The sequence below is a fragment of the Podarcis liolepis genome (genome assembly GCF_965112155.1).
Source record: "Podarcis liolepis genome assembly, chromosome: 7".
Classification (NCBI taxonomy): domain Eukaryota; kingdom Metazoa; phylum Chordata; class Lepidosauria; order Squamata; family Lacertidae; genus Podarcis; species Podarcis liolepis.
Window position 1 is genome coordinate 5,977,879 of NC_139561.1, and position 122,275 is coordinate 6,100,153.

The 122,275-nt window shown below is 46.4% G+C and overlaps 1 protein-coding gene across 9 annotated transcripts; it reads left to right on the forward strand.

Annotated features, from left to right (window-relative positions):
* The first annotated feature begins 9,290 nt into the window (after window positions 1-9,290).
* On the forward strand, window positions 9,291-116,804 carry AAK1 (AP2 associated kinase 1). 9 transcript variants are annotated; one of them, XM_083514131.1, is made up of 22 exons: window positions 9,291-9,529; window positions 9,956-10,386; window positions 39,412-39,530; window positions 39,993-40,101; window positions 42,332-42,474; window positions 49,766-49,887; window positions 50,828-50,909; window positions 54,382-54,514; window positions 56,166-56,269; window positions 57,806-57,885; window positions 62,122-62,258; window positions 63,643-63,953; window positions 67,886-68,128; window positions 73,952-74,175; window positions 75,207-75,364; window positions 76,743-76,859; window positions 79,360-79,449; window positions 86,153-86,254; window positions 89,444-89,545; window positions 90,225-90,335; window positions 94,737-94,841; window positions 109,780-116,804. In XM_083514131.1, exons 2-22 carry the CDS (start codon window positions 10,224-10,226, stop codon window positions 110,913-110,915), a joined length of 3,891 nt encoding a protein of 1,296 aa, XP_083370257.1. In that variant the 5' UTR covers window positions 9,291-9,529; window positions 9,956-10,223; the 3' UTR covers window positions 110,916-116,804. The 9 variants fall into 9 exon arrangements, with proteins under 9 accessions (XP_083370257.1, XP_083370259.1, XP_083370258.1 ...); XM_083514139.1 differs by lacking the exon at window positions 109,780-116,804 and adding an exon at window positions 96,976-99,337 and having other exon boundaries at window positions 9,297-9,529; XM_083514133.1 differs by lacking the exon at window positions 89,444-89,545.
* Window positions 116,805-122,275: the final 5,471 nt, after the last annotated feature.

Consider the following 122,275-nt stretch of genomic DNA (forward strand, 5'->3'; position numbering starts at 1 on the left):
AGCAAAACAAATGTATAACTCACCCCCCCATCCCAAAAGCAGGCAACCCCCCCCCCGGTAGCAAAGCAGATAAGGCGCCATATAGTGTGCCATCCGCACCATGCATTTAAAGCACTATGGTGCCACTTTTAACAGGCACAGCTTCCCTCAAAGTCGCCCGGGAACTGTAGTTTCTCAAGGGCGACAGGAGCTGTTAGGAGACCCCCTAGTCCTCCCACAGAGCTACGATTCCCCCAGAGGGTTTTAGCCACCAGTCCCTCTTCTCGAGGAACTTTGTTGTGGGTCAATCTTTGTTGAATTTGAAATGGGATGCTGTCTAGGGTCAGAGTCTCTGGCCCCCTTCACAGCATACATTGAAGAATTCTAGTTACAGATAGGTAGCCGTGTTGGTCTGCCATAGTCAAAATAAAAAAAATTCCTTCCAGTAGCACCTTAAAGACCAACTAAGTTAGTTCTTGGTATGAGCTTTCGTGTGCATGCACACTTCTTCAGATACACTGAAACAGAAGTTGCCAGATCCTTATAGTGAACCATAAAAACCATGGAGAGACCTGGTCTGAACAGAGACATTGGATTCTTATCTCATTATACATGACTAAGCCATTTCTCACCACCTCACCCCTTGCCTTTTCCTGTAAGACCTATTGCAGTCGTTAAGAGTCGTCAACAGGCTCATCTCTTTCAGGTGGAGACTCTTTCAGGTGGTCCGCAATTTAACGGAACCACCTTTACCATCGGGGCCTTGTAAAGACCCCAAGATCTCCTGCAACGATTTTGCAAAGTTTTTTGCAGATAAAATCACTCATATTCGGAAGGAGCTAGACACCACCGTGGGAGCAGGGCTGGGGCGGGAGAGTGCTAGAGCCCTGTCTGGTCAAGTTGCATGGAATCAATTTCAATCCGTTACCCCCGAGGATGTGGACAGGCTGCTTGGACGAGTGAAACCAACCACCTGTCTCCTTGATCCTTGCCCATCCTGGCTTATAAAAGCTAGCCGGGAAGGGCTGGGCGATGGGCTCTGCGGGGTGGTGAATACTTCCCTCTGTGAGGGAACATTCCCAGATCCGCTGAAAGAGGCGGTCATTAAACCGCTTCTTAAAAAACCATCTTTAGACCCGGCCAGTATGGCCAACTATCGCCCAGTCTCAAATCTTCCATTCTTGGGCAAGGTGATTGAGCGTGTGGTTGCTGAACAACTCCAGGCACGCCTGGAGGATGCGGACCATTTGGATCCCTTCCAATCAGGGTTCAGGCCTCATCATGGGACTGAAACTGCCTTGGTCGCACTGGTTGATGATCTCCGGCGAGCTAGGGACAAAGGTGAGAGTTGTTTCCTAGTTCTGCTGGATCTCTCAGCGGCCTTTGATACAATCGACCATAACATCCTTCTGGACCGTCTAGAGGGGTTGGGAGCTGGGGGCACTGTTATACAGTGGTTTCGCTCCTTTCTCCTGGGCCGTGTTCAGAAAGTGGTGGTGGGGGATGAGTGTTCAGACCCCTGGGCCCTCACTTGTGGGGTGCCTCAGGGTTCCGTCCTCTCCCCCATGCTTTTTAACATCTATATGAAGCCGCTGGGAGAGATCATCAGGGGGTTTGGACTGGGTGTCCATCAATATGCAGATGATACCCAGCTCTACCTTTCTTTCAAATCAGAACCAGTGAAGGCGGTGAAGGTCCTGTGTGAGTGCCTGGAGGCGGTTGGAGGATGGATGGCGGCTAATGGATTGAAGTTGAATCCTGACAAGACAGAAGTACTGTTTTTGGGGGACAGGGGGCGGGCTGGTGTGGAGGACTCCCTGGTCCTGAATGGGGTAACTGTGCCCCTGAAGGACCAGGTGCGTAGCCTGGGAGTCATTTTGGACTCACAGCTGTCCATGGAGGCACAGGTCAATTCTGTATCCAGGGCAGCTGTTTACCAACTCCACCTGGTACGCAGGCTGAGACCCTACCTGCCCGCTGACTGTTTGGCCAGAGTGGTGCATGCTCTAGTTATCTCCCGCTTGGACTACTGCAATGCGCTCTACGTGGGGCTACCTTTGAAGGTGACTCGGAAACTACAGCTAATCCAGAATGCGGCAGCTAGACTGGTGACTGGGGGCGGCCGCCGAGACCACATAACACCGGTCTTGAAAGACCTACATTGGCTCCCAGTACGTTTCCGAGCACAATTCAAAGTGTTGGTGTTGACCTTTAAAGCCCTAAACGGCTTCGGCCCAGTATACCTGAAGGAGCGTCTCCACCCGCATCGTTCTGCCCGGACACTGAGGTCCAGCGCCGAGGGCCTTCTGGCGGTTCCCTCATTGCGAGAAGCGAAGCTACAGGGAACCAGGCAGAGGGCCTTTTCGGTGGTGGCGCCCGCCCTGTGGAATGCCCTCCCATCGGATGTCAAGGTGATGGACAACTACCTGACATTCAGAAAACATCTTAAGGCGGCCCTATTCAGGGAAGCTTTTAATGTATGATATTTTAGTGTTTTTTGGTTTCTGTGGAAGCCGCCCAGAGTGGCTGGGGAAACCCAGCCAGATGGGCGGGGTACAAATAATAAATTATTATTATTATATTATTATCTCAGCTATCTGCCAATCTCCCATTCCCACCACCCTTCTGAGTAATACCCCTCCCCACCTTCTCACTATATAGAAGGATCTGGCAACTTCTGTTTCAGTGTATCTGAAGAAGTGTGCATGCACACGAAAGCTCATACCAAGAACTAACTTAGTTGGTCTTTAAGGTGCTACTGGAAGGAATTTTTTTATGAAGAATTCTAGTAGCTGCAGTTTCTTAAGGGTGCTGCAAGTTGTTATCCCCCCCCCCCCCGCTGTTCCTAGACTTCCTTGGGAAAGAGGGGGTGGGTTGGTAAATCACTCTGCAAATTGGGGGCTCTGTGGAGGGAATTGTAGTTCAACAAACTACAATTCCCAGGATGCTTTTGGGAAAGCATTGCAGGGGGTTGACCTAGATGACCCTTAGGGTCCCTTCCAGCTCTATAATTCTGTGATTCTAAGCCATGATCATTTAAAGTGGTACGATACTGCTTTCAACAATATAGAGGGCAGATTGCGCCTTGGGCCCAGCAAAACCAAGGTAATGGAAGCACCATAGGAATTTAAAGCCTGACTCCTGCCTGAGCCAACCTCGGTATAGAGCAGTATATAAATTCAATCAATCAATCAATCAGTCAACCTGCTCCTCTGGCAACCCATGTGACCAATCCATCCACTCTGCACTATCCATCCCACTGCTACAGCCAATGTTGCTTGGCAGAAGGGGTACAGTGAAAAGGGTGGAATATTGGAAAACCCCCAGAAGAAAGGGGTTCAGGTCAGTAGCTGCCTTTAAAAAAGAAAAGAAAAAGAAAGGCATTCTCTTTTGTAATTTTCATCTGACCTTCCAAATTACGATAAATTGTACATTTAATCTTATAAGTAAAGCAAAGTGTAGGAGACAACGATGGACTGATGATGGTGGAATGAAGCAGAATATGAGTTGCTCTGCTATTTTTTCTTTACTAGGGTGTGACTCACAACCATTCCTTCCACCTTAAGAAGCCAAAGCAGGTTAAGAATTGGGGGTGGGGGAAAGAGCAGTACTGTATTGCAAGGATACAGATTTAAGGAGGAAATGCAGGAGACTGGTTTTCATCCTGCTGCTCACAAGAGGTCACTATTGCTCCACAGGTGGGGCTGACCAGCAGTTCTGGATAATCTTGGCATTTATGAGATTTCTCCAAGTCTGGCAGATTTCCAGTTACAAAACGCTGAACTGTCTGGAAAGTTTGGTCAATAAGGGAGTAAAAGCGGGTATGGTATGAAGCTGCTGGCGCCCTGATTCTCAAAATGGGGGCCTCCCAAACAAAATGCGGGCTGCCTCTAGGATAGGCTCAGAAGCCTCATTCCTTAGGCTTGCCTAAGGCTCATGGAGTTTTATGAGCTAGGAGGTGAGCTAGATGTTTTTCTCCACCCAAATTTATCTGAAGATAAAACAAGTTTGCTTCCCCAAAATTGTATTTCCAATTTGCATGTCAAGCATCCTCTGAGTACTCAAGTATTTACTTTCACTTGGCATCCATGAAAGACAATTTCAATATTTGATAGTGTTTAAATAGTTCACCACCCAATCATAGCACACCACCATCAGTGTATAAGTCAGTTAGAAACCTCCACTCTGCCAACAGGGGGTGCTGCAGCACCGCCACCCAGGTAGGCAAGGGATGTGGGGAACAGGTGCTATCTAGTCCAGCATCCTGTTCTCACAGTGGCCAGCCAGATGCCTTTGGGAACCCACAAGCAGAATCCGAGCACAAGAACTCCCTCCCCTCCTATGGTCTGCAGCAATTGGTATTCAGAAACTGCTGCCTCCAGCTGTGGAGGCAGAGAATACAGATACTCTTAAAGGTAAAGGGACCCCTGACCATTAGGTCCAGTTGTGGCCGACTCTGGGGTTGCGGCGCTCATCTCGCTTTATTGGCCGAGGGAGCCGGCGTACAACTTCCAGGTCATGTGGCCAGCATGACTAAGCCGCTTCTGGCGAACCAGAGCAGCGCACGGAAACACTGTTTACCTTCCCGCCAGAGCAGTACCTATTTATCTACTTGCACTTTGACGTGCTTTCAAACTGCTAGGTGGGCAGGAGCAGAGACTGAGCAACGGGAGCTCACTCTGTTGCGGGGATTCGAACCGCTGACCTTCTGATCAGCAAGTCCTAGGCTCTGTGGTTTAACCCACAGCGCCACCCGCATCCCACAGATCTTACCGCCCATCAATTTGTATAATCCTGTTTTAAAGTCTTATAAGGAATGAACGTGGTTTTCCCACACTCTTGCCCTGTGTGTGCTATATATTTCTTACTAGGCAGGGACCTCACTGCTCTGTCTCCATCTGCCTTCAGGGTGAGATTCTGACAGGTGGGTGGGGAGCTTGATGAGTTTGGAAACATGATGGGCCCTCATCTGTTGCAGGTTACCTGGACTGTGGGGAGGCAGACCTCTCCAGGTGCTCAGGTAGGATGCATGCCAATGCCAAAGTGTATGAGACACTCAGGTGGGGGGATGACAACCAGGAGAAGCAATAAGCCAGGCCTCTTGGTCCAATGTGCCTCATAAGACACCAAGTGGCCTATTGGACAATATATGTAGTTTGCCAGAGCATGTGTGCATATTAAAAAAACCCTACCCATTGATTTATTTTGTATTTATAACATTTAAATACCACCTTTTTTCCAAGGAACTCAATGTGGTGTAAATGGTTCTCTCATCCCAATTTTGTCCTCACAACAACCCTGTGAGGTAGATTAGACAGACAGGCAGTGACTGGCTCAAAGTCACTCAGTGAGCTTCATGTAGCTGAGTGGGGATTTGAACCCCGGTCTTCCAAGTCATAGTCCAATGCTCTAACCATTACACCGCACTGGCTCTCCTGCCTCAATTCATTTTTTAATCAACTAATAATTCATCATAAGAACCATTCCCCAATCCTTTTTCTAAAGACATCTGGGGGTAGAAAAGGCTTCCTTATAGAGAGCCAGACCAATGCCCCCCCTCCCTCTGACGAGAAACAGTTGTCCATGACCACCTCTTACCTGGAGATGCCCTGTAGGAGCCAGGCCGCTGGTCAATACAGCACTCATTCCAATTGGTTCAGCTATGGCTGGATGGGCTTTGCCTCTCCTAGCATGGGATTTGACCCTCTGAAGCTTGCATGTTAAATGCAAAGTATCTTGCCCCCCAAGCTTCCTCTTGCATACCCTGTGCTGCTTGCTGCTGCTGTCTTGTGACAGGGCAGGTAAGAAAAATGCCTTGTGATGTGGTTGACTCCTGACTGCTGCTGTGGCTGAAGAGCTGAGGAACCACTCTTCAACATTTGATAAATTGGAAATATTAATGTATGTTATTGTAATTTTTCTTGTTTACCTTATGATAGGATTGTTTAATTGCTTATTAGTCCTGTTTATATGATTCTGTAATTTTTGTGTATTATTTTTCTCTGTTTTTATTACTTTCTCTGCTCTGGAATTTAAAACATTCAGTGAAGAGGGGACTATATGTACTGTAAATAAATAAATGTTTGCAGTTTGGATATGAGTCAAAGGACACGGCACTCAATGTTTAATGTTAATTACAGGTGATTCTTAATTATTTGAGTTTTTTTCTTTTTAATTGCCATACGAAATGATGCCTCTAGAGTCCTTCCACCCATCTCATTCTGTTCAATATGAAACCAGGAACAAGTTGTTTGTAAACCTACAGCCGATACTAATAAGGTGTTAGCTAATCAGCTATATAATCAGAGTTCTTGATGTGGAACAGTTGGTTCTCTCTCAAGTATCATACTTTATTTTATATGCAAGCGTTGGAAACAACATTTGTGCAATGTTTTTGTTTCAATATGGAAAAAGTTTTGTTTGACCAGAAAAATCCATCTTCCCACTGCAGAAAATCTCCATATTATAGTAGCCTGTATTTCTGGAATGAATATCAATTGGCTGGTGTTTTTCTTTTAAAAACAGGAAAATGAAGGGTTGTAGTAAATGCTAGTGCTACTCAGAGTAGACCCATTGAAGTTAATGGAACGCCTAATTTAAAACTTTTAATTTCAATGGGTCTGCTCTGAGTTTGGACTTAGCTGGATACAAGCCCAATGTCTCCATTTAAGGCACAATCCTGTGCCACAGTTACACCAGCAGAGTAGCATTTGGAAGCATTTGGAAGTGGCACCAGTGTAATCTGGCTGGTGGAAACAAGGTACAGTGGTACAATGTTGCATAACCTCCAGGTTACGGAATCTTCAGGTTATGGCTGTGGCACACCCGGCAAACCCAGAAGTGCTCACGCATGTGCAGAAGCGCTCTCTATTGCGCCGCGTGTGTGTGCAGAAGAACTCTATTGCGCTGTGTGCAGAAGCGGCGCCTCTAGTTAGATTTTTGGGGGGCACCCCAAAACGAATTAAATCCATAACCAGAGGTACCACTGTATTCCAGAGTAATGACAATTGCACACTAGTGAATTCTCTCCTCCTTGCCTGTCAGGTTCCAAAAATGGAGTGTAGCTTTTCCTGTCCTCTATTGTTCTCTGTAGAACAATAGACTGTAGAGTTGGAAGGGACCCAAGGGGTTATCTAGTCCAACCCCTGGCAATGCATTCTCCCATTTCATCTCTCTCTCTTTCTCTCTCTCTTATTCCTTCAACCTTCCAGACTCTCACACCTTCTTATATATCTAGAGTGCTTTTGTGTGGATGTCTCTTGCTTGCCTCCTGCCACAGCAATGGCAGCTTGCTGGATCAGCTAGAGAGTGGGTGGTGCATCCTGCTGCTGTCAAAGAAGGGGGGGGTTCTGTGTTGCTCCTTTACATCTTCTTTTAAAGGATAAGATAATGTGAACAGCTGTTCACCATGCTATTGTTATGGGCACCCCAGTTCTCCAAGCAGTGAGGTTTCAAGGCGTGTGGCACATAGCCTGGGATGTGGAATGAGGTCAAAGGTGGATTTAGGGGAGCGCAACCGGTTCTCCCGCACTGAGTTGAGAGGGTGCTGCAACACTGACTTAGAATGGAAGGTGAGAGGTGAGGTGGGGTGGGGGAAGGCAGTGCATTGCACAGGTTGCCACTGAAATTTGAAAGCCCAAAGTCCACTACAGAATAAGGTTGCACATACAACTTAACTCCAGCAGATAGGAACATGGGAAGCTGCCATATACAGAGTCAGACCACTGGTTCACCTACCTCAATATTGTCTACAATACTGGAGATGTTCTCAAATGTAGACAACAATGTTGTTAAAATCCCACAAACTGACTCATCAGTCTCTGGCTAATCCACACTGATAGTCCTATTTATAGAAATGTTAAGAGTTGAGGATCACAGCATTGGAAGTGATCCCTAGGGTGCCCTCCAGATGTTTTGTCACAGCATTCAATGGCTGTACAGTCATACCTCGAGTTAAATGTGGTTCAGATTGAGCGTTTTCAGGTTACGCTCCGCGGCAACCCAGAAGTAACAGAGCGCATTACTTCCAGGTTTCACTGCTTGTGCATGTGCAGATGCTCAAAATGACGTCACACACATGCACAGAAGCGGCGAATCACGAGCCGCAGACGTGGGTTGCGTTCGCTTCAGGATGCGAACAGGGTTCCGGAACGGATCCCGTTCGCATCCAGAGGTACCACTGTATTAAATAGTAAGGAACTGAGGTGGGTGGTGGTCAAACCGGAAAGATTTTAGAGGCATACAACGGTCTTGCTCAGATGGGCATCTAATATAAGTTTTATTTCTCCTAGAATTTGTTTAATATCAATATAACTTCGTCAACACCAACAGTGTTCTTCCTCGGACATGGATCTGATACCTTAAACCATCTTTAATTTTACTACTAATACTGTTAATCAAATCCATTCACAGTCCTGATCGACAATGAATTTTGGGCAATTTGCTAATCCCAATCAATCATGAGTTTGGGGTAAACGGATCCCTGCCTGAACGAATTACTATCTAAAAACTGTTGATGTATCAGGTGCTGTACAAAAGATGTACAGTTTTGTGTTTGTGTGTGTGTGTTTTGTAACATGCAACAATTATATAAATAAAAAATAAAACAACAATAAACAGATAAACGGTTCTGAATATATTAACAAAGCTGTGTCAAAGTGTATATAGTAAATTTATTACACTTATTACAGCATATGATTTCATATGCATATGCATTGCTTAGATTGGTGGCCATAAGTAAAAAGTATTTTGTATCAATAACTATTAGAATTTATAGGAAGGGAGCAGGAAGGAAGGATTTTTTTAAAAAAAAAACATGTACTTCATGCACTCCTCTGTGTGAGTGTGACAGAGAGCGATAAATTAATACAGTAAATCCATTACTCACAAGCTCCCACCCAGCAACCCTCCGCCAGGCGTCATCTGGGACTTGTAGTCCTGCGACTCGACAAGGTTGCCAGAGATCCCGCAGGCAGGGAGGAAAAACTACCCTTCCCAGAAGGCAACGCGGCCAGAACGTCTGTTGCAATTTATACGGGGGGGGGGGAGAGAAGAGGAGGAAGGGAGGAAGTAAATGTGAAGTCCCCTTAACAAAAAATAAAATCCCCTCTAGTTTTGTTGGTGGAATTATTTCACGGACCCGTCGCTTCTGTTTGAGGACAGAGGGGGGGGGGCTGCGTGCTTGCCTGCTTTCCCTGGCTGGGAAGGGGTTAAAAGGGAGGGGCGGCGCGTTGAGGATTCCTCCTCCCTCTTCCGCCCTCCTTCCTCTCGCCCGCCGACTCCCTCCCTTTCTCCCCCCCCCCAGCTTTTCTGGAACTGGGACTTCCTGTGGCAGTTCATTTCCTGGTCGGCGGGGGCCGCGAGCGGAGGAAGGCTCGGCATGGTCTCCCCCCGGCCAGCCCCGGCCTCCCTTGACGCTCTTCCACCTCCACCTCCTCCTCCTCCGCAGCGGCTCCCCCTCCTGCTCTGCCCGGCCGGCGGCGCTCCTCCGGCTGCCACTTTGTAGCGATGCTGCAGGGCCGGAGCGGCGCCCGCAGCGGAAGCGGACATGGTAACAGTGTGGCCAGGCCGGGTCTCTCCCTCTCTCCCCCCCTCTCCCCCCCCCGGCACATGCAGCGTTAGCGGTAGGGGCACCAGCTGGGCCCCCCCTCTCCTGCCTTGCTGGGGCGGTGGGTCCCAAAAGTAGGCTCTCCCCTCCCCACCACTCTTGGCGGGGGAAAGAAGGGGGCCGTCATCATCACGACGCGTACCCTTTCCCCGGGCAAAGGGACCCCCTTATTTTCTTTGCGGGCACCTCAAGAGTAGAAAGAAGGGATGCTTTTTCGGGGGGGGGGTGCGAGTAAGGGATTCTTCCCCCCCCCCGCCCCGCCTGAGGGAGATATTTCTCTCCAGAGAGGGTGGTGATGCTGTTTTTAATATTATTAGACAGTTGGAGCAAATGGCAAAAGCCTCTAATTCTGTCTCTTCCTCCCAACAGGTCTGAATAACACCCAAGCTCTGCCTTCCTGGAGTGGGCGAGAGGGAACAAAGCATATGACCTCTAAGGAAAAAGAAGATATTTTGCCGCAAAGGGATTAATTTTTGTCTTGCTTCAAGACGTCAAGAGCTGTGTACATAGACACACACACACACATATATAGAATATACACACAAACACACACATATATATATATATATTTGGGGTGTTTGTGTGTCATACTGGACTTGCTAAGCTAAAAGTGTTTAGGCTGCGCACTCTTGGAGCCATGAAGAAGTTTTTTGACTCCCGGCGAGAGCAGGGTGGCTCTGGGGCCGGTTCTGGGACCCTCGGAGGGAGTGGCAGTAGCACTGGGCCTGGGAGTGGATACATAGGCCGGGTGTTCAACATTGGGAGGTGTCAGGTGACTGTGGATGAAGTTCTGGCGGAAGGTAAGATGTAGCTGATGGGAGTTTTGCCTCTCCTTCCCCTACCCCCCCCTCCTCTCTTAACATCTCCACAAATGAATGGAAGCAGATTCTTAACCCTTCTTTGAATGTTCACACAGAAAATTTCCATTCTGACTCCTTTCAAGAAAACGTGCCACTTTACATGGGTGCCACCTTTGCACTAGAATGTTGTGTCAAGGCAAATTAATAAATGGTAGCATTGGTGGCTACTGTCTATTCTGTGTTTTAATTAACAATAAAAAAAATGGTTTGGAACTCCAGTTTCTACAAATGCAAATAAACAGAGCCAGGGTTAACAGTATATAAGTTGGAAAACTCCCCCCCCCCCAATTGGCAACAATATTATGTAATATGGCAGGCTGCATTGGTGCATATATTAAGGGGGTGAATTGTTTCCTTTCATGCTCTCCCCTCCCCCCCCCCTCGTTTGAGTGCTATTAAGTAAAGGGATAATTGGATGCATAGGGATAAATTTGTCATTTATTCATGGTGCCTTTGTGTAGCAAGCGCAAAGCACACATGTAAGATGCATGCTTACCTTGGGGTTTGTGGCCCACAGAAATCTGGGTGACATTTTAAGGACTAAAGGAGATTCCTACAGGGGTCCATAAAGATCATAAAGTTTGCAGTGCAGAAAGCCCTTGGCTTTTTACTTCAACTTGATTTGGTGCAGTCTAGCTAGAATGTTGAGATACCTCAGGGAATCTTTGTCTTCCCCCACCACTCCCCAGTGTAGGAAAAAACCCAAATTATATATGGAACTTTAGCTTTGACCTTCACAATTGTAGTATTATTTAGGCCTTGCATGGAGTCAGTAATCGGACAGCATCTCTTTAAAAAGAGGGGGAAATGTACAGTTTAGAATTGATAATACATTGCATAAGACCTGAGTTACTAAGAAAGAAAGACCCCTATTAGCAGAACTGGGCAGAGGTATTTGAGAGGGTTGTTGTTTGTACTGTATCCCTGTGCCAAGGTAAATTTTATTGAGCTGGCTTTCCCGAAGGGACAGTGTGGCTGCGTTTACAAAGAACAGTGTTTTTCACGAAGCGTTTGTTTTTTTGGAAAAAGATGCTTGAGTGTGTTGAATCCAAGGCTGATGCTCACCTAGAACAAGCCAAAGGCTGCTGGTTATGGTGAATTGCCGCAGGCATTTTTCTGAGTAGAGATAGGGAGTGGGCAAAAAGCCAGCCCTCGTCATCTCTCTCTCTCTCTCTCCAAAAATAACAAAGCCAATAAAAAATGGCGAGGCACTATTTTGACTGAATTGTCTACTGTGTACCTGCCTCTACTGGCATCTGACAAGGCCCTGGCTATGAGGTGCTCTCAGGACTAAGCTACAGATACGCTCTGCCTCTGCTCATGCTTACTACGTAAGTTGTTCCGCAGGAAACAGAGGACCTCATTTGAAGATGATTAAATAACTTGCCGGCAGATCCTCCATGTGATGTTGACAGGAGCAGGAAATGATCTGTACCTTGTACTGGGAGGATTCTCTCCTCCAAAATTTGTTGAACTGCTCCTCTTCCTCTCCATGGCGTTGTTTGTGCCTTCCTCCCTGGATCCTGTTCTCAGGGTGGTGCTTTAAGAGGAAGATAAATGTTGTGACTGAGATTTCTGGTGCATATTTGATTTGGAAAGAGCAAGGTTGGGTGCATGTGCATGGATAGATAGTAATTCGTGCGTTTTCAAGGCATGCTTAGGGGCTTCTGAGATGGTCCCAGAATAATGGGGATTAGGGGTGAAGAACATAAATGAATAGCACAAAGACAGCTTCAGGGGGCTCTAAAGGGTGGCTTGGTAGCCATGGTTTTTGGGGATGTGTCTTAAACTGTGGTCTGAGCCTGCAGAATTAACTAAGCTTCAGTGGAGAGGGCAGAATCACCTGAAAGTTTTTATTCACTCACCCCAGGTTTGGACACCACAAGCATTTCTCAGAAAATGTGCACCCTCTTCTATGAGGCCACCCATAAAGTAGATGCTGTGTGAAAGGTAGGAGGGGTGGCTGTAAAAAGTATGTGTTTAAATGTAGCTTTTAATGCATGGTGTCTAATCATTAGGCAAATATATATACAGTGTCTTCTGGTGACCTCTTTTGATGGAGAAACTCAACACACAAAGTATGGTCCATGTGGGCTCAATTGGTGTATCGGTTAGAATGTTGAATTTGGGGCCAGAAATGCCCAGGGGCTCCCATTTGGCCATGAGATTCTCCAGGTGAGCCCTTGGTCTAACCTACATTGAAAGGGTTGCTGTGATAAATAAAGGTGGAGAGGATATCTGTGTATACCATCTTGAGCTCTTTGGACAAAAAGTAGGATTAAAAAATGAACCCTTCCATGATCAGCTCTGAATGGTCTGTGTGAGCCTGGAGGAGGAAACACGGTCCTGCATTTTGGCCTCTTACTTGTAATGGGCTTCTTGGATCAGTGCATGTTATAAAATGGGGGAAAGTGATTAAAATTCTACGTTCACATGTTTTATTACAGACAATGGCACTTAGCATTATATGGTGTATTTCAAATGTTGAAATATGCCCATCCCATGCCTGTCATTTTAGGTTATCCTCGGCGCAGCCTCTTAAGACAGGCCAGTTCTATTTGTTAGATTTCTATGTCCATCTTCAATTGTAGATAGAAGGCTGAGACCAGGAAGGTAGTGCCTTACTGAGGATATGGTGGGAGATGAGATTTGAAACAGGGACTTTACAACTTGACCTCTAATCTACTGCATTACAACCAGCTTGACCCAGTTAAAAGCTTAACCTGACTTCCAGTGTCAGGGCTGGGGAACTTGTGGTCCTCCAGATGTTGGTGGACTCCATCCGCTACAGCCAGCAGGGCCCAACGATGAGGAATTATGGGAATTGTGATTCAGCAGTATCTGGAGGGCCAGAGGTTCCCCAAACCTGGCTTATATAAACTATCTCATGTGAAAGACTCTTGCACAAAGGATTGCTCTAGAGCAGCCTTCCTGATAGGCTGGGACTACAACTCCCATCAGCCCTAGCCAGCATTAGCTATGTTGGCTGGGTTGAAAGTTGTAGTCCAACACATCTGGAAGGCAGCAGATCAGGGAAGGCTTTAGCAGGCCTTCAAGGTTAAGGTTTTCTGATAAATCTGTGGGTAAGTGTCTCCCAATGTTGAATGGCTTTTGTGTTCTGAAGAAACCTGATTCAGCAATAGGATGCTCTCATGGACAGAGGTGAGGGGCCTTTTATGATCCAGTGGCTGCATTGGCTCATGAGGAACCTTTGGGTGGGGACACATGCCAGTGGTGAGTGGGACCTCCAGAGGCAAAAGTTGGTGGAGCTACAGAGCTAACTCTTAGGATTGTGTGGTAGATTACTTTCCAGCCATGCAAAAATCCAACTCCATGCAGGCAAGCAAGAGGTATTATTGCAGTTCAAGGACACACTTCCAGGCAAGCAAAAGCACTGGAGGAGAGCAATGGAACAGGGTATGTATGTATGTATGTAATATGCCACCGATATATGCCCCAGGCATTCTAGGTGGCTCCCAACAAAATATTAAAAACACAATAAAATGTCAACCATTAAAAACTTCCCTGAACCGCTTTCAGATGTCTTCTGAAAGTCAAATAGTTGTTTATCTGTTTGACATCTGATGGGAGGGCATTCCATAGGGAAAGTGCCACTACAGAGAACGCCCTTTGCCTGCAGGGTGTGGGAGCAGGAAGGGCTATGTGCCTTGGAGAGGGGCAGGGCCAGATTAAGAACTTTAGAGGCCCCCTAAGCACTGAAAAGGTTATGGTACTTCCCTTCTGTAATTTGAAACAAAAACAATACTAAACTTTAAAATCAATCAATCACTGGATCTGATTGCCTCACATTATTTTGACATACGTTTGTAGGACGTGCCCTGGTTTAGGTGGGGATTAAGTAATAACCCAAGAACATAAAATGAACCTAAGGAGTATAAAAATGGAGGAAGAGTGTGGAGTGGAGGGTAAGGAAGTCTAACAAGCTCTGATTTCTCCTACTGTGACTACTCTGATGTTTTTCTTGAAATACCAAATGTCATTGGAAAAACCCTCATTGTGTGCCTGCCCTTGCTTTGCTGGTGCCTTAAGCATGTACTTAGTTTGCCTGTTTGGCCCGAGGGTTCCCCACCCCATCTACCTTATGGGAAAGGCAGAGAAAATGATCAGTCACACATGCTCCTCTGAGAGTTTTGCTCTCTTGCTGTGATCTCCTTGCGCTGTGTGTGTGTGTGTGTGTGTGTTGTGTACCAGAACTGTGTTGGCTAAACAGGATAAAGTGCCTGCTTGGGAACAAACTACTGCTGAGAGCTCATTATGTGTTCATTATTGCCTTGTTTTTCCTCTTCAAACAGTAGTGAAATTAAGGCCATACTTGAGTTGGGTGGCAGAGAGGCAGGCCCTGGGCCTAATTCTAGCCAATGGTTAGGGAGTTGGACTTTTTGTCTCTTTGCCTCCAGGCTGAAGGTGTTGGTGTCATCACCATGCAGAGTGCTGCTTCTTCGGAATCAAGGTGACAGGGAGGGAGGTTTCAGGTTAGCCTTTTTACTGACATGCAGGCTTCCTATCAATAATAAATTTTATTGCCATTATACAAATCTATGCTGCAAGTGCATTTGGAATACAGTGGTACCTCGGGTTACGTATGCTTCAGGTTACATACGCTTCAGGTTACAGACCCCGCTAACCCAGAAATAGTACCTCGGGTTAAGAACTTTGCTTCAGGATGAGAACAGAAATCGCGTGGCGGTGGTGGTGTGGCAGCCCCATTAGCTAAAGTGTTGCTTCAGGTTAAGAACAGTTTCAGGTTAAGAATGGACCTCTGGAATGAATTAAGCAGGTAACCAGAGGTACCACTGTACCATGTACAGTTCTCACCTGAAAAAGGATATTGCAATGTTGGAAAACGTTCAGAAAAGGGCAACCTTAATGATCAAGGGGGTGGAGCGACTCTATGAAGAAAGGTTGCAGGACTCAAGACTTTTTAGCCTACGGAAAAGGCGAGTAAGAGGGAACATAATAAAAGTTTATAAAATTATCCATGGCATGAAGAGCGTAGATAAAAGTTTTCCTTCCTCTCTCAAAACACAAGAATTTGTGGACATCCGATGAAGCTGAATGTTGGAAGATTCAGGACACGCAAAAGGAAGTCCTCCTTCATAAACTCTGTAGTTAAACTATGGGACTGGCTTCCACAGGTGTCAGTGGTGGCCGCCTACCTAGGTGAATTTAAAAGAGGATTGGACAAATTCATGCAGGTGGCGAGGCCTATCAAAGGCTATGTAAGCTGTGCTCGACCTCCACAGTACAGGCAGCAATGCTCCATTTGCTGGAAGCCACAGGAAGAGAGAGTGCTGTTGTGCTTGGGTCCTACTTGCTGGGTTCCCACAGGTTGGCCGTTATGAGAACAGTATACTGGACTAGATGGGCCATTGGCCTGGTCCATCAGGCTCTTCTGATGTTCTTATTTAATGGAGGAACATTTCATTATCATGCAAGTACCAGCATGCTGGGACGCGGGTGGCGCTGTGGGTTAGACCACAGAGCCTAGGACTTGCCGATCAGAAGGTTGGCGGTTCGAATCCCCGCGACGGGGTGAGCTCCTGTTGCTCGGTCCCAGCTCCTGCCAACCTAGCAGTTCGAAAGCACGTCAAAGTGCAAGTAGATACCTTCTCTGGCGGGAAGGTAAACGGTGTTTCCGTGCGCTGCTCTGGTTCGCTAGAAGCGGCTTTGTCAGGCTGGCCACATGACCCGGAAGCTGTACGCCGGCTCCCTCGGCCAATGAAACGAGATGAGCGCCGCAACCCCAGAGTCGGCCATGACTGGACCTAATGGTCAGGGGTCCCTTTACCTTTACCAGCACGCTGTCTGAAGTCTTGAGGTGCTGGGTTACCTGCTCTTCAGTTTTTGAGAACTAGGTCTGACATAAGGGGAGTCTCACTGCTGGGTCAGTCCAAAGGCCCATCTAGTCCATTGTCCTATTCTCACAGAACCTGAGTACAATAGTGCGCTCTCCACATGAGGTTTCCAGGAACCGGTATTTGGAGACATGCTTTCTCTGACAGTGGAAGTAGAAGATAGTCCTTGCAGCTAGTACCCATCAATAGCTCTCTCCTCCATTAATTTGTCTAATCTTCTTTTGCAGCCATCCAAGCTGGTGGCCATCACTGTTTCCTGTGGCAGTGAGTTCCATAGTTTAACTGTGTGCTGCACGAAGAGGGACTTTTTCCCCCCTGTCCTGAATCTTCCAACATTCAACTTCATTGGATGGTCCTGAGTATTATGAGAAAAGGAGAAAAACCTTTCTCTATCCACTGTCTCCTGACCACAAATAATATTACACATCTCTATCATTTCTAAACTAAAAAGCCCCAAGTGCTGTAACCTTTTGTCATAGGGGAGTTGCCCCAACCCCTTGATCATTTTGGTTGCCATTTGCTGTACCTTTTCCAGCGCTATAATATTTTTTGAGGTGAGGTGTCCAGAATTGTACACTCTATTTACCCTTCCCATGCCTTCTGCTTCTCGTGAAACTTAAGGCTGGATTACCTGTGGGGGTTCCCACATCCATGTCCCATCGGTTGTACCTGGTTCTCACATGCATGTCTGTGGCTTGGTTTCTTAACATAACACAACCTCGTAGCGGGTTTGCGGTTGCAAAATTCAGTGTTCTATCAATGGTGTTAATCTAGGGCAGGGAGATTTTGGAGAATTCCATTTCAATCTTGATTGTGCCCATGTAAGGTGTGGAGTCCCTAAGACTTTATATGTATTGTGTGACTTGCATTCTGATTTGGGACTTTGCCACGTTTACACATCATGTTAAGCTGTGGCGTTTAGTTTGTTTAGCAGTACATTGCATGAGATCCTTGCTGGTACCTGCATCCCAAGCTCCTGGATAAGATTGGTTATGCATTGTTTTTTCCTGGCAAGATTCCATATCTTACTGAGCGCATGACTAACTTTCAAAAACTGCTGCGCACCTAAGAGTTCAGCTGACTGGCTGCATTAGTTAAACTGGACAAACTGGATGGCTTTTATTCCTTGTTAATTTAGCTCTGCATTTTAACCTGTACAGGTCATGTGACTGTAATAAAAACTGGCTCACTGGCACTTGATTTCTGTAGGCTTTGCATTGATTTATCTGTAACCTCTTTCACATGTGCAGGTTGCTGGATGGAACATTCAAATGTGTGTGTGAACCTGTCCCTCATCATGACTACAGTATTGGGTAATAGCTGTGTGTGTGTGTGTGTGTGTGTGTGTGTGTGTGTGTGTGTGAATGAGCCATTGCAGATGAAACACCACAGAAAAAGCCTTTCTTTCTCCCAACGTCCTTTCATATAAGGTAAAGGACCCCTGGACAGTTTAGTCCAGTCAAACTTGACTGTGGGGTGTGGACCATGCGGTGCTCATCTCGCTTCAGGCCAAGGGAGCCAGCATTTATCCACAGACAGATTTCCAGGTTATATGGCCAGCATGACTAAACTGCTTCTGGCGCAACGGGACACCGTGATGAGTGCCAGAGCTCACAGAAATGCCATTTATCTTCCCGCTGCAGCGGTAACTACTCGTGCTGGTATGCTTTCAAACTGCTAGGTTGGCAGGAGCTGGAACAGAGCAACTGTAGCTCACCGTCCCAAACTTCTGATTGGCAAGCCCAAGGGGCTCAGTGGTTTAGACCAGTGTTTCCCAAACTTTTTGGGGCAACGGCACACCTGTTTACTGAAAAAAAATCTCGCGGCACACCACCATTAAAGCCCCGCCCCGTGACGTCAGCGCGCAGCGTCACGCCGGGAGGGACGCACGAAAGTGAAAGTTTTTTCCCTCCCCCCTCAGTCCCTCGCTCGGAATTCAGCTCGTTTGGGGCATCGCTCCGGCTGCTCCCTCTCCCGCCGCGCAGGAGCGATGCCTCTCTCTGGCTCTCCCTCCGCGCAGGCTGAGGGAGGGGCGCGTGTGACCCGTCTCTGCTGGGAGACCAAACCCAGCGAGGCAGAGTCACGCGGAGGCGCCCAGGCAGTGCTGCCGGCTGCGAGGAGGAGCGCCAGGCAGCAGCAGGAGGCGCGGCCTCTCCTCGCCGCCGCCGCCCCGCCTCTCGCCGCCCGACTCGCCCGCCTCCCTCCAGGCATCTCGCGGCACACCAGCCGATGTCTCACGGCACACTCGTGTGCCGCGGAACACCGGTTGGGAAACACTGGTTTAGACCACAGTGCCACCCACTCCCTTCCCTTCATATACGTTGCACTGAAGCCCATTTGCACACTGAACTGTCAGTCATCACACGAAGAGAAATCAAGCAGTGCATATTCATGAGTGAACAAATCTTGGCTTTCTTGTTGATATTTACAGCTGGATGGGGTTGCATATGAAAGCAACTCTTCTAGGCCCACTCCCTACGAGGAACTAGGCTCCATAAATGGAGGTAGAGCACCTGCTTTGCATATAGATTCCAGGTTTCCTCCATGGAAAATTCAGCTTAAAGATCTTGTGTAACAGGGCTGCGAATGAACTTCCATCTGAGACCTTGAGGAGCCACTGACAGCCAAAGTTGTCAGCGGGTGTAGTGTGGGAAGAGCACCAACAGCCTGGCAGTTGCTAGAGCAGCGGTTCTCAACTTGTGGGTCCCCAGTTGTTGTTGGACTACAACTCCCATCATTCCTGAGCTCTGGCCTTGCTAGCTAGGGGTGATGGGAGTTGTAGTCCAACAACATCTGGGGAGGGTCACATTCAACCCACAGAGCAGAGGCTCCCTAGAGGGTGAAGCTAAGAATGCATGATAGAGTGCTCACATCTTATGCAGAAGTTCTGTTCCAAGGGTTCTGGGTTATACATGAAAATCACATATACCCAAACCCTTGGAGCTGTTGTAGGCTAGTGGGTGGGTGGGGGTACAGAGAGAATCCACAGTACTCCCAGAGCTCTTGTGCCAGACGGACCTTTCCCAGCAAGCAGGGCGGAGAGGTTAAAGCTCTTTTTGCACTGGATAACGTCTCTTAGTGCGCCGGCTCCAGAAAGCTAGGGTTGCTCATACGAGATCACACGGGAACCTGGATCTCCCCATGTGATCTTGCAAAAGCATCCCAGAACTGGAAAGCTGAATGGGCCTTGCCCCCACAAGCAAATCAGAGAGCATAACAACTCTCTTTGCACTGGAAAACCCCAAACGGACTCAGTGCAAAAGAACTTGCAAGCTCTCCAGCTTGCTTGGGTTTAAGTTGCACAATTTCAGCAAGCCTGCCTTCAGCCACACATGGTTGAAATCACGCAAGTTAAATGCACATAAGATGCAATCATTCTCTCTCTCTCTCTCTCTCTCTCTCTCTCTCTGTGTGTGTGTGTGTGTGTGTGTGTGTGTGTGTTGGTAATCAAAAGAGATAAAGTTCACTGCCAAGGGACTCTTTCTGGGAATGGGAGAACAAGCAGTCAACCAGACTCCTGTGTGTCTGACAAGATATTTCAGGCTTGTCGGCAACCATTTTTCTTGTTGCTTTTAACTAATTATTACAGATAACCAGGAAGGAGTTTTTCCACAAGTTATGTTTCTGGTTCACACATGACCAGCATATTGGGGATGTTCAGACAGACAGGCTAGAAAAAGATTTGTGGGCCAGCAGTCTGTTGACTGGTTTATTCTTAATACAGTGGTGCCCCGCAAGACAAATGCCTCGCAAGACGGAAAACTCGCTAGACGAAAGAGTTTTCCGTTTTGGAGGTGCTTCGCAAAACGAATTTCCTATGGGCTTGCTTCGCAAGACGAAAAAACCGCTAGACGAAGAGAATCACAGAACGGATTCTTTTCGTCTTGCAAGGCACCACTGTAAATAAATAACCCAGCGTAGTTGAGTCTCAGTCCTCTTAAGTAACTACAGTGGTACCTCAGTTTAAGAACAGCCCTGTCTACGAACTACAGTGGTGCCTCGCAAGACAAAATTAATCCGTTCCGCGAGTCTCTTCGTCTTGTGGTTTTTTCGTCTTGCGAGGCACCACTGTATTCGGTTTAAGAACTCTGCAAAACCGGAAGAAGTGTCCCGGTTTGCGAACTTTACCTTGGTCTAAGAACGGAAGCTGAATGGTGGAAGGGCACCAGCAGCGGGAGGCCTCATTAGGGAAAGCACGCCTCGGTTTAAGAAGGGTTTCGGTTTAAGAACGGACTACAGTCATACCTCATGTTACGTCTGCTTCATGTTACGTTCTTTCAGGTTACGTCCTGCGGCAACCCAGAAGTACCGGAAAGGGTTACTTCCGGGTTTCGTTGCATGTGCAGGCGCGCAAAATGATGTCACGCGCATGCGCAGAAGCGGCGAATCACAACCCTTGCATGCGCAGACGCGCTGCTGCGGGTTACGTTCCTTTCATGTTGCGAACGGGCCTCCGGAACAGATCCCATTCGCAACCAGAGGTACCACTGTACTGAGTTAGGAGCGGTAAGGACTTTCTCAATTGCTCTTAATGCCCTTAAAAACAAAAACTCTGGGTTTCATAGGTAGTGATGGTTATGATCCCCTCCCCATTTTTTTTACTGTTACTATATTTTTTCATTGGAGATTTTTCCAGTTTTAGAAACGCACCCTTTAATAAAATTAATTACATAATGACTGAATAAATTGCAAGTGAAATTAGGCAACTGGAGCAGCCACAATACCAACCCGATCTAAATTTGTAATTTTTTCCCCCCAGGGTGACTTTCCCTAGGAAGCACATAACGTATGTACCCAGATTTTCAGACATCTCTAAAATTTGTAGGTTAACAGCTTTCAGTGTTCCCATTTCTTAATATCTAACGTAGGGGAAGCATGTACTATTGAGTATTCCATTAAAAATAATTTTAAAGTAACCTTTGATTTTGAATATAACATTTAAAGTACACTTAAGTGCACTCTACTGATTTTTTCCCTTTATTCTTAAAACATGCTTCAGCTCAACTATTTCTAGATATAGGAAAAAACTTACCATACTTTAAAGTGTAGAAAATTAACATGACTGACTCATTCAAAAGTTTTGATGACTAGTTTTGCTTTCTAAATAGAAATGGGAGATGTGAAAATAATATCTCTATTGATTTCCTGCAGTGGAAAATGCTTAATCAAAATATTCCAGAACGCACCGACCCCCATCACTGGCCATAGTCTCAGGTTTCCCCTGGCTGCCTGTTCTAGAATAGTGCCTCTCTCTGTTCCCACCCCGCCCCCCAAATTAACATAGATATACACCATACTTTTGCACCTGGGCTATATGTAGAATTTTCAACATCTATGTAGAACTGCAGGATTTTCTCTAACTTTATATTCCTCTCTGAAAATGCCATTTCCCAGAGAGGGAACAGAAAGATGGATAAATCCTTATTAGTCTTAGCCACAGAGGATAAAGTAGCCCACCCACCAGGAAGAGGGGAGCATGTGATCTCATGGTCTTCTCATGTTTGCTTATCAAGGAGGTTTAGGGGTGTCTAGAAAGGAAATGGTCCAGATAACGAGAGCAGCAAACTTTTTCAGGCACATCTGTGAATCTAGGCTTTCTCCTGACTGATTCTCTTGGCTGAGTCATGCTTTTGCGCACTCTGACACATTCCATGTGTTTCTCCTTGTAATTTAAATGCTATTTATCATCGCTATAATGGAGAAACTTTGTTATACTGTATGCACAGTTAGGCTGCCTGTTTTATTGTTATTGTTATTGTTGTTATTGTATTCCACAGTGCAGTTTCTCTCTCTTTTTTTAATTAAAGATTTTCTTGATTTACAAAAGTGTTTGCAATGTCTCTCGTATTCCCCCCCCCCATGTAACATTTTTACAGATCAGTTTCATTTGTTGAGACATTAGGAAGAAAAGGGGGAAAGAGGTGGAGAGATGGGGGGGGGTCGGGTGGCGATGTTTCTATTTTACTTACTACATGTAGGGTTTGGTGTCAGTGTTGCTTGTGCACATTCTTTCCTGTTCACTTGTGTTCCTTTGGTGGTGAGAGAGGTTGGGGTTGGCCTAGGGTGTGGTTATTCATTTGTGGTTGGCTGTGGTGGTCTTTGTTTTCATGTGTGAGTGGGGTGGGCGGGTGTTTTGGATGAGGTTAGCCATATTGATCTGTATGCTGTTGGTGGATTTTTGTCGTTGTCTTGTTGGGCTGTGCATGTGATAAAGGGGAGCCATAAGGTGTTTTCTTCTATTTGTCCCCGTGTCAGTTTTAGTTTATTGGTTAATTTTTCTAGTAAGGCTGTTTCCCATATTATTTGGTACCATTGGTCCATGCTTACTCCTGGCTGGTCTCTCCAGTGTCTGGCTATGATGCTTCTGGCTGCTGAAAGTAGGTGGGTTATGAGTTCTTTGTGGTGTAAGTGGGCAGTGCAGTTTCTCTTGAATCGAAAAAAGTTGAAGCATGCTTTGTTCTTGCACCTCACAAGTGTCTGTGCTTTGAAGTGTGAAAGCTAAGGTCCGGCCCTCCAGGGAACCACTTTTCTTTCTGTGTGAGTGAGCGTTTTGCATTATGATTCATTGTTTTGTGTGTGCCTCCCAATGGGAAAAGCTAAGCCCAGAGAGTTGACTTGTGTAATAGTCCGCTTCCTCTGGAGACAGGTATTCTGCTGAGTCTGCATCCAAATACATTGACACCCAAGACTGATTCTGGGCAGAATTAGTCACTTGTCAGGGCCAGGCAAGGCCAACACAGCAAATCATTCTGAGGGACATGGGACAGCCTTTGTGTGGATTGGTACGCAGGTGGCGCTTTGGGTTAAACCACAGAGCCTAGGACTTGCTGATCAGAAGGTTGGCGGTTCGAATCCCCATGACGGGGTGAGCTCCCGTTGCTTGGTCCTTGCTCCTGCCAACCTAGCAGTTTGAAAGCACGTCAAAGTGCAAGTAGATAAATAGGTACCACTCCAGCGGGAAGGTAAATGGCGTTTCTGTGCGCTGCTCTGGTTTTGGCAGAAGTGGCTTAGTCATGCTGACCACATGACCCAGAAAAGCTGTCTGTGGACAAACGTCAGCGCCCTCTGCCTATAGAGCGAGATGAGTGCCGCCAACCTCAGAGTCGTTGGCGACTGGACTTAACTGTCAGGGGTCCTTTACCTTTTTTTACCCAGTTATTGGTATATTGTGACAACTCAGAATTGTAAATACCAGCAAGCGTGACCAAAGAAAATAGATTTGAAAAATATAGGAGGAGTATAACTTTAAATACGAAATGAATGTGTTTTGCTCTAGGCTCTAGCATTGTCAGTTGTACATAAGTGAGCAACATGCTTGGAGGAGCCCAATCTCTCCTCCTGTTCTGGGAGCTCTTGTAACAATCCAGAGTGGACTGGCGTGCTGGCAAGGCCAGGAAGCCCCATTGCAGCCGCAGGAGTTCTTGTGTTGGCTTCTGCTAGGGCACCAGGGTTGGTTGCACAATGGCAGTTCAGTGTGAGTGAGTGGAAAGTGATGGAATTTGGAGCAAAGGATCTTAACTCCTCATATACAAGGATGGGTCAGAACCCGCAGTGCCTAAACAGTAAAGACATAGAATCCTAGAATTGTAGAGTTGGAAGGGACCCCAAGGGTCATCTAGTCCAACCCCCTGCAATGCAGGAATCTCAATACGTGGTCCCCCATCCAGTTTGAAACCATACTTAACTCTGTTTAGTTTTGCAAGTGTACTAGCAGTTTATCATAAGGTAATGCTGGGTATGTCAGTGAAATGTCAGACAGTTTGGAATAGCTCAAAAGAATTCCGTTGTATGGATCATTAGGAAAATTGCCAATACCATAATGCAATTATATAAAACTACGGTACAGCCATTTCGGCTGAGAGTCCTGGAAGACCTGCTCCTTGCCTTGTAGGCCTTTTTTGACCTGGTCTAGGAGGGCAGGGCCCTGACCGACTCCAGCTGCAAAAGCTGAGGCTGCTGAACAGACTCTTTGGGTATAGTTTAGCGGGGGTTGTTGGGGGCGGGGTTGTTGCTGTTATTTAAATCTTTGTTCTGTATCTTTATTTTAGATGTTATTTATGTGGAAATTATTTCAATTTAGTTGTGTACATTTTGATGTTTTATTTATTGTTTATGACCACTATTATGTTTGTAATTATTTATTTTTTCATGTTGTAAACTACATTGAGCATGATTTTAACTATGCAAAGGCAGCATACAAATAAAATATGTATGTATTGTGTGGTACTGTATGCAGTTCTGGTTCCTGTGCTTCAAAAATAATATTGTAGAGCTGGAAACTGTGTAGAAGAGGGCAGCTAAAATTCTTGAGGAGGTGGAGAGCCTTTCCTGCAAGAAAGGGGTGATACAGCTGAGAAAAATGCTACCAAGTGGGAATGTCATGATGGAGGTGTTACAAAATTATGGACAGGGAGGAGAAAGCCTTTATTTTACTAGCACCTAGTGGGGCTATCCAATGGAGCTGAATGGCAGGAGATTCAGGACAGAGAAAAGGCTGCTAGCTGTGATAGGCTGAAGGTCATGGGCAACTTGTCTCTTGAGTGCCAGTTTTTGGAGGCTGTTGCTCTCATTCTTTGTGGGGTTTCTAAAGGCATCTCGGCAGTGGCGTAGCGTGGGGGGTGCAGGGGGGGCCGGCCGCACCGGGCACAACATCCGGGGGGCGCGCTCGCACTCGCAGCTCTCTGCCCCTACCTGGCTCACTCACTCTCTCTCACTGCAGTGCTGGCTGTGCGAATCCGATCCGAGCCGCCGGGTCGCCGCCCACTGTGGAGGGGGTGGGTGCCAGGCGTGCGGTGCGGAGAGAGAGCGAGGGACTATCTGGGGGAGGGACAGTGCAGCGGCCGCCCAGCGCAGCGCTGAGCGCGGGAGAGAACCACACCAGACCAGACCAGGCAGCAGCAAGAAGAAGCTGGCAGCGGCGGCAGGTTAGGGGTTAGGGGGCGCAAATTACTTGCCTTGCCCCGGGTGCTGACAACCCACGCTACGCCGCTGGATCTCGGTGGTTCGCTGTTTAGAAAAGGATGTTGGTCTTGATCATCTCTGGTTGCTGTTACGCGTTTGAATGGGCTTTGCAACTTTTCTGCATAGTCCCAATATCACCTGTAGTGGGATGGCTTGTTTTTGTTTCTGAAACTTAATACCCAGTGTTGCTCAAGGTAATGAACAATTATATATATATTCTTGTCTAAAACATGCGTCGACCATCTTTCCATTAGATCAAGTGTTCACATGAAAAATGCATAACACAGTAGCCTTGGGATGCTTGTGTAGAAGGCGATTAACAAATTGAGAACAAATCATTAAATGACAGTGCTCATGGCCAAGTACTCCCTCAACAGGAAGCCCCCAGCAGATGTTCTTAAAGAGGCAGTGAAGTAGTTCCAGCAGCCTTCCCCAAATGGGTGCCCTCCAAATCTTTAGGATTACATCTCCCATCTGTCCTAGCCAGCATGACATTCTGGAGGGCAGCAGATTAACAAAGCCTGGGTTAGAGTATTGGGCTAGTCTCTAGAGATGTGGGTTCAAATCCCTTCTCACCCCTGAGGATGCCAGTCACTCAGCCCAGCCTGCCTCTGTAGGGTGGTTGTGACTTGTGGACAGTAAAACAGGAGAACCTGTATCTTTGGAAAGGTAGGATAAACTATAATAAATAATATGAAAATAAGTAGAATATTATTATAAATTCATGTCTTTGCTAGGTTCACAATTTACAGAACTTGAGATGTACGCTTAAGGAAAGATATTGGTGGAAAAACATTTAAGAAAGCAGAGAGTGTGCTGCACTAATTGATATTATGGAGATAATCAAAACTACACTTCTAATTGAAGCTGGTTGCGCAATGGTCTAATGCTGCACCCAGCAGGTTTTCAGGTGTGGTGCAAAAGTGGGGGTGGACTGAAGGCGACTGCCTCCCCTTAGCCAGGCTCTGATCTAACACTTAGTTTTCACTTGAGCAGAACAGGCCAGCTTTGAGAGCTGCTCTTGGAGCGTGCAGAGGAAAAAAATCTATTGATGATTCAAGACTCTATTTCAGACCTCTCAGGCAGCTGGGAAAGGCCTCTCTATTCCGAAGACTAGTTGGGGCTGAATTTTAGTGTCTTGCTATGCAGTAGTCAACAACCCCAGTGATGAGTGGCCCTATTAATTCTGTGTTGCGGACTGCTGAGGGATGTCCTTTGATTGCATAAGGCACCTCTGGCTTGGGGGCTGATGATGGCCCTCCAGGCTCTTCCAGCTGCCCCTCTGTGGGGGGCTCTCCCCAAGCCATACCCCTCACTGACCCAGGACTGCATCCTTTGCTGTGCTTGGAATGCCGTTGAACTGTGATAAAAAGCTTCTTCCTTGTCGGTGTGTTTATGTAAACACACATGCATATGAGTCTTGCATGGCTGGAATAACCTATAGCCACATAATCCATTGCATTGCTCACTTTTCCTCTGCCCCCATAATAATAATAATAGTAGTAGTAGTAATAGTAATAATAATAATAATAATAATAATAATAATAATAATAATAATAAATTATTTATACCCCGCCCACTCTGGGCAGCTTCCAGCAAAATACAGTGGTACCTCGGGTTACATACGCTTCAGGTTACGGACGCCGCTAACCCAGAAATAGTACCTTGGCTTAAGAACTTTGCTTCAGGATGAGAACAGAAATTGTGCTCCGGCGGCATGGCGGCAGCGGGAGGCCCCATTAGCTAAAGTGGTGTTTCAGGTTAAGAAAGGACCTCCGGAACGAATTAAGTACTTAACCCAAGGTACCACTGTATTAAAATACGGTAGTCCATCAAACATTAAAAGCTGCCTTCAGATGTCTTCTAAAAGTCTGGTAGTTGTTTTTCTCTTTGACATCTGGTGGGAGGGCATTCCACAGGGTGGGCACCACTACCGAGAAGGCCCTCTGCCTGGTTCCGTGTAACTTGGCTTCTCGCAGGGAGGGAACTGCCAGAAGGCCCTCGGTGCTGGACCTCAGTGTCCGGGCAGAACGATGGGGGTGGAGACGCTCCTTCAGGTATACTGGACCGAGGCCGTTTAGGGATTTAAAGGTCAGCACCAACACTTGGAATTGTGCTCGGAAACGTACTGGGAACCAATGTAGATCTTTCAAGACCGGTGTTATGTGGTCTTGGCGGCCGCCCCCAGTCACCAGTCTAGCTGCCACATTCTGTTCCTTATGCAGCTCTTAGTTTAAAAAAGCTTCCCTAACTCAGACCTCAAGGGTAGAATCTGGTTCTCAGGGGTTCTTCCAAGTTTTGCTACTGGAGACTGTTTTAACTGATGGCACTCCTGGTTAATCTTGTGTCCCCTGCATGTCAGGTGTGTGTGCATGCAGGGGACCCAACTAGGACTCCTTCCCATTCCTTAGGCCTGCTTTGCCTCTGGCACTAACTTGGCCTCTTTGGACAGCCAACAGAAATGAGTGGCTTCCAGCTGCACTGGAAATCAGGGTGGTCAGCTGTGGCTTATTCAGTTCAATTTGTTGTTGGTGCAGGTAATTCCAGGATCACCTGTGAATTCTTCCTCAGGTACTTTGCTGGATATGAGAGAGTGAGTCTGGGGCATCATGTGCTTGGTGAGAATGGCAAACTGCTTTCAGCGTTCCCTGGGTGAGGTGACTTGTTTTCTCCAAAAGAAGTGGCAATGTGGGTCAAGGCCCATATTTCCTTGATTCTTATCTTGTGCCAGCGTTTATTTTTTATCTTTGACTCTTCCTTGAAACGAATGAGCTTGAAGGGATTGTCATCTCGGCATTGCTGAGCATGTAAACAAGCCCTCTGCATTCTGCTTGAGTAGCAGTCTGAACGGATTGGGGCTTATTCATGAGCTTTATATATGCTGCTTCCAAACTATTGTGACAGCAGAGGCCTCTCTCTGTGTTGCACTGGATTTTGAAAGCTGAAAAGGTTATTGCTGGCTTAAGGGGGTATTTACATAGATCTACGTTAGCATTTTAATACAGGCCTTGGAGTTTTGTGCCTTCATTCAGTTTTGCCTTTTCATCGTAGCCATGGCAGATGCAGGCATTGTTGTAGTGCTTGTTTACCTGCCACTCACCCCAATCAAAGGGAACTGAGAAGTTCAAATATCTCCTCTGAAAGAATTTGCCAGGTGGATGAAGATATACCTTTTTACTTGCTCTACTAGATTGGTTTACCCTTCTGGTGGTGTGTAGATGAGCTGATAGTAAAGATCACTGAGGAAATGTATGTAAAATGCTTGAAACACTAAAAAAAGGGAAGGAAGGAAGGAAGGAAGGACTACATTTTTGCCCAGTTCACACATCACAGTAAACCATGGTCTTTGGTAAGCTACAGTTTACTGTGAAGGAACAGCACGATGGTGCGTGCTGCTCATCTATGCCCGCTTTGGTCCCCCCTTTCCCAATCTGAGTGTTTTAGAGTTGCATGTAAATCAGTACTTGTGGTTACCAAGGTTTGTTTTTTGCTCGTGGTTCGTTTGGGAGGATTGCACATAATGGAAAGCCAGCTGCTCTGGGGTTTATTTCTGAGCTTGGGACTTGGGAGAAGCAAAGAGGGTGTGACTTCATGCTGCCTGTTCCCTGTAAGCCATAGTTTATTTCAGACCATGGCTTACTGTGATGTGTGAATGAGACCAAATTACTACTGTTTAGTTACCGCCTCCCTGACAACAGTGAGCATGTGGAATGCAGTTTCTCATTCTGATGATGCAATTCCTTTCTGAGATTTCCATCTTCTCTGCTTTGCCTTGTAGCAAAGGTTGCCTGCCCTACATTGGCCTCTGCATTTTATTGCTGGCTTGGCATCTGTGCTCAGGACCACTCTGCAGCCCTGTGCTCTCTGCTGCTTATGCAATTGCCTCGCTTCTGATGCTGTTAAGCTGCCATTTAGAACGGCAGCAGCTGAAAAGGGCTTCTAACAAGCTGGCGGTATGTTTGGGTCGTAGAGAGTTTTATTTACTACACATTAGAATTTTCTTCTTCTCACACTGAGACTTAAAGAGCTGAAGTTGTCACAGGGTGGACAATGCTTGGAATTGCCTTTTTCACCGTGAAATAATTGAGGAGGCAGCACAGAGAGCAGTAAAATGGTTCTGTGACATTCTCTAGTTGTATAACCTTCTGAAACAAGGGGCGGTTCAGATCCCTCTTGCTCAAAACTGTAAGATAAGGGCCGCAAGCACATGTTTGCTGTTTCTGATTTCTGCTGTGATCTTGCTATGCAGCAATATTGAGGGGTTCTGAAGAACTTCTGCTTTTCAACAAGGACTTGAAAGATCAGTACCACTGACTCTGCTTGCTGACCTATATGCATTTAAATGCATCCTCCCCTCTGGTATAAACAGTGGTGGGGCCCTCCCCTTATACTGCTTGGATTTCTCCCCAAAACGACTGCCAGCTTCAGGCAGATTTTTCACTGGACCCCATCAGAGGTAGAAATATTTAAATTCCTTCTCCACAGATTCCCTCTGGTTTTTATTAATATTACACAATAGTAAACACACACACACACACACAAACAGAGAGAGAGAGAGAGAAAGAGAGGGAGAGAGAGAGAGAGAGAGAGAGAGAGAGAGAGAGAGAGAGAGAGAATTAATGAAGGATAGAATGATGTTGGATAGTAATTAAGGGGTTTCCAGCTGTAATGCTTTAAGAGAATATGAAAAAAGGGTTATAAATGGGTTAAAATTTAATGGTAAGGTTTTGCTGAACCAATAATTTGAAGTGGAATACAAAGGAGGTCCGGGAATACATTAAAGGAAAATAAGTGATAGAAAATATGTGTCTTTTTTTTAAAACTGTCTTTATTTTGTATTTTTCTTTTTTCTTTTTTACTGTATTATTTAAAAAAAACCTTAATAAATATTTTATGGAAAAAAGAGAGAGAGAGAGAGAGAGAGAGTGTTAAATGGAACTTTGCACCTAACATGAAGTTGCATTAAACATCACTGTAGTTTGGCCCTGACCTCTAATTCTCCAGAAATGTGTTAACTTTATACATGTTGTTTCTAGTGGTGGTGTTAATTGCAGTGGTACCTCGCAAGACGAATGCCTCGCAAGACGGAAAACTCGCAAAACGAAAGGGTTTTTGGTTTTTTGAGTTGCTTCGCAAGACAATTTTCCCTATGGGCTTGCTTCGCAAGACGGAAACGTCTTGCAAGTTTGTTTCCTTTTTCTTAAAACCGCTAATACAGTTGCGACTTGACTTCGAGGAGCAACTCATAGCACGCGGTGTGGTAGCCTTTTTTGAGGTTTTTGAAGACTCTGGTGATTTTTGAAGCTTTTCCAAAACTTTTCCGAAACCGTGCTTCGCAAGACGAAAAAAAACGCAAGACGAAAAAACTCGCGGAACGAATTAATTTCGTCTTGCGTGGCGCCACTGTATCCTACTTTTCCTCTAAGGAGCTCAAGGTAGCATACATAGTTCTCTTCCTCCCCATGTTATCCCCACAACAATCCTGTGATGTAGGTTGGGCTGAGAGTAAGTGACTGGCTCAAGATCACCTAGTGAGCTTCATGTCTTAAGTGGGGATTTGAACCCTGATCTCCCAGCCCCAGTACTAAGAACTGCACCATTTTGACTCTCTTAAATTATTCTGTTTTATCTCACAAATTATTCTGCTTTATCCCACAAATTTATTGGTGAATCAAATCAGGTTATAGGTCTGTATGACTACGTACTTTTAAAAAAAACCAAAACACCTCCAAGTCTCCAAAACCAGTGCTCTTCACAATACCACAAGCTATTTTACCTCCTGATAATAAAACCAAAGTGAGGTTTTGCAGCTCTGCTGTCTCTTGAAGCAGTAAGGATGTGTTAAAGCACTGGGGGGGAGTCTCTGGTATGTGATGTTGTGATCTCGATACTGGAGTGAGAAGCTTGGACAGGAAGGCGGGATGTCATGCTGTACTCTTTGTACCTGAAGGGACATTGCGTCTCTCTAACACAGGGATGGATTCTCTGTAATTGGTTTTGAAGTGGTCTGCCTGTCCACTCCCCCCCCCCCCCAGCTGCTTGCCACAGTCATCGTGATGACCCTTCTCTACTCCTGGTGAGTGTGAAGTTGAGCATGAAGGAGAGAAAGCTTCTTCTCCGGGTTGGAGCTGGGAAGGTGGTTGGGGTCTCTTCCCCCTCAGTCACCTTCTTCAAAGTCCCCCATTATATTCTTGTGGAGAAGCTGGTAAAATGTGGACTGATGAGGTATCTGTTAGGTGAATTTGTAGGTGGTTGACTGACAGAACCCAAAGAGTGCTCACTAACAGTTCCTTGTTATCCTGGAAAAAAGTGACAAGTGGGGTGCCACAGGGCCTGTTGTTGTTCAACATCTTTATAGACTACTTGGACAAAGGAATTGAGGGGATGTTGTATTCTGCCTTGGTCAGAGCACACTTTCAGTATAGTGGTACCTCGGGTTAAGAACTTAATTTGTTCCGGAGGTCCATTCTTAACCTGAAACTGTTCTTAACCTGAAGCACCATTTTAGCTAATGGGGCCTCCCGCTGCTGCCGCACGATTTCTGTTCTCATCCTGAAGCAAAGTTCTTAACCCGAGGTACTATTTCCTGGCTAAGTGGAGTCTGTAACCTGAAGCGTATGTAACCCGAGGTACCACTGTACTGTGTCCAGTTCTGGGCGCTACAGTTTAAGAAGGATATTGAGAAGCTGCAATGTGTGCAGAGGAGGGCAACCAAGGTGATCAAGGGTCTGGAAACTAAGCCTCATGAGCTACAGTTGAGGGAACTGGGTTTGTTTAGCCTTCATAAAGGACTGTCACATGGAAGATGGAACAGACTTCTTTTCTCTCCTGCTCCAGAGGCTAGGACTTGAACCAGTGGCTTCAAGTTACAGGAAAGAAGATTCTGACTAAACATCAGGAAGAACTTTCTGAAAGTAAGAGCTGTTCAACAGTGGAAAATATTCCCACAAGAGGTGGTGAACTCTCCTCCTTTGGAGTTTTTAAGGCAGAGGTTGGATGGTCATCTGTTATGTACGATCTAGTTGAGATTTCTGCATTGTGGGAAGGTTGAGCTAGATAACCCTTGGGGTCCCAATGCTACAGTTATATGATTCTATTATTGTGGTCAGATGTGTCACAAGAAGGCCTCTCCTCCTCCCAGAGGGGAGGGGTTGTGAGCGGGAGCAGCTTTCCGCTGGGGCAGGGAGGTGTGTACGGCTCCCTGCTCCTGATTGCTTCTGCTGCCACGCCCAAGCCTTCCAGCTGACCAATAGGCGGGGCTGGTGGGTGAGGCTAGCCGCATTTAAACAGCCGCGGCAGCGCTCAGCTCCCAGCCTGTTCCTGCTTTCTTCGGCTCTCCCTGCCTCCCTCCCTCCCTCTTAGGTCAGCTTCTTTTGCGTATTGACCTTGCTATGGACTTCGTTTGGTTGCCTTGGTTGCCCAAGGGGCCTGGTAGGACTTTTTTATCCATTTGGCAAATTGGCACCAGCCTCAGGTTTTTTCGCCTGCCTCGTAGCAATTTGTCACAACTTTCTGGTATTGGCGGTTAGGGATTGGAATGTGTGTGCTGTGTTGGAGGATTGGGTATGGGCCATCATCTACCCCTCCTCTTCTGGGTATTCCGCTAAAGGAATCCGGCGGTCGTGGATCCTGTCCGATGCCCTGCTGGTGGCAAGGGCCATGGCACGACCCCCGGTGACGTCATGGGGGAGCTTCCAGTTGTATTTGCATCAACAAGCTCCTCCCACTGGCTGTTAACCCTGATATGACTCCCGTGGAGTTTGGTATTGCTGTTTCATCCAATGCCAATATTGGTCACATGCTGTAACCAATAAAAGTTGTGGCCTAATTTTGCCCATTAACCTAAAATAATGTGTCTCTGTGTCTTATTATACTCCTATGCGGGTGGCGGGTCCTCGACTCACAACTGATGGTTGTTTGGTTAAAGGCTGGACACAGACGGAGAAATGGCAAGTGGCTTGGAGTAAATGCCACTTGGAGTGTGCAATGCCCAGTGCCTGATTCTCACTCTACCTTGGTTGCCTAGTTCCATTTCCAGATGATATACAGGAAGACTTGTGTGAATCTTTATGGTTTAGAAACGTATGCTGGGATGGTGCAATAGAATTTTCCATGCCAGATCAGTTGACCCTCATGGGGAGGGCACAAGTGCCACATTGTGTTGGCTGTGAAGTATTGATGAGGCGGGGGCAATGCAGAGAGAAACAATAAAGGGGAGGAGCTTTTCTCTCCCACGACAATGGCTGGGCCTCTTTAGAATTCTTCCTCCACCAATGTTTTGGGCTACAACTCCCATTAGACCCTGACAGTATGCCTGTATGAGAGAGTAGTTCAAAATTTCCAGGGGAAGACTGATCTAGTTTAAGTCTCTTGCCTTGGTGCCTAAGAAGTAGTCGTAGTTTCGTCTGCTAAGGAAGATTAATTTGGAGGTGCTATTTATTTCCTCCTTTCAGTTGGCTTGTTTGGCTGCCTGGATGCTTCTGAACAGTTTATGCTTGAAAGCTGTTATTTTCATGTGGAAAAAGCTGTTTGTTCAGCATACATCCAGCCAAGAAAGGACTGTTATTGTGTGGGTGTCTTTAAAATCGACCCAGAGGAAAATGGAAGCTGGGTATCATGTTTTGAAGTGCTGACAACAGATGTATATTTTAGAAAGCAATGTTTTGTATGGGCTTTTTCTGCTTCTGGAAAATATATTAATAAAATGAAGTATTAATAAAATAAAATGAGAATGTTGACAATAGATCTGTGGAGTCATTTTCCAGCTACAGAAACACCAGTGTCTTGGTGGAAATATTAGGGAGAGGCATAAAGATAGACTTGGAATGGAAGAAAGTTTAATTGGCTCCCCACACAGTGTTTCTCTGCAGCCCCATGAAAATGGGTGAGTGCATTGTCCCTGGAGCCAGGCTGACAGGGCTGGGGAACCTACTTGCCTCTTACATGGGGCTCCCAGAATGTTGCCCATCAGGAAATGTGGCCCTCTGGCTCAAAAAGTTTCCCCATGCCCTGATTTAAACTGATGTATTCTGAAGGCGGCCCCAAAGAAGGTGACAGTATGAATCATAACAAAATTCTTAAGCATATGAGCCAATAAAATTACAGTTAAACCAATCACTTTGCAAGATCTGGCAACAGACAGAGGGGCAGATCCCCCTGTCCAACCAACCAAGATCCAAATACACCTCCCAAAAATAGATGCATTCTTAAATGGCGGCAACTCTCAAAAATCCTCACTGCCACTAAGAGAGCACCAAACTGATCACACAGCTTGAGGCATGGCCACAGTGAAGGTGCTCTTCTACGTTCTCACCAAAGGTATCTCTGGCACTGTTGAAACGTGCAGTAAGAGCCTCCCTGGCTGATCTCGAAGGACAAGCAGACTCAAGGAGGAGATGGTGGGCCGGCATGTATCCTGGCTCCATCTAAGCCCTTTAGCATCATGGGGGGGGGGGTGTTTACAGTTACCCCACCTACTACCTCTGGAAGCCTTCCTGGTGATGCCAAAGGGGGCACTGATCTTTGGGGATGCTGAACACTATAAATTTAATCAGACTATAACTTGATTCTTGGCTAATTTGTCATGGATTTGATATCAGTAGCTGGAGCATCTGGGATGAAACTCTTCAAACCTCCTTGTTCTTTTTGCTACTGCCAGGAGGTGAAATGTTGCTACGCTGATTGTACTCAAACGCTGTTCTTTTGTGTGCAGTTACCTTTGCTATTAAGTTGCTGTTTTGTTGTTGTCAATATTTTTATTTATTTAATTTCTTTACCGCCCTTCCTCTGAGGATCACAGGGCAGTTTACAATATAAAAACACAAAAATGCACAACATAGTAACAAACAACCCTTCCCCCGCCACAGTATTAAGAAATTGTTCTTGCAGTTGCTGATTTTGTGATGCAGTCCTATTCTCTTTGTTGTAAGCAGCTTAGAGCGCGGGTGCTTTTCTGTGTGTGGAAAGGCAGCATAGAAAAATAAAGTGATGAGTAATGATGACAAAAGGGACGCAGGTGGCGCTGTGGGTAAAACCTCAGTGCCTAGGACTTGCCGATCGCACGGTCGGCGGTTCGAATCCCCGCGGTGGGGTGCGCTCCCGTTGCTCGGTCCCAGCGCCTGCCAACCTAGCAGTTCGAAAGCACCCCCGGGTGCAAGTAGATAAATAGGGACCACTTACCAGCGGGAAGGTAAACGGCGTTTCCGTGTGCTGCGCTGGCTCGCCAGATGCAGCTTGTCACGCTGGCCACGTGACCCGGAGGTGTCTGCGGACAGCGCTGGCTCCCGGCCTCTAGAGTGGGATGAGCGCACAACCCTAGAGTCTGGCAAGACTGGCCCGTACGGGCAGGGGTACCTGTACCTTTTTAATGATGACAAAGGCAGCAAGTGGGGCCTGCTTTATGCCACCGTGGCAGGAGCTGCCTTAGACAGGGGTTGTGGGAAGATAGATTATTTCTTGTTTTAATTTGTTTACCACTTGATTGTAATAAACCTTGTTGCTGTTTCTTAAGGCTTTGACTCACTGTATTTTGACTCACTGTATTTTTACAGGTTGCCACATCTCTTCCTGGCAACTTTTGCCAAATCTGCCTTCCTTTCCTCCATTCCATGGCAGTTGCTCCCTTCTTCTCTTCCCTGAACTGTGTATATTGTTGAGCCTGTAGACAGGCCTGACCTGAAGGTGGGGATTGGAGTATGTTAGGCTATACAGTGGTACCTCGGGTTAAATACTGAATTCGTTCCGGAGGTCTGTACTTAACCTGAAACTGTTCTTAACCTGAAGCACCACTTTTAGCTAATGGGGCCTCCTGCTGCCACCGCGCCGCCGGAGCCCGATTTCTGTTCTCATCCTGAAGCAAAGTTCTTAACCTGAAGCACTATTTCTGTAACCCGAGGTACCACTGTACTTCCATTCCACCTTTAGAACAGATGTGTGGATTGTTGTATGTCATATGTCTGTTTACTTCCAGCACAGTCTGCTGGGAACTTCCGTTGTATATTGCTTTTGCTATACTGCTGTTTGCTTGGACATGAAGGGAAGCAGACATGTTTTTTCTTTGTTCCTGATGCCGAATAAACGCCTGTAAATATGCTTACATATGCTTCTGTCCGCCACTTCTTTTGTGAAACGTTATTCACTCTGCTGATTAAAGCGTGCTCAGTCTCTGAAGGCTTTTGAGGCTCGAGTCACTGATAGATGCTGTTCCGAGAACCGGAGTTCGCCCAGCTGCTGGCTGGTGGCTGGAGCCAGCTGGGGGCCTGCCAAATGCCCCCGTCTCCCCGGACGCATCCCAACAGGGTAATGGTGGCTGACGTCAGAGAGGTGTTGCAGTTCCTAGCGGGAAGCAGAGTTTGGGGGTCCTCCTCTCTCATGAATGGTTGCAGGTTTCCCAAATTCCCCATCTTCCTTTCAGCTTTCCAATGGTTCCTGGGAGGTTGGGCTTGATGCAAAAATCTTCATTGAAAAAGAAGATTGAATATTTCTTAAGAAATATTGCAAAATTAATGAGTGCTAGAATGATGTGGTTTTAGAAATTAAGTGGAGTACAGCTGTAAAGATTAAGTTAAAAGAAAAGAAAAGTTGACAATTAGATAAAATTAAGGGTGAGGATTTGCTGAAAATAATATTTGAAATGGGAATGCAGAAAGGGGAGGTATGAGGAGGTCGGTGAAGTAAGTTTTAAGAAAATAAGGTTTTGAAATTATACTTGTTCTTTTTTTTTTGTTTGTTTGTATTGTTGTGTTTGATAAAATTTGTAAAACTTTAATAAATATTTTATTTAAAAAAAATCTTCATTGAAATGTAGGCTGGGGTTATGCTGTGAGCTAGATTTCAAAATCTGTATGTCTTGACCACTCAATTTCTGCGTTTGATCTGAATAATGTCTAACTAACGCTCCGAGGTGGCCTTGACACTGAGTGTAGATGACATTAGCATCTGGGTGTTTTTCTTTGTAGTTGAGTGTAGTAAGCCCTGCTGCATACTTGGCAGGATTGAGAGTGGACAAGGATTATGAACAGTGAGAGTATGTAGGCTGCTGGGGCCCTATTCCGAAGTGTTGTGTTCACCTCTGGTACAGCCACATCTGAAGCAGCTGTGGTGCAATGGTGCATCTCTTGTGGTGAGTCTCTGGCTGGCTGTGGTGATTTGAACTGGTGGTTTCTATTAGTCTGCACATGACAACAGCTCTTCAGTAAGAAGTTCTTATTTCAGTTGGAGGAGATGTGTAGGGGGTGCTGTAAGGCAAGTGTGGGCGTTCCTGTCTGTTGGCGCTTTGAGAAGGTAGCTTCCATCCAGGATAGGCTGCAGGTCCCTTAAGAGTACATAGGAAGCAACCTCATTACAGAGCCAAACCATTTATCTGTCTTGCTCTAAAACATCTAGCAGTGCCTCCCCCAGGTTTTGGCGCTACCTGGAGATATCAGGGATTGAACCTGTGATTTTATGTGTGCAAGGTAGGTGCTCTGCCACTGAACTATGGCCCTTCCCTTAGCCTTAGAACCTCCATGTTGTGAGCTATAGATGAAAGTGGAAGTGGTACCATTGTGTTGCCCTGGGGAGGTTGATATGCATGGAAATCCTCCATAGAATTGGAGAACTGTAGAGTTGGAAGTGGCCTCAATCATCATCTAGCCCAACCGCCTGCAATGCAGGAATTACAGCTAAAGAATCCCTAACAGATGACCACCCAACCAGTGTTTATACTGTAAACCTCCAAGGAAAGAGTCTACCACCTTCCAAGGGAGCCAATTTCACTGTCAAACAGCTCTTAACACCAGAAAGTTCTTCCTAATGTTTTGTTGGAATCTCCTTGTAATTTGAATCCATTGGTTCAGGGCCTATAATCTGGAGCATCATGGATTGAGCTATCTGCTAACCTGGATAAAAGGCTGGTATTAACAGAATTGAGGATGTTTTGGTTTTCTTTATTGCTGGTCAAAGCAATGGGAAGATGCTCAATAAAATCTCCTGGGCAGTTCATTAGGGGGAAAGAAAACTCTGGCAGACATTGTGAGTTACCAACTTAATGGCTTGGTGCCCTTCAGATGTAGGTAGACTATGTCCCACAACCTCTCACCATTGGTCTCCCCTTTCCTAGGGCTGATGGGAGGTGCAATTCAAACATTTGGAGGGCACCAGGTTGGGGAAGGCTGGTATAAACAAGACTACTGTACTGGGTTCCTGGTTCTTCCTGAGAGATGATGCTTCCATCACATCTTGTGCAGCAGATTGTTATAAACATGGTGCACTGTAGGAATGTTGATTGATTGTGGTTTGGCTGTAAAAGTTGTGGCTTGTGGAGTGAAATTAATCAGCGTCCTTTCACTGTGTTGTTGTATAAGTTTTGTTCCGAGGTAATATCAACCAGAGAAGTGCTAGGGGTTATTCTGTTGTGGAAGACCAAGCTTTTCCTCTATGTGTAGAAATCAGTTGCTGTCTGCTCCTTTCATCAGCAATGAAGCTGAGAAAGGAGGAATGCTTGTTCAAGACCACTTAGTGAGTTGGCAGAACCTTCCAAGTCCATGATGCCTGAGGTCCTGTCCATCTGTCCTTTACCGTATGCCAGCCTCCCCTAACCTGGTGCCCTCCAGATGTTTTGGTTAAAAACTTTGCCCTTCAGACTCTTTCTTTCTTTCTTTCTTTCTTTCTTTCTTTCTTTCTTTCTTTCTTTCTTTCTTTCTTTCCCCCCCTCTCTTTCCTGGCATGGCTTTGTGATTCAATTGCAGGGACTCTGCAGAACTGCCCACCTTCAGAGGATGCTACCCATTGCATTGCCGCATGAGTCATTGTTTTAGATGGCCAGGACTTCCAGAAGGCACACCCAGAACAGTGACTCATGCAGAAATAATATAGGGCAAACTACACTGAGCAGAGGTTGGTTCTTGTGCTCACATGCTCTAAAAACAATTCCTCTCCAGTGCGAGAGTTCCTCCAGTTTTAATTCAAGGATGAAAGTTATCTTGGTTGCCTAGATAGCCATATCTCCTTCCAGAGAGCTTGGATTGATTTTCTGCATGGATCTCCAAGGTCAGGGCTGCTTAGTTTCAACAGCAAAATTGTTTGCCCTCAGATTTCAGACAATCCTCTAAAATTGCTAGCTGAACTTTTGCACATCTTGTGTCCGCAGGTGGGTTTGCTATTGTTTTTCTGGTGAGAACCAGCAATGGAATGAAATGTGCCCTCAAACGAATGTATGTCAACAATGAACACGACCTACAAGTCTGCAAACGGGAAATTCAGATCATGGTAAGCCAAGGCAGGACTCAAAACTCTGGGAGTTCTTGCAGAATGTTTTGGATAGATACTATTGCATGGATTGGAAAGTTGGGCCTTCCTGTTTGACAGATCTAGGAGGGAAAGAAAACCACTCCTGTTAGCACTGCTACAAAGCCAGCTGTTGTTTTAAAATGTGCTTCTTTAAACTGAGTAACTTGAGTGAGAGTGGGAAGTTCAGGTGTCAGAGTTTGGCCAGGATATTCTAGAAATACAGAACAACCAAAAATCATGTAGCAGAAGTGAATTTGAATTTGAAAAGTTATTGGATACCCAGAGAATGAGGAGAAGCAAAGTAAAAGGAAGAGAGTGATAAGTGTCACTGGCATAATATGTGCAGGTAGCTTAATTCTGTTTCGAAGTTTGTTTACTTAGATGTAGATTTTTCTGGTTGTGACTTGCAGTAACCAGTACCTCTTCTCTTACTTTTCCCAGAGGGACCTTGTGGGACACAAGAACATTGTTGGATATATTGACTCCAGTATAAACTCTGTGAGCAGCGGGGATGTCTGGGAAGTCTTGATCCTCATGGATTTTTGCCGAGGTGTGTACTAGTTCAATGGAGCCATGTTTACAAACCTGTATGGTATGACTGTTCTCAGAAGGCCTGCACGATGTCCAGATATTCAAAGGTTTGTCTAGATCGGAGTGCTGCTCAAATGCAAGAAGGTGCAATGGAAAAAGATTCTTGCCTTAAAAATAAGTTCACAAACAATACTGGCCCACAAGATTTACCCCACCTCTGGCAACAAGGCAAGCAGTCACTACCAAGCCATGCTTAGAAGAGAACCTTAGAGGCTCGTCACAACTCACCTCAAAGGAACAAGCAAGCTTTGTAAAGTCACTGGATTATTTTCCAGCTCAGATTGAAATAGGGATGTGGAGAATAATTTTAAGCCCTTCCCTATTCAGTATGTTAAGGGATGCGAGTAGCCCTGTGGGTTAAACCACAGAGCCTAGGACTTGCCAATCACAAGGTTGGCGGTTCAAATACCTGCGATGGGGTGAGCTCCTGTTGCTCGGTCCCTGCTCCTGCCAACCTAGCAGTTTGAAAGCATGTCAAAGTAGATAAATAGGTACCACCCTGGCAGGAAGGTAAACGGCATTTCCGTACGCTGCTCTGGTTCGCCAGAAGTGGCTTAGTCATTCTGGCCACATGACCCGGAAGCTGTACGCCGGCTCCCTCAGCCAATAAAGCGAGATGAGCGCTGCAACCCCAGAGTCGGTCACGACTGGACCTAATGGTCAGGGGTCGCTTTACCTTTACCTATGCAATGTGTTAGAGCTGTGTTGCCCCATTATGTTACGTAGGAGGAAAGTCACGACAGCAGGCATAATCCTGCATAGGGTGCTGGGATTCTAGGGCAAAGCTTTTGGGGCATGCGGCTGAAACCTCTTGAGGCACCAAACGTTTCTTAGAAGCAGCTGTGTTCATTTGCAGAGATGGGAGCAGTCACACTCCCTCTGAGCTTAGAGGGAGGACCGTAGCTCAGCAATAGAGCATTTCTTGTGTATGCAAAAAAAGCCCTAGGTTCAGTCCTGGCAACACCAGATAGGGTTGGGAAAAGAATTCTGGAGAATCCCTGCCAGTCAGTGTAGGCAGCAATGAGCTAGGTGAACCCGTGCTCTGACTTAGTATAAGGCAGTGGTTCCCAAACTTTTGGGGGGGTCTTCATTCCATAAACTCACCCCCAGTGATCCTACCCTGCAAAAAGCATTATTCAGAATAGCAGTTTGCATGACCCGCTAAGGAAAATGACACAATAAAATTAAAAACAGCACATTTATTCAAAATCCAATTCAACCATTTCATTTAGTTAATTCAAAATAGATGAATCTGATCTGGTGATACTAGGTATTGCCTGAAAAAGATTTCTATGCATAAAACATTTATATATAACTACTTACCAAACATGCACAAACCTTCACCTACCACAGATGTGTGGCAACTAATTTATAAGGCAAGTTATGCTAGCCAGTTATTAGGGACGTGGGTGCCGCTGTGGTGTACACCACTGAGCCTTGGGCTTGCCGATCAGAAGGTTGGTGGTTCGAATCTCCGTGATGGGGTGAGCGCCCATTGTTCGGTCCCAGCTCCTGCCAACCTACCAGTTCAAAAGCACGTCAAAGTACAAGTAGATAAATAGGTACCGCTCCAGCGGGAAGGTAAACGGCGTTTCTGTGCGCTGCTCTGGTTTCGCCAGAAGCGGCTTAGTCATGCTGTCCACATGACCCAGAAAAACTGTCTGCGGACAAACGTCAGCTCCCTCGGCCTATAGAGGGAGATGAGCGCCGCAACCCCAGAGTCGTTCGTGACTGGACTTAACTGCCAGGGGTCCTTTACCTTTTTTTACCCAGTTATTGGTATATTGTGACAACTCAGAATTGTAAATACCAGCAAGCGTGACCAAAGGAAATAGATTTGAAAAATATAGGAGGAGTATAACTTTAAATACGAAATGAATGTGTTTTGCTCTAGGTTCTAGCATTGTCAGTTGTACATAAGTGAGCAACATGTTTGGAGGAGCCCAACTCTAGTGCCTCCTGCCACCCCCTTGTTTCTTAGCCTGCCCCCCAGTAGTCCCACTGCTCCCCAAGGGGTGGTACCACCCAGTTTGGGAACCACTGGCACAGGGCATCTTTTGATACCCTGTGCCAACATGCTGCCATGTTTCCTTGCGTGCCTTGTGGTTAGTAAAGCCTCTTAGAAAGCTCAGTGTATCACCACTGATATTGTCTCTCCCTCTTTCTTACTCTGCCTTTACTCTTTCCAGGAGGCCAAGTGGTGAACCTCATGAATCAGCGCTTGCAGACAGGCTTCACGGAAAGCGAAGTCCTGCAGATCTTCTGTGACACCTGCGAAGCCGTGGCCAGGCTGCACCAGTGCAAATCGCCCATCGTCCACAGGGATTTGAAGGTAACTTACAGTGTCCTTGTAGAGATGCTTGGCGTGCGGATAGTATTCTGGTGCCCAGAGACTCTCCTTGATATTAAAGCAGTGATAGGTCCTCACGACTGGGTGTGTTACAGGCAGTTCCTTTTCAGTACCTTGCTGATACTGGAAAACAAGAGTTTTGTGCACAGGTATCACTCACATTAGGAGACGCGGGTGGCGCTGTGGGTTAAACCACAGAGCCTAGGACTTGCCAATCAGAAGGTTGGCGGTTCGAATCCCCGTGACAGGGTGAGCTCCCGTTGCTCGGTCCCTGCTCCGGCCAACCTAGCAGTTCGAAAGCACATCAGAAGTGCAAGTAGATAAATAGGTACCACTCCGGTAGGAAGGTAAATGGTGTTTCTGTGCACTGCTCTGGTTTGCCAGAAGTGGCTTAGTCCTGCTGGCCACATGACCCGGAAGCTGTACGCAGGCTCCCTTGGCCAATAAAGTGAGATGAGCACCGCAACCCCAGAGTCGGTCACAACTGGGCCTAATGGTCAGGGGTCCCTTTACCTTTACCTATCACTCACGTTTGAGCTGTTAGGTTTTTTACACCACCAGTTTCTGATTAACCTTGAGCTGTTGTCAGTGGGCAGTTGGTGGAACCCCACTTGGCAGGTATTGTCTTGCCTCTCACTGCCTGCCTATAGCAGCCTTCCCCAACCTGGTGCCCCCCCAGATGTTTTGGGGGCGGGTGTTTGACTTTATCACATTTATTACACAGTGTTTGAGGCTCTCTTCCAAGCTGTGTGAGCACTCAAAGTAATGTAATCAACACTACAATTACAGAAAAGTGGTGTGCATGGATCTGTGCGCTTAGAAATCTTTATGGTGGGGGCTGACCCTGTGTCCCCAGCCTCTCAAATAGGGGGATCGTAAGCTCTTTCAGGGCATTTAAGTGATGTCAAAGGTTCTGCTTATCTGAGTTTCTCAGTGAAATATATTTGTTTCTCTTAAGGCAAGGCCAGAGGATCTGGTGCCATCCCAGATGTTCCCATCACCCTGATCATTCACCTTGTTGGCTGGGTCTGATGTGATTGTAATCCAAAACATATGGAGGGACACAGGTTTCCTGCCTTTGCTCTTGGGAAATGATTTCTCAAAATTCAAAATTCCCACCAAGCAAATGAGGAGTACCCAAGATGAATGTAGAAACAATTACTATTACTATGTGTGAGGGTTTGATTAGCTGCTTGTGCGTGAAAACGTGCTCCCTCAGAGTTTGTGCGACCCCACAAACCTCCGTGTGTGACGGAGCTCCTCAGACATGTCTGCTCTAGTCACTAGTAGAGTCCGACAGTGGCTGTCTGCGGAAGCGTTTCCAGCAAAGAAGTTCCTTAACGGAAACGCGTCTCCTGGACTCACGGCGTGACAGTTTCCTGCGAGGTGTGGGTCTCCCTATGGGAGACTCCGATACCTCCCCACTGTTCTCGCTGGAAGCCTCCCTGAGCCCTCCCTCCTGCTCGCATTCCCTCAGAGACCCACTCCTCCCCCTGCTGGTCCCTGCTTCAGCAGTTGAGTCTCTTTCATCCTGCCTGAGTCCCTCCACCACCTGATGCTCTGATGTCAGTTCCCTGACATCCACCTCCCCTCCAGGGCCCCCCTCACCCCCTCCCAATTCCTCCCCCCTGGGAGGTGAAGGGCTAAAACCCCGAAACGAATCTTCCTCATCTTCTGACGTCTCGAACAATTCTCTCCATCGATCGTCGTCCTGGCCAGCTGAATCCTCCTCCTCTTCAGAATCTGGGAACCCCTCCAACTCCTCTTCCTCGTCGGTGGTGGCAAAGTATTCCCTTCGGAACCTCGCTACAGGCTGAGGTTTACGTGGGAACCTCTGATGAAAAGTCTCTATTAAAACCTCGTCATTGACATCCTCTGCCCTAACCCAGGTGTTTTCCGACTCCGGTTCCCCTTCCCACATTACCAAATACTCTACTTGATCTCCCTTCCACCTGGAATCGAGGATCTCCGCTACATGGTAGCTGTGTTCCTTCTCCTCCATTGCTGGTCCCCTAGTGACCCTCCCCTCACTGTCTCCTCTAAACGGTGACAGCAACGACCTGTGAAAAACTGGGTGCAGCTTCATGTGGTTCGGTAACCGGAGCCTGAAAGCCACTGGATTGACCTGCTGTATGACTTCAAACGGACCCAGCCTTTTGGGTCTTAATTTCTTACAACCTCCTTTGAATGGCAACCCTTGGGTTGACAGCCACACCTGGTCCCCCACCCTGATGCTTTCACCTTCCCTTCTGTTTTTGTCTGCCTGCCTCTTATATTCCTCCTTAGCCCTGTTTAAATTGAGTTGGAGCTGGCGATGGATCGCTTCCATTTCTTCCACGAACTGTTCTGCAGCTGGAACGCTCCAGTTCTCCCCCTCCCCCCCTGGGAAGGCTCTGGGATGGCACCCGTGATTAGCCAAAAAGGGGCTCATCCCCGTGGACACGTTCTCTGCATTGTTGTAGGCAAATTCTGCCAACGCCAACTTCTCCACCCAATCATTCTCTCTGTCATTAACATAACACCTCAAATATTGTTGGAGAACCCCATTTGCTCTTTCCGCCTGCCCGTTGGTTTCAGGATGACGGGCCGTCGAGAAATTAACCTCTACATGCAGTAAGCTCATGAGCTTCCTCCAGAACCTGGAAGTAAATTGTTTCCCTCGGTCTGAAACCACCCTCAAGGGGGCGCCATGCAACCTAAACACATTCTCTACAAACAATTTGGCGGTTTCTTCTGCTGTAACCGCATGTGAGCAGGCTATGAAGTGGGCCATTTTAGTTAACAGGTCTACTACAACCATGATGGCTGTTTTCCCTCTAGACCTTGGCAGATCAGTCATGAAATCTATTGCCACTGCTTCCCACGGTCTCTCAGGTGTGGGCAGTGGTTCTAATAAACCAGCCGGCGCCTGCCTCTCCCCCTTGGCTCTTTGGCATTGTTCACACCCTCTCACATACTCCCGCACATCTTCCCTGACCTTGGGCCACCAAAATTCCCTGGTAACCAGCCACATGGTTTTGTGTTGCCCAAAGTGCCCTGCTGTGGGGCTATCGTGCAGCTGCTTGAGTACCTTCTCCCTCAATTCCCCTTCAGGTATATATAACGCTCCCTTATAATACAATGCCCCATTTCTCTCCTCAAAACCACCGGATTTGTCTTCCTCCCCTCTGAGATCCCTGAGTTTCCCCTGGGCGTATGCATCCTGCACCGTACCCTCTACCAATTCCCTTTGCCCCACCAAAGTCGCCCCACACACCCAGCGGTCCTCTGGAATGATATGGGTTTCTTCGGGTGCTCCCTCCCCCTCCAAATATTCAGATTTGCGTGAGAGAGCGTCCGCCCTAACATTCTCTGGGCCTGGCACATAACAAATCTCAAAGTTAAATTTGGAGAACTCTTGGGCCCATCTCAACTGCCTTTGGTTGAGCACTCGCGCCGTTCTCCAGTACTCTAGATTTTTATGGTCCGTGCACACTTGCACTTTATGTTGTGCACCAACTAGCAGATGCCTCCATCTCCGGAACGCCTCATGAATAGCAAGCAGTTCTCGGTCGTACACCGTGTAGTTCCTCTCGGATTTGTTCAGCTTCCGCGAGAAGAAGGCACACGGACGCCACTCTGACTCCTCCTTCCCCGGCTGCAGAAGAAGCACCGCCCCTATGGCTCTGTCAGATGCGTCTGTTTCAACCCTTAGCTTCTTTCGTAAATCCACATGCAGAAGTTGTTCTTCAGAGGCGAAGGCCCTTTTCAGTTCCTCAAACGCTCGCTCCGCCTCCGCCGTCCATACAAACTTCTTTTTACTGCTGAGACAGTCAGTGATGGGCGCCGTCAGATGGGCGAAGTTGCGGATGAACTTACGATAAAAGTTTCCAAACCCTAGGAACCTCTGCACATCCTTCTTGGTTTTGGGTGTTTTCCATTCCAGCACTGCCTGTACCTTGCCGGGATCCATGGCCAATCCCTTGTCTGACAGGCGGTACCCCAGGAATTCCACCTCCTTGGTATGGAACCGACACTTCTCCAGTTTGACCCACAGCCTGTTGGCTTGCAGTCTGCTCAACACTTCTCTGACGTCTCTCACATGTTGCTCCTCATTCTCAGAATACACCAACACATCATCTAGAAAGGCAACGCAATTCTTGTAGAGCAAAGGGCCCAGCACGTGGTTCATAAAAGATTGAAAACACGCGGAGCCTGCTTGTAATCCAAATGGCATAACGAGGTATTCAAACGCCCCCAAAGGGGTAAACATGGTGGTTTTCCATTCATCCCCTTTCCTTATGCGTATCAGGTTGTACGCCCCCCTTAGATCCAGCTTTGTGAAAATCTTTCCCTTCCTCACCCTGGTCAAAATATCATCAATTCTGGGCATAGGGAACGCCACCGGTTCAGTCACTGCATTCAGCCGCCTAAAATCACATACAAGTCTCGGCTTGTCCGCATTTTTTTTGTCCACAAAGAACACTGGGCTCCCACCTGCTGCTTTGGACTCTCTGATGAAGCCTCTCTTCAGGTTCTTGTCAATGAACCCTCGCAACTCCTGCATTTCCCTGTCTGACATGGCATACAACTTGCCCACGGGAAGCTGTGCTCCTGGGAGTAAATTGATCTGACAATCAAAGGGTCTATGAGGTGGTAGTTGGTCAGCTTCCTTCTCGCTGAACACGTCGCTGAGATCTGCATACTGTGGTGGTACCTTCACCTTCCCCATTACTTCAGTCCCTGCTAGGGTGGCTTGGGCCCCTGCTGAACCCTTCTCCCCTTTGCAGTGTTCTAGGCAATGTGCTGAACCAAAGGACACCACTCTTTGATGCCAGCCAACCAGCGGATCATGTAGAGCTAGCCAGCTCATTCCCAAAATAATGGGAGCGCCTCCCAGGGTGGCCACATTAAACGCTATCAGTTCTGTGTGCCTTGCCACCCTCATTATCATTGGGACAGTCTGCAAGCGGACTCCTCCTCCCAACAACTCCCTGCCATCAATCGTGGTCACCTGCAGGGGGTTGCTTAAAGGGATGGTCTGTATCTGGTGTTCAGCAGCAAACTCCTTGCTCATAAAATTGCAGGAGCTGCCTGAGTCCAATAGCGCCTTTATTTTTAGGGGGTGCCCATTCTGCAGCTCTAGCGACACTTCAATCACTAGAGCAGGTCGAGGAGCTTCTGGCACGGGCACTTTCACTGCTCTTTGGCCTGGCTGCAGTGCCCCAATTGTGGCAACCAGGCGTTGGCTTTTACCTGCTCCGCTCCCCCTTCTTCTCCCCCCTCAACAGCTCCCACCATCCCTTGCCATTCCTTCCTCTGGGGGCAGACTCTGGCAAAGTGGCCTGGCTGTTGGCAGAGATAGCATTTCCGGGGGCCCTTTCCCTCCTTCTTAGCTCCCTCGCTGGTTTTTGAAAATGCGCGCGCGCGCGCTGTTCCGATTTCCATCGGCTCTGCCGGCGGGAAAGCTGGCTCAGGAATGTCTGGAATGCGGAACTCCTTCCAACGTTCCCCTCTCCCTTCCCGCCTCTCCAAGGCTCTTGCCTCCTGCCGCGCTCCTATGGTCAGCGCAGATTTGGTCAGCTGATCCATAGACTCCGCCCTGGGGCTCCGTGCCAGCTCGTCTTTCACCCCCGAAGAAAGACCTTCTTCAAATAGCATTTGAACGGGTGCCGCCGATAAATCCCAACTCAGTCTGTGAATCAGCATGGTAAACTCAGTCCAATATTCACGGACAGATCGACTTCCCTGCTTACAAGCCATTAGCTGTCTGCGCACCACCCCTTCCTCAATATCGCTGGAAAACATGATATCCATTGCACGAAAGAACTTCATTGTGTCCTTTAGTATGTCATTGTGCGTTGCCATTAGGGGTCGAACCCAGTCTCTAGCCCCTTTCTCAAGATGCCCAATTACAAAAGCAACTCGCGATTCCTCATCAGGGAACTCATCGAACTGCACATTAAGGGCATATTGCATCTCTGTCCTAAAAGCATGGTAGTCCTTGGGGTCCCCCCCAAATTTCTGCACCAATCCTGGTACCTTTCTGGGGAATTGCGTGGCTCTCCCCTTCTTGTCTGCATCCTGAGCCCTTCTCTCCTCCAACCTCGCCGTCTGCAGGGCCAGTTGAACCTCCAACGCTCGGTATCTATCTTCCAAGCTTGGACCAGCTCCAGCCCCTGCTCCTCCGGTTCCGGTTGGTTCGCTCATGATGCCTTCTCTTGCACAGGCAGCGTACAAAGACTGTCGGACTGCTGTGAGGGTTTGATTAGCTGCTTGTGCGTGAAAACGTGCTCCCTCAGAGTTTGTGCGACCCCACAAACCTCCGTGTGTGACGGAGCTCCTCAGACATGTCTGCTCTAGTCACTAGTAGAGTCCGACAGTGGCTGTCTGCGGAAGCGTTTCCAGCAAAGAAGTTCCTTAACGGAAACGCGTCTCCTGGACTCACGGCGTGACAGTTTCCTGCGAGGTGTGGGTCTCCCTATGGGAGACTCCGATACCTCCCCACTGTTCTCGCTGGAAGCCTCCCTGAGCCCTCCCTCCTGCTCGCATTCCCTCAGAGACCCACTCCTCCCCCTGCTGGTCCCTGCTTCAGCAGTTGAGTCTCTTTCATCCTGCCTGAGTCCCTCCACCACCTGATGCTCTGATGTCAGTTCCCTGACACTATGAATGTGTTGAATAGTTGCTGTTGTGTGCCTTGGCATCAGTTCCATTTATTGTTTTTAGGAAGAGGGGATTTGTAGCTTTGTGAGAACATAAAAATAAATGCTGGAACATCTGTAGAACATTACGGAGGTGATCCTTTGTGTACAGTGGGATATGTAGGGAGGGACAGTTGCAATGCTCTGCCAGAACCTTACACCCACTGTAAAATTCCTAAATAGTCCACAGCAGCCTTTCCCAACCTGAGGCCATCCAGATGTTTTGGATTACAGCTCCCATCAGACGCAGCCAGCACCACTGTATGGTGGAAGCATGGGGGAGAGGGCTGATGGAAGCTGTATTTCAAAACCTTTGGAGGGCCCTAGGTTGGGGAAGGCTGGTCTATGAAGTATCAGGTGACCTTCTCCATGGGCGATATCTCAGTCACCACATGAAAAGTCTTCAGGGAGGAAAACCAAGTAGGACTTGATGGCTAGGGGATTGTGGCTTTCAGAAGTCAGGGGCACTTTCTGCAGTTGCCACCACTGCTCCCAAGTTCACGTTTCCGGTTCCTGCTGGTGGAAAGAGAAATGTTTATGCAAAAGGAATTATGTTTCCCCTTTATCCTGGTATGCACACCTTTACTTTCCAGGTGGAAAATATCCTCCTGCACGATCGTGGCCATTATGTGCTGTGTGACTTTGGAAGTGCCACCAACAAATTCCAGAACCCTCAGCTTGAAGGAGTGAATGCAGTGGAGGAAGAAATCAAGAAGTGAGTGAGGGATGGTTTAGTGGGCCTCTCCTGTCTCTGGCTTGGGGCTGCTTTTGCATGAAAAGCTTCATAGCTGGTTGACTGTGCAAAAGAGAGAAAAAGAGCAGCCTGTTTCAGTGCTTTTGGAACATTTGTTTAAATCTTAATTATTGTGGTTTCAAAACTAGAAGAGGGTTGTTAATTAGCTGGGCTGCTGCTAACGTTTACCCTGACACTTGAGGTGGCATATTTTTAGGACCCACCTTAATTTTTTATGATTGTAAGTTGTTTTAAATTATTTTAACTATTGTTTTTAATGCTATAACCCACCCTAGGACCTTAGGGTGAAGGGCAGAAAACAAACAAACGAATTATAAATTTATTGGCTTTCAACAGTAACCTCTTTTTGTGGTAGTCTGGGATGCGATCTTGAAATCTCTTTATTTCTGAGTGCCCTGAGCTGCTGTCAGTTCTAGATCTAGAAATCATTCAAGGAAGAGTAAACGTTGATGTGAGTTGTAGAGGAAAAACCACATACCGTATTTTTTGCACCATAACACTCACTTTTTTCCTCCTAGAAAGTAAGGGGAAATGTCTGTGCGTGTTATGGAGTGAATGCCTGCGGGTGGCGGGAGGGATCTGCTGCAGTCGTGAGCAGAGGATCCATGGTTCCCCTTCCTTCCCTCCTCCATGGTTACAAAGCATGGATCCACATGGATCCTCAGGATTTTTGCATTGGGCTACTCCAAACTCACTGTCAGATCACATGTCTGTGGCCACAGCATGAACCACAAAAATCATATATCCACTATTTCGTTTAGAATATTTTTTTTCTTGTTTTCCTCCTCTAAAAACTACGTACGTGTTATGGTCTGGAGCGTGTTATAGAGCGAAAAATACGGTAGTTTATAAAACCATTTTGACTTATCCGGCTACCCTGTGAGTTTTGGTTTCCTTGTAGGTACACCACACTATCCTACAGAGCACCAGAAATGGTCAACCTCTATAGCGGCAAGCTGATTACTACAAGAGCAGACATCTGGGTACGTAGAAGGTTCTGTGAAGTTACTTGCCTGCATGTGGCTTGCTAGAAATTGTACTGGCAAATCTCTTGCCCTGGTTGCCCGCCCTTCCCTGTGGTCTTCTGTCTGCCATGGTTCCCAGTCCCTTAGACCTGCCCCTTCACTCGGTGGTGATCCTGCACGTTTTGCCACTGAGGCAAAGCAAGAAAGTGCCACCCCTTCCCCACCAATGCTACCCTTACACTCTGCTGCCTTCATCTCCCTCACCCACAACAATGACAATCAGAAAACGGGGAGTAAAAGGAGGCCATTGGGAAGAGAAGGCAGTGGCGGTGGACAGTGGTGCTAGTGGTGTCAGCAAAGGCAGCAGGTGGTGTGCTCTTTTTGGGTCCAGCTCTGCCACCACTCCCAACTGCCCTGTGCCTGCCACGCTGAGGCAATTGCTTCACCCTGCCTCACGGCCAGGCCGGGCCTGCTTCCACTACAGCATGTCCGGCTGGAAGCTTGCAGGTCAGTCACTCTCTTGCCTTCCTCAAGGATAGAAATGGAATCAAAGTGGCTCTTTTACAACCCAAATTCCCTCCCTCTTTTGATCTACACAAGCCTTTGACATCTCAGGGCAGCAAGCTTTCCATTTTGGGCAACCCTTTGGTTACGTGGGGTATATTTAGCAGTTCAATCAGGCATACTTGGCAGCATGTTTTATTAATGTGGTTTGATATATACATTTGTTTTTAAATATTTAATTAGCAGTGAATTTACATTGCAATTTGGATTTGTTCTTGTGCCTCGGTTCTCCCCCCCCCCTTTCATCTTTAGAAGTTGTAACCCGCCCCAGAGCCCTTGTGAATAGTATGGGGCTTAATAAATCAAAATGAGCAATTGGAGATTATTCCAAGAGGCTGCTTTCTGAGTTGCATTTCAGAAGAAAGGACTAGATGCACTAAGGGCATAATCAGCCACTGTGCTAAAGGCAGAACTCTCAGCCCAGTAGAAATCTCAGGCCCACCACCCCGGTCTCCTCCCCACACCCCATCCAATCTATTCTTGCAGAGAAAACCAATGAGTGAACTGGACCATATTGCATTTGACTAACTTGTTTGCCTGGAAAGACTAGAGTGGGTGGAGGGCTGCCTCAGTGAGAATTGCATACTTTATCCTGTGAAACAGCTGGATTTCCCATTTTTTTTGTTTCATTCATGAGGTTTGCTTCATCATCTGCTCCTGTAGTCAATATTCTAGACAAAGTTTTAGCAGGTTTATTTCTCTTTTCCAAAACGTGTATATTCCTTGCAATAGCATGCGGATCTGATTTAACTGCTTCCCATACCACAACAATAATAATTGCATTTTTCATTGGTGGGTGGGCCAGACCCTGCCTTTTCTAAATCTCTGGGTTTCATAAATGATGACTGGGGATGATGGGAGTTGTAGTCCAAAACATCTGAAGGGCACTTGGTTGGAGATGGCTGCACTATACTTTTTTCTTTCTGTATTCACTTCCCAGTAACTAGGATGTGATCAGAATAAATTCTGCTTCTGAGCTCTTTTTACATCACTAGTGACTTTGGAAACAAAAAAAATAATCAATTCTCATAACCGCTTAAGGCAGTCCCAAGTAAAAACTACAGCCTATTTGCATGGGCGTGGGTAGGTGGAAGTGGCATCAAATGTTATTCCTTTGTTTTCTAATTGTGCTAGAACATCCTTTCATCAGGGTGCAAAAATAGCACTTAATTTTATTTTTTTTAATAATGAAGTGTTCATTTCTCTGTTGCCATCTCTTGCCAAAAATATTTTCTTCTGTTACGGATTTCTCCAGTTCTTTGACAACTCATAGATAACTAATTATTGATGTTTTTTCTTTTTATCAATAAAAAAAATCCAATAACATATAAATCTACACAAGTTAGAGAAACTGCATTCAGAAAGCAGACTCCTGAGCATAAACAAGCCATAGCTTTCAAATAAGCAGATGGATGGGAGGGGGGCATCTGGATGCATGGATGTAACATTCGTGTCTTGCAGTCATGCATTTAAAAATCCAAGACGTACTGTGCTGAGAGTTTCACCTCCATTCTTTAATCTCAGACCAAACATGTAGATCAGGCATGGCCAAACTTGGCCCTCCAGATGTTTGGGACTACAATTCCTGTCATCCCTGACCACTGGTCCTGTTAGCTAGGGATGATGGGAGTTGTAGTCCCAAAACATCTGGAGGGCCAAGTCTGGCCATGCCTGATGTAGAGGCTCCTTGAAGCACAATATAACAGTGGCGTAGCGTGGGGGTGCAGGGGGGGCCGGGTGCAACACCTGGGGGTTAGGGTTAGGGGGCGCAAATCCACGGGTTAGGGGGCGCAAATTACTTGCCTTGCCCCGGGTGCTGACAACCCACGCTACGCCACTGCAATATAAGCACTTGACTGACACCCCCCCCCCCGTGAAAAGACTTTGAGATGATTCTTTACCCATCATCATGTTTCTCTTTCAGAGACAACTTGTATCTTATGTTCTATTTTCGCATATCTTGAATACTGCTTTTCACTTCTTTAAAAATTGACACAGAATTTAAGACCCAGATCTTATGTGCAAACGCTACTTTTGAAGAACTAGACTAAATGCCTTACTCCAAAGTAGGAAACAGAGATCATTGCCTGCAGATAGTAGAAAATGATGGTTGTTGGGATTAGATCTGCTCTCCTCATCTAGGGTCCGTGGGCTGCTAGCTTCCCAGATTTTTCTTCTTGTAAAACAACACACACACACACACACACACACACATAGCAGGGGCTGTTTCAAACACACCAAACAACGGTCTTTGTGTGAGGAGGAATTGGTTGCCCTTCCTTCCCACCATCTGCTTAAGCCGGTATTCCCCAACCTGGTGCCCTCCAGATGTTTTGGACTATAACTGCATACACCCAGGCAAGCATGGTCATTCATAGTTGTAGTCTAAAACATCTGGAGGGCACCAGGTTAGTGAACACTGGCCTAGAGAAATGTGTTGTGTAGACACTTCACACTGAGGCCGCTTGTGATGCTTTCTTCTTTGAAAAGGAATCACACCAATGAGATGTATGTGTTTGACCATGTGGATGGTGTGAGCTGCACAAGGCTCAGAACTTGGCCTACAGTGTCTGGTGATTAGTTTAATTCAGAGTGCTCTGTTTTGGAGAATTGAGGCAGCTGCCAATTTTTTATAAGCTTTGAATTGCAAATTTTGATATTACACATCTCTTCCAGTTCAGAAACAGCAATCTTGGTTCACCAGAGGCAAACTTGGAACAATTGCTAGCAGAGCCAGCAATTCCTACATTCCTAGCTTCAAATCAGGCTGGGGTTTTGCTGACCTGAAATCTGATGCAGGTCATGTCAGCAAGAGAGGTTTGTTTTCTGTTGTTGCAACTAGAATCCAGCAAGGCCTTACATGACAACGGAGGTAACCAGGTCTCCGTTCCTGCAGCACACTAAAGAATTCTTCGTCTTCTTTCAGGCCATGGGCTGTTTGCTGTACAAACTCTGTTATTTTACTTTGCCATTTGGTGAGAGCCAAGTAGCAATTTGCGACGGAAACTTCACCATTCCTGACAACTCGCGCTACTCTCACGACATGCACTGCCTCATACGTGAGTATCTATTTGGGAATACTCTGGTTTTGAAAAGCTAACTAACATGAAACTGCTCCTATCTCCTGCCAGGTATTTGGGTATGGAACCCAGAATACCTCTGTATATAAAGACAAAGGTTTTGGGCACAAGTCTAGGAGATTTATTTTGGTGCCCACTTATGTGAACTTCATCAGATGCTCTTATATTGATGCATCTCTCCCCACACGGTTGTCTCTACCACAACTGCCATCAGCTGTAGTTGTAGATGAAAGTTGTAGCCCAAAACATTTGGAGGACACCAGTCTGGGAAATGCTAAAGGTCCATAAATAGCAACACCCTAGAGGTCCCAGGCCCTAAGGAAGTTAGATTAGCCTCAACCAGAGCCAGGGCCTTTTCAACACTGGCTCCGGCCTGGTGGAACGCTCTGTCTCATGAGACCAGGGCCCTGCGGGATCTGATTTCTTTCCGCAGGGCCTGTAAGACAGAGTTGTTCCACTTGACCTTTGGCTTGGAGCCAGTTTGATTCCCTCCCCCTTTTTCTTTTTTCTTTCTCCTCCTGTGATGAGGCTGCATTTTAATATTTTAATGTTTCAATATTTTTATGTTGTATTTTAATGTTGTTTTTAAGTTGTATTCATTCAACTTGTTTTTATTATTGCTTGTTAGCCACCCTGAGCCCGGCCTTGGCTGGGGAGGCGGGGTATAAATTATTATTATTATTATTATTATTATTAGGGCAGTGGTTAACTGAATAAACAGTTTTGAGGGCTTTGGGGGGAGTACGTTCTGCTCCATATGCATCAGACTCAAGTCTTTCGCACTCCTGCCCTGTGATGGAAAGTAAAGGAGGGCCACTAGCAAAGTAATTATCCAATTAGAAGCTGGAGCTGTCAAGATGTGAAACTGTGCCTACTCCTCCCACCTTCCTCTTCTTCTCTGCCAGGTGTTTCCCTTTATGGAGAGCTTGGAGGAGATTATAGCAATGTACCAAACAGTTCCCACCTTAGAAGCATAGGCGCCGACTCCATGGGGCCTGAGGGGGCCCGAGCCCCCTCAAAAATTCGTTTGGGGGGGCTCTGCCCCCCCAATAATCTCGGGCGCCCCTCTAGCAGAGCGCCACCGCCGCCCCTCCCCCAGCCCAAAATGCACAGGGTCGGGCTACATGCCTCCTGCCCTCCCTCCCGAGCAAAAGCTCCACCCAATTTCCTTCGGAGCTGATTAATAGGCGCAGCACGCTCTCCCCTATTCGCTCACGAGGAGGCGGTGCCCCTTTATCTGCATATTCATGAGCTTATTTATTATTCATGAGCTTTCGCGGGCTCCCCCAATATTTTTTATAAGTCGGCGCCCCTGCTTAGAAGGTCTTCCAAGACTCCAAAGCCATTAAGTAAGACCACTTTGAATCTCTTAAGAGAGGAGAAGCAGGCAAGCCCACAGGTCTCTAAGGCTCCTTCTAGTAGTAGTAGACTTTGGTTCGCTGTGGTGTCTGAACCAGGCTAATAAGCAGTGTGGGATGTCCTTGGGTTTTGGAAGCTATGCAAGTCCCTGTGGGCTGAGTTTTCCAGCATCCATATCCTGAAAGTGATATTGAGTAAGACTTGTTCTTGTCCCTCCTGTGCCATACCTAAATGCCACACCACGAAGCCTAATAGGTCTTCTGTTTCTTAGGGTATATGCTGGAACCAGACCCTGACAAGAGACCTGAAATTTACCAGGTCTCCTATTTTGCATTCAAGCTCGCTAAGAGGGAATGTCCGGTCCAGAATGTACAGGTGAGTGATGCCTGATCCCTCTTTGCAAAATACCATACAAGAATCCGTAAAATAACCCCACAAGTTCTTTAGTCCTCCTCTTCTTCCAGGACTATTTTTGGGCCTGCAAAAGTCATGGAGTAATTTATTGAGAGGTTGCCAGGAAGCAACAAAAGACAACACAAAAGGGAGGGAAACCACAACAATTTAGCTTAGTGTATGGGGAAGTGTGTTTTCTCTGTACAGTATGATTGCATCTTATGTCGGGAGTTCAGTTCCAAGGGTTCTGTGTAGACACAAAAGTCACATATACCTAAAGCCTTGGTATTTCCGCATGGCTAGTGGGTGAGGGGGAGAGAGTGAGTATGCCTCGCACTGCCAAAACCCACACGCCGAGGAGGCCTTGCCCAGCAAACAAGGTGGGACTTTAAAAGCCTTTTTGTGCCATGTCCACTTGGGTTACCTGGCACAAAAGAGCTTTTAAACTCTCTGCCCTGCTTGCTGGGTAGGACCTGGAAAGCTAGGAATGCTCAGGTGAGATCTTGCAAGAGCTCTGACAACTCTGCAAGATCTTGCAAGGGCATCCCAGAACCAGTGAGCTAAGCGGGCCATGCCTGGTAAGCAAGGCAGAGAGCTTAAAGCTCTATCTGTACTGGCCCGGTGCAAAAAGGGCTTTTATGCTCTCTGCCTTGCTTACCAGGCATGGGCCACTTAGCACACTGGTTTAAGCTGCACAGTTTTCGCCAGTCCTTCTTCAACCATGTTTGGTTGAAATCATACAAATTAAAGAGATAAATAATTACCTGACATTCAGAAGACATCTTAAGGCAGCCCTGTTCAGGGAAGTTTTTAATATGTAACGCTGTACTGTTTTTAACACTGATTGGGAGCCGCCCAGAGTGGCTGGGGAGACTCAGCCAGATGGGTGGGGTATAAATAATAAATTATTATTATTATTATTATTATTATTATTATTATTATTATTATTATTATTATTATTGCCTTCTGTACAGCCGAAGCTCACTTTTCCCATGAACTGTAGTGAATTTGTATGGTTCTTTACTTAAGAATACGCTGGTGGTAGTAGCAGTTTTTGTCCTTTTGGTGTTACATCGCTACTGCTATTTTATTTTCAGGTGTGTTTTGTTTCATATTACAGCCTTATAGTTTCAATATTTTGCATGTTAACACATTGTGACCTGCTCTGGAATGGGCACCCCTGTAAGCCAGGCTATAAATAAATGCAGTTGACCATCATAAACATTTGCCTGACTACCATTATAGAAATAAATAGACATCATGTAATTTCTATGCTAATATTGCCAGGGTTTCGTATTTTAATTCCGTCTGGCTTGGGATTGTTAAGTGGAAAAGTCCCTGGTGCTGTTTCTCCTCTTTCATCCCAAGGATTTATTAAGTATCTTAATAAATTTTACCTACCCATGAAGTGAAGCCTAGGAGAGCTTTAGGTTTCCCCATTCAGTTTGCCTCTTGCTCTCCATTGCCTCTGACAGCCCTCTGTCATTTTCTGCTCTCTGTGTGGGTTTCCATTTGCAGAACTCTCCGATCCCTGCCAAACTCCCAGAACCAGTGAAAGCGAGTGAAGCTGCTGCTAAGAAGAGCCAGCCAAAAGCCAGGTGAGGGTGCCTGACTCTTCCATGCACCATGGCAAAAGACTGTAAAAGGCTAGCAGTGCTGCTTAAGAGAGTTAAGCATTCTGGAGAGCTGGGGCCATTTCATACTGCTGCGCTGGAACTTGAGGTCAAAAATCAGTCAGTCATAATCACTAATAGGTATATAGCACTTACCGTAATAGGCAAAATCTCTGTACAGTTTACATGAACTTGGTAAGATAATTTTATAAAGGAAAAGGATAATGTATATACAACATTTAGAATCAAAACTTCAAAGAAACACGTCAGTGAAAACAGAAGCCACCTGTAAAACTTTTGGTTAAAATCAATAAATAATAGAACCAAATGAAGGAGACCATTATGTCATATGTGTTTAAACATGTTTTTTAATCATGAAATGCATAGTTAAATAGGCATTTTATCTCAATGGACGCATTTTGAAACATAACTTAATCAGAAGGTTAGTTATGTTCCAATCTGCGTGTTCATCCAGGGTGTGTGCATTAAGCCAGTTAAAAATGTGAATGAAATCTTTCTCCATCCTTAATTAGTAGTTCCACTCTCAGAAGTGATTAATGATATTTTGACTACGGGGAAGCTTCTAGAATCTTGGAGTGAAACAAATAAAAGACCACACCTGAGTTCATGTACACCTGCCTCAACGTTAAACGTATTTATTCTTTTCCAAGCTTTGTAAAATACAAATTTGAGAAAAGAGTACAGTGTAGAAATACAAATGCAAGAACATCCACATGTTCCCTTTATCCAGTGTAAAAAAGAAGAACTAGGCATATATTAACCTGCATTTAAATAACAATTTATTGTTTTGTGTCTGTTTTTGCTCAGTGTGGTGTAGTTCAGTGTTTTTCAACCACTGTTCCACGGCACACTAGTGTGCCGCGAGATGTTGCCTGGTGTGCCGTGGGAAAAATTGAAAAATTCGAAAGATTTTTTAAAAAGTCAAATTTTTGCCCACTAGGCGGGCGCCGGACTGTGTCCACCCTATTTTCCATCCATCCTGGGTGGGGATCAGATCGGATGGGATCGGATGAGAGCGGACAGGCGGTCCGCTCTCATTCGATTCCCCATAGAGAGCAGCGGGGCTCTGACATCTCCCTCTCCGCACACAGTGGTGGTGTGCCTCATGATTTTTTTCATGAAACAAGTGTGCCTTTGCCCAAAAAAGGTTGAAAAACACTGGTGTAGTTAATACATTTTACCTACCCATGAAGTGGTTAGAATGTCTGACTAGGACCTGGGAGACCAGGGTTCAAATTCCCACTTGGCCACGAAGCTCTCTGGGTGGATGACCTTAGACCAGCCATTGCCTCTTAGCCTAACCTACCTCACAGAGTTGTTGTGGGGATTAAACAAAGAGGAGGAGAACAATGTAAACCACCTTGAGAGTTTTCTTTAACTATTTAAAAATCGATCATTTAAACAAACAAACAAACTTTTCTATATATGAAGTGGATTTCCTCATAGCCTCCCCCCGCCCAAGTTTTTCAGTCCTGCTTCCTGTGGACAATCTTGTAACTGTTTTGAGAACTCATGAAAACTCCCCCCCCCTTCCAATCTAAAGTTATTAATCTCCTTCATCTTTCTCCCACCTGGCTTGCCCGCTCTAGACCTCCTGTCCATGCCACCGTTTCTCATGTTATTATAGAGACAGAGAAAGCTGTTTTCTATCAGGTCATTGGCCCATCTAGCTCAGTGTTGTCTAAACTGACTGGCAGCAGCTCTCATGGGCTTTAAGGGAGGGAAAATTCCCAGCTGTACCTAGAAATACTGCTAGGAATTGATCCAGGGATCTTCTGCATGCAGATCAGATGCTGTACCACTGAGCTACAGCCAGTGTGGTGTAGTGGTTAAGAGTGGTAGACTCGTAATCTGGTGAACCGGGTTCGATTCCCTGCTCCTCCACATGCAGCTGCTGGGTGACCTTGGGCCAGTCACACTTCTCTGAAGTCTCTCAGCCCCACTCACCTCACAGAGTGTTTGTTGTGGGGGAGGAAGGGAAAGGAGATTGTTAGCCGTTTTGAGACTCCTTCGGGTAGTGATAAAGCGGGATATCAAATCCAAACTCTTCTTCTCTTCTTCCTTGCCTATCAAAACCATCCTTGAACTCTAGTGCTTATCACAGAATACAGCCCTCTGTTTCATTCCTTTCCCTGAGAAGCTGCTTCCTTCTGCCTGCTGCAGGGTTTGTCTCACTTTCTTGAAGTAGCTGAGCCAGTGGCTTGTCGTTTTGTTTTCCTCCCCCTGTGGTGCACCTGCTCCTTATTTTAGTTTTGTATTGTCTTTGCCAGGGATGAGGGTACCGGAAGGGGCGGATTGCTTAAGTGTTGCTTGAAAGATGTTCCCCACAGCTATAACTGTAGAATCGTGGTAATGGAAGAGAACCAAAATGATTTAGAACTGGACCACAGTTCTTTTTGTGACTCCGGCATAAACAGTTGCATCTGAGGCCCCCAGCTACTGCCAGGCAAGCTCAGGGCCTTTTGGCCTGCTTGTCTGCAAATCTATTAAAAGTGCAGATGGTGTATTGTTTCCAACATTTCTGCTCACAAATTGAATTTAGCACGTGCCAACCGGCCTTTATTTCATGCTGAGTGGGGCGGTCGTGATGGCTGATGGGAGTGATGCAACAGGCAAGACTTTTATTAATTGTGCCAGGTGGATTTTGCAAGCCCGCCTTGCTTTTGGGGTTCTGCCTTAAGAGTACCCAGTGATGGGACCGTCTGATATGTTGCTCCTGAACCTTCTGCCTTGATGGTGTGGTTCTTATTGTGGGCTTTGGATGTCTGCTGAGTAGACAAAACAGTATAGCAGTTTTCTGAAATACTCCTAGTTTCACCTTCCCTTCTCCCAGGCTCTGCTCCTCTTCCTCTTCTGGCCTCACTCTCCCCTCTACACCCATCAAGCTACTTGCTCTTTCTCTCTGCCCTCCCCACCACCTGCTTCTTTTGCAAAGTAATTATTGAGCCAACCTACCTCTGTGATTAGTGTGTGTGTGTGTGTGTGTTTCATTTCTCCATAGTATATAAAAAATATTTACTGCATTTCTGTCCCAAGGAGCTCAAGGGGGTTATACATGGTTCTTCCCCACCTCATTTAACCTCCCCAAGGTGAGGTAGCTTAGGCTGAGAGGCAGCCACTGTCCCAAGGTCACCCCAAATGAACTTAATGGCCAAATGGGGATTGAAACCCTGGTCTCCCTAACCCTAGTCTGACACTCTAACCCAGGGGTCAGTAACCTAAGGCCCATGGTCCACAAGCAGCCTACGGTGGTCATAGAATCATAGAATCATACAGTTGGAAGAGACCACAAGGGCCATCGAGTCCAAGCAGGAAACACCATCAGAGCACTCCTGACATATGGTTGTCAAGCCTCTGCTTAAAGACCTCCAAAGCAGGAGACTCCACCACACTCCTTGGCAGCAAATTCCACTGTCGAACAGCTCTTACTGTCAGGAAGTTCTTCCTAATGTTTAGGTGGAATCTTCTTTCTTGTAGTTTGGATCCATTGCTCCGTGTCCGCTTCTCTGGAGCAGCAGAAAACAACCTTTCTCCCTCCTCTATGTGACATCCTTTTATATATTTGAACATGGCTATCATATCACCCCTTAACCTCCTCTTCTCCAGGCTAAACATGCCCAGCTCCCTTAGCCGTTCCTCATAAGGCATCGTTTCCAGGCCTTTGACCATTTTGGTTGCCCTCCACTGGAAGGGTCTCCACTGGAGTGGACTGGCCCAGGTGAGGTAAACCTTGCCGCCCCCTGCTCTAACCACTACACCACACTGGCTTTCAGCGTCTGCTCTTCTACTGCTACCCTGTATCTCCTCTGCACTAGTGCCAACTCGCACGACTTAGCGGCTCCAAGGGCCTAAAAGGCATACCTGGGATTCTGCAGTTAAACTTCTAGGGCTGCAAAACCCCACTTCCACAGCTGGAACGAATTATGCTGTTTAGGAGAAAATATGCATAGAGTTGCTTAAAATTACATGCTTTGTGTAATTTGTGCCATTGTCGTGCATAACATGGATCTTGTGGTCGCCTCTTTCTGTGTGTGATTTTTTTCTGGGGGGGGGGAGGTTGGCTGTTTCAGGGGGCATTTGCCAACTGGAAGGTTGTGAGGTGGGGGTTCTCCAATGAAAGGGTGGGTCATGGAAAGAGGCTGTTCACTATGCTGTCTTCCTCTAAAATGCTAGTTTTGTGTCCATGTTTCCTTCTTGCAGGCTGACAGATCCTATCCCCACGACTGAAACATCCATCACCCCACGCCAAAGACCCAAAGCTGGGCAGACACAACCAAACCCGGGGATCCTGCCCATCCAGCCTGCCCTGACTCCCAGAAAGAGGCCCACAGCACAGGGTGAGAGGGCGCCCCCACTGCGGGCTACTTCCTAACCTACTTTTCGTTCTCTTCATGTAAGGGTAAAGTTGCACTCCTAAATGCCCAGGCAGGCTTCCTTCTGAGTGCTCTGCTGCTCATGTGGACCAGAGGTTCCCAAACTGTTTTGGGGCCCCGCCCCCTTGGTGCCATAGACTCTTCCCCAGTGCCCCTTAAAAGGTAAAGGGGCCCCTGACCATTAGGTCCAGTCGTGGCCGACTCTGGGGTTGCGGCACTCATCTCACTTTATTGGCCGAGGGAGCCGGCATACAGCTTCCGGGTCATGTGGCCAGCATGACTAAGCTGCTTCTGGCGAACCAGAACAGCGCACGGAAACGCTGTTTACCTTCCCGCCGGAGCGGTACCCATTTATCTACTTGCACTTTGACGTGCTTTCGAACTGCTAGGTTGGCAGCAGCAGGGACCGAGCAACGGGAGCTCACCCTGTCACGGGGATTCAAACCGCCAACCTTCTGATTGGCAAGTCCTAGGCTCTGTGGTTTAACCCACAGTGCCACCCACGTCCCCCAGTGCCCCTTACCCTACCCTATAAAAAGCTTTATTTCAGAATAGCAGCTTGTACAACCCACTAATGAAGACAATAGCACAATAGAATTCAAAACAGTAATGATTTATTCGGCACATTTATTAAAACCCCGGTTAAAGCTATTTAGCTTAATTAAGTCAACAAAATGGATGAACTTGATCCACTGATGCCAGCTTTTCAAAGTCTCATAGTCATATGCGGTGGCTCAGTTCCAAGGGTTCCACGTATACACAAAAACCACACATACCCAAACCCTTGGAGCCAGCGGGTCGAGGTAGAAAGAGTCCTCTGTGCTCCCTGAGCCCATGCAGCAAAGCGGGCCTTGCCCAGTAAGCAAGATGGAGAGCTTAAAAGCTCCTTTTGCGCCCAGTAACCTCAAGCATCCCCAGCGTGAAAGTACCTTTTAACCTCTCCCACTTGCTTGGATTTAACATGTGCAATTTCAACCAACCCTCCTTCAACCGCGTATGGATGAAATTGTGCAAGTTAAATGGATGCAAGATGAGATCTTACCATAATTCTCTTGAAAATTAGGTTGCAAAGTATTGAAAAACAAAGCGTCTGCTTTTCTTCCCCTTTCTTCCATTTGCTGCCTATTGTGCCTTCCTTGCCCTTCTTTTATATTCCAGCCCCTTGATCCATCCTCATTTCATAGAATCACAGAAGTGTATGTAAGGGTCATCTAACCCAACTCCTGCAGTGCAAGAATCACAGCTAAATATTTATGCATTTAAGTATTTAAATAAAAAGTACACAATTGGGGGGGGGGACAGGAGTAAAGGAAACGGATGCATTCTGACCTCTCCTCTTGCTCTGCAGTTGCTGCTCCAGCGCCTTTGGCCGGGGGTCAGGCCCCCCTCCCTACCAGCGTCCCACAGCCGAAAGCCCTGCCTCAGCCGACTCCGCCTCTCCCGCAAGCTCAGCCTAAGCAGCCGCCCCCTGTACAGCCGCCTGCTGCCTCCCAACCGCAAGCCCCTCCAGCTCAGCCCCAGGCCGCCACCCCACAGCATCAGCTGTTCCTAAAGCAGCAGCAGCAACAGCCGCCAGCGCAGCCGCCAGCCACATTTTATCAGCCCCAAGGACCTCAGCCGCAGCCGCAGCAGCCACAGCCTCCCCTGCAAGTTCAACAGGTGAGGCTGTTTGGGGGGTGGCTGGCTTCTTTTTTCTTCACAGGAATTTTAAGGCAGTTGTGACTTGGCAGCAGACAGGAAAGATGCTAGCCTGGCAATTGAAAAAAAGACAAAAGGAAAAACTGATTGATAAAATAGTGGAAGAAGGGAGAACTTTAGATAATCCTGAAGAAGTTAAAAAGTGCTTTATAAAATATTATAATAAGCTATATAAAGCAGGAAATGAGACAGAGGATGAAATAAAAGAGTATTTATGTGGAAAGGATATACCTAAAATTAAGAAAGAAAAGATTCAAGATCTAAACTCCCCAATAACCATGACAGAGCTTCATCAAGCGATAATTAAGATCAAACTGGGAAAATCCCCAGGTCCAGATGGTCTTACCGCAATACATTACAAAAAATTAGAGGAACCATTATTATCACCTATGAAGACACTCTTAAATAGAATATTAGAAGACGGGAAGATTCCCAACACCTGGAAACAGGGTCACATAGTAGTATTCCCAAAACAAGGACGAAATAAAGAGTTTATAAACAATTATAGACCAATATCATTACTAAATAATGATTACAAGATCTATGCACAAATATTGGCAATAAGATTAAAGACAGTTTTGCAGGATTGCATAAATAAAGAGCAGGCAAGGTTCTTCCCGGGCAGGAAAATGAGTGATAATATAAGAACAGTGATTGATATGATCGAGTATTTAGACATGAAACCGAGTAAGAAGGTAGCCTTTGTTTTTGTGGACGCGGAAAAGGCGTTTGACAAAGTATCATGGAAATTTCTAAGAATATTACTAGACCAGATGGACATGGGAGACCAAATTACAAGAGGGCTAAAAGCAATTTATGAACAACAAGAAGAAAATATACAGTGGTACCCCGCAAGACGAACGCCTCGCGAGACGAAAAACTCGCAAAACGAAAGGTTTTTTCGTTTTCGAGTTGCCTCGCAAGACGAATTTCCCTATGGGCTTGCTTCGCAAAACGAAGCTTGCCCCGGGGACAGCGGGTCTTCTCTTTTGAAGCAAGGGGCGGCGGGGAGAAGCGATCTTCTCCCCGCAGCCCCAGGTCCGGGGACAGCGGGAAGCGCTTCGCGCTGCCCCCGGACCTCTTTTGAAGCAAGGGGCTGTGGGGAGATCGCGTCTCCCAGTGCTCCGAAGCGGGGCGGGGGGCGGGAACACCTTCCCCCACCGCCCCGCTTCGGAACGGTGCTCCGAAGCGGGGCGGGGGGGGTGGGAACACCTTCCCCCACCGCCCCGCTTCGGAACGGTGCTCCGAAGTGGGGCGGGGGGCGGGAACACCTTCTGAAGGCTGGCGGGGGGCAAAAGTCTTTGTCCCCCCTGCCTGCCTTCCCAGGGGCTTTTAAATCGCCCCGGATAGCGGAGAAGTCCTCCGTTGTCCCGGGGCGATTTTAAAATGCCGCCCGCCAGCATTTTAAGATTGCCCGGACAGCGGAGAAGTCCTCCGCTGTCCCGGGGTTTTTTAAAATGCTGGGGGTGGGAAGAAAAGCCCTTATCCCCCCCCCCCAGCCTTCAGAAGAGGTCCGGGGACAGACTGTCCCCGGACCTGGTCTGAAGGCGGTTTCCCTAGGAACGCATTAATTGATTTTCAATGCATTCCTATGGGAAACCGTGCATCGCAAGACGGAAAACCCGCAAGACGAAGAGACTTGCGGAACGAATTAATTTCGTCTTGCGAGGCACCACTGTAATAATAAATAATGACACGACTGATTATTTTAAAATACAGAAGGGCACCAGACAAGGGTGCCCACTTTCACCATTATGATTCATTTTGGTTTTGGAAATATTAAATCAAGAAATCAGACTGGATCAAGAAATAAATGGAATATCCCTAGGAGAGAAAATATACAAAATAAGGGCATTTGCAGATTATTTAGTCTTAATGGTGGAAAACCCAAAGGAAAGCATAGCAAAGGCTCTAGAAAAAATGGGAAACTTTTTAAGGGTCTCAGGTTTTGCTTTGAATAAAGAAAAAACGAAACTAATGGTAAAAAACATGGGAGATCAAGAGAAAAAGGAACTGGTAGAAAAATTTGGATTACAAATTGTAAAAAAAGTGAAATATTTAGGAATACAAATAACAATGAAAAATATAAATTTGTTTGAAGATAATTATAAATTTTTTTTGGGAAGAAACAAAAAGAGAAATGGAAACTTGGACAAGATTGAATTTAACACTTTGGGGTAGAATTTCAGCTATTAAAATGAATATTTTACCAAAACTCTTGTTCCTTTTTCAAATGATTCCCATAATAGGTAAAGATGATTGTTTTAAAAAATGGAAAACAGACCTAACAAAGTTTATATGGCAAGGCAAAAAGCCATGGATCAAACATAAATTATTAACCGACATAAAAGAGCGGGGAGGTTTCGGACTCCCAGACCTGAGACTATATCACGATGCGGCATGCTTTACTTGGATCAAGGAATGGATCAAATTGGATAACAGTGACATTTTGGACTTGGAGGGATGGAACAACAGATATGGTTGGCATGCCTATCTAATTTATAACAAAGTGGCAGTACATAAATAATTTCTAAACCACGTAATTAGAAATGCATTATACAAGGTCTGGGTGAGACATAGAAGGTTGTTAGAACCGAAAACCCCATGGTGGGTCTCACCGTTAGAAGTAATATCGGTTAAAAAGAAAAAATACTATAGGAAGAATGGCGACATACCAGCAGCTCCTAAAGGAAGAACAGGGCCAATTAAAATTAAGACCATATGAAGAGGTGACCCAATACTGTACTACATGGTTACAATATCACCAAATTGCACAAATATTTAATCAGGATAAAATAATAGGATTTGAAAAAGAGGAATCAAAATTACAAAAAGTATTATTACAAAACTCAAAAAAGAATATATCCAAAACGTATAATTTATTATTAGAATGGGAATTAAAGGATGAAGAAGTAAAAGAAGTTATGATTAAATGGGCACGTGATATAGGATATGTGATTCGGCCTGAACAATGGGAGAAATTATGGAAATATGATATTAAGTTCACGGCATGTTACACAATAAGAGAAAATTTCATGAAAATGGTGTACCAATGGTACTTAACTCTGGTAAAATTGGCTAAAATTTACAAAATCAAATATAATGCACTAAGAATACTTAAGTATATAGTACTTTGTGAGCCCTGCATTTGGGCCACTTTGATATTGCTTGCTTGCTTGCTTGTTTGATTTATTATTTCCAGCTCTTCACCCTAAGGTTCCAGGGCAGGTTAAAGCATTAAAACACAATATTAAAAACAGTTTGAAACAACTTAGAACTATAAAAATAAGCTGAGTCCTAAAAACATGCACCTCAAGTGTCTAAAGCCAGGGTAAAGAGGTGGGTCCTCTGCATTCTCCAGAAGCTGTAGAATGGAGGTGCCGGGCGCACCTTTGCAAGGAGGGAGTTCCAGTTTTGGGGCCGCCACAAAGGAGGTTTTCTCCCCCTGGGCCACAACCACACCAGGCCTCTGAAGTCGGAAGAGCTACCCAGGGGTCCCCCTCTGCCGATCTCAGCACCCGAGAGGTTCTGTAGGAAAGGAGATGGTCTTTCAGGTGTTTGGGGTCTGAGTCGTTCAGGGCTTTAAACACCAATGTGAGCACCTTGAATTAGGTCCGGAAATAAACTGGCAACCAGTGCAGCTGTTTCAAAACGAGTTATATGGGATCCAGGTGGAACTCTAGTCAGAAATCTGGCTGCTGTTGTATTTTTGGACCAACTGAAGTTTCCAAGTCATCTTCAAAGGGAGCCCAACCCAGAGCGTGCTGCAACAACCCAGTAACAAGGGAAGGTGAATTTGGGGAGACGCTCTTACTCCATTGCATGTGCTGAAATGCAGAAGATTGCAGCTGGTCGTAAGGAAGGGTTCTGAATGCTTGCTTGCTGTGTTGTAGATCCAAGTGGCGCCCCAGGCACCGCAGCCGCCAGTGAAGCCACAGTTTCCAGTGGCGCAGCAAGGAGTGCAACCGCAGCCTGTGCAGAATTACATGCAGCAGCAGCAGCAGCAACTGCTGGCACAACAGGGGCCCGTCCCACAGAAAGCAGCTGCAGGGCAACAGAAGCCGTCGGCTCAGATCCTGCCCCAACCGCAGGTGCAGCAGGTGGCGGCACAGCCAGTCCCTGCGCAGGATCATCCGGTAAGGGTTGGGAGGAACCTTTGTTTGGCTTTGCAGTGTTGCTTGTTTACTTCTTCCAGATCCTCTGCCGCTGGGCCACGGCCCCTCCCCACTTCTCATGTTGGTGGGGAGCAGGGAAGGAGCGAATGTGGCCACGTCCAGAAGACCCTGATGAGATTTCTGTGCCACTTTTCGTTCAAATGAATCTCAAAGCAGCTTAAAAGGTAAAGGTAAAGGGACATCTGGCCATTAGGTCCAGTCGTGGCCGAATCTAGGGTTGCGGTGCTCATCTCGCTTTATTGGCCGAGGGAGCCGGCGTACAGCTTCCAGGTCATGTGGCCAGCATGACTAAGCCGCTTCTGGCGAACCAGAGCAGCGCACGGAAACGCCATTTACTTTCCCGCCGAAGCGGTATCTATTTATCTACTTGCACTTTGACGTGCTTTCGAACTGCTAGGTTGGCAGGAGCAGGGACCGAGCAACGGGAGCTCCCCCTGTTGCGGGGATTCAAACCGCCGACCTTCTGATTGGCAAGTCCTAGGCTCTGTGGTTTAACCCACAGCACCACCCGCGTCCCTCTTGCAGTAACTAGAAAGCAGCTTACAAACAATAAATAGCAGTAACTTGATAGAACATAATGGAACATCGCAAGTAGAGCATAAATCATATAGAGTATTCAACAAATAATCAGTGAAATAATTACAGCCTATAAAACACTGTTAACAAGCAGCAACTAAAAATGATGAATGCTATCAGACTAACAATGACATTCAAGCCTCGGAGGTAATTTGTGAAAACAGGTAAGAACCCCAGCGTTGTCCTCAGTTTCTCCTTCTTTGCAGGTGCTGATATTTACCCCTTCTCTCTCCCTCTCCCTCCCTCCCTCCCCCCCTTTGTGAACACAAACAGAAGCATGCATTTTTATTCAACTGCCCCAATGCATGCTTAAGACTGGAGGGAAATTTGCATTAGTGCTGATCCAACTAAGGTTATTATCTCCTTTTCTGGCCATGCTTTTGTGTTTCATACAACAGTGTTCTAGAGATGGGGAATCTGTGGTCTTCCACATGTTGTTGAGCTACAGTTCCCATCACCCCCTGACTACTGGCTGGGCCCGCTGGGAGCTATAATCCACCAAGAATTGGAGGGCCATAATTATGCAGCTTAAAACTCACCGTGAACAGAGATGCTGGAACTGAGTTCAAGCAAGTTCTGGCTGAAAAAAAGCCCTGATTAATCATTAGATAAAGGATGGAAATTCAACACTTTGCTGCAGAGAAGGGGGGGCACAACAAATATGGTGGGGCAGTGCAGATGCAGGAGAGGCTGTGAGCAGACAGAGAAAGAGAGAGAGAGAGAGAGAGAGAGAGAGAGAGAGAGAGAGAGAGAGAGAAAGAGAAAGAGAGAGAGAGCGCCAGAATGAAATCCTTGCTCAGACACTGGTAACTGTGGGCCAGGTCTGACCCAGGGGTTCCCTTTTTTCTTTTCTTTTTGCCTGCACATCACTTTGCAAATTTCTGGAGATTCTTAATGAATCCTGAACAGAAAACTGTGATTCATCCTTTCAAAGGTGAACATGGAAAAACTGTCTGGTTTGGCACCAAAAGACTGCATGTGGGTGCAATAGTCGTTCTTTTTCCTTTAAAAAACCCCCAAACACATTTATTCAAAAGTTACAATACATTTACAATACAATACATTTTTTATCAATATATCCCTTCCACAGACACCTCTATGATGATGGTGGCATTAAAATACCCTGTTCTTCAGTAAAAGAGAAAAAGGGAGACCAAATCGTGTCAAATGTATATTTTTTGGAGATGCCTTTGATTAGCTGCTATGGTATGTGAGGCATTCTGATAGAGCAGTGCTTCAGATGTTATTAACCTAAGCCTCTATTGGTATTTTAGAAGTTTCCTTCCATCGTTGGGCAATAACTAGTCTAGCTTCTGTGAACAGGAAGAAAAATAATTCTTACGTTTAAGGGTAGAATTTGGGGTCAAATCTAATGATAATAAGGCAAGTGCTGAATTAAAAGGTATAGATTGTTTAGTGATTTTGGAGGTCAGGTTAAAAATTTCCCCCCAAAAGGCATGAGTTATGGTACACTCCCACCAAACATGAATATAGGAACCTCGTTCTCTACAGCCTTTCCAAGATAATGGTGAGCTTAAAGGATTTATCTTTGCAAGGCGTGTGGGGGTCCAATGCCTCTGAAAGATAATTTTAAAGGAAATTTCCTGGAGGCGATCCGAAATTGTTTTTAAAGATGGATTTTGCCTTATTGATTCCCATGCTTTTTCTTTTATTGAAATTCATATGTCAGTCTCCCATCTCATTCGAATATCTTCCGCGTTTCCTGCAAAGCTTTCTGATATAATACTGTATATCATTGAGAATGCCCCTTTTGTCTCATGGCTAGGTCTGTTACACAGTGATTCAAAAGGTGTCAGGGGTCTCAAGCCCTCACCCCTTCATTCCAGATACCGTATTTTTTGCACCATAACACTCACTTTTTTCCTCCTAGAAAGTAAGGGGAAATGTCTGTGCGTGTTATGGAGGAAATGCCTACGGGTGGCATGCCTACAGATTTTCCTCCTCTAAAAACTATGTGCGTGTTATGGTTGGGTGCGTGTTATAGAGCGAAAAATACGGTACTTTGCAAAAGTGCAAAAGGACTGTATCTGTTAATACAGATGTAGCTGGGATCGTTTTATGCCTTTCGCCTTTGCCACCAGGCCCTCTTTTAAAATTGCTTTACCTTTTACAAACACATTTCTAATTCTATAGAAACCATTTGTTTCAAGATCTAGGAGTTGGTTATAATTGTCTGCATGTTTAAATGAGGGGTGATGTAGCAGAGGCATCAGTAGTGAAGTCCTAGGAGCCAATACTAAGTTCCAATTCTGCCACGCCATTAAGTATACTTTTGAAAATGGGTTTACCCACCTTTTCTTGTTCCTTCATGAAGGGCAGAGCGTGTGCTGATAGTCTTGTGTGGCCACTTTCTATCTTTCTATCTTTATCCATGGAATATCTACTTTACCTTTAATGAGAGGTATCAATGATTTAATTTGGAAAGCTGCGTAGTATAGTTCAAGATTGAGTATTCCTAACCCCCCTTTATTCCTATGTCTAAATAAGATTTTTTGACTGAGTCTGGCTCTTTTTCCTAATGAAGTAAAAGAAGGTAATTTGTTTTGCCATTTTTTTAAGCATAGCAGGAGTGATGCATGTTGGTAAAACTTGAAACAGGAAAGATAATTTTAGTAGAATTGCCATTTTTATAGCTGTGATATGACCTAGCCAGCTAAGGCTTGTGCACTTCCATTTTGAGAGTTTGTTATTTATCGTTTTGAGCAGGGGCTTATAATTTCTTTGATTTAATTGTTTGAGATCAGCTGTTAAGGTTATCCTGAGGTATTTAACCCCCCCCCATGGGTGACCCAGTGGCTCCTTTCTCCTGCTCTGGATTTTTGTCAGGCAAACAAGTTGGAGAAGAGTTTGCATCTTAATCCCAATGCTTGTTTCAAATGTACTCATGACCAAACATTATAAATCCTCCATTTGATGACTATAATGTATGCATTCATCCCAAATAAGTGCTTTTTCACTTAATGAGAACCAGGGTTTTCCCTGTAGCGAGTGGAGCAGCTGCCTAAAGTATAAAAGGAGTGGAAATTTGCCAGGGATCCCCCATCACTGCAGAGACTTGAGAATGAAATTTCACATCCGCCTTCTCCTGCTGCACACACACACACACACACACACACTCTTCATTACTATTCAAGTGTAATCATTCCTCATTGTTTCTTTTTGTTCTGAAATGCAGCTGCTTTGACTGTTGGGGGGGGCAGGGTTGTTGTTTAAAAGAAAAGGATGCACAGCATACGAATAAATTACAGTAAATGCCTTCCAGCTGAAACTGTATTTATACCAGGTTATTCTTGCCACACATTTTTTTCCTGTAATACCCAGATTAATTGGTTTGGGGAGCAGATTTGGAGAGAGCACTCTAGGATTAAGAATTATGGGGGGGGACTCCCCCCCATTATTCATGTTAACAAAATGGGGCCGGGTGAACATAAAAGGGTTGGTTATTTCTGTCACAAATATATTCACAACATCATTTCAAACTAATATTTGTTGCGGTATTTGGGGGGAAAGCGGAAATATGATGGAAAAAAATAACCCAAGCCTCCAAAAGGTGTAAACATCCCATTCTGTTCGCTCCTCTTTATATTATAGATATACAGTGGTGCCTCGCAAGACGAAAAGAATCCGTTCCGCGAGTCTCTTCGTCTTGCGGTTTTTTCGTCTTGCGAAGCAAGCCCATTAGCAGCTTAGCGGATTAGCGCTATTAGCGGCTTAGCGGGCTTAGCGGATCAGCTGATAAGCGGTTTAGCGGCTTAGCGGATCAGCTGATAAACGGCTTAGCGGATCAGCTGATAAGCGGCTTAGCGGCTTGGGAATGGGGGGGGGAGGAAAAAAACCCCGCAGGAACTCACAAGACATTTTTGTTTTGCGAAGCAAGCCCATAGGAAATTCGTTTTGCGAAGCACCTCCAAAACGGAAAATCCTTTCGTCTAGCGGGTTTTCCGTCTTGCGGGGCATTCGTCTTGCGGGGCACCACTGTATTTTCAGGATTGCAAGTTCTGTTAAGTCAGTGTGGTGAAGGGAGCAGGCCAGAAAGAGCCAGGCTCAAATTCCCTGCTGAGAATATTTATATTGAAAGAGAGCATAGAAAAGGATAAAGCAACAGTAAGAGTCCTTCCAAGAACCTTGTAAGACAGGTCAGTGTGACTTGAATCTGTGAGGCTCTGTCTTGCAGTCACCCCTTGAGCATTTTGGACCTTTCTTCAGCCATGACCATTTTTAGAAGCTTTTCTGGAAAAAAAAGCAAGGGAAAAAAAGCTGAGATCCTGAGAAATCCAGTTTCTGTGTCTGGCAAGCAGGCCAGTGTTTCAGTGTTATGGAACAGAAGGGCTTGTGAAGTATATAGAGAACACAAAGATTTGATGGACTATGAAAGAACTTAAGGAAAGGAAGTGACTGAAGAACAGATGTAAAGGTGAACTAGAAAGATGTGTAGTGAATGCAGTGGAAGTCTTTTAGAATATTTTAACTAGGATTTATATATTGTAATGATTGAAGTACAAATTTGGTAGTATTGATTATGAAAAGTGTTTTCTTTCTTTCTTTCTTTTCTTTTTTCTTTCGTCTCTTTTCTCTTCTAGTCTGCATGTTGGAAAATATGTAGACAAATGTGTTTGCAGTGTTATGTATTGATTTTTTGCTTCTACTTCTTTTTTCTTTTTATTTTCCTGTAATATTTAATAAAAACTAATTTTTAAAAAAAGGAACAGAAGGGCTGCCAGGTGCTCAAAGTTGTGCCCATGGTTCTCCTTCTCCTCATTTAATCCCCACCACAACCCAGTGGGGTAGGATAGGCTGCAAGGACACCCAGTGAACTTCATGGTTGGGTGGGAATTTGAACTCTAGTCTCCCAGGTCCTAGTCCAACACTCTAACCACTGCACCATGCTGCCTCTTCTGTGAGCGAACTGTTGTGGCTTGGAGATGCTGTGTGCCTGAAGGTCTCTCTTCTTGGTCTTCTAGGTTTGGCTGAATAACATGTTGAGGGAGTCAAGTTCTGGGTCTTTCTTACATTTTTGCCCGAAAGGGGTCTACCTTCTATTTTTAACCTCTCCCCCTTTTGCCTTCCTCCTTGCGACCGGGACACAATGCAGAGTTTGGCTTGTCCCTTCTGCTTCTAAGAAACAGCTTTGCCACCCCTGTGGTTAAGGAAATCAACTTGGTAACTTTCTCTCTCCCCCCACCCCAGCAAGCGCCTCCACGACATCAAAGGATCCCCACCACCCCGCCGTCAGCTGTCCAGGGGCAGAAGGTGGGCTCCCTCACTCCCCCGTCCTCCCCCAAGACTCAGCGAGCGGGACACCGGAGGATCCTGAGTGACGTGACGCACAGCACTGTCTTTGGGGTCCCAGCCAGCAAATCAACACAGCTTTTGCAGGCAGCGGCTGCTGAGGCCAGCCTCAACAAGTCCAAGTGTGTATTTTTTTTGGGGGGGGGTCTCTTCTTCCTGCTAAATGACCCTTTGTGCATTTTGATTCTCTTTACATTTTGTTCTGATTTGGGGCAGCCTGCCTCTCTGCTTTTCTCGCGTCATGTCCTAATAGTCTTTCTGCTGTTGCTCTTGGAACGAACAGAGGCGTGTGCTTGAGTTGCAAGAGGAGCATTTATAACCCTGGGCTAGCAACTAAGCTTAACATAAGAACCCCAGAAGAGCCTGCTGGATCAGGCCAATCACCCATCTAGTCCTGTTCTCACAGTGACCAGCCCAGAGGCTTGTGGGAAACCTGCAAGGGAGATTCGAGCAGAAGAGCACCCTCCCTTTCTGGGGTTTCCAGAAACTGGCGTTCAGAAGCATGGCTGCCTCTGATTGTGGAGGCAGAGCGTAGCCATCATTGCTATGCTCCTCCATCATGAATTTGTCAAATCCTCTTTTAAAGCGTATGTTATTATGATCGAAGAGGCTTTTGTCTGGGCCTCTGTTTGGGGAAGAGACGCTAAAAGGTGTGTGTTGAAGTAGCTTAGAGTTGAGCATTTTCGGGTTGCGCTCTGTGGCGACCCGGAAGTAACGGAGCGTGTTACTTCTGGGTTTTGCCGCTCGCGCATGCGCAGACGCTCAAAATGACGTCATGCGCGGAAGCGGCAAATCACGACCCGCGCAGACGCTAGTTGCGTTCGCTTCAGGATGTGAACGGGGCTCCGGAACGGATCCCGTTCACATCCAGAGGTACCACTGTATATTTGAAACAACTGGAAAAGCTTTCAAACACCTTGTTCTGTCCCTTTTTGCTTTGCCTGTGTGCGCATAAATGGGGGGGGGGAGTTGCCTGTACGGATCTGTGTGGACAATTTTCAGGCTCACAGATCTGAACAGAACGTCAAAGTCTACCCAGTTGCATATCCAGCACACATTCAGCAGCACCTGTAGACATTACAATGGCGTTGGGAAATAAAGATAGCAACTGAATGTCCCGTTTTTGTTCCCTTTTCGGGGTGGCTTCCTCCAGGTCTGCCTCGACAACGCCTTCTGGATCCCCCAGGACATCGCAGCAAAATGTCTACAATCCACCAGATGTCTCTACCTGGAACCCTTTTGATGACGACAACTTCTCCAAGCTCACAGCAGAGGAACTGCTGAACAAGGATTTTGCAAAACTGAGTGATGGTTAGTGCAATCCAGTAGTGGCTAAAGTGCCCTCAGAGTGGAAGCTGTGGCAGCCTAGGCTGTTGAAGATGAAGGGCCTCCCAAAACTTTCTAGGCTGTTCCTTGAGAACAAAGCTGGCTTTTTTTAAGGCTCTTTTGGTCCAGTGGCCTAAATCAAGACCATTGGAGTTCTCATAATCGGTCAGGCAGAGGTCCCATCCCCTGCACTTGATAGATTTCATATTTCAATTTTAATTTGGCACAACATAATTCTACTTGCTGATTTTACTATTGGGTTCCAGTTTCACCTTCCAGGCTTCTGAGGCTACAGAGGGAAACAGCTGTGGTGGCAGTATATGACCATTGCTGGCTGACTTCTCCTGAAATAGACTTCCCCTGAAATCATCTACAGTGTGATCAGCAGATGTGGGCCGGTGTTGTGCGAGTCCACTGGCAGTTGCGTTTATACTGTGCTACCAGCCAGAGTTCACTATCCTCAATGCTTTGTCAGAACCATCAGCGGCATAAGATTTTTAAATGCAATTGTTGTATTTCTTAGTATCCTAGTTGCAACCAAAAGACATACCCTATGTTGTTTCTCTCACAGTGCAAACCTATGCTTGTTTGCTTGGAAGTATTCTCACTCTGTTCAGTGTGGACTATTCCTTAGCATGTTTTTATGATTGTAAACTGGCACCGGTTTCCTCCCCAAAAAAGCACCAGGAACAAACCTAGTAAGAGGGAAGGAGCAACATGTGGAGTTTCTGTTTGGCTTAGTTGCTGATCCTTAAAACTGAGAAACCAGGTCTAGCTCTGGCTTGCAATAAATATGAATAATAGTAATATCCAGGGGGGTTGGAATATTTCCAAGATATGCTTAGCAACTCATGATGCATAAGAGCACTTAATAACCAGGTCCTTGATTAATTTGTAATATAAAGATAAATCCAGCTCCTTTGTTGGCTTGTTAGTAATAATAGATGAATCAAACCAACTTTTATCTCATCCGGAGATGTTGACATTTTTGCTGGTGGCTGCTTGTTTAGAAAGAGCTAAATGTTGGTGCTGTGCAGTAGGCCTGTCAAGAGACTCATGGTGTGTTCAGGTATGGTCTGTTGCTCAGTCCAACAAATTGCCCTGCCAGGTCAGGGTGGCCAGAAACAAGATGACTCCTTTCACCACAGGTGGCATCCATTCATCTCCTATATGAGACATGACAATCGAGAGAACCGCCCCAGACACATGGAAACATCTGGAGAGACCTATTGGACTGGAGACTTTAATATGCATTATAAACCAGTTCTAACATCAAGAAATGGCAGAATTTTGTTGTTGTTTCTTATTGTATTTTAAATCATATAAAATATATAAAAAAATAACCAGGTCCTTGGAATTTCAGGTAAACTTCCGGAGAAGCTGGGTAGCTCAGCAGAGAATCTGATCCCAGGCTTTCAACCGGCTCCTTCCACAACACAGGCAGATGCGTTTGGCTCATCTCCTCTTGCACCTGTGTCAGGTATGCCCAGATGGGATGTTATTTGCAGCTCCGACCAATTCAATGCAGAAGGTCTTTCCAATGGAAGCAGGCAGTGCTTGTCAGGCTGATTCTGGACTCTGCTTGTGTCTCTTTCAGTTGCCATCTGGGGAGATGGAAGGCAGGCTACAGGTGGGCATTATGAGGCTGGCCAGGCTGAGGATAGGGGAGCACAGGGCCTCAGCTGCAAGGCGGTCAGCTATGTTTGGGCCAGGTGACCCCCATATCCAGATCTCCAGCCCAGGTTCCCTGAGGGGGCAGGACCTGTAGTGTGAAGTGTTTCAGCCAGAAGCTGCTGCCCTGTTGGCTAAGCAGAAGGACTAGGTTCTTGGCATTTGTACCAAGCCTGGTCAATTGGGGGGCTTATTACTGCCTGCCATTCACAGGGGTTGGCACTGCACACTCCAATCTATCCTGTGCCTGGAGAGGACTCATGGTCCTGGGTAGTTGTTAGGCCAGGACCCAGCCTCAAGCTGTGAGGCTCTTCGTTCACTTAGCTGAGTATGGACAGCACCTGCTTCAGAGATGAATCAACAAGTGGAAAAAGTGGGGACCCGGGAAGGGCTGTACTTGATTCCATCTGGAGTGGACAGTTCATTAGCTTCCTTCTACAACCTGGGTGCCTTCCGCAGGCTTAGAGAAGCTGACCAGCCTAAATCCAGTCCTGCCTCTAATCTCATGAAGTATGATCAGGTTTTTATTGAGTCTGGCTGGTTTCTGGAGCTGCTGGAAGCCCCTGCTGTGTGCTGAGACCACCTTGGAGAAGAGCACAGGGCTTTAAGAATAGTCGGCAAGTAGCCTGAATGTGTGCTTTACTTGCTATATTTTCATGTTAAATGCTAAATACGATGAGGCAGCAACGGTGGCCCAGAATGATGTTTTTTAGAGCTTTGGTGGATACTCCATAAAACACAAACCTGGTAGTTGTCATAAATTCTGGAGTGACTTCAAGATTATGCTGCTTAAGCCTTTCCCAATCCGCTGTCCTCTAGACATTTTTGGACTCCCATCATCCCAGAACATGGCAATTAGGGCTGATGGGAGTTCCAGGAGCCACCAGTTTGGGGAAGGCTGTCCAACTGCAATGTGCTGTATGTGTGGCTGACTTTGAAGATAGTTTGGGAACTTCCTTTATTTATTAATAACATATCCTGCTTTTTACTATGTAGGTCTCACAGCAAAAATAAAATAAAATACACAATGCACAAATTTTAAAACTCGAATTAAAGCTCCAAAGTCTAAAACTTCAGGAATTTAAAATCTAGAGAAAAGAAAAAAGGGAAATATCTGAGCAACATTCAGTGTGCAAAGGTCTACTTGAATAAAACAGTTTTGACCAGACACCTAAAAAACTCAGTTACGGGTGGTGCCAGTCTTAACTTCTTGTGGGTAGGCCCTCCGTAGAGTTGGGCCCACAACATTGAAATATGAGTCGTGCTTCCAGCTTTCAGGTAGTGCAGAACTCAGAGGTCCGCCTGTGGACAGTTGTGGGCCGGTCTTCTCATCTCTTGTCTCCTGAAGCAGCTGCGCTGGCTGCCATTTGATCATGGGACAATTCAAAGTGCTGGTTTTGACACTTAGAGCCATAAACTGCTTGAGTTCTGATTATCTCAGGGGATGTCTCCTTGCATTTAAGATCATCTGTAGAAATCATGCTGCAAGTTCCAGATAAACCATTGCAATGAGCAGGTAATATGGGATTGTTTTATATCGGTTTATTTGTTTTAATGTTTTGTACTATTTTTTACGGAGCAGGGTCTTCTGTGCAGCAGCCCCATTGCTCTGGAACTTTTTCCCAAGGGAGGTTCATTTCAGCCTCAGCCTTCCTGGAGAAGTTCAATGTTTTTCAGAGGGCCTTTGATTTCTGGCACTGCTTGCGTCTGCTCTGCTTTTTGAGGGTTTTATCAATTTGATTTTGCCATTTTTATTGGATGGTTTTATAGACCATTATGAAATTTAATGAATAGTGGTATAAAGCTGTTGATAAGAGTAATAATATAGTATAGCCATGCATCTTGACTTAGAGACTTCACTCAGTTGCGACACTCTCAAAGAAACACAGTAGCCCTCCCCAAGGCTAACAGAACATATGAATAATGAATTAATCCTCGCCATGCGAACTGTTGAGTTTGGAGAGGGTGGAATGACCTGATACCCTTGGAAGAAAAGTTGTTACTTTGGTTCTGTGGGTGGTCTACTGTGATCTTGGATCAACTCACCAATTATTCACTGATAAACCTTTTGGTTGAGTGGCAGAATAATATCTGCAGCTTGCTGGAGGGGTCCCATGGGGGTGGGAGGGTAATACTGCCGTACCCCCAGATGCATGTGGCAATTAAATGACTTTTCAATACATCTTTGGTCTGTTTGGCATCTCCCTGTGCTCTGCTTGACATCTCTCTCTCTCTCTCTCTCTCTCTCTCTCCCTCCCTCCCTCTCCCCATTCCTTCCTTTCCTAACTTCCCCCTTGCTGCTCACCCAGCTGAAAAAACAAAAGATATCTTGGACTCTAGCCCTCCACTTCTGGCTGTTCCCGATCCTTTCATTCCTCTTCCACTATCAGATACGCCAGGTAACTGTGACTTGCATAAACAAGATGGGATTTAGCAGAAGGGATCCCACCCAGAGGTGTTGGCACCCAAAGTGACTGTTTGGGTGGCCTTGTATACAAATGTCAGTAAGTGAATTCAGATGGTGTGTTATATCGAACCATTCACAGTACGACTTGAGAGTCACCTGTTTGCTTCAGCGTTCTTCCTGGAGGTACCTGGATGCCAGCAGCTACCAAAGGGGCTCCTCTGAGCACCTTTCTGGTCCTAACTTGGTTCTTGGGTGTCAGGGAACTGACATCAGAGCAACAGGAGGAGGAGAGGCTCTCCGATTCTGCAGGGGAAGGTACCAGCACAAGGGGGAGACGTAGCTTGATAGAGGGGGAAGGAAATCAGCGTAACACCAAGGATCCAGGAGAGCAAATGGCAGAGGAGGTGGAAGGGCTCTGGGATTCTTCCTTGGAAGTCAGTGAGGAGAGCACTGGTCCTCCACTACCCACGCCCTCCCTGCGCAGAAGACTTCCGCGCAATGAGAGGCGGAGACGATTGGGTGTCAAACAGCTTTTATGCTGGCAAAGGTTTAAGAAACGCCCACAGATAGATTCTGCTAGCGACTGAGGCAGCCACGCTGAGATGGGCTGTGCAGTCAAAACGGTTTAAACTATGCAACCAAGCTTCCAAAAGGGAAGGTTTACGCACGAGTAACTCCCAACCATTACATTGGGTGGATTGGGTCCAAGGTAGATTGGGTTCATTTGACCTTGATCTTTTAAGATCATGGTAGAAAATGTATTAGTGGATGTTGTCTCTTAGGTAACCTATAAATATTGGCCTGGCAGGCTCTCAGGGACTCATCAGAAGTTACTGGGGTGGGGAGTGTTGCAATAAGGGAATGATGGATAAATCCATATGTACCAGCTGAACATTTTAAAATCTATTAATTCGATGAAAGGTCCCTGTTCTGCTTCTCCTTTCATATCAGTGGGTTTTCATGGGATATGTTCCCAGTGAATTAATGTGCTTTGGTGTTACCTGGCTTTTATTTTTTAAATAGTGCTTTATTTGCTACTCATGGTCTGCAACTGCTAATGGAAATGTAACTGCTGCAAGAAGGACAGAGGTGACGGCAAAGCGTCTGTTCAAATACTGAGAAATGAGAACTTCAGGCTCAAAGCATTCATCTTCTCTTGCCTTGGAATGGAAGGGAGCCAAGTCTCCTTAAAATAAGCTCATGGCAGGCTGTCTTGCTTGATTAGTCATTACAGAGTGTGGTAATGCTTTTAATTCTGTGCACTAGGCACTAGTTCCTCCCCCCCTTTTTTTCCCTCATGAGGATGAGCCCTCCCAGCCACAAGGCAAAGGTAAGGGCGGTGACTGGCTGGCATGTCCTGTCCAGCATAGTTTCACTATCAGTGGTTAAATTCACAGCCTTCGAGGGGATTCTCTGGCTGCTGTTTTAACAACGTATGCTGCGGTCAAATGAAAGCATAGCAGAACTGCAAGCCCTTCTCTCTGATGCCTGTTATTTCATAAATAAAACGAGGTACCAGTGGTGAGAATGATGATCAGGCCAATAGCTGTTACATGCAAAATTTTGTTTCTAGAAAATCTCTTTTCATCTCCCCACCTACACCCAGCCCTGCAAAGCAATTTTTTTTAATAGTCCTTATAGCTGTATAGATATGCTTGAAAGGATAGTGGGGGGACCTGCTTGCTGAAATCTTAGTAGCCACATGGGTAGATTTCCAAAGACCCACAGCATAACTACCGTATTTTCCCCTCACCTGGCTTCATAGATAGCTGCATTCGCTCCATAAGACACACACACATTTCCCCTTACTTTTTAGGAGGGGGAAAGTGCGTCTTATAGAGCGAAAAATACGGTTCTTCTCTGCTCTTCCTCCAAGACTAGCAAAACCCAAAATAATTTATGCAGCGCAAAAGAAGCATTGCGTGTTTTCTGGATAGCAGATTCAGTTTTTTCCTTGAGCTGTGTTTGGATTTCACAGACAAAAGGCATGAAATATGTGCTTTCCTTTCTCCTTCTACAGTTTTAGCCGCCCTTTGTAACGAGCTCCTAAGATGGGATTGACTTGTTCTGGAGAACAACACGTGCCCTTTGGTTTTTTGACACCTCAAAGGTTAAAAACAAGGCAGCCGCCTAGAGCAGCTGCTTGGAAAGGTCCCATGGTCTTTAGCCAGCCTTTGCCAAATTGGTGCCCTCCAGATGTTTTGGACTGCAAGTCCATTAGCCCCAGCCAGCATGGTCATTCTCCCATCAGCTGCAGTGCTATACAGCTGTGCTGGCTAGGGCTGATGGGCGTCGTAGTCCCAAAACATCTGGAGGGCACTAGGCTGGCAAAAGCTGCTCTTAAGCCTGGTATTCTGAATGTGCTGTTTGACGGGATTCTTACTAGATAGTTTTTCTTCCCCAGCTGATGTCCAAGGAAAAGGACTCTGCTGCTGTGTGCTTTATTGAAATAGCTGTCCTTTTCTTTCCTTCCATGGTTGAAGAGTGAGTAACATGCTCAAAAAGCCTATGGGGTGGCTTTTCGTTTTGTGCATCTTGATTATTCAAAGTGATAATTAATAATGGTTGAATTGCATTTTGGGAGCGTTTCTTTTTTCCACCCTAATTAAGGATGCCTGCTGTAACTTGTGCACTGTTTGTTGATTTTTGGATGTTCAGCCAGGACATGAAGACAGCATGGGGTGGTTTTAAAAGAGAAGTCCAGGTGGCAAAAGCAAATATTTTTATCCCCAAGGTCACTTGCTGAAACAGCTCCACCTGACTCAACCGTGCCCACTGCAACCTTGCGCAAGGGTAAAGTAATACTCACTTCCACCTTCCACCTGCTTTGCAAAGCTGACAAAGGGAGCAGCAGCCCCCGAAAGCCGATGGGAATAAGGAGGGGTGGAGCTTGCAACAACTTTCTTCTGTTGCCTTTCCTTCTCCTCTCCGTGTGGAAGAGGAAGCCCCTGTTCTCAGCAGGAGCCCCGTGTTGTTGTTTTTTATATCTTGTAGCTGTTGGTATTCATCTGTCTTGAGAGACAATGGAGTGCACCTCCAGGGGTGAAGTCAAACAACACCGCGAGCAGCACTGATGACCTCCCTGGGGCTCAAGCCTGGGCAGTGTTTATGGAGGTCCTGGATTGCCCAGATGACAAGACTCCCCTCTTGGTCTTACTAGTGTGGTCCAAAGGAAAGCCGAGTAATAGGTTTGGCACCAGTTTGGCTATAGGAGTTGCTGGAAGGAGGCAGACAAGGCACCATCCATCTGCCTTAGGGACTCCACCCTGGCTTTCTCCTTAGTCTTTTCTTCTCCTGAATCTCAGAAGGCAGCAGAGGTTTCGGATCAGAGTTTTCATTCTCATAATTCCCAGGCTGATGAGCCCCATCTGCCCCTCACTTCCCTCTACAGCACATGCAGAAATCACGTCTTTGACCATTGGACCCACTCATCCGCCAGAGCCTGTCTTCACATGTAGGTGAAGTCCCTAACTCACTAAGGGTTTGAGGCCCATTGGTTACCCTCACCTGGTTTAGCCGTTTTTTACATCACTTATTTTATTATTATTTATTTATTGCATTTATATCTCACCGTGTTCTCCGTGGAGCCCAAGGTGGAGTACATGGTCCTTCCTCTTTAATCTCATTTAATCTCCATAAACAACCCTTTGAGATAGGTTAGACTGACAGCCAAGCCCCGCCCCGCCCATAAATGAGCTTCATGGCCCAGGTCCTACTCTGGCCACAGCATCACACTGGCTCTGATAGGATATCACTGTATGCATTTGTTCAGAAGCACAGCCCATTAAGCTCACACTCCCAGATAAGTTGTATGCTAAGGCTGCTGTCGTATTCACCAGGGTGTGGGGAACTGAATCTGGTCAGCAGGCTGGATCCAAAAGTCTCCCACCCCACAGTCCACTTTGGCAAGTGAGTGGGACATCCTGCCTGTCAGTGCACATGAGGTCAGGAGCTTTAACTTCAAAGGGAGAATTAGCACATTCTAAAATGTGCTCCCAATTCTTCCTTTCCGGCTAGAATTCTGCACTTTTTGAATTTGTTGCTGCAGGTCTAGTGCTGGATTACACCAGTGGCTGGAAAAGAGGAATCAGTATGTTTTTTTATTCCCATGTCCATTTTAAGATTCCCTCCCCCCCCCCCTTTCACACAGATCCTGGTTACTTAAACGTGCATGCACACAGCAAATCAGCCAGAGAAAAATTTGCACACAGCTGTTGAGAGATTCAAAGCCCTCTTCATGCAAATCTACTAATTGCAGTCCTCCAGGAATATAATTTGCATAATGCATAATTCATTTTGTCTTTGGGGGACAATAGGCCAAAAGAGAGAGAAAGAAATCATGTTGGCTTCTGGGATGTGAGAGTCCCAAATAGAGAAGTCAAGCCACATATCACTGTGTGACAATGGCAGATATTCAAGAGATCTTGGAGACAATAATTGCACCTGCTTCTGCTTGAGTGTAAATTAAGGGAGGTTCTGGCTTTACTGCACCGAATCAACTTTGGGAGCTTCTGTGCACATTATGGGGATGGTGCAAAGCACTGAAATTAAACAAGAAGCTCTGAAATGCTGCACCAAACCTGTCCCCTGTGGTTGCCATGCTGGCTGGGATTGATGGGAGATGTAATTCGTACACCTGGAGGGCATCAGGTTGGGCAAGGCTCCCCTGTGGCACGAGGTCCCAGGTCACAACCAAACATCTGCCATAAAACTGCTGTAGCAGAACATGCAGGTTGCTGAAAACATCCCTGCCAGATTTGGAGGGAGAAGGGACATCTATAGGACTTTCCCCTATACGTTCCAGGGAGTGAGACCACAGAAAGTACACAGCCCAGAATCATAGAATCATAGAATCATAGAGTTGGAAGAGACCCCAAGGGCCATCGAGTCCAACCCCCTGCCAAGCAGGAAACACCATCAGAGCACTCCTGACATATGGTTGTCAAGCCTCTGCTTAAAGACCTCCAAAGCAGGAGACTCCACCACACTCCTTGGCAGCAAATTCCACTGTCAAACAGCTCTTACTGTCAGGAAGTTCTTCCTAATCTTCTTTCTTGTAGTTTGAATCCATTGCTCCGTGTCCGCTTCTCTGGAGCAGCAGAAAACAACCTTTCTCCCTCCTCTATGTGACATCCTTTTATATATTTGAACATGGCTATCATATCACCCCTTAACCTCCTCTTCTCCAGGCTAAACATGCCCAGCTCCCTTAGCCTTTCCTCATAAGGCATCGTTTCCAGGCCTTTGACCATTTTGGTTGCCCTCCTCTGGACACGTTCCAGTTTGTCAGTGTCCTTCTTGAATTGTGGTGCCCAGAACTGGACACAGTACTCCAGGTGAGGTCTGACTGGAATCCCACTGGACAATTCACCCCTGGCCTTAGGTATCAACTAGGATTGACTCTTTTCTTTGGCCACGTGCAATAAAAGGGGGGGGGGCAACGATTTGTAGGGTGTGTGACTCATCTTTCTATGATGTAGCTAATACCATGCATGGTTGTTTTGCAAAGTTTTTGTGAACTAACCACAGCACTTGCACAGAAACAGGAGCATGCAGTTTGCAGGGCTCTGTGTTTCATGAATGCCTTTGGGATTCTGCAGCTCTCCTTACACACAGAAGTGCATTTGAGCTGTGGCCTGCTGGTACCCATTCCTGAAGACATGGAGTCAGGGAGGGCGGGAGAAAGTTATGCCAATTATGTACTTTTTACTGGGACTGTTTCTTCTCTCCATGTTGATAAGCTGAGAGAAAAGCTGTGTGCCTGTGTCTGGTGGTGGGGCAGCTTCATCATCATAATAATAATAATAATAATAATAATAATAATAATAATAATAATAATTTATTATTTATACCCCGCCCATCTGGCTGGGCTTCCCCAGCCACTCTGGGCGGCTTCCAAAAGAATATTAAAATACTATAATACATCAAACATTAAAAGCTTCCCAAAACAGATGAAACTTCAGATGAAATGTGGCCAATTGAGATTTTTGCAGTCCTAACACCTCCTCCTATTCCTTTACTGATTTTCTCCTTCTGTCATTTATGTTAAATGCCCACTTCCAAGCATATTCCAGACATCATCAAGTATGACTGAGCCTAGAAAACTGAGCACTCTTAAGAGGTTAATTGAAATCCTACATTTTAAAAATCCAGTGTGTCTCCCCAAAAACCCACCACACTCAAACTAAAAGGAACAGGCAATGCAGATTGATTAGTTTGTATAGTTTAGCTTGGCGCTTTGGGTTGTGTGTGTGTGTGTGTGCGTTTGAAAAGGAGTCAGCAACAATTCTGGGCTAATTCTCTACTGGCTAACAAGATGTTTTAGTGCAAGGATGCTAGAACATTCACTGTGATGAGCCAATTAAATGGGGCACCTTGGGGAGGCTACAACAAGTACAAAAAGTGTCTGTGGTCTTGTTTCTGTTTACGTGATTCAGTTATTAAAGGACCAGCTGGAAAAATCCAGGGCCCTGACTTTTCAGGTTGTTGCATGTTTAACCAAAGGATCCATATCTGCAATTAAATGCATATATTGGTGAAAATAACCCTGATAGAAATCCTCTAAATGTTAGGTGCGTTGTTGACCTTGTTGAACAACTGCTGTTCTGCTTTAACCAATTTTTGTGTGGTTTTTGCTTTATTTCTTTCTGCTTCTCTCCTTCCTCATTTCCTGCTCTCTCCCCCTCCCCTGCTAGAAAAACTGATTGAGGGCCTCAAATCTCCTGAGCCTGCACTCCTCCTCCCTGATATCCTGCCTCTCGCTGATCCCTTCGGTAGCACCCCTGATGCTGTGAATGGTAAAATCCTGAAAAGCCTCTCTGGCGTGTTCTGTCCTGCATGTTGACCCACCGGCATTGCATGTTTTGAACCGTGGCAAGCATGTGCCCAGAGGTCAAGCCAGCCAGAGCCCACAAAAAGTGACTTTGGGAGACAGAGGGTCATAGGGTGTTGTTCAGTGTTTGGAATTCACTAGCCTATGGCTGAGTCTGCGAATCAGACATGTGAAGTTCCTTCACCCTGGGCATCACCGCCAAACCATCCCCTTCCCTTGTTCCACTAATTCTCCGCTTTCTGTAATCTATCACTTCTTCCTCTCATTTTTATCCTTCCCCAGTGGGAAACTCAGGCCAGATCTACATGTGCAGCAAAAATGGGGTGGTAGAGTCCTGGTGTGAATGGACTTCAAATTACAGTGGTGCCTCGCAAGATGAAAAGAATCCGTTCTGTGATTCTCTTCGTCTAGCGGTTTTTTCATCTTGCGAAGCAAGCCCATTGACGGATTAGCGGATTAGCGCTATTAGCGGCTTTTAGCGGCTTATCTGCTGATCGGATCAGCTGATAAGCGGCTTAGCGGCTTAGAAAAAAGGGGGGAGGGGAAAAACCAGCAGGAACTCGCAAGACATTATCGTCTTGCGAAGCAAGCCCATAGGAGATTCGTTTTGCGAAGCACCTCCAAAACGGAAAACTTTCATCTAGCGAGTTTTCCGTCTTGCGAGGCATTCATCTTGCGGGGCACCACTGTATACAGGAGGGCAGGAAAGGCTCATTCACTGGGCAGACGTGGGGAATCTTTGGCTCTTCAGATGTTACTGAACTTGCAGCTCCAGTTGGCGCTAGCAAACATGGTTGATGGCTAAGAATGATGGGAGTTGTAGTTCAGCAGCGTCTGGAGAGCCAAAGGTTCCCCACCTTAGGGGGGGGGGACCCAAATTATGGGCTGAGCTCAGATAAACAGAAGTATGAGATTACTTTACTCCATATATGCCCACTTGACCTCTTTGATCGGCAAAACTGGCATTGTTACAGGTGCCACGTAATACCTGTCCAGTGTTCGTAATAATTTGAATTTTTTGTGTGGCAGCACTGGATCTCCCTGCCTGTGGATATCAGGCAGGTGCCTTCACTGTATTCTTATCAGCACTTGCTAAAAACATATTAGTTTAGGCAAGTATCTAGAATGCCAATGCAAATTGTAATCTGTTTCTCTATACCATGCATAATTTTATATGCTTCTAGCCTGTTGTCTCCTACTCACCTTTTCCCTAAGCGAAAAAGTCCCAAACATCTATCCCCTTGATCATTTTGGTTGCTCTTTTCTGAACCTTTTCCAACTCTACAATATCCTTTCCAAGGTGAGGCAACCAGAACTGTACCGGGTATTCCAAATGCAGTTACGCCATAGATTTATTTAATTGTACTGTATTGTGATACTGGCAGTTTTATCTTCCGTTCCTTCCCTAGTGATCCCTAGCACAGAGTTTGCCTTTTTCACAGCTGCCCTACACGGGGTCGACATCTTCATTCATATCTGCTATGACCCCCAAGGTCTCGTTCCCAGTCATTCACCTACAGTTCAGTCCCTATGAGCTTATAGGTGAAATTAATATTCTTTTTTCCCTGACGTGCATCACTTTGCACTTGTTTACATTGAATTGCATTTGCCATTTTGCTGCCCATTTCTTCAGTTTGGAAAGGTTCCTTTCGCAGCTCTTCGCAATCTCTTTTTATTTTAAAGAGCCTGAGCAATTCAGCACTGTCAGCAGACTTGGCTACCTCACAGCTCACCCCTAACTCTAGATGGTTATGAGCAAGCTAAAAAGCTCAGGTCCCAATACTGATCCTTGGGAGACTCCCCTTTCTACTTCTTTCCATCCAGAGAGCCGTCTATTTATCCCTCCTCTCTACAATCTACTAACTTAACCCATCCCTGATCCACTTCACACCCCCCTCCCCACTTTCCTGCTCTGTAATGATGCGTCCACCTATTTCTGCTGTGTTTCTTCTTGCATCCTTAGAAATGGTTTGGCGTGCCTGGGTCTCTCTTGCTCTTGAGGAGCCTCAGTGCTTTTCTCCTCAGATTTTAGTTTCTCTCTGCCGCATTCTTTCCCTTGCTCAAAGACTTAAAAGCCCGGGATACAAAACACCCTCTGGCCCTTGCAAGCCTAGGCTCCCACAGCATCCTGAATGGGCCCAGACAAGACTGGCTGGCTGGCCTAGTCCATCCTCTGGTCTCCCTTGTGCCATATCTTCCCTTCACAAAGCTGAGAATTAAATTGGGGTTTTTAAAGCTGTTGCATGTATGGAATAGCCATAAATATATACCTGATGTTCCTTTTCCCAAAATGTATCTTGAAAGCTGCACTTAAGCCACCAGTGTTGCAAGCACATCTTTTTCTCAGTTCAATACATGCCATAATCCTGGACACTTTTGGAAAGCTAAAGAGACCTTTCCTAAGCATTTTAAGTAGCAAATTATTTCCAGCTGCCTATTTGCCGGAAGAAGAAATCGAACCAGCTACCGAAGTTTCATGGCATGTTAAAGCCAAGCCTTATAATGAAACTGAATCACAGGAGTCTGGGCTGCATGCTTCCCTTTTTGAGACTTGTCTACATGTGTTAGAAAGCACATGGGGGCAATAAGGAACGTGAGCCTGACAGGCTCCATCTGCTCATCCCTAGCAACGAGAGCAGCTCTGCGGTGCAGAATACATCCAAATACCACAGCTCAGTGGGCAGGGCATCTCCAGGGACCTGCAGCTTGCACCATCTTCGCCTGGCCAAAGGGTCAGGTTGAAAGAACTCCTGCAGTTGTCCCTGCCCACATGATTCTGCATCCTGGAGGGGGCATGGAATCTCCTCCCATGGCTGTGGCATTGATGCTGTCAGAGGTACGTCTGGAAAGGAACCTCACTGACACTCGGAAGTTTGGGCTTTGCACAGGTCTACCAGTGTGCTGGGTCTTTCTTGTTCTGTGCTTTCCTGGGTGCCCAGGAATGCACAGTTGTGCCGATGGGAATATCCCTTTGAAAATCACCCTCGGACCAAACTGACATTTAGTAGTGGGCCATCCAGGTGTTGGAATGTCTCTGCCTGCAGTAGGATGTCCAGGGCTTAGTGTTTCAGGCTATGGCCTTCTCTTCCTTTCTTCCTCTGCTGAACCTCACCTAACTTTGGCTTCTGCTCTGTTTCTTTGTGCCTTCGGAAAGGAAAAGCTGAACTAACAGTTGAGAGTCTCATCCCGGGCCTTGAGGCTCCTGTGTCGCAGCATATATCATCGCAGACAGACTCTGTGGCTTCAAACAGAGCAGGTTGGTGGGGGCTTGAGCTCAGGCGGGCCATGATGTCAAGCTGGGGACACCATGATGAAGAAATGGGTGGGCTTCTGTGCCTTACATTCTCAGCACTGGGGCATTGTCTGCCAGCTGAACTTTTCTTTAGAGTGTTAATTTGAAATTTTAAAAAGATCCATACACCTTCCCTGGGGTGCATATATATATATATATATATGCACAACCTCTCTCCAAATGCTACACATTTAAATAAGGCAAAGTATTAAACAGCATAACATTCTGCAACCTGCATCCTTGGCATTATCAACACCACGCTCTCACAGAGCTAACAGATTAGAATCCGTCTCATCTACAGTTCAGCCCAGAGTGCTGTAACTGTAATCCTCCTATCACATTGAATTTCAACTCCTTAAAATCCAGAGCTGTTAAATAAGCAGCAAGGCATCTCCCAAAGCCCTTTAAGCTGATATTTTTAAGAACAGCACCACCACCTGAAATCAATTTATTTGTTCAGAGGCTGCTTGTATATGCCGAGTCCTTTCAAAACGACTAATTTTGTCCTCACTTCAGCCCAGGATTTTAAAAACTGATGCATTCAAGCTCAGGATGGAGTTGCAAGCAGACAGCTTGCCAGGTGTGACTGCTAACCTCCTCTTCTCTGTACTGTTTTCTTGCTTGCTAACCGGGGGACGATCAGATTCTGTCACTGGGGAGGACTCCCTGCTTGACTGCTCTCTGCTTTCTAATCCTGCTGCTGACCTTCTGGATGAGTTTGCTCCTTTAGCCGTTTCAACCCAAGCTCACAAAGGTAAAGTACCTTTAAGTGTTGTGTACAAATGGGAGAGGAGGTTGGGGAATGTGAGAAATGTGCAACATGAAAGTGGTGGAAGCATCTGTGTTGAAAGCTGTGGTGGTCCCTGTGTGCCAAGGCAGGGTGGTGGTTCAATTAGCAGGATCCTGTTAATTCCAAATTATTTTTGTGTGCCAAATGACAATGCCTTCATTTCTTCTTTCCTGGGTCCAGTGTGATCTCTTAACATGAGTTTCTGGGGGCTGGATGGGGGTGAACCCCTACGTTGGCACGCCCTTCCTCTTCCTTTCTCTTCAGATCACAGTGCAAAACTTCCTTCTTCCACGAACATTTTTGTCATAGCTCTTTCACAGTTGATGCAGCTTAGTGGCCAAGTGCTTGAGCTGCAAGTTGAGCTCATAGGAAGTGAGCAACACACTATTTCAACCACTCCCAACCTGGTGCCCTCCAGATGTTTTGGGCCGCAACTTCCATCAGCCCAGGACAGCCTGGCCATATGATTCTCAAGCTGACAGGAGCTCTGCTGTGCTGCCTGGAGATGGTGGGAACTGCAGCTCAGACAGGTTGAGGTGCCAAGTTGGGAATTTGCCCAGCCTGGTCTGAAATATGGGCATCAAAATTGCTGGCGTTCCTTCAGCGCTTGCCTGTGGAGTTCTTTCTCTTCCTCTGGTCTCTCCATCCTCACTCTCTAAATGTAAGCTGCTTGTGGGGCAGGCCCACCGACAGAGGCGAGCAGCTGTAAACCTCTGGCAGTTGAATCCTTTGGGTGTAATCTGATATCGAGGGCTGCGTGCCTGTGCTCCACTTGGTTGTGTCAGATGTTGCTTCTCAGCATCTTTTGCTTGTGTTCCCCATAAAGAGCAGGGCCTTTTCATTGGTGGCTCCCTGCTTGCGGAATGCTCTCCCTGGGGAGGCTCGCCTGGCACCATCGTTGCATATCTTCAGGCGCCAGGCAAAAAGATTCCTTTTTAACCGGGCCTTTTGCTTTTAACTACTTATGACCTTTTAGAGAGAGTGGGATATTTTAATGTGTCACCTCCTTCCCCAGTCTTCATGTGTGCGGGTTTGCTCTGGGTCGCCATGACACAAAAGCAACTAATACATTTGACAAATAAGAATGATGTTGATACGTGCCCTGGATGCACATGGCTAGCACTAAATAAATTAATTGTCCTCTTGGCACATATGCAGTGCTTTAGGAACAGCTGACCGCTGCCATGTGTGTTTCGCAATGTAGCTTCAGGCCTTTGGGGATGAGCTTTCCAAATCTGGCCTGGCCCCACCTCCCCAGCCCAGGCTGGCCATTGGCTCTGTGTTGGGCAGGAAGGGATATAAGGACTTCTTTCCAAGCTGAGCCTTGCTTGAACATAGGAGGAAGTGAACATAGTAAGCTGCTTTATACAGAGTCAGACCATTAGCCTGTCCAGAATTGCCTGTGCTGACTTGCAGCAGCTCCCAGCCCTATATGGAGATGCTGAGGATCAGAGGCACCAAGTGCCGCGCAACAATTGGGGGGGGGGCTCGTCGCATGCACGTGACATCACACGTGCAACACCCCCATGTGATGTCACAAGTGTTGGAAGGAGACCACGAGGCCCAGTGAGGCCCTCCGTCGCTGCAGGGAGGCCTGGCAAGGCCCATCCCCTCAAGATTTTTTTGGGGGGGTGGGTCAGCCCCATCACTGCATACTTTGGGGAGGGGAGCTGAGCTGCCCATAGAGTTGGCACATATGCTGGAGATGGAACCTGGGACCTTCTGTATTCAAAGCGGCTGCCCTGCGGCTGAGCTATGCCCCATTCCCTTGAGTGACCAGATCTACTGGAGCTCCAGCGCATCTTGTGTTTCTGGCCTGGCTTTTTTTACCCCTGGCTTGTTCTCTGCTCTTGCCTCGTAGTGGGGCTCTTTGCCGTCACAGCTCTTAGTTCCTGGCTCACTCCACACTGCCTGCATGTGGCCCAGGTGAGCTTTGCCCACCAAGCAGCAATAAAATACTCCTCTTGGTATGGGCTACATCTTCCTGGAGTTCTAGTACATCAGCATCTTTTCCTGGGAATAATGAAGCATGAGCAACAAAGGAAATCGTTATGAGCAAGAGCACCAGTTTTATGTTTTATCAGTAGCTGGATGTGCAGTGAGCAAGTGCAACGGGAATGGATCCATGTTGCTTCCACTGGAGTAAGAAACGAAGAGTGATTTACAGTTCTAGCTTGTTCTAAACATTAGAATGAGGTTTCTGAGGATAGGAGCTGTTTGGTAGTATAACAGCTAACCTCAGAAGGTTATCTCATTATACATGACTAAGCCATTTTTCACCTTCTCACCCCTTGCCTTTTCCTGTAAGACCTATTGCAGTCGTTAAGAGTCGTCAACTGGCTCATCTCAGCTATCTGCCAATCTCCCATTCCCACCACCCTTCTGAGTAATACCCCTCCCCACCTTCTCACTATATAGAAGGATCTGGCAACTTCTGTTTCAGTGTATCTGAAGAAGTGCGCATGCACACGAAAGCTCATACCAAGAACTAACTTAGTTGGTCTTTAAGGTGCTACTGGAAGGAATTTTTTATTTTGACTCAGAAGGTGGTGGGCTCTCTTTCATTGGAGGTTTTTAAACAAGGATTAGATGGCCATCTTTCAGGGATTCTTTAGTTGTGGTTCCTGCATTGCAGGGCGTTGGACAATAGTCTCTATATATAACAAAAGAATTAAAATTGGAGACCATCAACTAGCCATTATGGAAAGATGTCTTGTTAATTCCCAACATTAGCCTGGCAGAATAGAAGAGTTTTCCGCAGGTGTTTAAAGATTGACTCAGAAGGCACCTGCTGAATCTCTAGTGGCAGGGTGTTCCACAGGACAATGTTCTGTTTTGAATTGCTGTCAGATGAGCCTTGACAGCTTGCAGGATGACCAACAATGCTCTTGCAGATAATCTCTGTGATCAAGATGGGATAGAAGGGTTTAAGTGGCCCTTAGGGCACCCTGGACCTAAGTTGTTCAGGGCTTTGTACATTAATACAGGCCCCTCAGACCTGGCTTGGCAGCAGATGAGCTTAGTTAGGGTTAGTTAGGATTCTGTTGTTCTCTATGTTGGAATCTGGGTGTGGGAAGAAGCGAAAGTGTATGACATGAGTGGGAAAGGTGATCTGCTTAATTTCAAAATAAGCAAAATAAGGCAGGGAAAGGGGTCTTTCTGTGGTCCTCCAGATGTTGTTGGATTCCAACTCACTCAACCCAGCTAGCATGGGCCATAGTTGGGGGTGCTGAGAGCTGTAGAATATCTGGAGCTTCCCCATCTCTAAAAGAAGTCCAGGTCATTTTCTGGCATCCTCTTGGTGGAGGTAGAAATTAACAATCTTTGTTTACAAGTTGGGGGGGGGATGTTACAGACGTTGCATTTATTCCAGTCAGTAGCACTCTGAAAGCAGATTTGATTCCTTGGAGAAGTTGCCTTACTCTTGGGGGGGGGGTGCAAACTGTCTGAAGCTGGTATGCTGAGTTTCTTCTAGCATCACCTTACGCCACTAGGAAGCTCTGCCGTTGCAGGACCACTAAGTGGCAGCTGCTTTTGCTGGGGGTTTGCCACTTTTCAAAAGTGACTCGAAGGGATCTCTTGTCAAAATCTGTGCCAGAACTGAAACCACACCTGACAGCTCTGGGCCAGCCTGAAATAACCCCTTGCCCTCCACTGCGAGTGTCTTGGGAGCATGTGGGAATATCACTGAGCTCGTGGCTTGGAGGAGGAGCCCTGTTTTCCACAACTGTGGCATCTCGAAGGGGGCGGTAGACTATGTTTGCCTTCACAAACGGTGATCCCACCATGAGTCTGCGTTCTGTGAACCGCCCTGAGACCTCTGGGTATAGGGTGGTATATAAATTCTATACATAATAATAATGAATCTGCCAGAGGCCCCCACCCTCTTGGTGGAGCACAGCACTGCCTCATCTGAACCAGGGCTTGGGCTTGTCTCTCTCTTCACTGCCTTTTCTCGTGCCTTGTGAGATCAGGTCCCTGGGAACGTTGCTAACTCTCTAACGCAGCCTGGCTGCTTTCTTTCTCACAAAACTGCCTCTGCTGCTGCCACTGCTGCCGCTTCTGTTTATTTTTCATGTTTATACCTCACTCTCCTTTTTAACTCATAACAATTTAAAGCTCCACTTTCCAACCTTGCCTTTGCTCGCCTGGTGTGTCCTCCAGCTGTTTGGGACTGTGATGGGAGTTTTTCGACCCAAACAGCTGGAGGACATGGCGGGTTGGGGAAGACTCTCCGTCCGCTAATCCTTCTTTGCAACAAAACACATGCAGCTAATGTTGTTTTGGTGGTTTCTAACCAGCTTTCTCTGCTCTATCTTTTTGCTCCTTTTTAAAACTTCCACCCCTCCTCCCATCGTGCTGCAGAAGATACTAACCTGATCTCTGGCTTCGATGTCCCTGAGGGCTCTGAAAAGGTGGCAGGAGACGAGTTTGACCCCATCCCTGTGTTGATATCCAAAAATTCACAAGGTAAGCAGGCAGACTGGGGGTGACTTGAGATTTTAAGGCAGTGTCTTTCTTTGTGGTAGCATGTATGGCCTGAAACTAAACCTGAGGCTCAAGGCTTGCAGGGTCTCCATGCCTGAGCCCAGTCTTCTTCAGCTTCCATAGTCTTGGCAGCGCTGGGCTCCTTTCAGTTCCCACTTGTTGTGACAAGGACACGTTGAGGAGAGGTGAGCATCCCAGCATCTTGAGTAATAAGAAAATTATTTTGGAATCTGGCATAATAGTGTTACTGTCCCAAATCTCCTGATCGTAAGCGGGTGGGCGGAACTACCTCTAATCATCTCCAAAGGACCCTTGTGATTTAGAACCAAATTCCAGTATTCAGGATTTGGTTAGGCTCCCACCAGGGGCCTATACCAACCCAAGGAGATTAACAGTTGATTTCCATCACTACTCTACGGCTCCTTCCAATGCCACGCCCTCTTGGTTTAAAAAGCAGCTTGCAGTGTAGCAAGATTAGGAGACAACCACCCACCTTGTGCCCATGGAACTAATCCTGAGGGTCTTTGAATCCTGACCCAGAGTTCACTGCTGGGAATAGCTATAATACAAGCTTGATGATTTGTGGTGGAAGGAATCAAGGGGTAGGGCCTCTTGGCCAGGTGACCCATTGGATTCACATCCCCTCTCTCCCACGCATTGCCATCCTGATTTTTGACCAGGAGTTTCATATAGGCCCAACAGCACAGAGTTATATTCTAAAACACAACACACCTTAAAGCTAGAGAGTGTATTGGGGTGCTGAGTTGCAGTTGAACATTTTGTCATAAAGGGATGCGGGTGGCGCTGTGAGTTAAACCACAGAGCCTAGGACTTGCCGATCAGAAGGTCGGCGGTTCGAATCCCTGCGATGGGGTGAGCTTTGTTGCATGGTCCCTGCTCCTGCCAACTTAGCAGTTCAAAAGAACGTCAAAGTGAAAGTAGATAAATAGGTACCACTCCAGCGGGAAGGTAAATGGTGTTTCCGTGCGCTGCTCTGGTTCGCCAGAAGGGGCTCAGTCATGCTGACCACATGAGCCAGAAGCTGTACACCGGCTCCCTCAGCCAATAAAGTGAGATGAGCGCCGCAACCCCAGAGTTGGTCACAACTGGACCTAATGATCAGGGGTCCCTTTACCTTACCAAAGCAGCTGTGCAGAGAAAACGCAGGATGTAGACCATGAGCAGCTGAAAACGGGCAAGGGCATCTTTTGATAAGACATGCGTAACATTGAGGCTTCCATGGGAAGACATAGAAGCTCCCTGTTGAGTAAGAATTTGGTGCTCCACAACTCTGGAAGTTGCCCTTCTCCCTTTGTCCCATGGTCCATGCGCACAGGACTCCCCCTCTCAATTTTTGTCATGGAGCCCTGCCCGGTAACAGATTCCTTAACATATTTCCTTAACACTGTTGTAAAATCATCCTAGGGAAGAGGAGACTAAATGAGGTTGCTTAGAGAGGGAGGAGCTCTAGATCTAAGCCCCTGACCCTCCATTTATTCTGTTTACTTATTTCACGTAATCTATACACTGCTTGACTGTAAAAGGAAACAAACCTCAATAAAATTACCAATAAGAAAAACCAACAAAAATTTAAAACTTTGAAAAAGTTAAAACAAAAATAGACCAAGTACAGATTAAAACTTGCATCGACTTTCTGGACAGGCTTGTCTAAACAAAAACGTTTTTAGCAGACACCTGCCTGACTTCTATAGGCAGAGAGTTTTGAAGTGTAGGTGCTGCCACACTTAAAGGTAAAGTTAGTTCTCCTGTTGACATCTGTATCAGGAGTGCAATGGCACAGGCAGAGCCGCTGCTGGCTGACTTAACTTTTTAGAAGGGAGCAGCTGAGACCTTTGGTTGTTGGAATCTCTCTTCAAAAACCACATTGAAGACTGTGTCTGCAAAACTTTCTGCATCTATCTACTTGTAACTCCAAGAGCCACGCTTGTCTAGATTCCAGACTGCTGCTGCTGCTTTCTCTAGTTTGTAGCTTGCTCTTCCTTTTTGTTTGCTTGTGAACGCCTTTTTCATTTTATTTATTGAAATAAAAAAGCTAACTTTTAATTCCCTTTAATTCTCTTGCTCGATACTGAATTGCTATCTCTCACACTTTCAGGTGGGCATTCTAGAAACAGCAGTGGAAGCTCTGAATCCAGTCTTCCCAACCTAGCCAGGTCTCTTCTGCTAGTGGATCAGCTCATAGACCTGTAGCAGCCACTCAGTAACCAAGGCGGTTTCTGTAACGTACCTTAAATCCAATGTGGTTTTTTTTGTTTTGTTTTTGTTTTCCCAACGGAGCTAAATCTTTAGTTGTCAGGTGATTTTGTGTTCCTGTTGTTGTTTTGTTTAAAAATAACCCTGCAGATGGAAGGAGCCCACACCCTGAACCCCCAAATCATGGCCCCTCTCTTGGGACTCCCCTGCCCTCCGTCTCAGCACGTCCTTGATGCAACTTGCTACCTTGTGCACTTCTCTCTACTAGCCTATCTCTAAAGGGAGCACCGCTGTTTATTAACCTCTTTGCTATGATTTCACCTCCCCACCAGCTCCACTGGAACCATAACTGTACATGAATTACGTGTAACCTGTGTATGACCCTTACTAGAACTGCATACAACTAATACATCCGGGGCCCCCATCCCGCCTTAGTCTAGAGAATGCTAACCAAATGGTATGTCAACTTCTTTTCGTAATCTAAAACCAAGAAGGAGAAGGACCGTGAAAATAAGTCACCATTGCCCCTCTCTGATGTGCAAGGGGGCAGGGGCTCTCTTAGGAAGGCTTTGGGGCAGGACTCTGGGCAATGCCTCCTCTTCCTCCTCCTCCTCCACAGCTAAAACTGTGCTTGAGATCTGCTGAGTAGATACATTTCCAGCTTGGAAAGTGGACATTTTGCTCCCTAACCAGCATTCTGCCGTGTGCTTAGGAATGGGCTGTGCTTAATAAAATAAGATTTAAAAAACAACAACACCCAAGCTATGGAAATTATCCATCGCAAAATAGTTAAACGTAAAACATCATAATGTCTAAAAAGCATGGCTAAGGTTTTCCCCCCTTGTTGGATGAATCCTCCGTTGAAGAGGGCATTTGTAGCAACGGATGTGTACTCTTGTACTCTGGTGGAGGGCTTGGCCTGTAGAGGAATTCTGTAAAATTAATGTACAGGTCAGACATTCCTGCAGGTGAGGTTGTTTTTGGTTTTTTCCTTTTGGCTGTCTCCCTATGTTGCAACTAGGTATAGTGTTAACATGGTACTATGGAGCCATTCTTCCCCCCCCCTTCCCAGTAGGCAAAGCACTGTAATCTTTATTTAGATCCTTCAGTCTTTGTAGAGCTCGCATGCACACCTTGTCAGCCAGTTGAGAGTAAGTGCTTTCCAGCTTAGGTATACCTGAATGGGTTTTACCTTTTATTTCCACCTTGATATGCTCAGTTTCGTCAAACTACTGGATAGAGTAAACTTGTTTTCATCGGCTTCTGATCTTCAAGTCCAAAGTTAACTTGCCACTCTGAAGATGTTCTTCTGAACGGAAGGACCTGCCCTGACTCCATAGTGGAATAATTATTAGCTTAATGCTAACTCTGTGTATGTGTATGTAGCTGTATTGGTAAAAAGTGCAGTTTTCCCACGTGTGAAAGTATGAATGACTAAATTTATAGATGTATCAGCCTCTCCTACATGAAGGAAAGACACTTTGATGACGTCCCTGAGTATTCCCCCTTCCAGCTTCCCCCCCACCCCATCTAAATCTCCCCCTCAGAAATTAGCTTAACAAATTCTGTAAATAGGATTTAATCGTCATGTCTGTTCTCTCTGAATCTTTCTAAGATCTACATGCACACTTCATGATAAAAAGTATTGCTTATGTGTGATGTGTCCATTTCCGTGTTTCTGCTGCACTTTCCTGATGATTTACATGACAGAACTATGGAAATTATCTTAGTAAAATTGTTGATAGATCTTTATATTTTTTTGGGAGGGGGGTGGGGTTGTTTTGACTTCTGAATCCCGAAGCACAGGCGACCGGGTCTGGATTATGTGGGCAAAGCTTTAGATAGAACGTTATTGTATAGTCAGATACTGAAAAATATATGGAAAAAAAGAATGGATTTTTTTAAACAAAGTAACCACCTGCTGTGTATAAGAAACCAAAAAAAGAACATTTCTGTGAATTAAAGTACTTTTAAAAAAGAATGTTTAACATTTTAAGTCTACTTGAACTTGTTGAAGAGTTCTGGACACAGAATAATGGAAGTACCTGGTTGCTTGAGGACAGTGCTGTGAGCAAAACAACTGTGAGTGTTGGGACCTTTTAAATTTTTGTTTTGTTTTGTTTTTTCCAAAAATGAATCATGCATCTGGATTGGCAAATCTAACATGGTGGAAATAATTTATCCTGTACTAAGGTTTATGAATTGACCAAAAGTCATTGAAATGACGTGTAGCAGATTCTTTAATAAACAGCGCAAGACTGAAATTCTGGGAATGATTATTAGCCTGTTGCAATATATTGCGGGAGGTTGAAGTTCCTTTTTTCGAAAGGGTGATCAAGTATAGGGTGTGTGGGTGTGCTGCAAGGCTGCCGTTAGGCAGAATCAGACAGTCTGCAGCCCATTTTGGAATACCAGTAAAAAAAGGCAGGGAACAAATATTTTGATTATGATCATGCGAGGCATCACCTGGATTTTCTGCCTCCAGGACCAAAATGTCTTTGACTGCTGAAATGTAATGTCCGGGGGAAATGACTTGATTTCTCATATCCTTAAAGACGAGGATAAAGGTGTGGCTTCTACTCAGGCCATGAGCCCCAATCTCTGTCCCTGTGTCTTTACTGGGGGAACTATTTTTTCCCAATGAGTTGCTTAAGCAGCTGCAATTGATGCAGACCAGCAGCAGGGAAATGCCATGGTCTAGGTTGACAACCTTAGTTGTGATAGACCTAGGGTGGCCAACACCCGGTGCCCTCCAGATGTTGTTGGCCTCAAGCTCCCATGGCGAATGAACAGGGTTGATGGAATCTGTAGTTCAACAACATCTGGAGAGCACTCCATTGACTTCCCCAGTGGTCTGCTGGAAATTCACTGGGGAGAAATTCAGCGCCAGAAGTGGCATCTCTGTTGTTGAATTTCTTGCTGTCTGAGCTAGTTATTTAATATTTCTGATGTGTGTGTGTATACTTTTGTTTTGTAAATTGTGTGGGCTGACTTCTGTCTTGCACACTTTTAATAATAACAGCAGCAGCAGCAGTAACATCAACGATGAAATGGGCGGCACCCCACTGGGTGTATTTTAAATTTGCAAAATAGGAGTGCATACAATTCCTGTATTGTGGGGTGTGGGCTCGATGACCCTTTGGGTCCCTTCCAGCTCTACAATTCTGTGATTCTGTACTCAGCATCTCTTCACAATCAAAGCATTATTTTGAAGCTGTGCCAATGAACTGCTTATTCGGAACCACTTCAAGCAGGATCAGGCCAACTCAGCATTCTCAGAAAGAATCTCAGCAAGCAGTTGGCTTCCCTGATATTGCTTGGATCACCTTTGACCTTGCTCCCTGGGGTTGGTAGGCATTGTGGTGCATCAAGATCTAGTTAGCGACACCTGTTCTAGGTAGCCCAATGAACTGCAGTCTACCTTCAGGTTGTCCCTGTAGAAATGTTTCACTGCAAGTAGTGCCAAGCTCAGCCTGGCATGGACTGTGTTTGGCTAGTGTTTGTCATGCTCTCTTAGATGATAATTGGTAGTAGACAATGTAGTTCAAAGTTCAAAGTGAATTCTGTAGCCCATTGATCATAACACAGCACTGTGATGCTGATCCACGTCCTGCGACAGCCTTCATCAAGCTGATGCACTCCAGCAAATGTTCTGGACTAATAGTAGTAGTAGTAGTAATAATAATAATAAATTTTATTTATACCCCACCCTCCCCAACCAAAACTGGGCTCAGAGCAGCTAACAACAAATAACAAAAACAAGTTGATTGAAATACAACTTAAAAACAAGATTAAAATACAACATTAAAACAATTAAAACATTAAAATGCAGCCTCATCACAGGAGGAGAAAGGAAAAAAGAAGTGGGGGAGGAATCAAATTGATTCTAAGCCAAAGGCCAGGCGGAACAACTTTGTCTTACAGGCCCTGTGGAAAGAAATCAGGGCCCCGGTCTCATGAGGCAGAGCGTTCCACCAGGCCGGAGTCAGTGCTGAAAAGGCCCTGGTTCTGGTTGAGGCTAATCTAACTTCCTTAGGGCCCAGGACCTCTAGGGTGTTGCTATTTATGGACCTTAAGGTCCTCCGTGGGGCATACCGGGAGATTACAGCTCCCTGCCCAACCCCAGACAGCATAGCCATATAATTTCTAAACACCACTGAGAAATTCTGAATTAAAGCACCTGAAATAAATAAGTACAAAATGAACCTAGGGCTAATGGGATATGTAGCCCAAGTCATCTAGCGGGCAGCAGTTTAGCAAAGGTTGCAGTGAACCGTGTTCTGGCACAACTGCAATCTCTGAAAGAAGGGGGGAGCTAGCGTGATACTGCAAAGCTTTTCTGGAAGGAGGAGCTGCTCTTATCTTGTCAAAGGGTTGCCGTGGCCTGTTGCTTTTCTGACATGAGTGGAGAGCTGTGCTGAGCGAGCAGAAACTGCTGTCTGCCCTCTGCAACAAACTGCCATGTAAGAAAATTGAAGAGAAAGCACTCATCCTGATGGGGAACCCACAAGCCATATAGCACCTCTTTCCTATGGCTCTGCCTTCCTCTTTACTCTGGGGATGATGCTTTCATCTGCAACCAGATTAGAATATCACTCTTTAGGGGTGGGCTTTTGAAAACACAAGTGGAAACTGGTACCTAGTAGCCATTAACTTGGTGATGGAGACGGAGGTTCAAGCAGACCTTTGTATGGAAAATGCCCAAAGTAATTTGGTGGTTTGTTTGCTTTTAATTGTGCTCCAAATATGCACCAGTATATTTGGTGCTATATGGAAAGCAAATGGAAGCATTCCCTGCCCAGAAGAGCATTCAGGATTAGCCAGAAAGGTGGGATTCACCCTGATATCACAGTTGCCATCTTAATGGCAGGCAGTTCTGTGGAAGTGAGAGTACAATGACCCAGAAAAGCTTTGTTTATGGAAGAAGAATTTTGAGGGAAGGGACCTCAAGGAGAGTCAGATTTCCTGATGGGTGAAGAAGGTAAAATTTGATACCAAGCACCAAAACCCGGTTTACAAGATTTCAGATAGCTGTGCAAAACCCAGCCAGATGAGAGCCATGCCCCCCAACCTGATTCCCTTCCAGATGTTTTGAACAACAGCTCCCATATCCCCCAGCATCACACAGCCATGCTGGCTGGAACTGTGAGTTGCTGCTGCTGTTTATTGGTCTCTCGCTTCCAAAAAACACTAAGCGACTTACAAAAATGCACATTAAGAATGAGTATAAAAACAAGAATAAAACAGCTTAAAATACACAAATTATATATATATATATAGATCCAGCTCCACACCACCCTGCTAAAATTAAAAAACCAAAGGCCTGGTGCCTATAAGAGAGCTAGTGATGGCAGCAAGCATGCCTCCCTAGGGAGAGCAGTCCCTAAACGGGGGGCCACTACTGAAAAGGCCCCTTCTTGTGTTGCCACCCTTCACACCTCCCTCAGAGGGGGCACCTCAAATGAAGAATGTAGAGTCTAGGTTTGTTCACCTGGGTGGTGAGGGGCAGTTCTTGAGGGTACTGGGGTTTGTGGTCAGAAACATCTGGAGAGCACCAGGTTGGGGACGACTGGAGAAGACGGTGCAGGGAAAAGACAGGCCAACAATCTAACCCAGTAGAAGGCAGCTTTATATTCATCCCTGAGCCCTTCCAACAGCGAAGCTTGTTGGTGACTTTATGTATCCAGAGAAGAAGATACTCACTTGGACCTTTTCAGGTCTCCCAGGCCCAGTTCCTGAACTCTTACAGAATCTACAGTTTTCATTTATTTAAATAAGTGGTTTACAAAAATGAAATTATCAATAATAAACCTAACGGCAATAACTTAAACTTTTGAAAAGTTTGAATAACAACAGACTGAAAACAGATTGAAACTCGCACCAGCTTTCTGGGTAGCCTTGTCTAAACAAGGAGGCTTTTTTGCAGGTGCCCAAAAAGTGCAATGGTGGAGCTTGATATTGAGGCAGAGGGTTCCAAGGTGTAGGTGTGGCCCCACCATCACGCGAAGACCCAATACTGTCTGTGTTCCTGTAATTGTGGAGTGCCACAGTTTCCCTACTTACGCTGCTTTGTTGTCTCAAAAAGAGGAGGTGGGAAGCATGTTTATGAAAAGAGAAGTTGTCACTACAGAGGAGGACACCACTTGGTCCAAGATGTGAGCGCATGAGTGCTTTCTTTGGTGTCCTCGTGGCCTGAGGACACGGCCCCCACACCATCCTCATCAGATTAGCCCCCCGCAATATCGCTATCTCCACAGCCTTGCAGAAGACTGCACAATAAGGTGTGGCCTTTAAACCAGAGAGGTGGAGCCCTCCTGTGTATCCCTCCAGGTCTTGTCGACCTACGGAAAGGTTCAGTTCACTGTAGGCGCCTTTGCAGAGACAACATTGCCCTGCTGCAGCTGCCTTAGGAGGAGAATGTTTCAGTGGAGCTGTCCATAGTACTAGAATCATAGAATCATAGAGTTGGAAGAGACCACAAGGGCCATCGAGTCCAACCCCCTGCCAAGCAGGAAACACCATCAGAGCACTCCTGACATATGGTTGTCAAACCTCTGCTTAAAGACCTCCAAAGTAGGAGACTCCACCACACTCCTTGGCAGCAAATTCCACTGTCGAACAGCTCTTACTGTCAGGAAGTTCTTCCTAAGGTTTAGGTGGAATCTTCTTTCTTGTAGTTTGGATCCATTGCTCCGTGTCCGCTTCTCTGGAGCAGCAGAAAACAACCTTTCTCCCTCCTCTATGTGACATCCTTTTATATATTTGAACATGGCTATCATATCACCCCTTAACCTCCTCTTCTCCAGGCTAAACATGCCCAGCTCCCTTAGCCGTTCCTCATAAGGCATCGTTTCCAGGCCTTTGACCATTTTGGTTGCCCTCCTCTGGACACGTTCCAGTTTGTCAGTGTCCTTCTTGAACTGTGGTGCCCAGAACTGGACACAGTACTCCAGGTGAGTACTCCACTGTTCTTGCCTGGCCTCCGGTTTGGCTTGGCCTGCCCTGCTTTGCCTTTGCCAGACACTGCCTGCTTCCTCTGTGAGTCTCAAGCTCCTACAGTGTAGGTGGAAGGAGGGCTGTAGTTCAGTGGCAGATCATCTGTTTTTCCAGAGTCACTCCCTGGCACCTGCATGTAGAGGTTGGGAATACTGAGTGGATGGACTGATTGTCTGACTTGGTGTAAGGCAGTTCCCTAGGTTACAAAATATGCAGGCTTAGAACAGGGGGAAGCAACACCAGCTTAAGCTCTGCCATCCTGAGAGAGTGACTACAAAAAATACCCCGGTACTTTTAGCCTTTCACAGCCCAAAGCCCAGGCTTCCTCAACCTCGGCCCTCCAGATGTTTTTGGCCTACAACTCCCATGATCCCTAGCTAGCAGGACCCAGTGGTCAGGGATGATGGGAATTGTAGTCTCAAAACATCTGGAGGGCCAAGGTTGTGGAAGCCTGCCTAAGCCCATCTCATTCCTAAACTGGACTTTTTATTGTCTCTCTGTCTCCAAATCTGCTTTTATTCTATTAGCACGCACACAGATCTTGTTTATATCTTGTTATAGCAAACCACCTTCACCCACAGTCGGATTAGTTTCTCCTGTTCAGAACAGTCAAGGAAAATCCAGCTGTTTCTTGACTAGTGAGTGAATACCCCCTGACCATTCTGAGTCATTAGTCAATAATTTGCTTGGTCATAGATATGGCTAGACCAACATCCCTAACCAATGCATTTGGGTTATGTAATTGAGTGTTTGGAATGAAAAACAAGTGTAAGGGTCTCTACACTGCTGTCAGTGTGTGTCCCCCTTTATTGTAGTGAAGGTAAACCCACTATCCTTTTTGTGTTATTTAATGAAGGTAGCATCACTTTGCCTGTATGGGAAGGAATCACAGTTTTTTGTTCTGTGTTAATATTCAATTTAGTGTACTCTAATAATAGGATCTAGTAATTACAGCAGGGGTGGGGCCCTCAAAGCCCTTCGACCTGGCCCTTGGGACTAGACCAGGCCCCCTCTTCTTCAGCCCTGCTTTGCGCTGTTGCCTAGCTCAAACTCACCCTTGAGCTGGGGTAATGCCTCTTGCTTGCCTGGATGGCGGGTTGTGAGTGTGCAGAAACCTCTGCGCATGTGTGTGTACCTTGTTGCACAAAGTAAAGAGGCACTTCTGTTTCCCTGCCCGTTCTTGTTTATGTCTCTCCACACCCACCCACCCCAGAAAACTGCCCACAAGGCAACTCAGGCCTTGGGCTGAAAATGGTTCTGTGCCTCTGAATTACAGGACGGACTCAGACATATTCTCAGAATGCTCACCAATATGTGTCTGCAGCAGCTTTCTCCAACCTGGTGCCTTCCAGATGTTTTGAGCTACATAATTCCCATCCCACACAGCTGTATGTTGCAGCTGTACTCCAAAACATCTGGTGAGTGCTACGTTAGGGAAAGATGCTGTATAGAATTGCAGCCTGAGTCCCATAACTTTTTCTTATCATACCTGCTGGCTAGGAATGCTGTGCTGGAACCATCACAAAAATTCAAGCTGGAAATCACAGAAATGGGTCAGAATTCTAGACAGACCTTTAAACCGCCGCTTAGCTTTCTGCCCTTTCTCGTCTTGTCTCTCTTGGTTTCTGGATCCTCCTTTCAGCACACTGGGCCTCATTGCTCACCCCATTGTCTTGGTCTTGCCCTTCCAGAGGGTCTTATCTATGCAAGAGGCGGGTGGCGGGTGGCTAACATCTCAGTGGCTCACCCATCAGTCTTATGCATCCTGCAGTACCAAATGTATTCAGGACATGTTGTTATTGTTTTGATTATCTTACAATTAACTGGACAGTGCTCTTTATTCTCCCATGTACTATAGGCAGATGTGTAGGAGGTTTTATGTTGTTACTGAGCTATGCAAACTTGATTGGATGAAGACCATGGGGAATCCGTTCCTCAGAATGCATTGTGTTCCTGCACAGTTCCCATTAAGTCCCATGAACTTGTGTGGGAGGCATTTGCAGGGAATTTAGAAAGCCTTGGCCCATCACATAGTTAGTCAGCCTTTCTGCCAAGGAACACAAAGCAGCGTGAACTTGGGTTCCCCGGCAATGAGGTTCATAATATGCAATTTTGCAAGATGTTCCGCATCCTCACTGGGTTTCTCCTTCTGGTTTCAAAGTCTCAAGGGGCAGCTGACTAGTTTCAGGGCTGCCATTATTGGTTTGAAACCTGCTCAGGTCTCTGAAGTGCAGTAAAGCAAAATCCTTTCTGCAATTGCTGAAGAAGAAGAAAATTTATTGCCAAGTTCTTCAAATGCCTGATCCCATCACTGAGCAGGTCGCCATTCCAATTTGTATGGTGAAGATTTCTCTCCCTGGTCCTCATAGTATGGTTGCTGTATGTGCAGGAGGCCTAGGTATGCTGTAGACCGATTTGTGCACTCTCTTCTTTTTGAACTGCATTTTGTGTTTGTTTAATCCTTCTGCCATTGCGTAGTTGAAAAACAATATATTATGGCTATATGCAAGTACAGTACATTTATCATTGCAGAGTCTAATTGTATAGAATAGATGAAATGCAATTCTGTAAGTACTGAACTGAACCAAAATGGGGCCTATTGAACTAGGCAATGGGTGGGCAATGGGGATTTTCTGCGGGGGAATTGTGTAAATCAGATCTTCATACGGGGCACTTGTGTCAACTGCTGCTTTAGGTGGTTGGTGAAGTGAAGGGCATCCTCTGCCAAGCATGCGGGAGAGCTGCATGGCACAGTGGCAGGTGATCAGGGAAAGTAGCCTTGGCCCAAGGTGTTTTCCCTTCTGCATTATAGGGTAATAAAGGGTAAGAAGGACTGAGCTAACATATGTCAAGCAATTGATAATGCTCTTAAAGCACTATATAAATGCCAATGTTATTTATTTATTTTTTAATGAGGCTGGTGAAAATGTAGTTTGATTTCTGTTTTAGAGCTCCTTGCTCTGGAATGAGAGAGAGAGAACCCAGACATATTTCTCTTCCACACACACACACACACCTTTCATAGCTTTAAAGTGACTTTCCTAGTTAGCACATCCACTAGGCTTGGAAGCAGTGCCTGCTGCTCACCTGGAGCACCTGTGCATGTCTTTCTAGTGGAATTAGTGAGCCTGAAAGTCAAAGGAAGCCTGCTGCTTGCTGCCTTGAATCCAAACGCAGCAAGACAGCCTGGCTTTATTTGTATCCCGGCAAATATGACAAGCTAGTATTTAATGCAGAGACACACACAGCCCCTCCAAAAGAGAGAATATTTTAAAGGGCCTGTTCTTGCTTTTTACATTCAAATGGCGCCCTTAGTTCTTAGCTGGACCTGCATTTCAATTGGTTATAGCCAGGGCAACTGATGATGATATTGCAGCCAGCTGAAGTCATGACCCAATCCACTGTTTCTCATATGCTCTCTTCTTCCTTTCCCATTTAGCTTTTTTTGTGTGTGGTGGGGACAGTTGCAAAGCTCATAGCTTTCTTTTGGGGAGGGGGGGGTACCTGAACCTCTTGGGAAAAAATGCATATTACACACCCAACGTTCAGAGTGGTTGTGTTTCAGATTGGTTTTTTTTTTCTTAGGGTGCTTTTTCGTTACTGCAGTGGGAATGATTTAAAATATAAAAGAGGGAGTCCTGTTAACGGAACGCTGCATATTGGCTTCAATAGGCTTTCTGTACAGCATGTTACATTGCCTCCCATTTCTTGCCTACAGTGGCCATGCACTTACAGTGTAATGTATCAAAGCTGATGGTCTCTCAATAAACAATCATTTTGATGCTTATCTTTGAAGTACTGTCTTTGATTATTGAGGGGGGGAAACTAGCTCCAGTGTCCTCAAAAGCAGGTGACCTCCATTGGAATTTCCCCCCTCCAAAACATGAACTACTTTCTCCCTCTTTTTTTTATTAAATAAACCACAACAGCAGCACAACAAGGACAACCCTAGTCAATCTAAGTTAGGCTTGCAAAGCAAGAATGAATGCTCCAGGATCTCTTCAAACTGGAGGCATTGTCCACCTGTGCTCAGTGGTCTTGAGGACACAGCCTTGCTTAAGGATGTGTGAAGGGCCTGGCTAGATAAGAACAGGGTCTGCTAGTCCAGAATCCCCAACACTGGCAGAGCATAGCTTGTGTCCCCAGGTGGGCTGTGATCTGCACTTTGCCCTATAGACCACACAGGATTTGGCCCCTGTCCCCCCGCCCTTCTAAAAGGGAGTGAGGCCCAAAATCCTGTTCCGTTATTTTACAATGGATGATAGCAAATGTGAATGCTTTGGGGATTTGGTTCTCAACAGTTTAGTTTTCATGTGCCTTTTTCCTGTCCTCTTGCTAACATGAGTCCTATGCCATGATAACCTGCTACTATTTCTTGGAAGGTAAGCTATCTTGTGTTCTGATGACTGTTTGTGTGATCCATCTGGCCTGGGAAAATAAATTTGGATTCCTCCAGTGAGGTAATAAGAGAAAGTCCTTCCATTTCCCCTCCATTCTTCTGCTTAACCAGGCATTAAGCTTCTAGTAGTTAATATGGCTTGGGACTGGATTGAGCCAACATTGCAGTGGTTCATGCCCCATTCCAGCCTTCCCCAGCCAGATGTTTTGGACTACAACCCTCATCAGCCATCATGCAGCCATGTTGGCTGTGGAGCTGATAGGAAATGAACATCTGGAGGGTAGCAGGTTCAAGAAGGCTGCCATAATCTTTGCATCTACCGAGCTAGGATGTAAATAGAATGGCCACCACCTGTGATTAGCAGCCATTGCTCTTTGAGCAAGTGGGCAAGCAGAAATCCCCAGGCTGGTTTAAAGATTAGCAGAGAATTTGAGTAGCTGGAGAACTGGCCTCTCGGGAGTCTCTTCATGTCCTGGAATCCACTAGGATTGGTGGCCATTCTTTAGGGTGGCTCGCAAAATTAAGAACCCAAAACACTGTCCTGAGACACTGGAACATCCCTGCTAAAAACTAAAACCCAGAAGGGAAAAACACCCCAGATTGGATTCATTCCAAGGCAGCAAATGCAAATGTTTTATTTTGTTCATATGGTTTGGATTCCCACCTCCCCACTACCACGCTCAGCAACAACAATTTGTTGCTGCATGATGTGGGAGAGAACCAGTGGGGATTGTTGGCCATGGGGGGGGGGGGGCAACAGGCAGGGAGACAGGGTGCTGAAAACTCTCTCGCCAGCTAATTATGCACCCTGTTCAACCCCACACTTAGTTTCTCAACACTTAGCAGAATCTGACCACACTATTCTAGTTCCTTCACGCAGCCCTGCCACCGTGTCTTCCTTGTTTCAAATTAAAAAATACAAAACCAAAAGCGATGGTTGTGTGCTAGTGACCCTCAGCTGTGCAGATTTCTGTGGCTGCCATCCCACTCGCCTCCTACTCCAGTCAAATCCCGAGGTTTGAATGTCTGTGTATTTATAACATCCTCCATCTTTCTCCAACACACATTTTTGTGGAGTCCTGAAATGTGAGAGGACATAGAGTCGTGTTCCAGTCTATGTGCTGTAATTTACCCGGCTTCATCTTTGCATATATTTCTTTATTATTTTAAATGTATTTCTCCCTCCCTCCATTCCCCACCCCCACATTTGTGCTGCTGATTTTGGATCAACATCATAACACACCTGTGCCTTAGTTCTGCCAAGAGAATCCTAAGATCGGCAGGTTAACGCTCTTGTTTTATGCGTTGTAGGTCTGCAGGGGGAGCCAACCATCTATTTTGTGGTCAGCACTGAGCACGGTCCTGGAGTATCTGCTGTTGGCTGCTTCCCGGCGAAGAAACGGCAGCCTGAGATGCTGGATGGAAGATCACGGAGCGCGGAACACGGAGAAGAATCGGAGTACTTGTCGAGGGATGGTCCTTCCAGCAACAGCTCTTTCCACAGCAGTGAAGGGGAAGGGACGGACCACGAGGGGGACATCTTGGACTGCAGCGGGTCCAGGCCTCTGCTGATGGATTCCGAAGAGGAAGAGGAAGCTTATAAGCTGAACCCTCAGCATCTAGAAAGGGGTAGCATTCCCCAAGAAGACCTTAATCTGCAAGTTCCCCAGAGCGTGGGGGTGCAGCTTGATGCTTTCCAACAACTCCCCGGAACAACTTCGGACGAGAGAGACGTCTTTGCCACAGCTCCATTCCGAAGCTCCATGACTCTTCACGACGACCTGGACATCTTCGCCAAAGCGCCCTTCGTCTCCAAGGGCCACGGGCTGGCGAAGCAGCAGGACGAGGGCGACGTCTTCCTCCGGGCTCCCTTCACGAAAAAGAAGAGCCAGGAAGAGTTTATGCCGCACAGCGGGGCAAAGGAATCTCCTGTCCCGGTGGGGTTCTTGGGCTCTGCTGGAGCTCCCCAGTACACCTTTAACGCTTCCTTCCAGAACCTAGATTCAGGGCTTCATGGTTCTCCTCTCCCGCAAGGTCAGTATTCTGTGGCCTCGCTGCCCCAGCCATCCGGTGCTCTCCCTCATTCTGCCAGAGCAAGCGAAGGCCCCGATCCTCCCAAAGATGCGTCTCAAGAGCTGGGCAGCATCCCCAACGACACGCTCCAAGCACACACACTCCCCCAAGACGTCCTCTTGGGCTTGAAGGCCAGCCAGCCTTTCCGTCCACAGTCATTGGCTAAGTATTCCCGTCACTACAGCCCAGAAGGGGACCAGGGCGTCGGCGCCCAGCCCATCGCAGCTTACAAAGTGGTGTCTCAGACCAACAAGCAAGCCATAGCGGGGTCCGTTTCTATCGCCTCTCTTTCTTCCAGGACTAAAGAGCTGCCCAGCTCTGACCCATTCTCGTCAGCCCCCTTTCCTTCTAAACTGGGAAAGCAGAAACCCTAAATGGTTTCCATTGTGACAGGAGGAGGAGGCAAGGCTTTGAATGCGTTATCAAGAGCCTACAAGCCCTTTGGGCAAAATTCACTCCGTACGTACCTAGAATGTCGAAACTACAGTTGCTGTGATACTCCCCTGAATCATATGAAGCTGGTTTCAGGCTGTGAACGACTTCCAGGCTGTAAGGTTTATCACTTGCTTTTTAGATGCTCTTTCCCATCCCCACACTCCAAGTTTCCTCCCAGTGGGTCTTTTGTTTTTGTTTGGTTTTGGGTAATTATTTAAGGCAGGGAACATATGGGACAGAACTGATTACCTCTTGATAGTAGCAGCCAACTAAGGATTACGGAACATATCAGCAGCACACCAAGAATGTTTCAGAAGTGCTAGCCAGGTGGGACATTATTTAATTTTTATAAGCAAGAGAGAAGGATAAGCACACTTTTATTTTAGTTGCTACTAATGAATCTTCCCTTAAAACCCGTAACTGTCAGTTTCTGCAAGAAGTCTTGTTCTGCAATGTGTGTTTAAGCCCTCCCCACAAAAGGCAATTAATGTCTGGGTGTCTTAACCCTATTGGTTCTAAGTGACAGTGGCTCCGTTCTGACCATTGCGGACAAAGTTATACCCTCTGTGGAAATGGTAAGTGAAATGCAGAAAGCGTGGGAAACGGAGTTGGCTTTTGCATGTTCCCATAGGGAGGGCTTGACTTTCCCACCTGCCATGCGTAGCTTGCAAAGCCAGTTTTCTGTCAGTGAAACAGATCTAAACCCAGATGCCACCCCTGAGGAGCATCCCCCGAGCTCCTCTTCTGCGCATAGAGAGGAAAGCAGCTCCCTAGTCCGGCCCTCAGCACTCCCACATACAGCATGTTCTCCCTTTGCAGAGGTTGCACCAATTGTGCTCCCACATTGCGGATGGGCCCCATGGGATTGCTGACAATGAGGGCGGGGCAGCCACCTCCCATGCGCTTTCTATGAACTGGGGGGCAGGAATGACAATGAGTGAGCAGGACTCCAGCGCATTGATGGGTTGGGTTCTAAACACACATGAGCTAACCAACAAGAACTTCTAGTGCAGTTACTTTTCTGGCGCATCTGGAGCTGACAGCGCTCAAACATCCCTTACTTTGTTTTCTGTCTCTTGGGGGGGGGGTGGAGCGCAATGCTTTGAATCTCCAGCAGGTGTGAAAATAAAGAAGGGATGTTGGGACAAAGATGGCCGTAGAGTGGTGTGGAAAGTGTTAGTGTTAATTCTGCTGACCTCAGTGACTCTGTGACAGTTCTTGATGGCTTAAAATCTGATTCTACATCAAGGTCCAACGACTGAATGGTAACTTTTGCGAGTCTTCACTACCTGCTGTTTTATGAAGGACAATCTTGTGGTTTTTAACAGACAATCCAAGAAGCTGATGCATCACTTGTGAGAGAAATCTTTGTGAACTATTGAAATATAATGGCAAGTTGACTTAATGGTAGTCAATTTTGTTGAATTGTGCCTTTTGTGGAAAGGTGTCCTCACACCCTGTGGTCAGACCCAGACGTTCAGAAATACCCTGCCAGCTCTTTTACCTCACATTCTGACAAAGGAATCTTTAAGTGACCCCTGCCTGAAAGGGCCTTGTCTGCCAGTTGTCAGAGGCAGCCCTGCCCTAAAGTCAAGTGATGACAATTTGGAGGTGGTTTTAAGGGTCCAGCATGAAAGATGGATCTGGCCCAGGGGACACAATTCACTGGGCAGTTCTTCATGGCAACCTTTCCATTGAAATGCGTGGGGACCTTCTTGTACAGCTTCCATCGCTTTGAATGGGGCTGGCACAGGAGAGCTTTCCAGCAGATGGTGCATTGTTGGAGAAGAGGGTGGCCTTTGAATTTCCTGTCTCAGGCACCTAAATATATTGGACAAATCCCAGCTATGAATCAGGAGCATGGCTAGCTGGCTGGTCTCCCCCACTCCAAAGATTTTATCCTCTGCTTATGTGTTAACTGTTTGGTTAGGAGGGGTGGGGTGGGGAACCTTAGCTGCTCTTGAGGGGACTGTATTTTATGGTTAAGGACCTGCTTGAACGTCCTCAGACTCCAAAAGGGTCCTTAATGACTCAAGATCTTTCCTATTCTTTTGGTACTTTCAAATGAATTCTATAGCACTTTGTTACTCCAAATGGGGACATTTGGTAGGGTGGTGGCTCGAGGCGGGCTTTGCTGAAGCATTTTTAAAAGTTCAGGAGACAGATGTGAAGGCCTTAACTGTTTTTTGACATGCAACTTGTGAATCTGTTTCCTTGCTCCTTACTGCCAGCTGGGAGTCCTTGCACCTTTGAGGACGTTCCAGTCTGATAATGATCACGAAAAGGTTCTTTCAGTCAAGAGTCCAACTGCCTGGCAGAGGAAGTGATGTAGACAGTTAAAGCAGAAGATCTGCCCCAAGGGAATCGCATGCTTGCTCAGCGCTTCACAAGAGCAGCGTGCTCCTGTTGTAGCCCTGCATCTTGAATACATTCACTTGGACTATCCCAGCATCTTTAAGCTAGTTTGGATGCACCGCTGTCAGTGTGCAAAAAGTCCTTCCTGCAAGTTTTCATGGCCCATCCATCTTGCTGTAGAGCCAGGACTCCGTTTACCAAAAAGCTTGGACTCTGGATACTCTTCTTGTGAACTCAAGCACTGCATTTGCTGTGAGTCCTTGCTAATACGTCAATCTTCATGCTGCACCTACCTCTACTCTTTAAGCAGATGCTGGTGTGCCCGTGTTTCTTTTTTGTCTGATTGGTTTTTGACATCTTTTGCTGTAGTACTTGTGCAATTGATAACGGCTTGCAGGGAGAAGCAACGAGGAATTTGATGCTGCTTAATACCCTGCAGTGAGGTGGGGGAAATAATTCTTGGAAAATGTGCTCACACAGACTTTGGTCCTCCATTGTTTGAAACACAGGCGACTGAGCAAACATCATTTTGAGCTTGCCTTTTTAAACAAACAAACAAACAAACAAACAAACAAACAAACAAACCTAGATGATTGCTTATCTGCTGTGTCTTCGCAGGTTTTTTAAAAATATATAAATCAAATCAAGAAGACACCTTTAGGAAGCCATGCTCTGTTTCTCTGTGAAGTGTTCGCTAACCCATACATTGGAAGTTTAACTTATTTGTGTGTGTGTGTATTGGAGAAGAGAACTTAGGTGCTAGAATGAGAAAATTAAGAAATGCAGAAGATTTCATCCTTGCAGTGTTATAGATTCCAGTGTGAAATTCCAAGATAGAGTGTAGCCTGTACTCTGTTGATGGCCTCCGGCAGCTCAGCTTTGAACTCTCCTTGATTCAGGGGGTTGCATATTCAGTAGGAATAAACAGAAGCTGAAGCAAATTAGATTGCTGCTGAAGTCAGCGGCATTTCCCGCCTCCATTTTGACCAATGACAAATAGTATTTCCAGTTCTAATTCTGCTCCTCCTGAAGGAAGTCAAGGCACTTGTTACAGTCAGTCCCGAAACTGCTGCCAGTATTAGTCGGGTGCTTTTAAACTGTTACAAAAACCCTACGTCACTCCACAAATAGTTTTTTAAGGAATGCATTTTGCTTAGTTGTTTCCCTATCCTTGTTGAACAAGACGGTACATCAGCAGAGTTGTAGGTCATGGCCAAAGACCAAAGCACAGTTAGGCTCCAGTCCTCATATGAAGCTCCATGGATGGAGCAGTTCCTCTCTTCTTCTCACCTATGTGAGAATGCACCTCATTCTCTGGAAAGTAAGGTGCACTTAGCCATTTTAAAACTAGCTTCCCCCTCATATGTGCTCACATTCCTAGGTGAGTCAACTTGAAATGTTGGGGTCACGTTCCTGCTGACCATGTGGGTTTCCTTCCCACACTCATTTCTCCACCCCCAGTGCTTTGGATTACAAACCCCCCTCCCATGAACCCCAGCACCATATGGTCATGCTAGCTGGGACTGATGGAAGTTGTGGTGCAAAACACCTGGAGGTCAGAGAAAGCAGAGTTACGAGACTGTGACTTGCATGAAGGGGCTGGGTGGTGATTCCTGGCCCCACCTGTTCTCGTGAGGTAGGGCACATCTTCCTGGCTCACCAAGTGTTGCGCAACACACAAAGAGAGACCTCCAGCTGAAAGTTTGCCCTACAGCCCTGGCATGGCAAAAGCCTGGATGGTTTTCCCTCTCTGTTTTATAAGGTTGCTTAGTAGATTTAGACAATCTTAATAAACTGTTTAGTAGTAACCTGAGTGAAGCTTAATGACACTGTCATGAAGCCAGTGTTTGTCTGCAACACTGCAGAACTAAACAGCAGCAATTGCATCTGCTTAGATGTGATGCCATATCACTTGATTCCAGCAGGGCTTACATAGGAGTTGCGCCTTCCAGTCAAATCAGTGCAGCTAGGAATGTGTTCCATGGGTCTTGGTCAGCGGATGTGGAGCCATTGAGCTCCACTTTTCCCTCATGCAAATCATCCGAGCACCTTTCAGGTGGTTCAGATAGTCACCTCATTAAAACCTCCCTAGTGTTGCCCTTCCAGTTCTGCACAAACTTACTCCCTGTGTAGCTCTTGCTTCTCTGGTTAAGCTTTGAGTTGGGATCTGCTTCCTGGTGCTGTGGCAGCTTTGTCTGTGGGGTGGGTGGTGGGTGGGCCCTATTGTAGAGCAGAAAGTTTAATTTTCCTGTTCCATTCTGGGGTTGGACAGGACCCCCTTGGGATTTTATGTCTCAGGTGCCAGAAGGATTTCAGCCCAGTACAGTTAATCGCTAAAAGATTATGGCTTTCAATCCAAGAGAGAGAGAGAGAGAGAGAGAGAGAGAGAGAGAGAGAGAGAGCGCTTTCTGGTTGTCTTTCTTCTCTCCTTTGTGGAACTGCTCCCAGTTTAATCCGGGTTCATGTTGGCTGGCTGAGGCAGAAAAGGGAGAGGCTAGCTCCCAAGAACACTGGTTTTCCTCCAGAGCTTCCCTTCTCCCTTTCCCACCTGTGCTCCACCACCATCCCTGCCCACACCCCCATTACAGCTGGACTTGTGGGTCGCTGCCTCATGTTTGGGATCAGCATTAAAGCCACAGGGCTCTGAGATCAACCACTCTGAAGGAACACACAGATTTCCACGGATTCAGCTCCCACCAAAGAACTCTCATGCTGGAAAGGTTTCCCCGCTTTCCTCCTTTCTTACGTTTGGTGGTTTTTAGATGTGTCTGGGGTGTAGTGACATTTCCTTCCATAAGTGTTTTTGACACAAGGGTACCTTGCGTGTCTCTGCTGTTGGAGCCATCCCTGCATCTGGACTTGGCCTGTCATGACGCTACAACGACTGCAGCCGATTAGAATGACGGCCATTTTGTTCTTTCCTGTCTCTGTGTGTACACTGGGAACATTTTTACCTTTGTAACACTAGTCAGCTGTGATAACAGAGAGCCAGTCTCCCAGTAGCTATTTCTTTCTTTCATTTTTTTAAAAAAGGGATTATTTCTTGTAAAGGAAGGCCCAATGGTAATTGGATCGAAACAGCTGGCCCCAGAGGTGAAATTGCAGATGAGAAGAGGGAAATCCGTATGCAGATAATAAAAGAGAATTGTGACTCATTCTAAAAGGCAGCACTAATTGTCTTTACTGTCCTGGCAGCTTGAGGAGGTCCTTTGAGATGGTCGCACCCTTCTGCTGCTGGAATTGCCTCTGTGTGCAGTTATGAGTCATGAGACCAAGGCTTTGACTCCAAACTCCTCTTGATACAGTCAGAACTCAACAGTGTTGGATATACCTCTCTGATATGATAAACTGTTTGGAGGCTGGAGTATATATATATATATATATTTTCCCACTCTGGTTGCATTAAGTCTTTTATGAAGAAATGTTAGCGCTGGGAACTTGTATGCTTTATTAAAAACTATCTGATTAAAACACCCTCATCTCGCTGTGTGCTTCTTCTTGCTCATAAGAGTCTTTCCGAAAGCTTAAATGCAAAGGATGTGTCCGTATAAACTTGTTGATTTTCTGCAAATGCCAAGGGGGACGAAACCAAGAGCTAACTCGAAAACTACCCACCATTTCCTCACAAATGTTTTCAGCCAGGCTGAAATTTCATCTCTCCCCAACGAAGTTTCAGTCCACCTTAAAAAATATTTGCCAGCAAGTTTACATTCCTCTTCCTTTCACTCACTGTCAGTTGCCTTCACTTGCTCTTAGTGATGGTACCATGTGGTCAAAGCTTATTGGGTATAAGGACATCAGAAGAGCCTGCTATCCAGCATCCCTTAAGCAGGACCCAAGCACAAAAGCCCTCTCCCCTGCTGCGGTTTCCAGCAACTGGTATTGAGAAACATAGCTATCCAGACATTTTGGCACCTGAAGCAGACTCCAAAACGGTGCCTTCCTCCCCACAAGGGAAGATCTACACCAGGAACAGAGCTGGGGTGGGGTAGGAGGAAGATTGGGATCTGCTGCATGGTGGATCCTTCCACCTGAGGCAGTCACCTCACCTTACCTCATGGGTGAGCTGGCCTTGGCTACCTCCAACTGGGGAGGCAGAGCATAGCCATCAAGTCTAGTAGCCACCAAAAGCCTCTCCTCCCATGAATTTGTCTAATCCTTTTAAAGCAGGGGTCAGCAAACTTTTTCAGCAGGGGGCCAGTCCACTGTCCCTCAGACCTTGTGGGGGCCAGACTATATTTTGGGGAAAAAATATGAACGAATGCCTATGCCCCACAAATATGGGGTATACAGAGATGCATTTTAAATAAAAGGACACATTCTACTGATGTAAAAACACCAGGCAGACCCTACAAATAACCAGAGATGCATTTTAAATAAAAGGGCACATTCTACTCATGTAAAAACAAGCTGATTCCTGGACCGTCGGTGGGCAGGATTTAGAAGGTGATTGGGCCGGATCTGGCCCCCCGGCCCTTAGTTTGCCTACCCATGCCCTAAGCCAGGGGTCAGCAAACTTTTTCAGCAGGGGGCCTGTCCACTGTCCCTCAGACCTTGTGGGGGGCTGGACAATATTTTGGGGAAAAAATATGAACGAATGCCTATGCCCCACAAATATGGGGTATACAGAGATGCATTTTAAATAAAAGCGCACATTCTACTCATGCAAAAACACCAGGCAGGCCCCACAAATAAGCCAGAGATGCATTTTAAATAGAAGGGCACATTCTACTAATGTAAAAACACGCTGATTCCCGGACCGTCCACGGGCTGGATTGAGAAGGCGATTGGGCCGGATCTGGCCCCCGGGCCCATGTTTTAAAGCCCATGTTTTAAAGCCACCCAGGTTTGAGGCCATCACTGCCTCCTATGGGAGCGAGTGCCATAGTTTTAACTATGAGTTGTGTGAAGAAGAACTTTTTTTATCGATCCTGAATCTTCCAGCGTTCATCTTCATTGGATGTGCACAGGTTGTAGTGTATGCAACTTCATTGAACCATCTTGTGCCTAACACGATTTAGGAGAGTCTCACAGGTGGCTTGCCCAGGAAGGAAGCTGCAGCAGCAGTGAAGCCTCCTCAGCCAGCAACTGTGGGGTGGCGGGGATTATACCCTCCAACATTTCTCTGATGAAAATACCACCCAGTAGTTAGGGGTGTGGTTTCTACTGCACAGGCTTTCAGCTCCATTAAGAATGTCACAGCTCAGCTGTGTTTTTACCCAATGCTGTTGCAGAGGAAATTGCATGTGCTTTGATCTATAGCAGGGTGATTGGCAGCCTTTGATGCCATGCCTACCCTCTGCAGCCCTTGAGCTCCCTTCCCAAAGTTGGCTAAGCAAGGTGCTGGGCTTTGGGAAGGAGGCATGAGGCTCTGAGAGGGTCATAGAGTCATCCTTCCTCCTTCCTAAAGTCTAGTTAGCACCTTCCCACCTTGCTAACAAAGGTAAGTATAGTTAAAGCTCTGGTTTTCCCAGTAGTGATGTATGGAAGTGAGAGCTGGACCATAAAAGAGGGTGATCGCTGAAGAATTGATGTTTTTGAATTCTGGTGCTGGAGGAGACTCTTGAGAGTCCCATGGACTGCAAGAAGATCAAACCCATCCATTCTGAAGGAAATCAGCCCTGAGTGCTCACTGGAGGGACAGATCCTGAAGCTGAGGCTCCAATACTTTGGCCACCTCATGAGAAGAGAAGACTCCCTGGAAAAGACCCTGATGTTGGGAAAGATGGAGGGCACAAGGAGAAGGGGACGACAGAGGACGAGGTGGTTGGACAGTGTTCTCGAAGCTACCAGCATGAGTTTGACCAAACTGTGGGAGGCAGGGGAAGACAGGAGTGCCTGGCGTGCTCTGGTCCATGGGGTCACAAAGAGTCGGACATGACTAAATGACTAAACAACAACAATCTTTGAGAACGAGGTAGGAGGACCCTAGGACCCTGCCAGATCCTCACATCTCCTTTCCAAAGCCCAGAGCCTCACTTAGCCAGCTTTGGGAACGGAGCATGAGGGCGGATTGGGGTGTGTGTCAAATAACGGCCATTCCACCCTCCTCCCCACACATAACAAGGCAGCGTGCGGCCCATGGGTTCAATTTCAAAGTACTCTTGCCGCCCACTTGGTCTGAAAAGTTGGGCCAGCCTGATCTCTATAGCAGGCATAGGCAAGCTCGGCCCTCCAGATGTTTTGGGACTACAACTCCCATCATCCCTAGCTGATAGGACCAGTGGTCAGGGATGATGGGAATTGTAGTCTCAAAACATCTGGAGGGCCGAGTTTGCCTATGCCTGATCTATGGCTGCACGTGAAAAGGTATAAAACTTTGAATGTGAAAGTCCTCAGACTGTCAATGTTTGTGCAGGAAAAACCCAGCCTTGCTAGGCTGATAGGAGGACGCACCCTGTTCTTCTCACTCAACCAGGTATCCAGCTCTGATAATGTAGGCCTGCTTCCCCTCTGAGAACCTGACAGTTTCTACGCACATGTAAAGCTAAGGCAAGGAAAAGCCTTTATACAAGCATGTGAAATGTATAGGCTCCACTTTTGTGGGTGGTTCAGCGGTGGCGGCTGTTCTGACCAAGTAAAGGCATGTGAGGCGTCACCAGCTAAAAGGTAAAGGTACCCCTGCCGTACGGGCCAGTCGTGTCCGACTCTAGGGTTGCGCGCTCATCTCGCTTAAGAGCTGGCGCCATCCGAAGACACTTGCGGGTCACGTGGCCAGCGTGACGAAGCTGCGGCTGGCGAGCCAGCACCAGAGCAGCACATGCCCCTGCCTCTTTTCAGCTGCTCATGGTCTACATCCTGCGTTTTCTCTGCACAGCCGCTTTGGTAAGGTAAAGGGACCCCTGACCATTAGGTCCAGTCGTGACCGACTCTGGGGTTGCGGCGCTCATCTCACTTTATTGGCCAAGGGAGCAGGCGTACAGCTTCCGGGTCATGGGGCCAGCATGACTAAGCCGCTTCTGGCGAACCAGAGCAGCGCATGGAAACGCCGTTTACCTTCCCGCTATAAAGCGGTCCCTATTTATCTACTTGCACTTAAGAGTGCTTTCGAACTGCTAGGTGGGCAGGAGCTGGGACCAAACGACGGGAGCTCACCCCACCGCGGGGATTCAAACCGCCGACCTTACGATCAGCAAGTCCTAGGCGCTGAGGTTTTACCCACAGCGCCACCCGCGCCCATCTGAGACACCACCAGAGTTACATACAAACATTGCAAGTGTGACAAACAGTCAGGACAACAACAAATAAATGAAGCAAACCCTTCCGGCACCTCTGTCCTTCTGCTGTTGCTGCCCCCAGTCCAGGAAAGTAGGGTCATGGACTTTAATCCCACAGCAGAAGCTCGTGCTGCTACTTCTTCAAGTCCTCTTGTCACCCTCGAGCCCCTCAATGTGCGTCAAGCCTGCCTACGAGTGATGTGTCCCATAGACATTCGCACATTAATTTATCTTTCCTTGTGGGGCTATGAGAGCAGTCATAGCAGCATTCTAGTTACAGAGAGACTGGGCAGTGGCATAAGGTCTCACCTCCGGGGCTTAGGCCATAACCCTTTGCACATTTCTCTAGGATTAAACCACACGCTACATTGGTGTGCTGGCTTCTGAGTAAGTACACCAAGAGAAACACAGAATTGTAGAGTTGGAAGGGCTCCTGGGGAGCCCAGCCCCTTGCCATGAAGGAATCACAGCTAAAGCATCCCTGGCAGGCGGCCATCCAGCCTCTGTTTAAAAACCTCCCAAGGAAGGAGAGTCCACCGCCTTCCAAGGGAGTCCGTTCCACTGCCAAACAGCTTTTGCCATCAAAAAGTTATTCCCAATCATAGAATCATAGAGTTGGAAGAGACCACAAGGGCCATCGAGTCCAACCCCCTACCAAGCAGGAAACACCATCAGAGCACTCCTGACATATGGTTGTCAAGCCTCTGCTTAAAGACCTCCAAAGTAGGAGACTCCACCACACTCCTTGGCAGCAAATTCCACTGTCAAACAGCTCTTACTGTCAGGAAGTTCTTCCTAAGGTTTAGGTGGAATCTTCTTTCTTGTAGTTTGGATCCATTGCTCTGTGTCCGCTTCTCTGGAGCAGCAGAAAACAACCTTTCTCCCTCCTCTATGTGACATCCTTTTCTATATTTGAACATGGCTATCATATCACCCCTTAACCTCCTCTTCTCCAGGCTAAACATGCCCAGCTCCCTTAGCCGTTCCTCATAAGGCATCGTTTCCAGGCCTTTGACCATTTTGGTTGCCCTCCTCTGGACACGTTCCAGTTTTTCAGTGTCCTTCTTGAACTGTGGTGCCCAGAACTGGACACAGTACTCCAGGTGAGGTCTGACCGGAGCAGAATACAGTGGCACTATTACTTCCCTTGATCTAGATGCTATACTCCTATTGATGCAGCCCAGAATTGCATTGGCTTTTTTAGCTGCCGCGTCACACTGTTGGCTCATGTCAAGTTTGTGGTCAACCAAGACTCCTAGATCCTTTTCACATGTACTGCTCTCAAGCCAGGTGTCCCCCATCTTGTATTTGTGCCTCTCATTTTTTTTGCCCAAGTGCAATACTTTACATTTCTCCCTGTTAAAATTCATCTTGTTTGTTTCCAATGTTTAATTGGAATCTTGTCATTTGAATCCATTGATCCTTTCCCTGGGACAGCTTTTCGGATATCACCTCTTGGTCTCCCCCACGCTACACATCACCCAATTCCCTCAATCAGTGCCGGATTTACGTATAAGCTCAACAAGCTATAGCTTAGGGCCCCACTCTCTTGGGGCCCCCCAAAAATGTAAAGGGAAACAACAACTGGATGTACATTTCCAAAATATAAGATAAAAAACAAGATAAAACCTACATACAGCAACAGTGTTTTGTACTGTGTAGGCTCCTATTTGTTATGTGCAAATGGCTTTAAAGGTAAAGGGTAAAGGGACCCCTGACCATTAGGT

Coding starts and splice junctions, on each gene's coding strand:
- AAK1 (XM_083514131.1), top strand. CDS start 10,224: ATGAAGAAGTTTTTTGACTCCCGGCGAGAGCAGGGTGGCTCTGGGGCC. Junction 50,910..54,381: donor CTACAAGAGCAGACATCTGG/GTACGTAGAAGG, acceptor GTCTTCTTTCAG/GCCATGGGCTGTTTGCTGTA. Junction 63,954..67,885: donor CTCCCCTGCAAGTTCAACAG/GTGAGGCTGTTT, acceptor GCTGTGTTGTAG/ATCCAAGTGGCGCCCCAGGC.